Consider the following 144,179-nt stretch of genomic DNA (forward strand, 5'->3'; position numbering starts at 1 on the left):
GCTCTTCCAGGCCCTGAAACATCTCCCTGTAGGGAAACTTTCCTTCATATTCAGCCTGTTTCCCCCTTTATTGGACTCATTCCATTTACTTAATTGAACCCCTCCCCTGCTTTCCCTCCACGGTGTTGACGCCCCTTTGTGTATTTGTAGCCTGCTGTCCTGCCATCCTTCGCTGTTGCTTGGCCAAGCTGAGCTTGTTTAATGCAAACTTTCCTCAGCCCCTGGCTTTTCACCGCTGTTCCCTATCAACCCTCTCCGGATTGTATCTCTCTGGAAGCTCTGAACGTTAGACGTCTGGTATAACTGCACCAGCACCAGAGACAGCCCTGTGTGACACTCAGCAGGACTGCTTCCAAGAGTGCATGAGGCCTCTTTCTTTTCTTCTCCTTTGATCCATGTTGCTTTCCCACACCCTGGATTTCAGCCAAGCCCTTGCACTGACAGAGAAACATGGAAAGAAGCACCGGATTCACATTAAAGCCACAAATCTATCCAAATTCACGTGGGCAAATCCTATGCCCCACAAATTCCCTCTGCTCATTTTGGACTGTTGTTGTCTTCCCCATTTCTGAACTGCTAATGTTCTGGGCAAGAGAGGGAGCCCAGTTGGTATCTGGTGCACCTCTTCTGACTCACTAGTGCATGTGTGCAGAGGGTGGCTTACATTGTTCTCAGGGGCAGTGTATCTTAAAGTAGCCGCAAGTAATTTAAATTAAAGATCATCTTAGGGAGGCAAGATTGGACTGACTTTCTACTACAGACTCATTCCTGAGAGATGGGGAGTGGTTTCAGACTCCTGAAGGTTTCATTTTGGTAAAGCCCTGGACACTTCAGCTTCTAGGGTACTGGATCAATGGTTCTCTTTGTTTTAATCTTCTGGTACTCTGGCTTGGCAGCCAGGCCCCTCTGCGGTTCCTAAGATCTGTCCATCACTAAAATCAATCTATGATCTGCTGGCTTCAGAGAGAGCATGCTCTTCAGCACCTTATCCAGGAGCAAAGCGAGGATCATATCCTGAAAAGATTGCTGTCACTTCCAGGTGAGGCCATCTCAGCCCGACAGAATAATTTTCATAAGATGGGCTGCCACAGGAGGGCCTCGTGTAGAGAAGCTAATCCTGCCTTTAAGGGCTCTTGAAAAGCTGCCAGCTGTCCTTGTCCAACGCAAAGGAATTTCAATAGTTTGTAACAACAGCTTAGGCCCCTGACAACTTCTCTAAATCCAGGTGGCTGCAGTTCCATTAGTGGGGGACTGGACATTATGTTTAATGCTAACCAGCAGTAGTGGTGTGGAGGCTAAGGTGGAATGGTCTGGGTTTGCCAATGAGGTAGGGGTGTGTGTCTGCATGAGGTGCTGGTGTATTCCAGGCAGCAGAATCTGGGATGGAAATCCACACAAGAGAACTGCCCGACCCATGTGGTCAAAAATCGGAAGGCAAAGCAAACTCATTGCAGGAGACGTACTTCCCAGCTGAAATGATCACCCGGCCCCTTGCTGTATTACTGTTGGTGTGTAGAGTTAACAGACTCATTCCTGGCGCAACACAAAGTGGTGGCAATAATTTCCCTGAAGAGTTCACAATCTAGACAACAGGCAGAAAGCGCACAGGTCACAACGTACATTATGGCACCATGCCCTTGCAGCCTCCTGTCCTGAGAACCGCAGGAAATAGTCAGGAAAATACCCCAGGCTGGGGGTGGTTTGCCATTGAGGAGCGAGTGTCACTTCAGGCGTAGAGATCTCCACTGACTGACCTAGAGGTAGAGGTCAGGGTAAGTCTGACCTCAGACAATCCAGCCTGCTTTGTCTCAGCATGACCCAACAGTCAAGGGAAGCTGCAGAGGATGATGTAGTCCTTGTAAAGCATGCTATTCATTTAGCGCAGTGGTTCTCAAACTTTTGTACTGGTGACCCCTTTCACATAGCAAGCCTCTGAGTGCGACCCCCCTTGTAAATTAAAAACACTTTTTAATATATTTAAGACCATTATAAACGCTGGAGGCAAAATGGGGTTTGGGTGAAGGCTGACAGCTCACGACCCCTGCCCCCAGTAATAACTTCATGAGCCCCTGAGGGGTCCCGACCCCCAGTTTGAGAACCTCTGATTTAGCGCCTCCCTCCACTTTGTAAGGAAGGAGCAGTTAAACCCTTTGATCCAGATTATGACTCCAAACTGGGGCCAGCTGCAGCATCCAATGACCTGAGCAAAGGTCTGGTTTGTTTAAAGTATGCGATAAGGAAACCCCCTGAGATGAAACAGCTGGTTTCTAAGGGAGGCACGGGGCAGTGATTATGTAGCCACAACACTATAACCAAACAACATATTAAAGATGGCCCAGAACCAAAGGGGAAAAGAGAGGAGACAACAGTGCTGATCCTCTGATTCCTTCTAAAAAAAGAAAAGGAGGACTTGTGGCACCTTAGAGTCTAACAAATTTATTTGAGCATAAGCTTTCGTGAGCTACAGCTCACTTCATCGGATGCTGTAGCTCACGAAAGCTTATGCTCTAATAAATTTGTTAGTCTCTAAGGTGCCACAAATCCTCCTTTTCTTTTTTGTGAATACAGACTAACACGGCTGCTTCTCTGAAATCTGATTCCTTCTACTCACTAAGGGCTTGTCTTGATAGTCTATTCCTGACCGACTCCATAAGGGGACACTCTTCTTCTGGCACAACAGGTGCCTCATTCCTGATAAAAATTTACCACACTTTGAAAGGTGCTTAGGGTGAAATTTTCAGAAGGGCCATAATGTTCTGGAACCTACTTACTTGGGAGTCCTCTCACTGAATATCAGTGGCACTTATTTCAGAGTAGCAGCCGTGTTAGTCTGTATTCGCAAAAAGAAAAGGAGGACTTGTGGCACCTTGGAGACTAACAAATTTATTTGAGCATAAGCTTTCGTGAGCTACAGCTCACTTCATCGGATGCCTTAGGTTCACACCTACCTCTCTGTCACTTTTGAAAAAGGCATGTTGGCTCCTAAATGGCTTTTTTTAGATGCTTTTGGAAATGTGGCCCCTTGATCCTTCCGGGGGCTGGAGCAGACTGGACAGAACAGAGCGTTGCTCCCAAATTTCGTGGCTCTCTCCTCTCTCTAGCAGGTCGAACTACCTTGGCGCAAGCGACCTCCCTCACTCCCAGCTGTGGGGAAGCGTCAGCCCGGGCTCCTGGGTGCAGTCTGGGGCCCTGCGGGCAGGTGCAGCGACTCTCCGAAGCTACAGCCCCTGCAAAACAACGTGGCAACTGCTTGTGAGAGAGGATTGCAGACCCCTCCCTGCATTCAGGCAAGTGCTTAATTAGTTATGAAAGAGGTGCCCTCAGGCTCAAGCCCTTTTTTCTTTCATAACTGATGCCGCAAGCCCAGAGGGGCTGGGGCTATGAACGGCCAAGCCCAGAGGGGCCGGGACTCAGCCCTGGCACAAGTTAAGCCCCGATTCAGGCCGGAGAGGGGGCGAGGCGATTATTCATCGTATCCTCCTGCTGGGGCTGAAGCCGTTAGTGTGTCTGGAGCCAAGGGGGTGAGTGGGAGGGAAACACCCTCCGCTGTTCTGATCGTCAGCTCCCCAGGTCACGTCCCCTCCCCTGCTCTGCCGCCTGGACAGCCCTGAGCCCCCACCCTCCCCGTCCCCAGCACCTCCTTGGAGGAGCGAGGCAAGGCAGTGAAACGTCCCAAGAGCCCAGCAGCCTGGCTCGGGCGTGGCTGTGTTGGGGGGGGGGGGGGACACACGACGCCCTACTCCCCCAGGTCGCCTGGCCCCGGGCGTGACTTCCCAGCTGGAATCGGTCTGGGGGGCAGGTTGCTCCACCCCCGCCCCTTGCAGCCGGGCCAGTTTTGACTCCCCCCTTCCCCGGGCTGGGAGAGGCGCCCCCGGAGCTCTGCAGCAGGGCTGCCAGGCGGAGCAAGGGGCGGGGGGTCCCCGATCCGCCCCCTGCGCTCAGCCCCGGCCTGCTGCTCGCACCAGGGTCCCGGGGCGGGGTGTGGACTGGAGCCGCCTGCGCCCTGCGCCCGCCGGGCTGCGCTGCTCTGTCTGCGGGGCGAAGCGGCACGAACTCCGCGGAGCCGCCCTGGCCAACGCGCCCGCTTCTCCCCACGCAGGCTCCGGGCTCGCCCGCCGGGAGGCTCGAGCGATCGCCGGCCGCGGGGAGCCCGACCAGCTCGGCGGCGGACCCGGCTCGCTTGCCGGGGCTGGAGAGTGAGGGCGCGGCGCGGCGCGGCGCGGGGTTTGTTCCCCCGCGGGAGGGTGGGGACGGCGGGTGCGGTGCGGGGAGAGGCTGGGAAATTGGGGGCCCCCCCCCGCGCGCCCGCCGGCCAAACTTGTCTAGGAGCGTTTGAATGGTGCCTTTGTTCTTGCATCCCTGTAGCAGCCACTGCGCGCTGAGCTGGGCTCCCCCCCCCGAGAAAAGGGATGCGGGGGGATCCCCGTCTGAACACCTGTAACGTCTGCTAGCCCCCCTGTAATCTAGCCCTGGCATTTCAGACGGGTCCCGGCTCCCCAGTCTGCCGTGGGGTGGGCGCGCTGGATTCACTGGCGTCTGGAGCGGGTTAGAGTCAGCATCTGGAAGGGTCCCGTATTCTGGGTCCTTTACGCACCATTGGGATGTGCGGCTTGCTTTTTAAAAGATGCCCTGGTCTTAAAACTGCTCGGGGAGAGGATGCTGCTGATTGCGCCAGACAGAAAATAACCTTGCAGCCCAACAGTAATTCATGGGTTACTCTCGCTCCAGTGAACCTGGGGAAATCAGATTTGCACTTGCTCCAGATCAACCTTTGAGGCTTCATTCTTTGTTTGTACGTTTCACTATTCTAATTCATAAAAAGAGACCTCAGCCTCTCTAATTAAAGTGAGTGGGGTAGGGGGAGAGGGGAGGAATGGATGCGAATAACTCTAGTGGCTAAAATATTAAAGAAATGTAAAAATAAAGATCGGGGCTGAAGCGTAAGGGAAAGAGCGAGTGGTGGATGGGGCTTGTCGTCTGCACCAAAACTCTGGCAAGGTTTAAACTACAATATTTTGAATATTCCAGGCGTGAGACAGGTATGAAAAAGAGTCTTTCACTTCGGAGACTAAAGATCTGAGATTGGGGGAAGTGCTAAGGGTGGGGCATTAGCTCTTGGAAATGGATCTACGAAAAATGTGTGCAGTCTAAGGAAACAGGTGGATTTTAAAATTCAGCAGAGCAGGGGGGGTAATCCTGCCTGGATTTCAGTAGCAATTGTGTGTCAATTTCCCTTGTAGATTCTCTAGTGTCTCTGCCGCTGGCTGGCTGGCTTGTCTTTCTGGAGGGGCAGAAGATTGTTGCCATGGTGAGAGTTCATGGTCCTAAGGGTGGTGAGTTTGGGGGGCTTAATGAAATAGCATAAAGAAAAAGAATTCTTATGTAACCGTTGAGAGCAGCTGACAGCATGTTTTCATTGCACCTCCTGATTCTCTGTATTGCGGGGGAGCACCTAGCAAATAGAGGGATGTAGTGAAAGTTTCAGAATGGATATGATGTAAACTGGTCAGCAGCCTAAGAGCTAGGCTACTTCTGCTCTATGAGTATTTCCAGGGAGGTAAAATGCTGCAGATGTGGCTAATGTAACCATTTTGTTTTACTGGTGTTTTTTTTTTTAATCAAAACCTTTTTTTTAAAAAAAAAAAAGAAAAGAGAAAACCCCCACCCAACCCCAGATTTTAACAAACTGGTTTCACAAAACATGAGATTTTACAAAAGAACAGGACTTGTATGTGAAATTAGCATCTCCAATTGCATATAAATTGTAGTGTATTAGTCTAGTTTAATGTAGACATAGACAGAGGGAATGAACTATTTCCTGTCTCAAAGAAATGTTGATCATGGATTTTGTGGTTATGCAGGGATCATTGGGACCAACGAAAAATATAGTGAGGGGAAAATTGTCCAACAATTTAGATTTTTTTTTAAATACCCCAGATATCCTTTACCTTCCTATTTTAGTGCAAACAGCAAATGGTGCGTTAACATTGCACAGAGCGAACAGTAGTTACTGCATCAGAGCTGATCACGGCAAACTCAACCTAACGCCACATCATTTAAAATACGATAACGTTGGTGGCGATGTAGAAACCTCCCCATCCCTGCTGGAACTGAGAGTTCACTAGTCTGATTTGTGTATTGCAGTGGTCCTGACCTCCTATTCAGCCAAGGCTTTTAATGCAGTAGCTCTCAAATTTGTTCAATTGTTCAGCTAGTGCATCTCCTCCACCACGCTCCCTGAGTGTGCAAAAGCTTTCATGGGCATTTTTAAAAAAAGACCATCAGAATCATAGTCTCCTAACTCCTGTGGCCAAAATGCAGCAGTAAAGCAAGTGGAATGTGGTAATGCTGCTAAATCTTATAGCATAACTAGGTAATTTAAAATCGGGCCATGGTTATTTAACTTCTCTGTGCCTTTTTATTTGTCTTGTTCTCCAGCAGGCATGCAGGCAGTATTTAAATCAATAAAAATGAAGGACCAAATAGCTAGGTTTCAGCTATTAACGTTTGTTTGGTCTGCCACTTAAAAATCTGAACCAGATGGCTCCACCCGAATGCTTCTATACTTTGAACTTTGTCAGTGTTATGCTGTTCCTGGAAACTGAGGTCTGCGCACTGAGTAGACTGATTTTCCCTCCCCCCGCCCCCACCTCCTTGTGAGATTGTGCTTTCAGAGCTAGGAGGAGAATTCTCCACAATGGATATGATGAGGAGAACAGATGAATAATTGGGTTTAATTACTTATAGCCAGAGCTTGTGCTGTAATATAGCATGGAAATAGATCTTGTTAATGTTTTGATGCTGGGATGGATTGGAAGACACATTGTTCATTTGCTCCTAGGGATTCATGGTGCTGCTATTCAGCTATGATATAAGGGGCAGTTCATGAGGTTTAGATTCAGTCCTTCCTCAGGGTTGGGGATGGAGTAAAACAGAGTAAGGGCTTTAGGCTTGGGCCCAAATTAGGAATTGCTGAAACAATCACTGAATCCCAAGTGCTGCTAAACCAGCATGGACACGCTCAGTTAATCCTCTAACTGCCCTCATTGTGGGCTCTCTCACCAGGCTGCTGCTTGCTGCAGGGCTCTGATATCTTTTGGCATCTCTGGAAAAGAGATTCTGTACCAGTAGCAGGCTGTTGGCTCATTCCAGCATCGTCTCGGTCATCTACAGAAGTAGCACTCAATAGCTCCAGCAATTGGTAACTGAGCATGAACTCTTCTTTCTCCATGTCACCTGTTTACATCAGAAGTGGCCTACAGCTGTTAACATCTGGTGGCCCTGTGCTGTCCCTGGGATATCCCTGATGGATAGATGTCTATAACACATCTGGCACCCCAATGTAGCTTCAGTAGAGAATCTGAGGTCAGAATGGACATGGATACTAAACTCCCCTCTGTCCAGGTCAGGCTGTGAGGGGCAGGACTAGGGAAGTTTACACTGATGTTGCCTGGCTTGTGGATAAATAGGAGACTCTAGGCTGGAATCTAGTGCTTTTCAACAGCATGAAATTCACGTAAATGAAAAGAAGCAGCCACATTTGGCACGGGCACAAATCAGTGGGGTAGGGCAGTAGGTGGTAATAAATTACCTGAATTAGGCCTCAAAATATCCCTAAGCCCAGAGAACCTAGATTTAATCTCAGTGATTTTGGCTCCTCCTGAAAAATAAAATAAAATAAGTGGTGCTATGGAGTGATACAGACACCTAACGGCTCTTCTTCCTTCCCCAGCTGCCCTAGGTTAGAGTCTTCCACTGAGCATCCTCCACTCCCACTGATTCCAGTGAGAGTTGAGGATGCTCAACAAAATGGCGGCCTTGATTTGTCTCTCTGTTACCTGTGAAGTATTTTGTATGTGTGAGTGAGAAAGAAGGGAACTGGTCTAGATATACATAATATCTATGTGTTGTACCTGATTTATATTTCCCAGTAATAATTGCTCTTTTCGTAATGTCTTTGTAAATTCACAAGTATTACAAAAAAGAGACCTGCTGAATTGAAAATATTTTTGGTTCTTGCTGGCTATGGTGCATCATTTGCCTCTGGGGAGTTTAAGGATGGAATTTGGTTGGCTGTTGCTAGCTTTGCAGTTGGATATGAGCAAATATTTGGAGCTCTGTGTGTGCGTGGTGTGTGTGTAAATTTAAATTCCCGCTGATTTTAAGTTTATTAAGATGAGCAAGATGAAAGAAACTGCACGGGCTGGACACGTTGGTTAGGAATGGAGTCTATGTGGTTGACTGGGAAAATAACTATCATTGGTCTGAAGTTTCTTTTGGGGTTTAAAGGAGTGATTTGAGAGGCTGCCTTGGTCAGGGGACAGAAAATGGCATGTGACTCTTTCAACGCTTCATCATCACTTTGAATAGGATGCAAGTTGGTGGTGACTAAAAGTTACTATTTGACAACTGTTGATCCTTATGGAATGACCGGAGTGTCTTCAGTCTGATCCTGGTACACAGGTATCTGTGATGAAAATTACCATCGTAATTGGTGCTAGTAATGAATCACTGCAAGCAGAGAGCTTCATTTTTGAGTAGGCAGGAGTATGAGCAATTGCACGCCTCTCAAAGTGGTGCTTCCCGGTCCATCTCTTGTCATTCCTTGGCTTCTCAATGAAATTATCAACAAGGGTCACCATTGGTACTAATTATGGTGTTGGGTTTGTAAAGTTGGGAAAATAACGTGTGATAGGGTGCTTGGAGGTTAGCACATCTGACCTCTGTCTCTCTCTCAGGGGGCAGTAGCGTTGCCTGGTTCCGGACCCTATGCTGGGAGCGTTTGGGCCTCCCCTGTCGCATCTGGGACTTCGCCCTTAAGTGAGGCATGGTAGAGGGACCCAGGGCTTCCCTCCCCAGGGGGCCCAGCCCAGGGCCCTGTGGGAAGTAACACTGGAAAAAGTCTGTGTGCCACCCTGGGTTACTTCCTACCTATGATCTCTCACTCCAAAGCAGCAGGACCTGCTGGTTCTCAAAGGGGGTGATGGTTGGAGAAGGCTCTGCCTAGTGGCCTAACCCACCCTGTGGTCCCCTCTCAGCTCCACCTTCTGTCTGGCTTCCTGGGGAAGAATTCTCTGGAATAGCCTGTTCACGCCCCCTTGCCTGGCTTCTGAGCTCCTTTTAACCCACCCTTCCAGCTCGGCAGACCTGGAGGGTTGGGTCTACCAGGGCCCTGTATTGCCTTTTAATCCCTTTGGGCTTAGTGTGGCATTTATTGACCCCATCACAACAAATGCCTTGCTATGTTGAGGAACAGCTCTTTCTCCTCCGTCCTGCTTCGTGAACAGGGCTTAGCATTTGGGGATTCTTGAAATGGAATCAAAATGTTCTTGTGTGGCCCCCTTTTTGCCCACATACTGCTCTGTTTATGAATCCTGATCGGGGAAGAGCAGGGCAAAATCTGCGCGAAATTAAACATTTTTGCTTCTGTGTTTTTTGGGTGTTGAAAGAGAAAATGGTGATCATGTCCCCACCGCAACCCTCTCAACACACCTAATCCTCTGGCACAAAACCTAAGCTTTCCTGGGAAACCAACTCCCGTGGGTGTTAGCTTGGCTGATTTATGTTCCTGACTCTGATGGACTAGTGGGCTGTCTTCTGGCTTCATTCCAGCTGCTGATCTCAGGATAAAGATTCTGTTAATACTCCTAGCTGCCTGCAAAGGTGGGTAAACTTTAAACAGATCTGTACCTTGCTGGCCACTGGATCACCATGGGATGATCAACTGAATGTTGCTGTCTTTTGGACTTTGTCCTCCATGGACAGTCATTGCACCATTACGCTGATATTTCTAGTCTAGGCAGCAGGATTATATTTCTGGATTGTTTTAGTATCTGACCCAGGCCAGCCTCTGACAAAATTGCTACTGGGCCAACAGGGAGCTGGAAACCAGAGAAGGGAAAAGTCAATTCCTGGAAGGCACTTGAGGTTTCTCTCTTCCACCTTGTAATGTGTTCTTTTTCTGTGGTCTTGGCTCCTCATTTTCCTGGTCACTGGGGCTGAAAGGCAGCTATTGAGATACTGATGTGGCTTCCGTCACGGTAGTATCTGAGAGCGCCTTTCACTGCAGCCAGATATTGCCAAGAGATCCCTTTTCAAAAGACCCGCCAGAACGGCACACACACCAGAGTACCGTGACCCTTGGTTTGTGGGTGCATTTACCCGATCTGTGTCGACAAACAGATGCACCCACAAATCCTCCGCAGACAGACCGCTCCTAAGGCTCCCTTGAACATTTGTCTCCAAATCTTTTCTCCCTGTACAAATCCAGTGTCAACCTGATTGTGGAGTTTTCATTTTGCTGAACATATTTTTTTTTAAATAGAGCCAATTAATTTTCACAGCTCTAGGCAGGCATCAGGTGCTCTGTGAGTGATTTCCCCTGCCCCCTCCTTTCGCCGTGGTGCCTTCGCTACCCTTCAGGAGCTGGCATCCAGCGATGCGCATTATAGCCGTGCAGTGAACTGCAGCTGAGCAGTGCTTTAGAGCCAGCTTTGATACAAGTAACTGTAATGCTGCCATCAGGTTTAATAATATGATGCAGGCTTAAATTACATCGTAATATTGTCTTGCTGGAGATCCCAAGACCTAGCACTCACAGATCAGTCATATGAACCAAGGACTGATTTATTTCCCCCCTCCCCCCCCGCTATTAATCAACAGGAGAAAATTCACATGACAGCATTCTAATGATGTTTGGTTTGTGAAGAAGTTACTTGAAAAATGACACTGCACAGCTTAAATAAAATGTCCTGCTCACCACAGTTTAGCTGCCTTTGTTCTATTTTGTCTAGAGACTGATGGAAAAAAGACATTTTCCGCATGTCGCGTGCTATGTAAATGAAGTCGCATGCCAACAAGAGGGCATTAACTAAACAAAAGAGATGGGTGTATGGAAAGGGGAATTAGTTAAATCTCTCTGGACTTGATTCTGGTTTTACACCGGTGTTCCTTCATTAACTTCAATGGAGCTGGTCTGGCATGAATAAGATTTCAGTGGCGTTACTTCTGATTTACACCACTTTAAGTGAGAGCAGAATGGGGGCAGGTCTACATGTCAAATGCTGCATTGGTGCCATGTACTGATGCTGTTGTTATGCTTAAGTGAAGATGCTCCTATGCGCTGGGAGAGAGCTCTCCTGTCGGCGTAGGTAATTCACCTCCCTGAGAGGTGGTAACTATGGCAGCGGGAGAAGCCATCCTGTTGACATAGCCTTGTCTACACAGTGTTAAGGTCAGTGTAATTGTGTCGCTTGGGGGTGAAAGTCTGTAGTATAGACCTGGCCTAATAGTCTCTCTTGCCTTTATATAGTCACCTACGCCCATCAGGGTGGTACCCATAAAACAAAGTGTACGGGGAGGGTTTTATCTCCCAAAATCTGTTGCCGTAGAGCTGCTCGTTAAATCCCTTTCTGCAGAACTTGGTATGCAAAATGCAGGAAGATAAAGCCTGGAGAGATCGCAAGACGAGGACCATATACCAGTATCCAACGAGGCTTATTTTGCAGGGGGAATACTCCTTAGCACTGTGATCCCTATTGGGTCCCTGTGGATCTGAATAGGAACAAAGAGAAAACAGGAGGGCAGAAAACAGGTGCTGAAGATCTGAATGTGCCTGAGGGATATTTATGGGAGACGGGCTTATTTTGTTTAAAGCGGTACCTTTGCACAAGTGCTTTGGGAGCCGTGTTACACCTTTGTGGTCACACGGTTAGAGATGGGCTGGGCAGCGTTCCAGCGATTTTTTTCAGCAAGAGTAGTCATGAAATTAGTCCTCCTGTTGTTTAACTGTCACATTTTCTGTCCTTCAAGCTCAGAGAATTGATCCAGTGGTGGCTGCATTGTAGGCTTGTAATCCTCTCATACTCCGGGTGCTCCAGTTCAGGAGCCTGTAGAAATGGCTGGGTTTTTGTAGCCTGCAGGGGTTCTGATGCTGGTGATTACTCATGATCCTTTGCACTTCTGCAGTGCCTGTTTCCTGTGGATCACAATCAAGTGCCCACAGCCCACCCCCACGGGATAGGTAAGTATAGTAACGTCCCCATTTTACTGGCAAGCAAACCAGAGCCACAGAGAGTCTTTTAAATCATGATTTAAGGATTTCAATAGCTCAGACATAGGTGAGAGGTTTATTGCAGGAGTGGGTGGGTGAGATTCGGTGGCCTGCATTATGCAGGAGGTCAGACTAGATGATCATAATGGTCCCTTCTGACCTTAATATCTATGAGTCTATGAGAGATTAAGGACAAAATCTTCCTGAATGGTCCCTGATTGAGGATCCTTCGCTTTCTGGGGGCCCATCTTGAGACACCGGGGGGTGGGGGGCAAATTTTCAGAAGTGCTGAACACTCCCAGCTCCAGCTGAAGTCAACAGGAGCTGCTGGTGCTCAGCACCTCTGCAGATTGGGCTCCATCTGTCGCAGATTGGGCTCCATCTGTCTCAAATTGGACACCTGAAATCAGGGGCCACTTGGGAAAGTTTTAGCCTAAATGACTTCTTTGCTACCAGAGAGAAGGGGGAGGGGTGAGGTAATATCTTTATTGGACCAACTTCTGTTGGTGAGAGAGAGGAGCTCTCCTTCTGGTCTGGGAAGGGTGCTGAGAGCGTCACAGCTAAGTACAAGAGCAAACAGATAGTTCAGCATAAGTAGTTAACGTACTTCTAGGGGACCATTCAAGGTGAAGTGGTTCATTAAAACCCTTACAGCCCGAGGACAGAAAGGGGGGTTAGTGGGTTACAGATTGTCGTAATAAGCCATAAATCCAGTGTCTCTGTTCAGTTCATGATTTTCAATGTCTAGCAGAGTAATGAATTTAAGCTCCTAGGCTCGTTTTTAGAAAGTGTTGTTCAGGTTTCCTTTGGAGGATGAGGACTGATAAGTCAGATGTAGAATGATCGCTTTATGGAAAGTGTTCACCCACCAGTGATGTGGTATTCTTGTCTTTTATCATTTTCCTGTGTGAGTTCATTTGAGAGTGCGGTGATTGTCTGATTTCACCTACTAGTGCACTGGATGAGGGACACCACATTATGTGATAGGCACATGTAGGACCTGTGGATCTTGAAAGGTGTGTTGTGGGGCGTGTTGATCATTGGAGCACTGGAGCTATGGCTGCAGGTTTTGCATCTGTTGTTCTGGCAAGGCCTGGTGCTGCTTTGAGTTGGAGTGCCCTGGTCTGTGGGGAACTTGCTTCTGCTGATGAGTCTGGAGAGGTTGGGGGGTTGTGTGAAGGCCAGAAGTGTGGGGGGGGTCAGGCAAGATTTCTTTCTCAATGGGGTCCCCATTGAATATGGGCTGTAGTTGTTTGATGGTGCCTCATATGGGTTCCAGTGTGAAGTGGTAGGTGACAACCAAGGATGTGCGGTCAGAGGGGTGTTCATTTCTGTATCAAAGCAGGTTCTCTTGGGGCATTGGGGTGGTCCGTTCTATGATGCAATCTACCTCTCTAGTGGAGTGTCCTTGTCTGGTAAGAGCATATTCGTTGGTATCTGAGAGTTTGGCTGTAAATAACTGGTGTGTTTCAGGTGGTTACTGGGTCTATGAAGGAAGGTGTGGGAATCCAGAGGTTTCTTGTATATGGTTGTCTGTAGTAGGGTTCCATTGTTGAAGCTGATCAGCATGTCCAGGAAGTTGATGCTGCTATGGGAGAGTTCCAGAGAGAGTTTAATGGATGGGTGGTGGGTAAAATTGCGGTGGAAATCTATGAGGGAGTTGTATCTGTCCAGAGGACACTAATATCATTGATGTACCTCAGGTATATCCCTGGTTTCATGGTGCATTTGTCACACAGGACACATTCCTTGCTGACACATGGGAAGCAGGTGGCACCCTGGCACTGGAAGCCTGGTCACTTCAGTCCCCATCCTGTTCTTTAGCTACAAGACAATCCTTCTCCCTAACTAGGTCCTTTGGGTTTTTCTGCAAATAAACTGATCAGACATGCAGCTGGAATCAGTCATGCCCAAAATTAAGAATAAAATCACCTCTATTCTGGGTTCACATCGGTATAATTCTTTGGGGAACAGGCTTAGAACTGGTGTTTATATTCTATCAGATTCCAGGAGATGTGTGCCACCTTACTTACGTGTTTGAGATGCTTGCTCATCCAGCTTGGTCTGCAACTCTTCCCTATGATTCCCCCTTCCCTCCCCACCCCTTGGGATGCAGGCTTCAGATAGTTCCTGCAACTTTAGCTTAAAGGAATTTCAGGCCTCCTCCACATTCTGATCTTTGAGTTCTTCAGTCCAGACCACCTCCCCCAACTAATTAATTCCCTTAATGTTTTAAAGATTTCTTTTGTTAGTGTAAGAAATCAAACCATCGGACACTTTGATTTATCTTTTTCCTCTGACATCACGATCAGTCGCAGAAGGTGTATCAATAGCAATGAAAACTTTGATCCAAAAAACCCAAGAGCTGTAAAACTTTAAAAAAATGGCAAGAATCCCTGCAAGGCTTACAAAGGGGAAACTCCAGTGGGTACCTGAAGACTGGAGCTACATGAAATGAGCGTAGCCGGTATCAGTCCTGTTCCCCCTCCTCGTAAAAACCACTGCCAGCCAAAAAAAGTCCTCTGCTGTCAGATTAATTGGCAGGCTCCGCAGAGAGGCCATGGATGCAGTAAATCAAAAACTCTCTTTTTGCTCTGTGTCTACACAGCTTGTAGCACAATGGGGGCCTGGTCAGTGACTAAGCTTCCTAGGTGCTACAGAAACACAACCGTATGTGGAGGACTTCAGTAACTCGGTCAGAGGTTAGGGATCTGTGACAGGAGTGGGTGGGTGAGGTTCTGTGTCCTGCAGTGTGCTGGAGGTCAGACTAGATCAGTGGTCTCCAACCTTTTGAAGCACAAGATCACTTTTTGAATTTAAGTGCAACCCAGGATCTACCTCAAAGAAAATGTAGAAATAACAGTAATCACACAAACCCAAACACCCATGGCCTGCCCCCTGCCCAGCCCCTTCCCTGAGGCCATGCCCCTGCTCTGCTCACACCATCCCTCCTCCCTCCATCGCTTGCTTTCCCCCACTCTCACCGGGCTGGGATAGGGGTGTGGGTTGAGGTAGGGGCTCGGGATGCAGGAGGGGGTTCAGGGTGTGGGCTCTGGGAGGGAGTTTGGGTGCAGGAGGGGGCTCAGGGCTGGGGGAGGAGGTTGGGCCGTAGGAGGGGATGCAGGCTGCTAGCTCTGGGAGGGGGTTGAGGTGCAGGAGGGGGCTCAGGGCTGGGACTGGGAGTTGAGATGTCAGCTCTGGAGGGAGTTTGGGTGTGTGTGTGGGGGGGCTCAGGGCTGGGGCAAGAGGTTGGGGTGCAGGAGGGGTTTGGGGTGCAGGCTCCTGCTGGGTGCTGCTTACCTCAGGCAGTTCCTGGTTGGCTGTGCAGTGGGGCTAAGGCAGGCTCCCTGCCTGCCCTAACCCCATGCTGCTCCCAGAAGCAGCTGCCATATCCGGCAGTGGCCCCTGGGGGGAGGGGGCAGGTGGCACACGCTGCCCCTGTCCGCAGGCACCGCCCCCGCAGCTCCCATTGGCCAGGAATGGGTGCCGCGGCCAATGGGAGTTACGGGGGCAGTGTGCGGCGCCACCTGCCCCTCCAGGAACTGCTGCCAGACATGTCAGCCGCTTCCGGGAGTGGCACGGGGCTAGGACAAGCAGGGAGCCTGCCTTAGCCCCACTGCGTCACCGGACTGTTAGCGGCCAAACTCCCAGGTTGGCTGCAGGAGGGTTGGCAACCCTATCACGATTGACTGGTTGGTGACCACTGGACTAGATGATCACGATGGTCCCTTCTGGCCTTAAAGTCTGAGTCTATAAATCTTTTTTCCTCCCTTCCTCCCCCCCGCTGTCTGCTAGTGGCTGCTGAAAAGGACAGAATCCTCTGTTCAAGTGGCTCTGGGAAATGACCCCGAGACACTGCCATCTGCTGAGAATTAACCAGTGAGGCTATTTGGTGCTGTCCCTGCAAATGAGCTTTAACTTTAACTGTGAATTTCTCCAGTGCTGTAAAGAAAAAGTGCCTACAATAGACTGTTTGAGCCCAAGCCTCATGTGGTGTAAATTGGTGTGGCTCCGCTGAATTGGGTTTGACATAGCTACCTCAATTTAATTCAGATAATGGAACATATATGGCTCTTTTTAAAAACCAGCAACAACAACAAAACCCTTCACCATGGCTATTTCCAGTGGTGTGATCCAAAATCAACTTATCCCGGTACGCCCAAACTTTCTAAAATCATTTCTCGCTGAGCAGAGACAAAGCATGATCACTTGCTGTCCTAAAGGGGTTTTTAATTTGAGAAAGTTATAATAGGAAGGAGTTGGAATCAAGTGGTTTTCATAGTCCTAGCCATAGGGTCACTTCTGTGATGCTAAAATACACCAGCCTTAATAGTTTTAGGTCTGTTCCTCAGCTTGTAGCTAACTAATTCTTACCACTTAGCTCCTGGGAGGAAAGGTAATTGATGGTGGTGATGAGTGGGGCCACACAAAACTTGTTCAAGTTTGTAAACCACTTGCTCTGTAATGTAAGCCTCCCTCCATGAACAAATAATTTAAATGCTCTTCTAGTTAAAGAGAAGCTTGTGCTATATATTAGGGCTTCAATTCTTCATCTCATTGCTCTACTCAAGAAATCTAGGCTAATAGATGTTCTGTGTATCCATAGATCTCCTATATATGGTTCATAGATCAATTCATACGTACAACTACAGTGTAGATGATAGTGTATATACCACAGGGAAACCACTTTTAACAGCCTAATTTTTGGAGGGGAGTAGTTTGGTCATTGAAATATATATAGATAAGGATAACTTGTTTTATTTACACACATACCCCAGTCCTGGAATAGAGAGGATCAAACAGCAGGCAGAGCAATCTCTTATTTCAGGGATCTCAGCCCAAAACAATGCCCAGTTCTCTGTGAGCAACTCTGCCTCAAGAATTGACTCCAATCAGAGGCCAAAGCAGAGAACAAACTATCTTGCTATTTGCACAGCTCTCTAACCAGATCCTCTGCATTATAAAATGAAGAACACCACACAGCATATCTCCACAAGATTGAACATTTGCTCCAACGTGAAGAAAAAGATCTTGGAAGACTATGTGTAACAGCACCACCTGGTGACACCTGTCAGAACAATATATTGGCTCATCTCTGAAAATCTGAGCAGGGTCAAAGCCAGATTCGGTTACCTAAACACCCTCTAACTTGGGTGCTTTTAGGTAATATGGAACTTGGATCCAAATCACTTCTGGCCCTCTGTGTGCATGGATTTTTCCATGTAATATCGCAGGGGAAGTGTGCTACATTGCTAGCCCTGTCTGCTCAATCAGATTACCTTTGTGCTGAGCCTTTTGTACAGAGCAATCCTACAACCCTGACTTTCTCTTGGCAGTGGATGTGGTGTCATTAGTCCCTGCGCTATGGGCTTTGGTGAGTGCACTTCCCAGCTAAAAGTGTGGTCTTGATAGTGAAGTCACGCAGTTGAATTAAAGTAGGATGCTCTGTTGGTAGGATTAAACCTGTTAAATACACTTGTAGATGGACTTGTGAGACAATGGCATATTTCAATGCTAATTGAGACCATATCTTCAGAAATGGATTAGAAAACCCTTGGATCAGATGACTGGTAATTGTGTATGTAAGCATGCATCCGCTGGCTAGTGGAAAGGAAGTAACTATCCCCATCACACGGCAGGATACCTGGATAACAAAGCTATGGAGAAGAATCACTTTGAGAGCTGCTTCTGCTCTTTTTTCAGGTTTCAGAGTGGTCGCTGTGTTAGTCTGTATCAGCAAAAAAACCGAGGAGTACTTGTGGCACCTTAGAGACTAACACATTTATTTGGGCATAAGCTTTCATGGGCTTTTCAGAGCGCTTTTAAAGTGCCTGCCAAAAAACTAAGGGCAAAGCTGTGGCTGAGGGTGAGAGTTTTTGGAAGGAATGAGCTTCATAATAGTGTATTTGGTTACCTGGCTGACACCCCAAAAGTGTGCAAAACCGGCAATTGGGATGAATTTGCACCATCTGCCCTGCAGAGAACTCAACTAGAGGATCTATTGAACAATTCTGCGGAGCCTTCCTTTGCCCTCTCAAACTCTGTTACGCTGCTGAGAGATCTAAATGAATGCATTCTCCCAGGCTGAGAGGACCACAAATGTGGGTTGGTTTAAAAATCATCAGCTTGATACACGAGGGTATTTGGATCTGTTTGAGTTTGAAAACTCTTCTTTGGTGATCACAAAAACATTCAGCCCAGAACCCGTGTTGCAGTTTGATTTATTTGTTTGCCAGACAGTTATTAAAAAAAGAAAAAGAAAATCTGCTACAGATGTGACATTGTAAGTGTGTTTTGCTGAATGCACAGGCTTTAAAGCCTGCTCTCTTTAACCAGATTAATGGCATTAGTTTTTACATTGAAAGCCTATCTCATCATTGGCCCTGGCAGGTGGTGTAGGAGCAGCAGGCTTGTTCAATGTTTAAGAAAGCTGCATTGCAGAGCTGAGAAACCTGGGGAGATAGGCTGCCAGGGTCAGTATCTTGGCTGTTGGATCTCCGCAGACAGCGTGAGGTGTGAAATGGAGGGCTCCCCTCTCAGAGCTTGGCTGTCGAACTGATGATCTTTCAAATACTGACGCTTCTTCATTTTTACCACGGACACGAGAGATGTGGGTCTGCTAGCTATTCTATTCAGTGGCTTCTCGGTACAGGCATGGTTAAAGTGTGGGTGATGTGATGCATTTTGGGTTTGATGCTAAGCTTCTCGTACACACGGTTGCTCGCTCTGCAGGCTCATTCTTCTGCATCTGTTTAGTTATTCCTATTCAGAGGGGCTGGGACTGCATTTGTGCTGGCTTCATCCCTCCCAAATATCAGGGGCTAATAAATACAATCCTCCAACCTGATGCCTGGGATGAAGAGAAGAGGATTGAAGAATGACTCAGTGATTATTATTTTTCCTGGTGCTGGCACAAGTATTGTTTCAACTGTGTTCTGGGCTCCCATACTGCATAGACTGAGCAGAAATTGAGTTTATTATTTATGTATCACTGTTCTTATTAAGTGCTGACAGGAACTGTGTTGGACCCCACACAACCCTACCTGATCTGAAGAACTGACAGTGTAAAAGTCACACCCAGAGAACTGGGAACCCTCCAGAAGAGAGGGCCTTTTTCTTTGTTGTAATGAATAAACCAAGGGTTAGATCCTCAGCCTTGTAAATGGGCCTTGCTCCACTGATTTGCCCCGGCTGGAGATCTGGCGCTGAGTCCCTAGGTGAGGCTGAATGAACAAAAAGGGAAAAGCTGTTTAACATTTATCTGTGGCCTTTCTCCCCATCCCCTTTGAATTCTCTTCCTAGCCACCTGCTGTCAAGGCGCTGGAGTGTGGCTTGGCAAGCAGCATTGCACCCATCGCTGTGCTGTGCATAGGTGACTGGCAAATGCAGGTGTTCCAGCGTGTAGTTGCTAGCGGCCAGCCTTCTGTTTCTGGGAGGGATCAGTGCGGGGGTTATCACGACAGTTTGAACCCGAGTAGTCGCCTCGCTATGGATCAGCACAGTCCCCCTCGCTGCCTCCCTAGTTAGCTGTATCCTCAGGGATATACGTTAGAGGAGCAGATGTGGAATGTGCACTGAGCTGAAGTCTCCTGTCTGGAACACTGTTGCTAGCAGCACTGACGCTGTGCTGGCCACAGGTGCGGTTGGGACGGGACTGGTGCTTTTTTGCCCTGCTTGACTTCCCGGCACAATACAACCTAATTCTGCAGAGGGGCATACCCCAGGGGGCTGGGCTGCCCTCTGGGAGCAGGAGTGCTGGTCATGGAGAGGAGCCGCTGGCTGATGGCAAGACTAGAGTATGGAAAATGGGCAGTGTCGCCTCAGGGCACTCCCTGAGCTGCAGGGACCTCTCCCACAGAATGTAAGGCAGGGGCTTGGTGGCCAAGTAGCTGGGAGTAGCCAGGGAAAAGCTGGTAGCTAGTACCCAGGCTAGTACCAGGGAGTTGACATCGCCAGGTTGCCACCCAGCGGCAGCTGTAACCAGCTTGCGCTCCACTTCCCATGACCCACTGTGACCAAAGACCATGGGAAGTTCCTCCTCAAGTGTTTGACAGACAGCAGCCCCCTGGCTCATGACTGGATTCCTACCCTATATAAACCCAAGGGATGTTGCAGGAAGCGTTTAGGCAACATTGTGGATCTTCTGTAGCTGCCATGACAGCTCCTTGCTGTGGAATTCCTGGCTTCACCTTGGCTTGATTTGGACTTCGTCTCCCGACTCAGATTCTGATCCTTGGTATCGACCCTGACCTGGGCCTGACTGGGAACTCCTGGGCTACTCCTAGCCTCAGGTTTGCTCTGCCTTGGCCCTGACTGCCCTTGCTGGGGTCCTGATGGTAGCAGACACTCCCCTCCCGACCCTGTGCGTATTCATGCAGGAGTTAATGCTGCTGGGCTCCCATGTTGATTCCCTTTTGTGGCTTGTTCCACAGCAGAGCTTCTGAGGGTGCCATGCTGCCAGGGACAAGCGGGGGGCTCCAGTCATTGTGGAACGATGTGTAGCGAGAGGTTCTGGGAACCCACCAAATTGGGAAGCAGAGATTCCTGAGGCTTCCCAGTGTTAGAGGCTTAAGTTGCAAAGCACGGCTGCAATCCCTCTTCATTCCTCCCCCTGCCATCCTTCCCCCAAAACCTCTTCCTAAGGAGGGAAAGATTAGGAGGAATCTCTGTTTCTCAGGTCCTATGCGGCTGCCCCAACTCCCTTTTCTAGTCATTCTGTGTCCAGTGGTAATTAGTAGACCATCAAAAGGTGGAGCATGCAGTCATATGGCCAGTAATCAAGGGAATAAATCTGAAGAGGCCTAGAGACAGGAGAGGGATATGTTTGCAGGTGAGATTGGGGAAGAACTGTAGAATCGGTGAGGATGAATGATGCAGAGGAAAAGACTCTCTTGTACAAGAAGAGGCATGAGATGTCACAGGTGGTACCAGCAGATGGGAGGTGGCAGTGGGAAAGGGAAGTCGGGGGAGCGGCCGGAGAGAGTCAAGTGCACTAAGAGATTTTTCTTGTGAATTTTCAAGCTTGGGGGGAATCTCTCTATCTTTGATGTAGAAACAATTCAGGGTTATTTTAAGTAGCCCAGACCCACTCTGGATTGAAGAGAAAAGGCACAAACCAATCACCATGCCTTCATGCTGCTCCTCATAGTATAATTATGGCTGACGGCTGCTGTCACTAGTGCTAGTGCACTCTCTCACTCTCCACTGGTGTAAAGTGGTGAGTCTCCATTGTCCAGCTGTTTGGAGCAGTATCTGGTCTGGACACAACAACCTTCTTGTGATCTGGGGTGGAATTCTGCTCTGTTATTCTGATGGAATGCCAGAAGTCAATGAGGACACGAGTCCATGGGGTTGCACTGGTATCATGGAAGGCAGAATTTGAGTATGTTATGGAAGTCCAGTGCTGCTTCTGGCTTTGAAATCAGGGCCTCCTACTGCACTGCATTGCCAATACACATCTTCCCTTTGAGCCACACCAAGGGAGTGCAAGACCCTCCTCTTGCCTTCGGAAGGCATTGACCGGTCACAACTCTCAGCAGGAAACATCCAAACAATGGTGAGATTCCCCCCTCCCTCCTTTGACTGTACACGTTTCTTGGTCCAAGCTACCAGACTGGAATGTGACAGAACTACAATCTCTTGTCTGACCCAGGGGTCTGCTTGGTAGTGGGGATGTGAATGTTGGACCCCCTCAACTTCAGACCACATCTTTCTTCTGCCTATGACTTTATATGGCTTTGATACAGGTGAGTTTGGGGCTAGAATTCAGGGCAGTTGCTGACCCCTGTTGCCTTGATGATGTGATCTCTGGATAGGAAAGATGCCAGTTAAGTCAGGGATCTCTTCAGAGGGACAGTATAAAAATGTAAGTTCTGTATCCTGTCTGCTGCGAGTGAGTAACAAACTTTGTACTTGGACATGTGCTACAGAAAACCAGGGCCAGTTGGCAGAGAGTCCCCATGCTAGATGACCCACTTTTGACTGCACATGGTTTGCGTGTTTGTTCTACTGGTGAAGAGACAAATATGCTTGTGCCGGGGAGCATCTGTACTTCCTGAATTGATTTTGCCCAGTTTTAAAAATGAGGCCAAAAAAAAAAAGAAGCTCTGATTATCTTCAAACTGAGACTCTGAAGCAGTTGGCCCATCATATGGAGTCAGCAAAACATTTAGAAAAGTCCCAAATACAGAGATAAGCAGCTAATGTGTTTGTGTGAATTTTCCTTTATGCACTCAAGTTGTAATCCTACTGTAGGTTTTATGTGTGTATAGTATTAGTTCCTGCTAATGGGTCCCACTGTATTTTAACATTAAGAGCTTAGCAGCAGCATTATAAACATTTAGGATTTCAAGCTGGAGAACAGGTATTATACCATGCTGGGGTAAAGTTGGAGCAATTCATAGAGGACTTTCTTTTAATTCATGCATTAGCAGATTCATGGGCTCCATCATACAGAATGGATTTGGTCTTGCGGCTATCCCACAAGGCCAGAAGTGAAGACCTCAACTCTATTTCCGGCTCTTCCATGAACTTACCGTGTACTTTGGGCAAGCCACGTCTGTCTCAGATTGCCCATCTGTAAAATGGCTGTAATACTATTTAGGGTAGTCACCGTGAGAAAGTCATCACTTGCCAAGTAATCATGTGGCTGTGTCTCATTATTTCCTGTTCTTAGTACAGGACAAATGTGTGAGATCTCAAATACCACTGTATGGGTGTCGAACTCTTTTGAATGGTGACCATTGTGCCAGTGTCACAGGGCTGATATCGGACTACATGCATTAAGGTTTGCAAAGTGCTTTGAGATCCTTCTGCTAAGTGGGGCTATATTTGCACAAAGTGTGATGCTGAAAGAATATGTAATAAAGTAGTAAGTTCCAGCAAAAATTGCTAGAATGAGACAGTTATTGAAAAATTGGCTCCCTAATACAGAAACTTAAACTTGAGTAATTAAGGAGCTTTGACTGGGCAACTCTCTCCCAACAACCTAACATTAACCCCAGCCTCTGTTTCCGAGGGCAGAACTAAAGGCATTCTTATGGGTGGAAAGAGGAGAATTTTAAGATATACTGATAAGTCAGTTCTTGTCCGACTCTGATTTATTATCTGATTAGACTCCAGATAGTCTGGGCTTGGTTATTCCAGTGAATTTCGTCACCTCTTAGGATCCCAAAGCAAATACATTTTCTCTTTTATGCAGGTTAGCCATGAATTGGATTGAATCTTGCAATTAAAAAGAAATAGTTGAAAAGCTTGTTTCAATGAGATCAAAATTCCTCTTTTTGCTTGAACTGGAAGATCCAAGAGCAGAAATCTAGGCTGGGCAGTGTGGTCTAGTAGATAGAGCACTGGACTGGGACTTCGGAGATTTGGGTTCTTCTGTTCCTAGCTTTGCCATGGGTCTGCTGGGTGACCGTGGGCAAGTCATGTTCCTGGTCTTTGCCTCCGTTTCCCCATCTCTAAAGTCAAAGATTATCTGTTATTCAGGTGTGGTAACCAGGATCCAGCTATGTAATTTGTATAAGTAAAATTACATTAGCTGCCACAAATGTAATCTTAACACTATAGGACCTGGTTCATTTAAAGTCTTTGCTGCCATGCTGTGCAAAGCCCTGGCAGCCCTTAATGGGGCTGATCTTAAAGCTACACGAACGCTTCAAATTTCCTGTCAGAAAGGTTAAAGTTCAGTCAAACTCCATTTTCCCCATTGTCAAATCTTGCTGCGGAGGTTTGGATGGAACTGGGTTACAAAGGGTCACTGGGATTGGGATGAGTGGCCATGTTGTAAACTATCATGTGACTTGTCCCATATGATATTTTCAAAGTAAGCCAGATTGATTTGAGGTGAGAGTCATCCTTGGGTGTGTGGTTCAAATTGGGTGAGATGTTCATTGAGTACAGTACAGAGATGTGTGTATAAGACCTTTTTTTTTCATACCTCTTTGCATTTCTCTACGGTCTCACCCAAGGATCTCAAAACACATTACAAATGGTAATGAACTGAGCCTCACAATTCCCTATGAACTTGGCAAGTGTTATTCCCATATCACTGGTCTTGAAAGAGGGACAGAGAAGCCAAAGCAACTGGGTCAAGTCACACAAGATATTACTGGCACAGCAGCTGGGAATAAAACTCGGGACTCCTGACGACCAGACTTTTGTGCCTTAGCCGGAAGCCCACCCTTCCTCACAAATGTGTTGGTTGCTGGGCTGACGTAATGCAATGGCAACACAGTAGGCGTTTTTAAATGATACAGGAGTTGGCAGCATCTTTTTAGCAAAGTCTTTGGGATAAAATATTTCAATTTTTTAACTTAAATATTTCATACACCCCACTGATCGAGACCTGCAGCTGGCTCTGCCAGGTATTATTGCTCAAGTGTAAAGGGTTGGACAAATCCAACTGTGAGCTGTTGTTTTTCTTCTTTATCTTGTGCTAAAAATGCACCAGCAGGCATTAGAATGAGCAAGAGTGGATGCTGGAAGTAATGCAATTTAGGTCTTCAGAATCTGTTATTTATAGGCACAGAGAAAGGCTTGTGTATTTCACCAGGGATGGTCTCTGGGTTTTTTCGGTACCTACCGCTGTAGGAAATGCCATTGGCTTAACCATTATGAGCAGAAAGTTCTAGTACAAGAAACGAATTTTGCTTATTCCTGGCTGAAAGGTCAGTTGGTTTCTTTGATTACTTAGGCAGACAGACAATGTGAGAAGATGGTCCCTTTTTAGATTTCATTTTGCTGCTGCACGCTGCACAAGGGAAACCAGCTATCAAGTGCAAAGCAGTGGGGGGAAGAGGGCATATGCTCCACGGTGCTGATCTATGACATGGGAGACCCGGGTTCAGTTCCCTGCTGCACTACAGGTTATTGGTGTCATGATGGGCAAGTCACTTAAGCTCTCTGTGCCTGCCGCCCATCTACAAATGGGGGATAATCTATCACTGCCCTAAGTCACAGGTAAGTAATGAGAACAAATGCATTAGAAGTTTCAAGTATCAAGCTCAGATAATGGGGGATTGCATAAATACATTACTCTAGATGAAGATAACATGTTAAAAACAATTCATGTTTGCCATAGGTTTTAATTTACTTAGATAGTAAACTCTCTCTCTCTCTCTGTGTATGCAGCACCTAGCACAATACGGCCCTGATGGTAGATTATGGCCCAAAGGGCCTACTACAATACAAGGCCTTATAACTGGGAGGAGTATGTCACTGTAGTGCAGATTCCAATAGCCGCTAACGTGCTCTTAAATTAAATGACTTGTTTAATGTAACTGACTGCCCTCAACTTCTCTTTGCCAAACTGGAATGTGCACTGTAGGACAATAGGGGAACGTTATTTATCCAGATCAGAGCTGCTTGCACTGAAGATTTTTTGTTTTCTTTACAAGTTGGTGTCTGTAGAGAGGGTTCCTAGTTATTGAAGAAGCCCTTTGCAATACTTTAGAATAAATAAAATGTTGCCAGGTTGGGCTTTTTATTGCCCTGCCTCAGTCTGGGAAAGTTGCAGTTCCTGCCTCTTAGTTTTGCCAATAACTTTTCTTTCTTAAAAGAAGAAAAAGTGGCTGAATGACGCCATCTTGTTCCATTCCTCATTTTGAGTGGGAGGGAAGCACAATCATTCTCCCCATTTTATAGAAGGTGAATTAAGGCACACTGAGTCATGTTAAACTGTGGCAGAGCTGGGCATTGACCTGCAATATCCTTGAAAGACCTTATTGTGTTTTGTATTATTGTTGACTGGGATTATATGTAACCTCTCTAGGGGGAAGATGTGACCAATGTAGGAACTGGGAGTTCAAAAGGCTACACTGAGAATATGCCAGACAAGTGTGGACTTTTGGGACGATAGGTGTTAAGTGGATTTCCTGGGGAATTCCTAGGGAGTGGTTAATGCAAGTTCCCCAATTCTGATTATGCAAAAAACCAGCCTTTTGACACCACACCCTGAGGAGAGGATCACTGTTGATTATCTATTACAGAAGGCCAAGCTCACGGCCCTGAGCTGTATAAAGAAGCAACTGGTCTGGCCAGTTTTTGTTCTGGTTCTGGATCGAAGATTGGTATGAACTTGTAACCACAGGGAAAAGACAGTTATGGGTTTTGATGGACTAAAACTACCAGAGCCCTAGGCTGGAACTGGGGTGACCCTGTGGTGAGCTTTGTAGTAGGTGTGTAGGAATTTCTATTGTTTTAATCTGTTTTCTGTGTAACCTTAAGAAAAAAAGTGCTTGCTTAGAAGGAGCTGTGTGGTAACTTTTATAAATGCAGGCAATCCCCACTGGTCAGAGCCTTCAGAGAGAGAAAAAAACACAGGCAATGGCCTTTTGGGCAATCTGGCTTGCTGGGGCTATCACAGCATAAGGCAGGGAACTGTGCAGCCTGAGGGTTGGCAGGAGGAAGTGAGACGTGGGTTTGCACCCAGGAGAGGTGGTGGCTGGGCACCAGAAACCTTTAAGTGGGTTCCCTTAAGAGACCATGCAGAGTGGAGGATTGGGAGAGTGAAATGCAGTTCCCCTGGAATCCCAGTCCAGTGCCTTAACCACAAGACCACTGGCAACCGTCTTTTGTTGGCAATTTAGCATATTTCTAGGGCAAGCTTGTAGGGTGAGAGCAAAAGCACACGGTGCACTGGCTCCGGCACCACGCTGCATTGCCATGCTGGAGACTTTGGTTAGATTTTGTCTCCTCCTCTCCTGCAGCTGAGTCTGCTTCAGAGCTGTAGTATTGAGCCCTTGGGGGGCTAGCGGTCTAGAGCCAACAGCCCAGGCGGCCCTAGTGGGTCTCTTTCCATTCACTTCACTGGGCTTGGGATCAGGACCAGAGAGGATATCTTGGATAGCTCCAGTGTGACCTCCTTGGCTGACATAGAAGCAGTGGAGAATGGCCCTGGCTTGATGTGGGGCCTTGTAGCCCTGGAGGAGTTGAAGCCCCACTGGGAGATTTGCATTCTACACAGCCTGGACATGAGAACCTGCCTCTTTTGGTGCAGGGGGCTGAGAGAGCCTGTCCCCATGGCTTGCTAGGCATGCTGAGGCTTCAAGCTCTGCCTGTGTTCCTCTGGGACAACATGAGCACCCTTAGCTGAGCAGGGAGCAGCAGCACTGGAAGATCACCGGTGCCTGATTCAGAAATGACCCATGTGCAATGACGCTTATTTGGATTGGGCCCTTAGGGCTGTCTTTAGTCCTGCTCCAGCATTCGAATCTGCTTACATGGATCCCTGCCCGCCGGGGGGCCACACACAGACTGAGGGGCCTGTGCTAGCAGACCTGATCACAGGATCAGGGCCTTGCAGCACAGTGGGAGCTGTGCGTGCTCAGCACCTCTCCGGATCAGGCTGCCTGTCCATCCAGCCCTAAATATCTGCACGAGAGTTTAAGTTTGCACCATGGTAAAAGCTCTGCACTCCCTTTAAGGGTGCACTAGGGTCATGCTAGATGAGGTGCATGTTCGTGTTTTAGGGGACATCGGTTTGCAGTGCACACGCTGCACGTCGGCCAGCATTAGTTTCCCAGGAGTTAGTTTTCAGTCACCGGCTCCATTCCTTCAGTCAGGTGCTGGTGGCATCCATCAGAGCGATCACTGTCACCCACAACAAAATGAGCTTGACTCGCTTGTGTTTGCTTGACTCTGCCAGGCCCTTTGACAGGTTTCCATCACGTGAAGCACAGCCTTGTGCCTGCCTGAATGGAAGTAACCAGGGATGAATAGCATAATTGCTTTTTGCCTTGGAATTTGGAGACCTCTCCATCAAGCAGGCAGTCTGCAGCCATTAATGCTGTCATAATCAGGCTGAGCGGCAAAGAGGAACTAGTCAAACCAACTGGCCCTGCCCGCAAGCTGTCTCGCTTTTGCTGAAGTGAGTTGTCTCTATTGCACCAGCAAAAAATGAAAAAAACCCAAAAACGATAACTGCAGCTTCAGGATTGAAATATCTGCATTTTAAAAGCCAGGATGAGCAGGGGACACACGTTGATTTGATTTTTCCTAGCTGGGAAGCATAAATATACACTGTGCACATGGCACATTTTCCTCTCTAAAAACATTACAAATCTGAGAAGCCAGGGTTTATAGCAGTAGCACTGCAGGGGTTAGGCAGAAATCCAATAGAGAATCTCATTGATAATCAGTGGTACAGCAGCTCAGAGAAGAAGCCCATTTCCAGCTAACTTCTGCAAGCCCAATACAAGTCACTTCGGCTTGAATGTGCAGATCATTCTCATTGCTTGAGTACATAACTTTGCCATTAATGGCCCCGGTCTCATTTATTTTTTTCTTTTTGCCTGCAGAGTGTGGATTAGGAGGTGTGGGTGGGGGGAGATAATGTGTTTACCAGCTGTAAAACAGACTTTTAAAATTCTTTGTTTTGGGGACTGCTTTGTTTCATCGTAGTTCAGATCTGGTGGGTGCCTGAGTGAAATGTTCTTTGTTTGGGAGGGACGGGACAGTGCCATAGATTAGATGGCTGCTGCTTTGCCAGCCAAAAGCAATTCGTCTGGAATCCAATACAACTGACCCATCACAAAGCAAAGTCCTTTGGCTTGGAGGCACTGGAGCTGGCTTAAGGAGGGGCAAACTACCCATCAGCCTGGATCACTGCACCCCCGTGTGGCATGGGAGACTTAAGAGGGCGTGTGGTGGCCATTGAACCTCAGCTACCCCCAGGTGTTGTAAGTTTGAAACCCACTGTGGTGCTCAGATACTACGGCGAGGAGCACGGTATGAGAACCTGCGTAGACTAGAACACAGGGTAAGTGCTGGTCCCCCAGCCTTTCCTAAGAGGGGTTTGGCTTAGGGCAAGTCTTAAATGCTACTCAGGGGATGCGCTGAAACCACGCAGCTCCATTCTGGCCATGCTCTGTTTCTAGCCAACGTTGGCCTCCATTTCAGTGCCATTGAGCCCTATGCTACCAGTCGAGGGAAGAAGATGATGATTTTCTGCCATTGCAACCTCCCATCCTGGGCTGACACCAGCAGGAGCTGGGATGTAGTCAGCCCTCTGGCTCTCACTCCACTCCAGCGCTGCATCATGTGGAGAAGATGTGAACACGAGGCGCTAAATGTTGTTTTGTTTAAGGGTCTGGCTCACACACTATTCATCCTAAATAAAATGAACAAGCCAGCCTAGAAGGGACCTGAGCAGTTATGAATCTTCACTCCCATTAATTTTAATTATTTTCTTTTAATCTGCAGTCAGTAGCAAATTAACTTGTTTGATTTACAGTGAAGTGCGAATACATCAGTCGTACGTTCATTGTGGCACAAACCAGCCTGTGGGAGCCAAGTCCCCATATTTCATAAATCTGGTCTGCACCTAAAGATTAGATCAACCTAGCGGTGTTGTGCAGGGCTGTGAAAAATGTCGTGCCCTTAGCACCGTAGTTGGTCCTAACCCCCAGTGTAGACGTGACTAGTTTGACGATAATTCTTCCATCAACCTAGCTACCGTCTCTCAGAGATGGATGAACTACAGTGATGGAAAGCCCCCTTCTGTTTACCTGTAGTGGCTGTGCTGTAGATATGCCCATAGATGCAAAATGACTGAGCAAGATTCCCATGAGCCTTGGCAAATCCGAGTAAGGGGAAGCACGTGGGGGCTTAGGAAAATATCCAACAGAGTGACTTACTCGTACTCAGTGTTAGCGGGGACATGCAGAAGCCCCTTTCCCAGCTAAATTCTACAATTCCCCGTGAGAACCTAGCAGGTCACCCTGGAAACTCTAGTTCCCAGGTTTCAGAGTAGCAGCCGTGTTAGTCTGTATTCGCAAAAAGAAAAGGAGTATTTGTGGCACCTTAGAGACTAACAAATTTATTAGAGCATAAGCTTTCGTGAGCTACAGCTCACTTCATCGGATGCATTTGGTGGAAAAAAAAACAAACCCCCCCCCCTTCTTTTTCCCACCAAATGCATCCGATGAAGTGAGCTGTAGCTCACGAAAGCTTATGCTCTAATAAATTTGTTAGTCTCTAAGGTGCCACAAGTACTCCTTTTCTTTCTAGTTCCCAGGATGAGGCTTCAGTGAGAGCTGGGCTTTAATTCAGCCGAGACCGGGACAGCTCCAGGTCTGTGCAGAGTCAATACAGCTGCTGCTGTGGCTACTAACCAATCACCCACTGTGAGCAGCAGCACACATGGAATTGGACTAGTTCTCGGTATTATTAAGAAGGCATTGGGAAACAGCAGCTGCTTGACTGCTGTGGAATCCTGATGTGTGGACTGCAAAATAGGTTAACTTGTCCTCCAGCTGGGATGAGCTGCTCATGGCTCCTACCAGCTCGGCTGGGAAAGGCTCTCCTGGGGCTGGCTCATGCCTCCGGTGAGGTAACCTGCAGGATGCAGGCACGCTAGGCCAGAATCCTCCGGTTCCATTCTCCACTGGGTTCACAGAGTGAATCTGCGTGTTGCATTGGCTCTGCTCTCATGTCTGACAGGCCGCAGAGGCATCTGTTAAAACCATGTAAGAGTCACCATCAATTTCTCTTCCAGACAAAGTGTGTTTATGGAAGGGGGTGGGGGAAGCAGGCAAAGCAACCTGAAGTTTCGTTAAATGGTATTCTTTTCAGGGTTAAAACACTACAGGTTGTAGGAGCAAATGGGGACATTTCTGGGGAAATCCTGGCCCCAGTGAAATCAGTGGGAGCTTTGCCACTGACTTCAGTGGGGCCAGGACTTCACTCCTAATCTCTGGAGGTAATGCCTCCGTTGTCTTCCTACCATGCTAAAGCTGTTAAGATTCTTGTAAATAGCAGGGTCTGTTAGAAGTCTCCTTTTCATGGTCGCATTTTAACTTTTGCGGGGGGTTGTTCTGATCACCTTAGTTTTGCCAAGTCTTGGGTTATTTAGTGTGAGTCTTGGGATATTTGGTGCCTTTCTGAAAGGTGCAGCTCCTGGAGTCCTGGGATGAGGCAGGAATCTCTGTTTTCATTTAAATAACAAAGTAAGGGTCTAGCCCATGTGGCTGCAGAGAAGAGCTTGAAAGGGTGCCTCCTAAAGGCTCAAAAGCCAAAGGCAAATCCAGCCTCCCAGTGTATTATTTTAAAAGGTTAGATCTCTTAATTTTTAAGCCAATTGTGTGATTTTTGGGGTTTGTGTGTTTATGTGGGAGGGAGCCTGCTTCACGAGTTGTGAAGTCTTGGGTTGGTGACTGTATTTTGACGGCTCCTTGAGCCCAGAGTTTGTTCTCTGGCTTCCTGGGGTGATATAGCTACATCTTAGGGCCCGATGGGTGGGCATGAGATGTGCAGGAAAACCCATGGTCTGAATGGATCTTTAAGTAGGGGTCAACCTTAAGGAACACTAAGTGCAGGGGCGTGACCAGATGTCACAATATGCAATTATTACACCCCTCCACCCCAGCCCCGAAAAAAAGTGTCGTGATTTTTCACACTTGCTATCTGGTCACCCTCAGTGCAGGTTTCACTCAGCACTGGCACAGATTTGGGATTAACTCAGTGGCTTTTGCCCAGGTCTGTGCCAGGGTAGAATTGTTATGTAGCTGTTGTTTTTACAAAAAGAAAAGGAGTACTTGTGGCACCTTAGAGACTAACAAATTTATTAGAGCATAAGCTTTCGTGAGCTACAGCTCACTTCATCGGATGCATCCGATGAAGTGAGCTGTAGCTCACGAAAGTTTATGCTCTAATAAATTTGTTAGTCTCTAAGGTGCCACAAGTACTCCTTTTCTTTTTGCGAATACAGACTAACACGGCTGCTACTCTGAAACTTGTTTTTACAGTATCCAAGAGCATGCTACACCCTTCTTAGCCGAACTAGAACAGCACCAGCCCTGATTCAACTGCTTACCATCTAATTTTAGGGGATGGAGGAAGGTGCAGGGCTGGAGCAGTAGTAGGGTTTTTGCTTAGTCACAAGAACTGTTAATAACAATTGTTATTGACTCGCTTCTTCTGAGCGTCCTGGGATAAGCACTTCTTAAGGAGGGATTTGGACAAAGGGAAAGTAGCAGCTTGGCTGGGCAGAAGCCTGGGTGTCTCTCTGAAAGATGCTGTAGCTCACACAGAAGCTATGGTTTGGATGCAGAAATAACTGAGTGGAGTTCTCTGGGCTGCGTTATCCAGGAGCTCAGACTAGATGATCATAATGGTCTCCACTAGCCTTGGAATCTAAGACCTGGGGACTTGTGTCCAAGTGGATTTGATCTGATTTGTTAATGTTGTTGTAGGAAAATCCTTCATATTCTGAAAAGACTCGGGCGTGTTGGGGATCGTGAATGACTGTGCTCTGGTTGCAGTCTAGAAATAAATCACAGAAACTTGAACTGGAAACCTTTGCTCTGGGCCCTGGCCTGTGAAACCCACTGCGGTAATGCTGCTTAGCTTTCCTGCCGCCTTCCTTCTGGGGAGGCTGAAATCTGCACCATGAATTTTAATAAGATTCCATGCACAGCAGTGTACTTGGATACAAACTAAAAAATTTCCTTTCAAATCAATTTGTTTGTCCTAATTGTTTATCTGTATATCTTTGGCTGGCATTCATTGACTCTACTCAGTTCTCCATGCAGGTTTCAATGGAGGGAGCTTTTGGAATGAGGTTGCTTTTTATTAAACGTAATTGTTCTCATTTGAGGGGGGCTTTTAAATATGCTTTGCTCTACATCCTGCCCAAAACTGTTGCTCTTTGTTGGTAAGCAGCTGCTGTGCTGCACCCCAGAGATAGTTGCAGTTCTGTGGTGGATGGGATGAACAATCCAGGTGTATAGCTTATTTCAGGCGCTTTTTTTTTTTTTTGTAAAGTGCCCCTTTGAGTTGAACTGCGCTATTTAATGATCGTGGTTGTGAAATATGCTAGGTAATATTACTATATACTCCATAACCCCTGTTATCTCTTTCATTTGAGCCCCAAATCAAAGTAAACCAAAGTTCAGCCTTGGCTTTCTCACCCCCAAGTGAGGTTTGGTTGGATCTGAGATTTGGATTTTGCACATCATAAAAGTGCAGAGTTTGGGACCTGGGTTTCAGCTCAGACCCGCGTCTAACTTCTGCTCTGTCTGTCTGGCATATCCATTCCTTCTGTAGCTATGGCGTGGTGGCAGTTCAGGCCTGGAGTTTGCTGTGCCTGCGCGGTGGGGACGTGGTGGGGACACTCACAAGCTTATGGCACTCGGGAGACTGATGAGGAGACAAGAACAGATTGATTAATGCACTGAGAATTGTAGTTAAATTAAGGATATGGGCTTCATGGGCCATTGTTCTTCCTGGCTTTACAAAGTTAGAGGACAATCTGTGTGTTTGGGAGCATAGAGGATTCAGGGCTGCCTGGCATGATGCTAGCTAAAGGAGGCCAAAAGGCAATCGATGCAGCTGGGGCTTGCTGAGCATGCACATGGTGATGCTGTGAGCACAAAGGCATTGAGTACAAAGACGGGAGGGGAGGGATAGCTCAGTGGTTTGAGCATTGGCCTGCTAAACCCAGGGTTATGAGCTCAATCTTTGAGGGGGCCATTTAGGGATCTGGGGCAAAAATTTGGGGATTGGTCCTGCTTTGAGAGGGGGTTTGACTAGATGACCTCCTGAGGGCCCTTCCAACCCTGAGAATCTATGATATTCTATTCTATGAGGTGCTGGGAGCAGATGTAGAAAAGTAGACAGCTGCCAAGTGACACCCTGCCGCTGTATTCCTCCTCCACACACACTACTCTTGATTTACTTCCCACCATGAGACTCCAAGGCAATGTTTTGCTCTTGGAAAGGATCATTTGTGGTGGTGGTGAGTATTGTGTTGTTTGTACTGCAGTGGAGAGGCCCCAGTGGAGACCAGGGGCCCTGTTGTGCTAGGGGTTGCATAGACATGAGGCAAGAGAGTGTCTCTGCCGGAAGAACTTACAATCTAGATGGACAAAAGGTGGGCGGGGAAACTGAGCCACAGAGACGTGAAGTGACTTGCCTGACGACTCCCGGCAGAGCTGGGAATAGAACCCAGGTGGCCTGACTTTCCTAGCCAGTGCCATACCCACTAGGCTACACTACCTCACTGCTGTATTGTGTCTAGTTTTAGCTGGTAAATGAGTTGGATGCTGGTAAAGCACTGTAGGCAAGTGACGCTAGATAAATAATCAAGAACTGTAGTGGCCATTTACTTGGTACGGACAGAGGTAACATTGAGAGAGATGTAGGACGTTTGTTCTAGTGGCTCATTGCATGACTTACTGTTATGTGAATTTTCACCGGGCCATGATAAATACCTGTAGTCTGCTAGCTGAAGGGTGTGCTGCAGGTTTGGTCCACTGCACCCCAACCCTCTGCCCCAGCCCTGAGTCCCACACTCTGAACCGCTCATCCCCCCCGAGCCCTCACCCCCCCCACACCTCAAGACTGTCCCAGCCCTGAGCCCCCTCCAGCACTTCAAACCCCTCATCCCTGGCCCCACCCCAGAGCCTGAACCCCCGCACACCCCAGCTCTGAACCCCCTCCCACACTCTGAACCCCATGGCCCCACCCATCACACATCACCTCCGTGTTGGTGCACGTAGCAAAATTCATCCCGCCCGTGGATGTAAAAAATTAGAGGGATCATTGGCCCTCGGTGCTCGTCCCCCTTGTAAGGCTAGATGCAGAGATGCTGTTGCATGGGCATCAGGCTGGCTATAGCATGTACAATCTCTGCTGAGCAGCAGCTTTGCCGTGGCTTCATGCAGTTCCTTTAAATGCTTGTCTAAGACCTCTGGTATGGCAACCTGGGCGAATTTATATGGCGATGCCCAGTTTGTTTAGAAAGTTAAATGATTTCTAACAGTTGAGCAATTTAGCCCCAACCGGCCGGAGAGATGTAAAATGTGGGAGGGGAATGTTGGGATGGGCCTAGGCTAATTTGTGCTGCTGTGAGTCAAGCAGCGATGGCTAAATGGCGGAAGCTGTGTCAGGATCTCTTCTGGAACCTGCAGAAAGCACGCAAACACCATTTCCCCACAGGGGCTTGTGAATCAAGTGAAAGAGAAGGAAAAACGATGTATCGTACTCATGGCACATCTTTCAGGTTGGCAACCGGATCCCTTTGGAGCGCTGGTGGTTGACACTTCAGCCAGTCCTCGCACTGGTTGCTGGCTCTTTGGCCAGAGGTTCATTGCCTGCTTGTGCTGTCCCTAAAGGGAACATGGGGTCTCTGGTCCCAAAGAGAGCTTTTGATTCTAGTCTAGCTGTATGATTGATTTCCCATCATTTTAAACATTGCCACACTCCTTGGTGTAAGAGCAACGGGGCATATCAGGGCCTTCCAGAGGCAGGAAGCGGATGGGACCTTATGCCAATGGTGTAAGTGAGAATTGCCTCTGTGCAGCTGTTGTGCCGGAGCTGGGCAGAAGTTGTGACCGGAGCAGAGCTTGGGTAGAGCAGAGAATCAAGCCCTTGGGGACAAATTCTGCTCTCCGGAACCCTCGTGCAGCTTCCAACGTTTGGAGTTGAATGGGTGTAAAGGAGCAAAGCCTTTGGCCCAGACAGCACAAATCCAGGGGCAGATTCTCAGGTCTCATGAAACTCCACTGACGTCAATGGAGTCATACCAGCAGAAGACTTAGCCCTCCACAGTCAACATGAAGAGTGTGAGGGGGCGACTCCAGGGAGGCCACTGAAAGCATATTAAGTATGGCTGAAATTGACAATGTCTGAAATTTACAAATCCATGGCAGGGTGTATTTCCCCTTGTTGAGAGGGAAGAACGGAGGGATCCCTTTAGAGCCATGGGAGAGGAATGCCTTTGTCCCTTTTCAAAGGTGTCTTTGCACCTGCCTCGCTAGAGAGAAGACTGGTCGGTGCCTCGAACAATGGGTGATGCAGGTGTAAAATGGATGTGAAGCATTCCCTTGATGCACAAAGAACGAGAAGGGTTCACGTTCGGCAGGATGCAGTTTCCTAGGTGAGGAATGAGGTTTGAAGAGATTAATTTGGAGGCCAGGCTATGCACCAGCCACCTCTCCCTCTTCTTACGCTTACTTGGGCTCTGCAGGAGTTTCTCCTTTCTGCTGCAGCCAGGAAAAGGCAATTCAAATGCAAGTGCTGGAAGCGATGCAGGCATCAGCTACTGTATGATGAACACAGTCAAGGAAGCGGTGATCCCAGCAGATCACCCTTTGACAGCAGCACCAGCAGCTCTATCAGCCAGTTCTGAAGGGAAGAGAGGCAGGAAAGGGAAAAAAAAAAAAAAAAAAAAAAAAAAAGTCAGATGTGAAAAATGTCTGGAATCGTAACGCTTTTGGGGGATTCATGCTCTCAGGGTTGAGACTTGGGGGCCTGTATTTCTGTTGACTGTAGAGAGTTTTTAATGAAAAAGAAGAATTCATATCTATTCTGGAGTCTTGTTGTCTTATTAAAACTGCAGCAAAATGAACACTTTTAGAGATGTCTCACTGATTTTATTTCCCAAACTACTGATATGAGGAAAATGTAGCTTCTCTCCTAGTAAGTAGATAAGAGTCTAGTGCAACTGTAAGTCCAGTGACCCTTATTCTCAAACTGTATTGCTATTGCCTTTTGATGACCGTGTGTGGAAAAACACAGCACCAAACTTTCACTGTTGGTGGTGGTGGCAGTAAATATTTATGTCATGGTAGCAGATGCAGATCCCAACTGGGATTAATGCCCTGTTGTGTTAGGTGCTCTATGACACAGCAAAGAGACTATCCTTGCTTTCTTATCTGTGTATCTATCTAATACATTGTGCATGAATCAGCCTGATCTCGAGATGTCCTATAGTCTCCATAGGGCAGATGTAGTGTCCTTTTAACTCTCTTTAGCTAATTGGTTGTGACAAAGGAATAGCATTAAGAATTGCAATCAAAGCTCTTTTACTGGAGCTGCTGCTGCTGTGACCTTTTTTAGAAAACTGTAGTTGCTCGAGGAAAGGTGGGTTGGCGCCTTCACATTGCTGGTCTCTGGAAATCTGACAGCTCCCTGATAAACAGCTGAGAGCAAAGAGGCCCTAAATATCCTCTCTCTTCCACTCCCATATGCCCATTGTTTTGTAGCTCCTTAATATTATTATCTCTCTAGTTGCTTGCATGTATCAAGCCAAACAGAATAAATCATCTGTATAAGGAGAACCTGCTGAATTAAATTCTCACCCATGCCAGCAAACTAACAGACTGGTGGTGCTCTGACTGCTGTATTTTGTGCAGTATGTAAAAAATGCCCCTCAATTGGCATTATCCCCTGAAGAGGTAGAATAAACTGCCAAGTTCTGGGATGATTTATTCAGTGGTGGTTGATCCCTGCAGCTTAGTAGCATCTGAGATTTCTCCAGCAATGTTTACTTGTGTTATTTTAGGACAGAGTTGGGCTTTACTTGCACACCCAAAACATATTTGGATGTTTGCAGGATTTCCTAAATATGTTTGGTGTCGGACGGTCTACCTGCATAATTTGTACTTGTCCTTTACTTGCTTTTTGGAACATCAGTCAATATTCAAACAGGACAAGTGTAGATTCTAGCATTTTTTTATTTTTTTTTCATCCTTCATGGGCTGGATGTTCTTGTGAAGCTGAAATAATAAGAAAGATTTTGGTTTTCCCATGGTCGGTCTGTTCCAGAGTAGAGGAAATACCATTAACAGACCAGCTTGTATGTTATGCCAGTTCTATAGTTGGCTCCAAAATGGGAAAAAGGAATCCTATGGAAATCATGAACACAAATGCCAAGTTCTCGCTGGTATGCAGTGTTGTAGTAGCCATGTCAGTCCTAGGATATTAGACAGACAAAGTTTTTTATATTCTTGTGCAACCAGAGTACGTCACTACCATTTGTGTCACCTCTGTGCTTCCTGCCAATGCTTCTGTTTGCTTCCACTTTTTGGGTACATTTGCCATATCCCATGCTTGGTCTCCCACCCCACTGGGCATGGTGCTGTTTGATATTTGGATACTTCCAACTTGCAGGGCCAGTGAATACAGCTATGATTGTGGCTTCATGATGCAGTGAATCAGAGTGCTCCAAAGCTGTTCAGAACTCTGTATGCTACAGCGCAGTCTCCACTTCAGATTTTCCTTACCAAAATTTACAGCAGTTTCCCTTGTAGTGAATGACTCAGACATGCGACCACCGGGCGCCGTGTTGTTTCATTTTCAGTAACCGCTATTTACTGTGAAAAGCGACTCAGTGGCCCAACATGAAGGCAGTTATGGCTTTGATAACAGTGACTGCTACAGCCCTGCCTGTTGATGCATCTGTTTGATCGAATCTTTCTGGTTTAGGTATTTACCCAGTGCTTATGCAGTAAGTAGGAAGTCATCCCTTGGTACCTTCCTTTGTTCTTTCTTCGAGAACCAGACCACTTTGGGATTTGTGCTGATTCGGCTTACTAAAAACCTCACAGTGGACCAGATCTGCAGTGCGTGAATATTGGCGTAGATTCACTGAAATCAACAATCTGACTTGATTTACGCCAGCTGTGTATATGGCCTGGTAGTTGTACATGCTGGTAGACCAGTAGCTCGTCAGGGTGTTCTGTTTAAAACCCCTGAAGTGCCGTGGTTAAAACTGAAAGATGAATGGGAAGAGGTAGCACAGTCATTCATTTCCTAAGGGAGCAAATCTGATGGTCCCAGATCATTACTTGAGTGTATGGTAGATTACATCACATTATTCTCCTCATACTGTGGCTTGCGTTTGTCAGGACTAGCAAGAAGCTCTCTGCTCAAGGAAAGAGGAAACTAATGTTCAACTTGTGCAAACTCATAGGCGTAAAGTACAACTGGCTGGAAATTTTTCATCTAACTTTTTTTGACCAAAAATGCCATTTTCGTCAAAACGGAAACTTTTAGAAATCTATTTCTGACAACATTTTGTTTACCAGAACACTTCATTTCATTTTGGTTTTCTAAGGTCAAAACAGGATATTTCAACACTTTCAGAACAGTGGGTTTCATTTTTCATTTTGAAATTGAAATCATTTTTTCTATTAAAAAAATTGCAAGAAGTTTTTAACAGGTTGAAATTGGAATGAGATGTTTTGATTTTATCAAAATGTTTTGATAGTCTCAAAACTATTTCTTTTTATTTTTGAATTTCATTTCACAGGAAATTTCAGTTTCTTTTGTTTCCTTTCCATTTCAGAATGGAGTCATTCAAAATTACAGAATTTCTCATGAAATGGAAAAATCCAGTTCTCGCCTGTGTCTAGTGCAAAGGAGCATCATTAATGGGCGCTGGACATGCTGTCCCTCATGCCCAACTGTGAACACTTCTGTTACCTGGATATACCACCCTGGCCTAAAGAGCAGTGTTGTTGAGACACAGTGCCTGGACTGTGGATGAAACTGATATTCCATCTCTTCCCCCCTTCCTTTAACTTAGAACAAACTTAGCCAAAAATATTTTAACCATTCCCCCCCATCTATTTTTTAAAATCAGAAATTCTTAAATTTTCTACCTCATGAGTGGCTGCACAGCCAAGGTATAAAATATAATCTGGAGTCTAAGCTGTGCAAAGTGAATTCTCGTGATGTTAGGTTTCAGAGGACATTTAAAGCTGGAAGCATCCTGTTTGAACAAGATCTCCAACCATTGTTTCAGATTTATGGAAGAATTAGCACTGCTGGGTTCATTTCAGTATGGCTCTACATTACATATTTATGTGCCAAAGTGAGATTTATTGTGGATTAGAATGACAGAAAACGCATCAGCAATATCTAAATGTTCAGTGGGAAAATACCCTTTTTTTTTTTTAAAGACTCCACTGTATACATTTCCTGTAGCTTCTCTTAACTTGGCTGAGGAAGATGATCCAATATTTATCTTACTGGTGACTTGCAAACTCTGTTTATTTTTCCAGACAGTCTCAAGAGTCAGCCATGACAGACACGATGTTTGGCAGCAGTACTGATCGGTGGATGTGTCCAAATGACAGGCCGATGTCCCTCAGAGCCAAAGCCAAGTAAGGGAATTCTTGTTTGTTTCTTTGTCAATCTAGAATTGTTTGTGGCTAAAAAACGTATTGCTACAAAAATGTATTTGACATTTACATACAAAATTAGATTAAACAATGTAGATTCTACTCTGTTACACCAATGTAAATCCCAAGTAACTCCAGCTGTCAATCCGGATTCTTGTATTGTGTCCATCACCTTGGTGTCAGTACTTTTTGAAATGGGTGGTGTTGTTCCAGGTTTACTATTGCAGTTAAGATAGGAAGCTGGCACTGTGGCCTTGACCATGCTGAATTGTCTGTGAAAATCTACTAGGTCTATCACTATGTGGACTGGTTGCTGGTGCTTGTACAAGCATGTCCCCTAAGTCTGCTCAGAACAGGGGTACCTCATATGATGGTTAAAATGCCCGTGCCTGGTCTGCATTGGCACTTTTACCACTGTCCCGCACTGATGGAGCTGTGTGGATGGCAACAATGGTATGAGATTTTCAACAAATCCTCACACTTCAAGCACACCCTGTGTGTCTCTGGTGAACACTGACTTTAGATGCGTCCAAACAGGTCTTGCACTAGTGAATCCCATTTGTTACCAGACCTTAATAAATAAAAAAACAACAATCAAGCCAGTCAATTTGCTCTGGAATGAAATCCAAAGAATTTAAATGAATGGATGTGTGATGGATCTCTTATAAATATCAGGGATTTGTTTTTATTTTCTAATGTTTAGGCATCATAGCCGTTCACAGAGCTCGCTGTATTCTGTAGTGAGTTGATCAGAAATTAAATTGTTTGCTGATTAAAGCCCAGAGCCATATAAGTGACATTGCTTTTTATTTACCTGATCTCTCATTCCCTCAGAAAAGGGAGCCGTCTCTGTTTATAAAAGAAAAAGGTAAATTGGTGTTAATTAAATCTTTCCCGGGCTAGGAGATCATGTGGAAAATTTCTTTCCAAGAAAGACTTGGACCTGTTAGCCAAGTTCTTTTTCAACTTTTAACCTTCAGCTTTTTTTTTTTTTTTAAAAAAGTGGGGCATGGGGATTGTGGGGGGAGAAGAGTTTTATGATGGAAACACTGACTTGTATTAACCTACTGCGTTGGGAAAGTGAGCCTCGAAGATCAGTGTGAATGACTTGAGTAATTTTTAGGACGGCACTTTGTGTTAATTGTTTGTGGAAGAATCTGTACTGCAGTCAAAATAATCAACTACTGCAAGGATGGAAAGATTTGCCAAGAAAAAACAAGTTAAAGGTTGATAGGTTTAAAGGTTAAAGGATGACTGGACATGGGACCATGGCTACACAGAAACTGGATCTAATGGTCCTGAGAGTTTGGGAATATTTCGATTCAGGGCTTGTTCAGAACCATACAGAGTTAAGGCCCTCTTGCATAGGTTAGTGTTGGTGTTTGGCGCTAGGTCTGTACTTTTCTAAATTCAGGCCTGTTGGGCCCAGGAGTTTACTTGGGGCCTCTCTCTTTAGCAGTTACGATCTGTCCCTGTTCCTTTCCTCTGTGTGTTTGCTGCCATTGCTAAGGGCCATGGCCATCATGTTCCAGTGCCTGAGATGTGTTTGCCATTTCCCGTGCAGCCGGGTCTTCGGGGAAAGAGAGGAGAACGTGTAGCCTCTCCTGTGAGTGTGTGGGTGTGCGTGTGCAGGCGCCAGATGACTCACACCTGCTCTGATGCTTGGGCTCAGTACCTGCTTCTCTGCATCGGGTTCGGAAGGAGTAATGGGAACAGTCTCGAGAGAGCGACAAACTGTCAGTTAGAATCACCAATGAAACAAGAAATGATGTTACTGCTGCTAGAATGAGTTGTCGTCATTGTTTTTCTCACCTAATCTTTGTTCCCTCTCTTTTTTTTGTATGCCTTCCTGCAGTGAAAAGGAACAGTAAGTATCCTGCTTGCTTCCTGGTCTGTTGTATTTTGCTTGCACCTAGAGGCATTTTTATGGGCTTCAAAGGAAAGACAAGATGTCATTAAAAATAACAGCTTTGGGAAAAGTTGTCATATATTTTAAGCAACTTCAGGGAATTTTTCAAAAAGCTCTGCAGCATCCCCAAATGTCTCTGCTTCATCCCCTTGCTCAGTAGTGCAATGCAACTGTATCAGGCATACATACAAGCTGTAATATGTACATCCTTCGTGCCAAGGCACTTTACAGATCTAAGAGCTAATAACTGCATTAAATAATAGCACAAGTAGAGAAAAATGGACATGCAGAAGTAAGGGAGAAAAAAGAGAAGTCTTCACCTGAGATTTGAAGAGAGATGACGGGCCAGATCCCTGTGTATCGGTGTGGCTCCCTGGAAGTAAACAGACCTGTCTGCCATTGATTTATATCAGCTGAAGATCTAGCCTGCAGAGCTAATGAGAGAGATACAGGGAAGCTGTGCCAGATGGTGGGAGCTACAGAGGAGACTGTGTTTTTGTAGCCCCAGTGGCAAAATTGCATGGCTGGCTGGAGGATGAGGGAAGAGAATTGCTTAAGCCAATTTTTAGTCTCTTCCCCCCCCCCAATCCCCGTGCCATCGCCGTATGTATGAAAAATGATCTTGGCTTCTTGGCATTTGCTGTGAGATGTGCTGAACCTTCTGAACTGGAAGGGACCCAGATTTATTCCCCTTCACACACAGTCTTCTAGAGTTTACTGAGAGAGCACTCTTCTGAGTGCAATCTCTGGCCAGCAGTTCTAACCCAGTGGAGTTGTAAACCTGAAAGGGCCCGCCTCTCCTTTCACCTATGTGTAAATCAGGAGCAGCTCCACTAAAGCCAGTGTAGATCACCCTGCTCTTCATGGGTCTGAGATCTGGATCAAAACCATTCTCTCTTAAAAAACCTGAATCACTGCAAAAGTGCAAATAAAGCGAACCCAAATGCATTGAATTAGCTAGGATTCCATTTGCACAAATGAGCTTCTGTGATGCCCTTAGGACGGGGAGAGACCGAAATGAAATGCCCTGTGAGTGGGTTATTATTTATTCGTAGCAATTTGCCCTGCAGACTGTGGAGCAGCTTGATGAGCTGAAGTTAATGCTGGGGCCGGACTGAAGAAGCTTGTGCCAATGCAGTGGAGCTCACCCTTTGGGTGGTGCGGGGGCAGTCTGCCTTGGAGGCAGTGCTGTAAATGAATGCCTGATGATGTGGCTCACGCAATCAAGCCTGGTGCACAACAACTTGACAGTGAACTCCCTACTTAATCCGGTGGTGTTGATTGGAGAAATATCAGCTGAGTCACGGTTGCATTTGCAGAGGAACTGGATGCAGTAGGAGCAGCCTCCAAGACTTTTTTGCCACTGTATTGTCTCCCTGTTACTATTGCTTTTCTCCTATAAGATCTGAAGTAAAGCCCATCAAAGTCAGTGGAAAGGTTCTCGTTGAATACAATGGGCTTTGGATCAGTCCCTAACTAATTACAGGTTTCAGAGTAGCAGCCGTGTTAATCTGTATCCACAAAAAGAACAGGAGGACTTGTGGCACCTTAGAGACTAACAAATTTATTTGAGCATAAGCTTTCGTGGGCTACAGCCCACTTCATTTGATGCATAGAATGGAACATATAGTAAGATAAGTTGGAAGTTACCATACAAACTGGGAGAGGCTCATTAGCTTCTCCCAGTTTGTATGGTAACTTCCAGCTTATCTGTATGTATGTGTGTGTCTAGATATCTATATCTTACTATATGTTCCATTCTATGCATCCGATGAAGTGGGCTGTAGTCCACGAAAGCTTATGCTCTAATAAATTTGTTAGTCTCTAAGGTGCTTCAAGTACTCCTGTTCTTTTTAACTAATTACAAGCCACAATCTATAGGGTAAGTTACCCTTTGTAATGACATGCCACATTGATATCTGGGGTCAATACGCCATAGAACTTCTAAAAACAAGGCCCCTTCTCCTCCGCCTTAGTGCAACGCTACATTGCTGCTCAATCCGTCATTATTCTGATCTTGCTTTACTTTAACGCAGGACCTAGCCAAGGCAGTTTGACAAAGAAATAGAATAAAATGAGCAGCAGACATATATTACTTGTTATACCTGTGCAATGCTCAGGATCCTGCAGCTCATACATGAGAATAGGGAACATAGTGTCCAATTCAGATGTTGCAAGCAGTAGTAAGAACAATTTGTGCTATCTAGACACAGAATATTTTGCTGCCTGGCATGCTGTCTTTGCTTGGAGCTCCAGCTGCTGCTGTGTAGGGAGCATGAAATAATAGAAATGATTCCTGCTTGAAGCTGTTATGTTGCAGTCATCTATTTATATGAATCGGTTCAATTCAGTAGGTGTGTATCTATCTGAAACACAAATTGGAAATCACTATTGCCTAATCTCCTTAGTGGCATGTTGACAAATACTTGTTCAAGAGAGTTTCATATCCATGTTGAGAACGTTGCAAAGAAATCAGACGTTAGAAATCTGACACTGTTCATCATGAAAGAGAAACATTGTATTTATCCCTCAAAAACGACTTGGATGCTTCAAACACTTGCTATCTGTTACACGTTTTCATAGTCGCTAAACCATTCAGATGCAACTGCTAATTTACCCACCTTGTATCACACTTTGTGGGGAATGGCTGAAGACCCATTAGGATGGTTCTAAAAACAAAATCAGTCCTTGGCTCTAGAAATGAAATATTGCCTCCCCTGTAGTTAAATGAAACGTTGCTTGTGTCTTTCATACAGATACAGTCCCTAAGCAAAAAGAAAAGGAGTACTTGTGGCACCTTAGAGACTAATGCATCCGATGAAGTGAGCTGTAGCTCACGAAAGCTTATGCTCTAATAAATTTTAGTCTCTAAGGTGCCACAAGTTCTCCTTTTCTTTTTGCGAATACAGACTAACACGGCTGCTACTCTGAAACCAGTCCCTAAGCAGTTATTGAATTAAAGCACACAATACACGAATGGCCACTTTGGGATTGCTGGGTACTGGCATGTATTGGAAGGTTTTACTCATAGAGAATCTAGGAACAATCTCATTTAAGATCGTAAATGAATGCTTGTTTTTGTTTAGTGCTTTGCAGCCTACAAGTTGTGAGAACCTTGTTCCAAATATTGGTTTCAAAAACCTTGGGTCTCCTTGCTTCTCCTTTCACTTACACTGGTAGTAAATCAGGAGCAACTCTATGAAAGTGAATGGAGCAGCTCTGGTGTGAGAGGAGAATGAGGAGTCCTCTCTGTTCCCTTTCCTCACCTGGTTCTGTCCTATCCCAAATGCATGGCAGGAGGAGCTAGACCTACATCTCCACCAACAAAACTTTTCCTGTGAGGCTGTAGAATTACAGGGCTCACCTCCCTCTACACACCCCCCTCTTGCCCCTCCAGGAGCAACCACTGAAGTCTGACAGGCAGTACCCCTTAGATGTCCTTAATCTTAGGGAAACAAGCCCTCTTGCTAGCTTTCCCTTGTAAACACCCAAGAGAGCCTTTCTTCTCAAGGCTGGTATGAAATACATGTTTGGAACTGTAGATGTTAGTAGAGAAGCCTGCCTAAAGGAGCTGCGAGGGTCGAGGTTGTACAGCATGCAAGTCATGGCAATATTTAGCCCCACTTGTCTAGCAGAGATGGGTCATTAGCCAGCCAAACAAAATTGTTGTAAGGACCCAGGGACTAGAACCCACATCTGCATAGTCTGGGGGAGTTGATATTCTGACAGCACCACCAGGAGGTCATGCAGAGGCTCAGCCAGGGAGCACTCTGGAGAATAGGTCACAGGAAGTACCGCCTCTGAGACCCAGAGTGACAGTACCCTGTGGCCTCTGATTGGCCAAGTGCCCCTACTTAACCCCAGTGGTTGGCTTGGGAAGTTGTCTGGGCAACCACACAGGTTGAATGCCTGACTTCGCCTCATCTCCTGATCTCCAGTCTCTGACCCTGGCTCTTATTTATGGGACCTGGCCTTGCGATGCCTCCAACTCCAGCTTAGTGATTCCTGCCTTGGTGGCCAGACCTCAGTCCAGCTGTGACTGCTAGGCCAGACCACCTATGCCACAGTCCCGTACAATTGTAGTGGAAGTTACGTGGAGATACTCTAAACTACATGGTTAAGACAGGGGCTTGCCTATGGAAGGACTTCTTATGGACGATTTCCAGTGTTCTAGATTGTAAAGTTTCCGATTAAGCTGTTGTTTTCTTTTGGCATGCTGGAGGAGCCTTTGACTTGGAGATTTAGGCTAGATGCAGCCTTTGACTACTTGAAATGGTTCTAATTTCCTAACCTTGACATGGCAAATTCTCAAAGGCAGCTACTACATTTTTTCATGGCTAGGATTCTGGATGCTCAGAAACTCGAGTGTTTTTTGCATGTGCAAGTCAGGAAGTTGGCCATTCAGCTCCCATGTTTGGGTGCCAGAATGACCTTTTTTGTGTAAAAATGAGTGCTTGGTACCCCACTGCAAGACACACGTTTTGAGCCCAAACCCAGGATCTGAATCCCTGTAATTTTGCAGCTTGACTCAACCTCTGCCCAAAGTTTGGGTGGGGAGGGTGTCAATATTTGAGTATGCAAAATTTTGTGCCCTGCCCCTTCTCCAAGGCCCCGCTCCCGCTCACTCCACCCCCACCCCTCCGTCACTTACTCTCCCCCAGCCTCACTCATTTTCACTGGGCCGGAGCAGGGGGTTGGGGTGCAGGGTGGGGAGTGAAGGTTCCAGTTGGGGATGTGAGCTCTGGGGTGGGGCCGCAGATGAGGGATTTGGAGTGCGGGAAGGGGCCCAGGGCAGGGAGTTGGAGTGCGGGGGTGGGGTGTGGGCCAGGAATGAGGGGTTTGTGGTGCAGAAAGGGGCTCTGGACTGCGGGGTTTGAAGTATGGGAGGGGCTCTGGGCTGGGGCAGGGGGTTGGGGTGCGGGAGGGGGTGTGGGCTCTGTCTGAGGGTGGGGGCTCTGGGGTGGGGCTGGAGATGAGGGGTTTGGGGTTCAGGAGGGAGCTCTGGACTGGGGCAGGGGGTTGGAGTGTGGGAGGGAGTTCAGGCTCTGGGAGGGGGTTGAGGTGTGAGAGGGGGTGCAGGTTCTGGATGGCACAAACCTCAGGTGGCTCCTGGAAGCCGTGGTATGTCCCTCTGAGCAGCTCTAGGTGGAGGGGCCAGGCTGCTCTGCACAGTGCGTGGTACGCACTGCCCTTGCCTGCAGACGCTGAACCTGCAGCTCTCATTGGCCACAGCTTCCAGCCAATGGGAACTGCGGAGCGGGAGATCAGGGTGGGGGCAACACGTGGAGCTTCCAGGCCCCTCCGCCATGGGGCCGCCCGAAGGGACATACCATCGCTTCCGGGAGCCATGCGGAGCCAGGGCAGGCATGGAGCCTGCCTTAGCCCCGCTGCACATCTGACTGGACTTTTAATGGCCCGCTCAGCAGTGCTGACCGGAGCAGCCAGAGTCCATTTTTGACCGGGCCTTCCAGTTGAAAACCGGACGCCTGACAACCCTAGCTGTAGGCAAGAAGGAAGAGTTACTGCATTATTTTTTTTTTTCCTGGCAGGCTGTTAGTGTTCTCAAGTGCAGTAAATTCGTACTTATTTTCCTCTACCAGTGGCACTTGTAAATTCCATAGCTTTATCCAGTTGGTCCTGATGTAAAGAGGTTAGCTTGCCTTGATTTGCCAGGTACTTCAGCAGCACATATGCAGAGTTTGTGTAATTGACCTTCCCTCCCTCCCCTAGTACGCTTCTTTCAGGATTCATGAGTGCATAATCTACTGTGTTTCTCATAGGGTCCTTAGCTATTCTGCTGAATAGTGCAGAAGGGGGAAAATGTATTCTGGGGACCACAGGATTGAACATCCCCCGAGTCTTAGAAACTATGGTTAGACTTCATCATGGGGCCTTTGTTGGTACTTCTGTTTTATTAATGAAGAAGTTCAGTAGAATATTTAGTGCATCATTGAAGAGTGCATAAAATAAAGACTTTAAAAAAGATGTGTTCTGTAGTGATTGGAAAAGAATTGCTCAGCAGAACTTGGCAGCTTATGCAACACCAGTATGCTGATTGTGTTGGTATCACAAACGGAGTGGCAACTCAGCAAGATTTATGGAAATAGTTGCTGATGAACTGCAAAATGTCTATCATGGCTTTGCTTCTGGGCTGGACTAGGAAGAGTGTTACTGTATTTTTCTTGCATTATAAATTCATAGCAGTCTGTCTCCCCTCCCCACCCTCCCCTTACACACCATACAGAATGTCGGCAGCTGCTCATTCTGCCTTCATTGGCATGGAAGGTGTGAGCAATTTGTATTGCTGCTGCAGCTACCTTGCAGTCTGCTCTGGACTCTCATTCCCCTAGACTGCAGGCAGCTCAGCGGAGCGATCCTGCTTCTCTCGCCTTCTGTAATTGAATGGGACAGGGAGAGTTATTTGAAGTCTTAAGGCTGAGACAACGGGCTTGATTGGATGCTGTGGCTGTGTGATAAGAGACACAAACTATTTCATGGAGATTTGCATGAGTGAGACCCTCCTGACAGAGTCTGGAAGGAGCAGGAAATCTAGAAGGTTCTGTTCTTGGTTACCAAAGAGATGGGTGGAGCCCAAATCCTGGCTCTGAATCCCTCCTAGTGTTGACATGATCTGGCCCGTCTTTGTAATGTACCGAACCACCCCCCTGATCCAGATACCCTTGGAATCCTGATCCAAACATCAAAGCTTGGGTCCGTCTCTAGAGGAAATGTATCAACTCCCATAACAGTGGAAAAATAACCAGCTTCCAATACGTGGCTATTAGGCACAGTGCTCTGGGCTCTATGCAGACCGGCTGGGTGCAGGGTGGAGTTCGAGGCACTGATGTTTTTGACCTATAAAGCTGTATGGGTATATCTACACTGCAGGTAAACACTCCTGGCTGGCCTGCGTCAGCTGACTTGGACTTGAGGGCTCAGGCTGAGGGGCTGTAAAAGTTCTGTGTAAATGTTCAGTCTTGGGCTGGACCCTGTGTGCTGGGACCTCACAAAGGGGGAGGGTCCCAGAACCTGGCCTGAGCCACAGCCCAAACGTCTTCCACAGAAATTTTTAGCCCCGTAGCCTGAGCCCCACAAGCCTGAGCCAGCCGACCCGGTCCAGCCGCAGCCATGTGGCGGGTCCTTTATTCCAGGGTAGATGTACCCTGAGCGTCTCGGGACTTGTCTGCCTGAAACGACTGCCTTTTTCTGTGCTCGACCACCATTGGGAGAGCCGGCCAAATTAGTTTGTTTTTATGGAATAGTTTTCCATTAGAAAATGCTGGTTAGTCAAACTCAAGGTATTTTCCAGGAATGTGTTCATTTCAGCCAGAAAAAGTCTAAATGAACTGTTACAGCTTTCTCCTGTCAGTCATGTTTCATTTTGTTTGGATTTTTACATTCTAAACTAATAATTGTATCACGCTCTGACATTATCAGAATGAAACTTTGGACCTTATCGAAGGTCAAATCCCAAACGAGAGGTTTTTTTGGAATTTCTGTTCCACTGGAAATATCAACATTTCCGCTTTTCGTTCTGATTCAGAATGGAAAGAGTCAAAACTGTCAGAACTTTCCATAGAACAGAAGTTCTGGGTTGCGACCAACCCTAGTTATAGCCATGGTCCGTGGAAGTGCTTGAGCTGTGTCCCAGCGGTCTAGAGGGGAGGAAGCAGCTGTCAAAGCACTGTCTTTAAGAGCTTCTGAATGTGGTTTCGCCTCTTGCCCCTTGTTTTGAAATAGCCCTCGGCTGTTGCCTTCCACAGTGGGCTGCAAAGCGCACCTCTTCCCCCAGAGCTGTGGGGAAGGAGGAGTGCATTGAAGATTGCTGTTGGGTGCTTTTGGGATGCTTAATAGGTTTAAATTTTGCCTGTGTTTGCCTGTGATAAAAGCAGCCCTGGCTAGGTGCTCTCTCTTCTACCTGGCCCATATAAACTACTCCTGGGGGAATTCTGCGCCACTGTGCATGCACAGAATTCATGTCTCCTGCAGATTTCTTTGCTTCCCTGCAAAAAAATGACTTTCTGACAGGGAAGCAAAAGGAAGCTGCAAGAGCAGTCACACACCACTCCCTAGCTGTGCAAGTACATCGTTTCAGGCATCTGGAGCAGCTGTCGGAGAGCTAAATCACTGCAGGGCTGGGGACACCCCAGCGAGTGGCTCCTATCCTGATCCCAGCTCAGGGTAGAACAAGACTTCCTCTTTCCCTGCAAGGAGTGGCTGGGGCTGTGTCAGACCCACCCCCAGAAACCTCTCTCAGCTGCAGGAAGCTCAGCATCCGCCTCCCCCCTGCTTCCTGCTCCCATCGCTCCTCAGCTGCAGAGGGGAGGGGTCACTGTATGGGGAGCTGCTCCCCCAACTGCCATGCATACCCACACACCCCCACCAAGCCTTACCCTGTATACCCAGAACTCCCCTAGCCCTCCATACCTGAACCCCACCCCATTGAACCTCAACCCCTGCAACTGGAGCCCTCTGCGCCCAGACCCCCAACCCCACATCCTGACCACTCCTATTGAGATTTTTGCACTCAAACCCCCACTCTGATGAGCCCCACACCCCTGCACCACCCTGAGCCCCCACATCCACACCCCCACACCACTGACCCCTGCAATTAGCTGTGCTGAGCCCCAACCACTTTCACCTGGAAGCTCCTGCAGAGTCCCATTGCCCCTGCACCTGGAACCCTGGCTCCCCTCCAACGAGCCTCTGTGCATCCAGATCCCCTCACATTGAGCCCCTCCACACTTGGATTCTGCCTGGTTGAGCCCGCCTACCCCACACCTGGTGCAAAGGAGCAGGGACCCGGGTGATTCTGGGACAGGCCCAGGCCTTGTGCTGTGTCAGGTGCAGCCTCACCTCTGAGGGCGTGTCCCCGGAATCGGGAGTGGGGAGGCTGCAGGGTGATCTCCCACCTTCATGCACCTCCATGCTGGAGCCTCTGCATTTACTTCTTGACAAAACGTGCAGAATTTTAAAATATTGTGCGCAGCATTTTTAACGTGTTGGCGCAGAATGCCCTCAGGAGTAATCAACCTAAATAAGTAAAGAGCAGCTAGTTTGACTGAGTGGTTTGGTGGCAGCAGCACCATGCCCTTCAGTGCAAGAATCCGTCAGTGACCTGTTTTCCATTGCCAGTCAGTGCAGGTGTGTTCTATACCAAACGTGTGCTGAGCAGGCCCGGAGACTGAATTCAGCCTTGGTTATCTTGCTACCTGAGCTGTGCACCTCCTGTTGATTGCGCTTGGGCTTTGGGGATGAGTCATATTTGCACTGTGCCCATCAGCCTTCAAGTCTGTCCTCCCAACTGGAGGACAACATGTAGCGTATGTCTCTCCCTAGAAGGGCATTAACAGTGCAAGCAAGAAAAATGGTGGACTCCGTAATGGGGTGTTAAAGTTCTGTAGGATCATTTGGGACATCTTATGGGTTATTCACTCTCCAGTAAGTGGTCTAATAGGATCATCATTTTAACTGACTCGTTGGCTGAGATTCCTGAAGTATGATGCATCCATGTGCTAAAATACATGGCTTTATACTAGGGCTTGAAATTCAATGTAGGCCTTGGAACGTTTAATAAAATGTTGAGAGATGTTTTCCATTTAGACCTTCCCTCCCACCCGCCCCCCAACAGAGAGCTGAATCTGTGCTTGGTTATTTTGCAAACACGGTGACTCAGCTTACAGAGGAGATAGCTGGGCAGAAAGGAAATAGAACTGTAATCTCTCCTGATGCGATACCGGCATGTGAACTGGGAACTAGAGAACAAACTTCTGATCTCAACCTCTCTCTTAAAAGTCCACTTACTCCCATCATTAGCAGTTTTAGTGGTTTGTTAGCTCTTTCTGTGCAGAACATTAATATACAGAACTAACATGTTAGTTAATAAGACTACAAACGAAAATCACTTGGAAGCACTTTTTTGTGGGCAGGGATCATTTCTGACAAGAGAAGGAGGCCATTGTGTTGTTGCACAGCCTAGCTGACAAATAAGGAAAAGAATAGTGTATAAAGTGTAACTGGATCATTTGCTTAACTTGAAATTATGGAAATAGTTTTGGAAAGGAAATTGCTTTTCTCTATATGTCCAGGCCTCCTAATTGTTTTCCTTTTTGCAAGTGTTAATCTTTACTGGCAATATATTACTTGTTACCCACGCCCCTGTTAAATTTATTTTTTGTGCTCTGCAAACTGAAATAGAAGGACCTGCTAATCTAAAAATGTGACCTTCTGAAAACACCTTTAGGCAGCTTTTGGAAGGCAAAGATCTATTTGCATGATGTCAGCGCAGCCTGAAATAAATTCAGCATGAAGAATTTATTACAAAGCCCAGATTAAATAACTGGGGAACTCTGGTTAGAGTGGCACAGCTTCTGTCCATCCGTGCCTTTCACAGGCATTGGGACTGATCTGCCAAACCCTCATTCATTCACTTTGTGTTTCCATGGTGGGACTCGGTGTTGCCAAATCTGACTAGTCTATCATGATTAACCTGACTCTGGCCCCTAGAGTAGGCCTTTGCATGATTTTCAGGAAGCAAAATTGGGAGTGTGGAAGAGACTCCATCCCCACATCTTTCCCCTGGATTACAGGAGATTGTGCTCTAAACTGCAAGCCCAGAGTTCTTGTCCCAGCTCATCCACTGATTGCTCTTTAATATTTCTGTGCCCTTCACAACCCTCATTATTAGCTGGGGTCTCCTACTGTGACTTTGGAGGCTAATTAGCATTCACCCATTTCACAGGTAACATAACTGAGAGGTTGCACAAACTCACATCAGGAAGAGCTGGGACTAGAACCCCAGCCTCTAACATAACAGCATCATGTTAGCGCACAGATTGTGTAGTAGCTTTGTGTGTTGCAGTGGCCACCACTGAGAGTGGTTGCTGATTGGCTGGAATTTGTTGGAGGCGGGATTCTGGAGCTATAAAGCTTACCTTGGCTTTGGAAGAATTAGTTTGGCCAGGCAGCCTGGGCTGAGCTGGGGCTGCTAGTCCCAGCTGTGGAAGATCTAGTCATTCTGGGACTGAAGTGAGTTTGGAATAAATAAATACACCACCAGCTTGGAAAGATTTTTGACAAAGGCTTGCTGTAACTCTGGGGGGTATTTACTTTAGCTGGGAGCTATGAAGTTGCTATGGGAATCTTTGTAACTGAAGTTATTTCCTATGGGACCTAAAATTAAAAGAAGTCTACCACTTCCTCCCTCCCTCCCTCCCCCCACCCCCCGAATATTCTTAATGCGCTTGGGTCTCTTTCTGCCTCTTTCCCCTTCACAGTATCTGAGTCTTCCATCTATAGCTCACACACATTAGATCGCTGTGTGTGATACTGAGGAGGAGTGTGCAACAATCCGTCATGATGCTGCCCTCCCGTACACGCTCGGTACAAACAGCAACGCAAACAGGATTCACTTTACACATAAGCAGGGCAGAGAGTTGAATTCCACATACTCACTCCACAGGTGTTGCAAGAATCCCATGTGCATCAGCCAAAGAGTTTTTTCTCTGTTTTAAAAGCCTGCACACTGGGGTGGGTGTGTGTGTGTGTGTGTGTGTGAGGATTTTTGGTGTAGGTTGTTCACTTTTTGTTTAACAGCTGTCAGAAATAGCAGGGAAACTTGGTCTGATTTAACATGGAACATTGTTATAATTGGTGCCTTCAGTCTATAATTGGTGCCTTCAGTCCATCTAGTGATGGAGCGTTAAACATAATGAGTTAGGCCCTTATGTGAAAACATGCATGTGCTTAATTTGAAGTCCCATTGACTATTCCACTTGCTGAAGGATAAGTATGTTACAGGTTTCAGAGTAGCAGCCGTGTTAGTCTGTATTCTCAAAAAGAAAAGGAGGACTTGTGGCACCTTAGAGACTAACAAATTTATTTGAGCATAAGCTTTCGTGAGCTACAGCTCACTTCAGCGGATGCATTCAGTGGCAAATACATGTTCTCTGTGTATATAAATCTCCCCACTGTATTTTCCACTGAATGCATCCGATGAAGTGAGCAGTAGCTCACGAAAGCTTATGCTCAAATAAATTTGTTAGTCTCTAAGGTACCACAAGTCCTTCTTTTCTTTTTGAAAAGTATGTGGTAAGTGTTTGCAGGATCATGCCATCTGCCACTAAAGGGCCAGCTTTTCAAAGATATGTAGGTGCCAAAATATGCAAGTAGGTGCCTAGGGTGATACTTCCCAAGGGATTTCAATGGGAGTTAGGTTTCCAGCTGCTTAGATGCTTTTGAACATCCCACTAGGCGCCTAGCTGCATCTTCTGGTGCTTAGAGACCTTTGAAAATCTGACTCTAAGACCCCGACCCTGCAGTTGTTCTGTGCCTGCGTGAGGAGCTCCTTGACTTGGTGCGTTTGGACCCAGCCAGTAGTTCAGCAGCAGGATGTGATTTTTCAGAAGTTCCCTCCGTGACTAGGACAAATGGCTCAGCTCTGGGGGCAGGACCTTCAGAGCAGAGTGTAACAGAGAATGGGAATCTTTTGATAGAATTTTCAAACCCACTTGGACAACTCTAGATCCCAGGGATCTAGGTCTCTATTCATTTCTATAGGTTTTGAGAGTAATTTCTACAGGATCCTATGGGTTTGGGGAGCAATTTTCAAATGTGCCACAGTCCCCTTGAAAGTGACTGAAAATGTTGCCTTTCTCCTCCCCTCCCTCCCCCCGATTCCATTCTATAGGATTTTTAAACCTATAGTACCCTGATTCCCTCCATCTCATTACATTCCTCTGCTGTGGAAATGGGCTCAATTGCTCGGTATTTCTTTTGGCAGCGTGGTGTTTTAAATAAATGTACAACCCCCATTTTATGCCTGAAGTTTCTAGAATGGAGAGCGATGGGGACTGAGCTAACTTGTAATATATTTAGCAAATCAGCCTGAAAATTGGAGGAGGAATTCTGTAGCCACATCTTCTGGCTGGGAAGTTATTGAGCATTCAGAGCTGGGGAAGAGAATGCTTAGAGGAAGTGGGTTTAGTTGTTATAATAATAGTAATTTTACATTTACCATTTTGTGTTTCTGTCGTCATAACAGCAGAGGAATGTCAAATGCCTCTTGATTTCACAAAAGAAAAGTAAATGACAGTTCTTATCTCTAAGGGTTTCAGAGTGGTAGCCGTGTTAGTCTGTGTCAGCAAAAACAATGTGGCGTCCTTGTGGCATCTGATGAAGTGGGTGTTAGCCCACGAAAGTTTATGCCCAAATACATTTGTTAGTGTCTAAGGTGCCACATGGACTCCTCGTTGTTTTTATCTCTAAGAGGTTGACCCTAAGCCTAGATTTTATTCCTTCAGTGAATTTCAGACAGAGTTCTAGTGTTCTTTTCAAGGTAGTTTTTTCCCCAAGGTAAATGTGTTACCTAGGGCTGTGTAGTAATGTATGATGGGGTAAACATTCAAGGCAGCACACAGGTTAGCTGGGATGTGCTACCAAGCATGGGGTTAGAGCTGACTAGAGGACGACAACTCTATTTCGCAGCAACTTTTGAGGTTCCCAACTCTGTTTTTGTTCCGCATTGCAGTGAAAACAAACCCATTTGTGTGTGAGTGCCACATTCACGTCTGTGCTCCAACTAATTCAGAGCAGTTTGTCATCCAGATCCCTCTGATTCAGACAGAGCAGGGACATGAATTGGGATTTCTCATCACCTCTTCTCTCAACCAAAAAAACCTTTCTGCTGAGGAGGACGTCGTGTGACTCCCACACTTTCAGAATCAACAAGCTTCTCTTGTATTTAGGGTGTAGTACAAAGGCCCAGATTTTTAAAGGTGTTAAGACATTGCTATGCTCAGCATCGCAATGCCTAACTCATGGAGGAGTCTTAAAATCTCATTTCCTAAATGGATTTAGGCACTTAGGCATTGACAGTCAATGGGATTTAGGCACTTAGGAGATTTTAAGACTCTTAAATTAATTGGCATTGTTGCATTCACCATTGCAATGCCTTAAAACTGGGCCTGAATGCCTTGTGGGGGCTGCTGAGTGCTTTCAACTCCTGAGCCATGTCTACATGACGGAAATGTTCTAAAAATGTCCCTAGTGTAGACAAGACTGCTGGGGGAATTCAGTACATTGTAGGATTGGGCCCTCCCTTAGATATGCTGGTTGTCAGCTATCTGGGACCCACAGAAGATTATGATAGCCCATGAGTCTAGAGGATGGGCAGTGGCTTCTGGGAGGTTCATCTCCATGGGGACTGATACTTGACTAAAAAGGTCATGTACTGTGCTAGGTGGCTGACTGGATTTCAGGAGAAAAAGAATGCAGGGCTTATCACTTTATATCTAATTATGATGCTGGTAGTGTCAAGGAAGCATTGCATAGCAGTCTTGTGTCTGGATGTTTTACTTATTTTTGAGCTAGCTGGTCACTGAACATATCCCCCTCACCCCCTTTCCTCCCCCTGTACAATCTTCCCAGTGGGACCAAGGTGAACTGAGAGTAACATCAGAAAATGAACTGCTATGAAATGGATTTTCATTTCAGAACAGCAGGTTTGGTTTGTCAAACCAATTTTGTTCTCCAGAAATTTCCTTCCATGTCATGATACAAAGACACCAGGACATATGGGGGCAATCTTCAAAATGCCTCTCTCTTTTTGACAGTTTTGTCCATTGTGCCAGGAGAACTGGGTTTGGAGAAACAAAAGGAAGATTATCAGGGATGTTTATATATATTTCAAATTAAAAAAGTTGGGGGAGGAGTAGGCAGCAAGGACAGAGGAAGAGGACAGTAATTTTGTCTCTGCATGCAATGGTATAGATGGAATAATTAAAGCAGAATGAAATTAGGCAGATATGCCTTTCACCTTCTAATTAGATCCTGGGCAATTACTCATTTCAGATAATACCTATCATTTTGTTAGTGATGTCTGGACTTGGGTCAGCAAATGAAAATATGTAGCTTCTGTACGGATGCATACAAAATGGGAACGGGTTAATGGCTAGTTCTTCACGAAGCCTGAATTCTGGTAAAGAACCAAGGAAGGCTTACATCTCATGATCAAGGCAGTCTCGTTTTAGTTAAACTAATGCATCCAGCTGCATTAACCCATCATGTTGGGAGCTCCATTTTCAGTTAGGTTCCTCTTGTGCAAAACAGTGTGAGAGAGCATAGTAGAGGAACCTTGTCTTAGTAAGTATCTGGTTGGCGTTGCCTGTTCTAAGCAGACACGGGAGTTGTAAGATGTAGGTACTTTCATGGAGATCTCTGAAGAAACAAAATCTGTTTCCAAATGGGATAATGAGACTGTTTCATAGGACCTGTAGTATTTTAGGTGCCCCTACTGTGAGCAGTGTCACTAGAATCGGGTAAGCAGCAAAGGATGTACTGGGGAAAGTATTTGTCTAAGAAAATGCTCAGAGCTGGGTAAAAGAATCTCTGCTCTTCCACCTGAGTGGTGTTCCCACTACTTTTCTTGCTGTGTGGACAATCGGTGCTGTCTGCAAAAGAGACCTATCTTTCCTTTGTAGAGACTTCATGCTGTGGTGGTCAAAGCATTACCAGTGTGTGGAAAAGTAGAGGACTGGAGAGGCAGGGAGAGGAGTTGAAGTGGGGAAACAGCTTCCCATCTCATTTCAAATGTCAACAGCCAATTTCACAGCTGCTGATACAATTTCCAGGATGGAAGTCATAGATGCTGAAGGCTAATGCGGTGACTGATGATTGGTAGACTGTAAGGTGGCATTCAGTGAATTCTGACGAGGAGTTTTTCCCATGCATGGAGATTCAACAAGTGGTTAAAACCTATAAATAGGGAGAGAACTGGTAAACATGAGATAATTATAAAGCTCACTCTCTGTGTGCTGATTGTCTGCACTCTTTCTATTCTGGGAAACATATTTCTAGTGGGCCCTGTGCTTGTATAATGTACCTTTCCTCCCACTCCCAGTCTCACTGCCTTTGTGTGTTTTGCAGACTCCCTGCTGGATGGTCGGTACGTGGAAACCAGCCGGAAAGGCAACGGAAAAATGAAGAGCTGACAGACGAAGAGAAGGAGATCATCAACCGAGTAATAGCTCGAGCAGAGAAAATGGAAGAAATGGAGCAGGAGCGTATTGGGTAAGGAAACAACCTGGCTAATTGCTCCATGGAACCCATAAGATGGTTACATGAGTCAGTGCATGGGCTTTACTTTTGTTTGTATGTGTTAGATTCAGCCTTGTGGCATGAAGATCATAGGGGAACCCATTTGATCGTCATACCACAGAGCTGCATCTCCTTGCTACCTGCTGCCACCTACCTCCTTCCAAAACCCCTTTGAGCCCAGACATTTGTGTAATGCTAACATGGCTTTGCCCATCCAATGCATCTGGGTTAGCTGAAATCAAATCTTCCATTACAAGAAGATTGATTCCCCAAGAGGGCCCCTACATTTTGGAATTCAGTTTCCCTGTCCTGGAACAAAATAGCCTAAATCTATTGACCTAGGGGGCATCCTGGAAAATCCATTTTCATTATTCATATTGACTTGTATTACAGAAGCACATAAAGGCCTCAGCTAAGCCTCATTGCACTGGGGGCTGTACAAGCACTCTCTAAGAGACTGTCCCTGCCCCAAAGAGATTACAATCTAAATAGACAAGCCACAGAGGCCTGGTCTATACTACAGGGGTAAGTTGGCCTAAGTTATGCAACTCCAGCTACGTGAATAATGTAGCTGAACTTGACGTAGCTTAGGTTGACTTACTGCGGTGTCTGCACCACACTGGGTCGATGGGAGAAACTCTCCTGTCAACTTACTTTATGCTTCTCATTCCGGTGGAGTACCGGAGTCGACAGGAGAACGTTCAGCGGTCAATTTAGCGGGTCTTCACTAGACCCACTACATTGATCCCTGGTGCATCGATTGCCACAGTGTCAATCCCTGGTAAGTGTAGACATACCATGGGGCATCTGGGGAAGACTGAGGAGAGGTAGGCAGTTTCTTTGGAAACTTGGGTTGGGGAGATATTGTTTTGTAATTTAATTTTTGCTGATTGTGGTTGTATGTAGCAGGGCCATGCTACTGTATTTGATGTTTGTACTGATTTGATTGTGTATGGATGTCTCTGTAATTGCTGAAAATGATAACTAGATAATAGATAGGAGTTCTTTTAGTAAATAAATGAACAAAACAGGGGGTCCCAACATGTCCTGGAAGTTTCAGCTTGTGTTCTCTTGCATGTCCGTATGGGAGCAGAAGGGTTTTTCAAGGAGAGCTTTGTTAAGTTAGCTGAGAACACTCAATGCTATGTATGTGAAATAGTGTACAACAAAAGGCAATATAACATTGACTTTTGCTGAAGGATCTAGTAATTAATCCTTCATTGGCAGGGAGACTGACCTACAGCAAAAGTGAAAATTAGGTAGACAAAGATCAAACCCCTGAATTGAAGCATCCCTGAACTCATGAGGTGTCTGATTCAAACTCAGAGCCACATCTACATTTTGGTTATCCAACCCCAGCCCCTCAAATAGGGCAAGTCAAATCCTCAGATCTAGAAACCCTGGAACTGGGGGATATTTGAAACCTGGATTTGGAGCTGAATATTGTAGCATGGGCCCATTTCTACAACTTCTTCTAGCCCCGATAGGTCATTTAAAATGCGGTCTAAGCTTTTTCAGGGGGTACCAATGTAAGACGATGCCTAGCATGGGTGGCTGGCAGTGGGGAGAAGAGCATGGACCTCTGGATTTGAAAGCACAAGCCTCTACTGCATGAGCTAAAAGACCCAGCTCTGTTAGCTCAAAGCCAGCAGTGGACTCAAACCTCTAAGTTGTCTGGCCACCAGGGAGGACAGAGAGCCACCCCGAATAAGCATGGGATACAACAGTGTCTGTGTAACAATCTAACATCCAGCACCTCCATGGAGACAGCCACCAGGCCTTCCTTGCTGGGCCAGACACTGCTCTGTGTTACCCATGGCAGTCCAGTCGCTCAATTGCCACCACTGGAGTGACTCTGGGTTTAACTCAGCATCAATGAGAGAGCAGAATTTGGCACGCTGAGTTTTATCAGTGGGCCTAAATCCTCTCCCCTTGGTCAAGCACAAGTAAATGGAGTTGGTGCAGGGGAATTCTGAAGTAGTACAGCAACTTACCATCCATCCGTCCCTCCCTGGGCTGCAGACCTGCACCCGAGCAAGTCTGCAGCAGCTGAAGGTTTCCTGCCATGCCCCTCCCCCCGCCTTCCTAATAACACTCTTGCCTGACTATGTGGTGAAACGCTGTGCAGCATACATGGGGTGGACCCTGTGCCATGGGGTCTCTGCATCCTGCCCCTTGCCCCAGATCCCACAGAGAGGTCTGTGTATCTTGTGACCGACTAAGTCATAGAGGTGTCCTTTCATGACGTTTTGATGATTGCTGGAGAGGGAGGGAGGTGCGTATGCCGTATTATGCCCCAGAGATTGTCATACTTGCATTTGCTCCCTAGCCCAGTCAGAGGGTCAGGAGAAAGACACAAAGCATTCGCTCGGCTCATTTTCTAGCCAGCAGTTACTGTACTGCAGTGTTTCTGCTAGGGGAGAGACGGAAACTGCCTTCAGGGGGTCTCTTCCAGCTGGCACTGTTGGCCTGCAGCGACCTGTTCAGCCAGGGAAAATCTCGTCCCCACACTGCCTTAGCTCCAGCTGCAGCCTCTTGTGTCCTCCGCCTTTTTCAGTGCCACGATGGAAACCGTACGAGACCCCAACGTTCTCGCCTCATCATATCCCTGTGCTACTGTGATCCCAATCCATGCTCCTTTGTTAATCGTGATACACAGCCCATTGTAGCTGCATTTATTTATTTAAATCAGGCTAGCAGTTTCATAAGTTTCATAGTGTTGCTGTATGGACTATTGTAGGAAATGTACACAGTGTTGTGTTCTACTGAAAAACGTATAGAATTCATAGGGCTTTTTTTATGGCCAGAAGATCATCTAGACGGACCTGTGTAACACTGACTTTCCTCCAGTTACTCCTGTGTTGAGCCCAGTAACTTGCATTTGGCTGAAACATCTCTTCCAGAAAGGCCTCCAGTCTCCATGTGAAGACCAAGAGATGGAGAATCCATCACTTTCCTTGGTAGTTAGTTCCTGTGGTTAATCACCCTCACTCTTAAACCTGCACCTTATTCTGGTTTGAATATGGCTGGCTTTGACACTGCCAGTCATGCTACATATGGTACAACCGGCCTTTTTTATGTACGTAACACTTTGAAGAAGTATATTGCCAACTCAATGGAACTGTAGAGCTGCAGCCAGCACCTCGCAAGTTAAGTAGCTACTGTTCCTCTGTATACCACTGCTCTCTGCTGGTTGGAAGGAGAAGTGATTGACTGTGTCCTAAGCCCCATACTGGGGCAGTTCTTCTCTTGTGCTAGAGAGCGGTGGTTTTGGAGCAGGAAGGCCAATCAGCATGCCTGCTGGGATATTCCCAGAGGGCGTGGTGTGGAATTTGAAAGAGGAGAGCACCTGTGGGAGAGCTGGCAATAAAACATCTCTTCTAATGCCCCATCCTCTTCCTGAACTTCAAGACCATCTTCCATTTGAGGATTCACAGAGAGCTGGATACTGTATACCTTCTAGCCCTACCTACCTAGCAGAGCAGTGTAAGAAGATCCCCCATTTCCTTTCGGCATCTGAGTTTGTGCCATGCATTGGAGAAGATACCAGAGAAGAGCAAAATAATAATTGTTATATATCAACCTGCTCCATCAATGACCATTTCCCAGAGGGAAATCCTGTAATCCTTCATGTCTAACATCCTGTGTTTGTTTTAAGGACAGCAGGTGATTGTATTCTATCCAGGCTTAGTCAGCCACTTGTTTTTTCCATCTCGGGGTGGGAGTCGGGTGCAGCATTATGAACTGTTTCAAAGAATGTTAAAAACCCCTCTAGTTGTTTACTACGAGTAAGTTGCCCTCAGGGGCAGTTGATTCATAAAAAGGCAGAGCAGTCCCATCTCCCAAAAGTGGAAAAACAACACATGGACGTTGAAAGCAAAAAAGTGTTTGAAAATCGAATCCACGGATACAGTAGCTTGGCTGCTTCTGACTCAGCTGAGATCTAGTCTTGTTCACCTGACTGTTAAAGTGAATTCAAAGTAAGCTGTAAAGATATAATCAGAGATCTGCCCTAAATATGGCTGGAAAGAAGCTTGGGGTGTGGGAGGGGAAGGGACTCTGAGATGCTGAATTTGGTGAAGTTAAGCATGTGAAATCCCAAGTTTCTCCTATGGAAGATTCAAAACCAGTTGAAGACCTGCTGAAACAATGCAGGGGAAGCCATCTGTCAGACTGGCTTTTTTGAAAAGCGCAGAGATGCTGGTATAGAAGTCCTCGTGAGAGTGGTTAGTTGGTTTTTTTTTTTTTTTTTTTTTCCCCTGCTGCTCACGTGTAATTTGAGGATAAAAGGCCTGGTTGTATAAGTAGCCCTGAAATTTTTGTTCATTCGCAAGCTAGTTCAGAGTTAGAGAGAGAGAGAGAGAGGAGCAGCAACATGCTTGATTCAAAGAGGCTTGATTCAAAGCCAAACGTTCTCTAGTATGGCTTGTTTCTCCCCCTCCTCCCCAACTTTCTGTGGAATGCATGGGCAGGTGGAGGCGGGGAGATCAGAGGCAAACTTCACAACCATACCTTCAAATGTATGGTAAAATACCCAGCTAGAGAGTGATGGTGGATATTCCACTTGGGAAAGTTCACTTCTTGAAATCATGCAGGAATAGAGCTAAATCTCCAAGCCAAAAACCCTCTGTCAGTCTCTTTTGTGTGTGTGTGTGTGTGTGTGTGTGTTGCAGGAAATTTTCCAATTGCAAAAGTTCTGTATTTTGTTTTAGTCTCCTGATCTTCGAGCTCCTTGTGACTCCAACCCCTCAACTTAGAAGAGCATATTGAATTCCTCTCTTTAACATTTGTGATCTCTGCCTTTGTTTACAGTAGAGATTTGTAGGTATTGACGTTGCCTGTTGGAAATGGCTAGCAGATTTCAGCCAGGATGTACCAATGTCCTCTACAGACAGGCTGGTTTTGTGCAGTCTGGCACAGCATATTGCCATCTTTTGAAGGAAACTGCTCTCTTCATAAACTGGGCTTGACTTTTCACCTTAACTCTTCATGTTGCTGATGTTCAGCCTTCACAAGTTCTGCAGGGAATGGATCAGCTATTTTGTTTTCCTCTCTCTCTCTCTCTCTCTCTCTCTGTGGTTTTATTTTTTTCTCCCTTTCTCTGTTCATGGCCAACCTCAGTTTGGTTTCAGCATGTGTGTAACTAGCTAGGAGCCTGGCAGATTTGGATTAAAGGTTGTGGATGAAATGTGTGAGATTTTTACCTGCTGTGCAGGAGTGTGACTCTTGGGTGTATAAAAATGAACGTCCCTGAACATAAAACAGTAGTTGCAGGCATATAAAAATGTTGAAAGCCTAAGAAAGGCATAATTGCGTCGTGCTGATATTTGATGTACTTAAACACTGAATGCGCCAAGTTCATGATCATTCAGTATCTCAAGCTGAGACAATGGTCGAACCACATTTTGCCATTAGATGTATGTGCATATATAAAGAAAATTGCTCCTAAACTTTTGATCCTAATTTTAATTTTTTTTAAAAAACATTAGATCATGTTTGATTTTTTTTTTGGCCTTCATGTTAACTTTAGTTTTAATATTTAAACCTTTAATACACGAGTTCCCAGTAGAAATAGTAGTGGCTTAATTCTGGAGTCAGCTGGGTGATCTTTTTTGTGTATTGCATTAACTTTTCCCTTTTTCTTATAAATCTTTGCAAGATCCCTCTACAAGCTCATTCCAATCAAATCTGTTGTGACAGGAGTGTTTTTTTTTTAAGGCTGATCATAGAATTTCAGTGTTCAACCCCGTGCAGTTGTGAGGCGAGGCATAAAACCATTTATCCTTTGTGATTCAGATTTTTTTCCCCATTTATACTGCATGCTGCATTGAACATACTGCTTGGTGCTGTTTGAAACCCATTAGGCTTGTCTTCGTGATTCATTTTTGTGGAGCTACAATAAATATTTAACTAGAGAGAACTTTTGCATGCATACGCTGGTGCCAGTTCTTGTTTTGCACTTAATAAAGGTTCTTTCTGTATCCCCCTTGTTGATTACAGCTTGTCCGGAATAAAAAAGCAAGAGAAAATGCCCATGTCATCATGCTGCAGGGTGGCTGGAATGGTGCTGCTCTCATGTACTGCAGTTAGAGGCACAGTATATGCTGAGTGTGTATGCGTGTGTGTGCGCGCAATTGCAGCTTCTGCAATAGATGTCAAGCTGAACACAAAGCTCCTGCTGAAATGCTTTTGGTCTATCGAGACATTTATTTCGTATTCATCACTGTGGAGTAGGGTAATGACTGCTACTATTGCATCTTTGCTCTTACCAGGGCAGTGAGGCATTAGGGTTGAGTCAATGGTTCGGCTGCTGGTGTGCTCATCAATATAGTCTCGTTGTTTCCTTGTACTCCCCTATCTGTCCGTATTCATCTGTTCTTTCTTGTGTCGCGCTTAGACTGTAAACTCTTTGGGGCAGGGACTGTCTTTTTTTTTACCCTGTGTTTGTGCAGCACCTGGTCTATGACTAGGGCTCCTTGGCACTACGGTGATGTTACTACTAATAGTAGTCAGTGGGAGGCACGGGTGCCCAGGACACTATGAATCAAGCCATTGAATTAGGTGCCTAAATAGATACAGGTGCCTCATGTTAGGCACTCAAATGTTAACCTAAGCCTCTTCTGTAGCCTCTTCAGAACAGTTGCCTGGACTGGCCAACCGGTGGTGCAGGAATAATGCAGTCCTATACTCCCTCCTCTGAAGAAAGACTATGTCACCTCTGTTGTGGATTCTCCAAGTCTCCTGCAAGGTCGTCTTCATGGCCATGTAGGATGGTACAGTGTCACCTGTGGTGTCTTAGACCTTGGTCTAGAGGTGACGACATACATGGATGAACTATCGGAGGCTCCGCAAGAGCCATCACTGTCTCTGGGGTGGTGCTTGTCAAGTGTCCCTAACTGGCGAAGGAGTCTGGTTTTGTCTTCTGAACAGCAAAATGTAGATTTATAGAGCCAGACAAAGAATAAGCTTATTTTGCCTGGGGCTAATGTTAGGAACATAGGAAATATTATACCAGTCCATGAGGCCCATATCTTGCTTCCATCAGTGACCAATACCTGATTTGTTAGAGGATGGATACTGCTCCTCCCACCATAAGGACTGTCCACAGGGGAAAATAATGCTCCCTGTACCTCTCATACAATGCACTGTAGCCTGTGATTTGATTACTCTTATCTTGGCCTGTTCAACTGCAGATTTGAATAGTCATAAAATGTACACACTGCTTTTTAAAATTAGCCCATTAGATACCACAGTGATGGGCACTTTGGAAATGTGCATAATGGTAATTAAAATCCAGCCACTGTGTTAGAGACACGTAGTAGAAAGTGATTAATTGGATGGTTAATTTATACATGCAGTAAAAATTAGAAAGATAAACAAATGACATCTACAGGAGAGGGGAGGAAAAGCCGAGAGGAAGCCTCGATGCTGATTCATAGCAATGACGGAGCAGCAGAATGCCATCGGTTGAGTAAGACTGATAAGGTTACATAGACTTCAATTGCAAAATATTTCCATTTGCAAGAATTGCATTAGCTGAATGAGATTGACCTAAAATGTAAGACCAGGCTGAAAAGTGTTGAGAAAGGAAGATGATTTGTTACAATATAAATCTCTCTAGCTGTTAGCAGCAGTGAAATCAGCCAGTCTACATTGAATCCATCTTACTGCAAAGACGTATTATGTATTAGGTTACATTGAAAGAAATCAGGGTTTGTTTCAGTCAGGAGTACCTGGATCTTTTGATCCCAGTAATTTAAACTTGAATCAATAACTTACATTCAGCTTGCCCTCATGCCGTATGTATTAGTTGAATATCCTCAGTCTCTCTCTTGCTGTCCTTCATGATCAGTATCTGGTTTCCAGAATGGAGTCTGTCCACAGCTTAGCGGAGGATACTTTAGGTGGCCTGTGTAATGCACCTTCCTTCACTCTTCTGGTCGGGCCTGGCTCTGCACTGATCCATCTTCAGCAGAAAGGCTAACCCCACCTTTCTGTTAACATTTTGTTCTGGTTTATCTGCGGTACTTGTATGGAACTGTTACCATGGTATCGGAGCATCTCCTCACAACACTCCTGTGAGGTGGGGCACTGCTCACCCTCATTTTAGAGATGAAGAACGGAGGCACAGAGAGGCTAGATGACTTGGCCATGGTCACACAGAAAGTCTGTGGCAGAACAGGGATCCTAATCATTGGATCATCCTTCCTCTCAGGATTCTATTAGCACTAAATATACAGATAAGAACCAATTTGCATACCAGGGCCCAGTGTGAGTGTTGATAACCCAAGTTATTTAACTGGGGCAAACTAAACCAATGAAGCCGGATTTATACCACTGTACAAGTGTCCACACACAGACGTACCCATTGAATTAAATTAGTGCATTAGTGAAATTGGAGCAAATCTTGTATGTAGATAGCCCTAAAGTAACCAGACCTCATAATGGAGGAGGACATAGTTTGATGAGAACGAAATCTTTTTGTTCGGGTATCGAGTACAATCTATTGCAATTTAATTATAGCGTGCCTTTCTTACAAAGTAGAGCAGTTAAAATTGGAAGGTGTGTAAGTAGGAGGAAGCAGTTGATCAGGAGAAGTGTGAAGGACTGGTAAGTGATGGTATGGGGAACTTGTGACAGCTCCCTAGCTGTTGGCAGCATGGAAGCGGAGGGGTCTGAACTGCAATTTGAGGAGGGCAGGCTGTTTCAGGGAGAGTAGGAGCAGTGACAGTGACCTCCCACAGAGGGAAGGCAAAGCTATGGGACTGAGGAAGTTTAAAGAGAGGAAAAAGAAAAGGAGGACTTGTGGCACCTTAGAGACTAACAAATTTATTAGAGCATAAGCTTTCGTGAGCTACAGCTCACTTCATCGGATGCATCCGATGAAGTGAGCTGTAGCTCACGAAAGCTTATGCTCTAATAAATTTGTTAGTCTCTAAGGTGCCACAAGTCCTCCTTTTCTTTTTGCGAATACAGACTAACACGGCTGCTACTCTGAAACCTTTAAAGAGAGGAGGATCAAAGAGCTGCATAGGGGTGTGCCGTTGCCTGAGGGTCCTTGAGTCATTGTGGAGCAGATAAAGATGTGAATTTTCTGAGTGTCCTGGAAATTCAGATACTTGTATTAGGAACTATCCTGTGGCTCTGTGAATTGTTTTCCCCCAATAAAAGGGGGACAGAATGGAATGGAATCTGATTTTCTAGAGCACTTTTCTGTCCTAAAGTACCCCCAGGAACTTAAAGAAACTAGGAGTTAGACGCTAATAGCGCAATTGCTGTTGGCAAAACCATCAGTCTTGTGCACTCAGCTACCATTCACAATTGCACAGTTTTGAACACTAGAACTTGGTTTATCCCTTCTGATGATTCCCAAGGAGCTTTAACTTCTAGCCTGGCTGATCCTCAGAGATGGGCCTCAGGCCTCAATTTAACATCCTCGCTTGGAAGGCAGGGGTGCATGTGTGTGTAATTGTGAAAACAAAATCTTTCCCGCTTTGGGGTACAAACTCCTGGCTGCAGCATTACATTCTAAGAAAAGAGCAGCATTTATGATTATAGCATATAATAAGGTAAATATTTGTGTTTAAAGTAGTCATATAATCCCTGTGTGAGTACACAAATTGTTATATATTTTTTGCACTATTAATAAAATAGGCTCTATTGCTTTGTGAAGGTGCTGCCCATGATAAGTGATGGTTTTGCAAAACATTTAGAGCCAAATTCAAAATTGCTTGAGGTTAAAGGATTTTTTGTTTTGTTTTTGCAATTTGTTTCAACTTTCCATGAACAAGGTTTGTTTGGACATGCAGATTTGCCCAATGGAAACGGGCCCATTTTCAAGCATAGCTGGCTTGGCATTGAAAAAACTGTGAAAATTTGTACTTGCAGATTTTTTTTGCTATGAAAATAGCCATTTTGCCAAAAATTTTGCACAAAACAAAACCTCTACATACAATTACATAAAATGTAAGGTGTGAATTTTAGAAGGCATTCCTGGGTTAGCAGCAGTAGCATGCAATCTATGGGGAAAGTAATAGATTATGTCCCTAGATAAACCACTGGATTAAATAATGAAATGTATCTGCTGCTGGGGCTTCTAAACAAAGATATACAGTACTTACCATAATCAACAATATAACGCTAGCACCATACACACTAAACAATGATATTCCTAGATTTGTTGGTTTCAGAGTAGCAGCCGTGTTAGTCTGTATTCGCAAAAAGAAAAGGAGTACTTGTGGCACCTTAGAGACTAACAAATTTATTAGAGCATAAGCTTTCGTGAGCTACAGCTCACTTCATCGGATGCATTGGTTTCACCCACTTGTTACACTTCCATAATGTGCTCCTGTGCAGATAATTGACAGAAAAGCTTCCCATACTATAGAATAGAAATTGCAGTGGTTAATTTAATTTAAGGAGTGTTTTGAGAACAGCCAACTTTCTCCTTTTAGAAACACTGTAATAATCTTCATTCTGATCTAAATATTAAGGGCCTAATCCAGGGCCCATTAAAATCAATGGGACCCTTAGTGTTTGCAACTAAATGTATTCCCCATGGAATGTTAAACCTATCGATGTATGGTCAGGAGTGATTCCCCTGCATCACCAAGTCTGACAGCTGAGTTTACATCTAGAAAAGAATCATGGATGAATACTCTCCAGGAACTGAGCTCAAAGTAAGGGATAGATAGCAGCAGGCTTTAGGAATGAAGGCATGAGAGAGAATGATGCTAGAAAACAGTTTAAACATTAAAAGTACAGGAGAAAGTCATCAACTCACCTAACTCAGACCAGAGACTGTTAATCTTTTAACCCATTTTATTCCTTTTAGAAAGTATCTTGTCAGGTTAAAAATCAGAATTACTTAAAAAAAAAAAAGTGCCTTCCTTGCATTATTGAAAATGTTTTAGATTATGCAAACTGAAAGAATTAAAACCCTTGACTTGAGTTTTCACCCATATGTTGGTGGTTTGCTTTTTGAGACTGCAGATAGACTGGGCTGTTTTCAGTTTTGCTGATAGTCATTTTCTAGGCATTCACTTTCAGGGTCCCCTGCTCTAGCTGCTGCACTCCTACTGTATGTATTGCAGAAATGTGCTCTATATTAGGGGGGGGTTATATTTTTAAAATGTCCATTTTCCCCTCCACCTTAAAACTGGAAACTTTTCTATTAGCCTCAAGTATAGTAAAAATCTAGGGTGAAATCCTGAAGTGAATGGGAATTTTGCCATTCATTTCAATAGGGCCAGGATTTTACCCCTGGTTTTTTTTTTTATACCACCTGAATTTGGGATCGAACTTGACCTGATAGTGTCCCTTTAATAAACACCCATAGAACAAGCCTTCAGTATTATGGACCTGAATCAAATCTAGAGAAGTCAGTGGAAAGACTCCCACTGACTTCAACCAGCTTTGGATCAGGCACAGTACGAACTGAAATAAAATGGCTTGGTTTTGGTGCATACAATGTATTTTCTATCTCTTGCTGCACTGTCAAGGCATATTTCTTTGTCGAGTGCTTACGTATTCTCTATGCAGTACAAAGAAAATGTCTGGCAGGTATTCTTGGGTTCCACTCTGTGAACAGCCTGCATTTAAGGATGAAATCCACGGATCTCAGTAAGGTCTCTTCAGGGTTTGCCACATGTAAATTAGGGATCATATAGTTTGTAAATGATCCGAAAGTGTGGTCAGGGTAACTGTCATAAACCTGAAACTGTCATAAGACATGGGGGACAATGTCTTTTTTTTTTTTTTTTAATGGATGGTGTTTTAGCTGCTTTGTCAGATTTGGGTCATGCTGCAATGGGAGTGTATAAAGCCCCTGCGGGCTTGATTTTTTTTTTTCTGAAATTCTCTCAAGTAAGGATTTCTCTCTCTCTCTCTCCCCATTTTGAACAGAATAAATAATGCATTTTAGATTCTGCTATTTTTAGCTAGTTGGTTTGTAAGTTAACCAGTTGTACAGTTTACTACTCAGACCTTATGTGCTGTTGCGTCTTTCCAGAGCTTGCAAACTGCTGTTGCTGCTGTTGGTTTTTCAGAAGTTGCTAGCTATGTCTCTTCACCTGCACAATAAGCAGATGGGTTTGCACAGTTGCAGTCTCTGGTGGGCTTTTTGCATTTTACTCAAAAGATTAACAATTGCTGCAAAGTAAAATATTTACAGTTTTTTTCTTAGAAATGTAAAGACGGCATTAATACACTACATGTCATCCCTGAAAATAAACTAAGGCCTTTATCCTGCATCGTTTTCACAGACTGAAACTGGAGCTGCTCAAAAAATTTTAGACAGAAGTTTTCCATAGAAAAATGCAGTTTTGTTTGGAATTGAAACATTTTATGGGGACATGTTGATTCTGATTAACTCTTTTGATAGGAAAAAGTCAAAATGCTTAATTTTGATAATGTTCTTTCAAGTCATTTAGTTTCAACATTTATATTTAATTCACTTATATATATATATATATATATATATATATATATATATATATATATATATATATATATATATATGGTGTATAATATTTTAAATAGGATATTAAAGCTGAAACAAAATGAATCAAAACAGTACTCAAACAAAATGTTTTGAAGGCCCTGAATCCACATTTTTCAGAATTCTAGTTTAATGGGAAATTGAAGAATTTTGGCTTTTTGTTTCAAATTGGAATGATTTCCCACCCCCCACGAATGGTTGGAATTTCCCACAGAATGGAAATTTTTTCCTGGCCAGCTCTAGCAAAAAAGTCCTGATGGCTAAGTTCCCAAGCCAGCTGTGACCATAAGTAGTGGGCACAGGTATTTAAGGAAATAGTATTGCCAGTTTGAGGAACAGTATTATCTAGAACTTTACATATTCATAGTGCTTGACAAAGGTTAATCTTCAGGGCCTCACTGACGGATAGGGGCAGCAGTATTATCCTCACTTTCTTACGGCTGGGGAAACTGAGGGAGATAAATGGTTGTCCAGGATCGCACAGCAAGTCAATAGGATCGGAGTGCCAGGATAAGAACTCACAACCTCTTGACTTGGTGCCCTTTCTCAGTTAGAGTGTGCTTCCTCCCGCACAATGTCTTCTGTACCCATACACCTCACCACTGTACTTTCTTTTGTTTTGTTTTAAATCAGCTGCCTATTAAGAGATTCCCAGAATGTATTAGATTGGACACTAACAGCTGTAGATGTCTCAGTATTTTCAGGCAAAATGATAGTGGAAAGTGATAAATTTTCTTCAGGATAATTACTTTTACATTTCCTAATTATGTTTTACTTCATTCAACCTACAGGATCTTTTTATCTTCACTTAGACTGTATGAGTCAGTACGGTTATGACTAGACTTGGAAGGATTAGATTTTTATTCATTGCACACACACACACACTGATTAAAAATATTTCCATCAATAATGATTGAAATGTACAGATTAACGAAGTAAGAAATGCTGCTTGAGAATTTATGCAAGTTTGATTTTAATGATGGTTACTTTGTATATCTTGACATGTGATGTTCACAACTTATTTTAACAGTTACAAAATTTTAACTTTATGAATATCAGTATCTACTGTCATTAAATATTTATTGTCTGACTCCCATAATTTCCCACAACTCTGAACATTTAAATAGACAAAAGTAAAAAAAGCTTAAAACCCATAATTTTGTGCACCTGTGAAAACGAGTCAATAAAAATAGGGAAAAATGCTTAAAAATAAACCTCAATATTACCCATCAAAATTATAAAAAGAGTAAAAATTGAGTTCTGCCCAGCCTAGTTATGATGCAACATATGTCTCTGGGTCATCTAGAACTTCGTCTATTATGCAGTGCTAACAATGGGGTGACTGTTACCTTGAGGTCCCTTTTGACCAGCTTTGGGGTCTAATCCAGAGCCTGTGGAAGTGCGTGGGTGTCTTCCCATTGACTACAATGGGCTTTGGCTCAGGTCCTTGGTGGCTGTCCAGGATGGTGAAAGTTAAAGATCCTGGGATTCTTGGGAAAGAGTGAAGGGATGGCCAATGTTTCATTTCCTGTAACCTGATCCTGGTTTTGAATGGGCTGTAGGTACTCATGCTTAGCACCTGTAAAGATCTGACTCTGTGGCTATGGCTACACTACATCTTAAGTCGACATAAGTTATGTTGCTCGGGGTGTGAATGAGCCACCCCCCTGAGCAACATAACTTATGCCGACTTAACGCTGTCCACACCGGTGCTTATGTCAGCGGAAGAGCTTGTCCTGCTGACATAGCTGCTGCCGCTCGTTGGGGGTGGATTAATTATGTCATTGAGAGAACTTTATCCTGTTGGCTTAGAGCGGCTACACAGAAAGCATACTGCAGAGCAGCTGCATCACAGCTTCCCTCTCTCTGGCACAAGAAAGGGGGTCAGGGAAATATTTTCCTTTTTTTTGGACAGCTTTATATCCCCTGAAACGGGGAGGACTCTCTGAAAGGTACAGTCAGAGGGCTGTGCGCTCCCACAAGACCACAGGATTGTGGTTGCCCAGAGAATGACATGGGAGGTAAGTGAGGTATCTGCTCGTACTCCAAGGGGGCGAACTTGAGACATTAACCTTTGACAATACCCATTCTTCTTTCTTCTCCTCCCAAACTCCTTATGCTGCTTCTTTCCTTCTAGTCTCCTGCTTTCCCCTCCTAACTGACTCCTTGTTGGGTTAGTCTGAGGGAGGCATTGCTACTGAAGGAAAACCTGATCAAAGAGGGAAGGTCATGCATATCTTTGCCCTGTCTAAAAGAAGAGTCTTTGTCATGTTAGTGATTGCTAGGGCATTACCAATGGAAATGTATCTGTTAACTAGCAGTGTTTCTCAACCTTTTGGTACCAGGACTACTGCCTTCCTAAACTGTGTCAGGGCAATCTCTTGGACTGGCGCTGGTCCTTGGATTGTTAGTTGAGAAATAATGAACTAAAGGGCTAAAATAAGTACCTGTGGTGTCCAGCAGAGGAGGGCTCACCAGCACCACGCTCCTGTCTCTTGCACTGTGACTGTCTTTGTGTTACCATGTCACATTCTGTGTGTGCAGGCGTCTCATGAACCGCTTGGAGGACATGCGGAAGAATGTGGCCGGCGATGGGGTCAATCGCTGCATCCTGTGTGGAGAACAGCTGGGATCAGCTTGTGTTGTGTGTGAGGACTGCAAAAAGGTGAGACCTCACCTAGGCTGAACTTGAGAACTGCAGATAATACTGATGGTACAACCTTCAGCTCGTGTGTTCGGGGACTCCTGAGTTCTACTCTAGCTCTGACATTGACTCCCTTGGGCAAATCACATAGGTTGAGATTTTTGAAAGCTGAGTAGGGGATTTAGAGACACAACTCCCATTAGTTTTAATGGAAGATGTGTATCTAATTGAGATCTGGCGGAATGACTGTTTGTTTTTTTGTTTTTTGTTCACTTGCAGTGCCGAAAAAATGAAAAGAAATTTGTTTTGGGTAGAGCAAAGTGTTTGGTTTTTCATTTAGTTTTTGAGGTTTTTTTTCCTTCAGGTTTTTAATTTTTTAAAAATAAAATTGAAGTAAGTTTCAGAACAAAATGTCTTTTTTTTGAATCAAGACTTTTCTTTCTTTCTTTGAAAAAGAGAAAAAATGTGACCAAGTCTTCACAAATTTGCATAATGTTTTGGTTGGCCCAAATCTGCATTTTTTGTGTGTGCGTGGGGGGAAAAAATGTAGTTCAAAAATGGTTCCCAGTTTTAGTCTGAATCTGTTGGGTCAGCTTTGCAAATCTCAACCTTAAACTTTATGCCTCAGTGAAACGAACCCACCTCCGCATGGCTTTGTGAGGATTCATGAGAAATCATTTTTAAACCATTTTGAATGTGTGAAGTGCTACAGTAAATGTCAAGTGTAATTATTATCACTAAATCTGAAATGATGTCCCTCAGTTGTACTTTGACATAGCAGAACATATGCTATGCAAAATGTCCTTCAGTTTTGGACTTGCTCTAGTGCCCCATCACAGCACGGTGAGCATTGCTGGCAGTCTCAGTCTTAACTTTTTGAATTTCCTTGGTCATTTATTTTTGTACTTTTGAAACCAGACCCAAACACACCTCTTAGGGTGAACAACTGTGAGTCTTTAACTACAGCAGGATTCAGTGATTGTTCTGCACAAGGCCTTTCTGGCAATGTTCTGTTGCAGCGATTTAGTGTCATTGTGCCATAAACGTGTGATTTTGTTTTGTTGGTAGAACGTCTGCACAAAGTGTGGCATCGAGGTGACCAACAGCCGCCCTCATTCCATCTGGTTGTGCAAGATCTGCAGTGAGCAGAGAGAGGTTAGTGCAATTCTCTTGGCTGGTTTTACTTCCTCACTGCCCATGTCTGGATTTCCTGCCAGTTAGTGGTTCCAGAATCGGTAGCAGTTTTAAGTCAGAGCTTTAACGATAGTTATTCTAAGCATTTCTTGATATTAAGCATTCTGCCACGTGGAGCATTATTTAAGGGGCTGGCTGCATGCTTGTACAATATTAATTCTGTATAGGCTTGTCCCAAGAATCCCAAGAGGAACTGTGTTAATTAGATATAGGGCTAACTTCTTTCCCAAGCCATTAAATCATTTAAATCTCTCTCTCTTTCCCCCCGCATTCTCTACCCTCACTCCATGGACAAACTCCCATTGACAGATAAACAGCACCTAGTTAGCAGGACCCTCTCAGGATAGATAGGGGCAACTATTTTTAATGAAAAGCAGATTGAACAAGATGTGTTTTCCCCTAAGAAAATTAACCACTTTTGCATGTAACAATCGTCTGTTCTGGAGAGGGTTTCATGGCCATCAGCCCCATATATTGGCTTTTGTACTATGGCTCAGAAATTGAGAGAATAGGTTACTTGAAGACTTTCCCTTTCTGACAGGTTGCTTTCAAGCACTGTGGATATATATGTTCTGTAACAAGGTGTCTGTTCAAAGAGAGGTGAAGTTTGGAGCCTTGGTACTCCATGCTTCTGTTGAGTCTGGAATACCAGGACCCAATTCATGGTTGCATGGCACCTGGTGAGGTCATTTGCCCCAGTGCCAAGTGGGCGTAAGGTGCTGTCATTTTGGGATGATAAGGTTCTGCACTCACTTTGCACTGGTGTATGTGATTGCACTGTAGGCAGGGCCACAGTGAATTGTGCCCAGCATGCTTGTGAGTTGGAGAGAGTCAAAACACTGCTGTGTGCGAAAAGCTAGAATCATCCATTCAAGCAGGCTGGAGAGTTAATTCAAGGCTGGCTATCAAGAGGCTCTGCCCACCATCGCTTTGGGTACCATGCTCATCATTTCCCTAAACAAGGTGATAAGCATCAAACGAGCTCTCGAAGGCTGATCTGCCCAGCCAGAACGTAGCTATGGGGCAGCTGCTGAGAGCTGATTAACCCTTAAATGTGGGGCACATCCCACCTTGTTTAATAAAGGGATACTCGTGGGCGAAGCACTGCCATTTTCAGGAGAGAGAGAAACCTCCCTCTGAACCTCCCTTGTGCTCTGCCTCTTTCCCAGGTGTGGAAGCGTTCGGGGGCATGGTTCTTCAAAGGCTTGCCGAAGCAAGTGCTGCCTCAGCCAATGCCTGTCAGCAAGAACAAGCTGCCGCAAGCCCCCAGCGAACCTGCCTCCTCGGAGCCACCTGCTCAGGACCTGAAACTTCACTCCCGCACGCTGAGCCGTGGTAGGGGGTGGATTTCTGTCCTTCCATCTCCTCTACAATCTTTCTAACTCAGCCTCAGGGGGCGGTGGGGTGGCTCATGGCAATAGAGTGCAGTGTCTGGTAGTGAAAGCTTGGAAGATCCATCCCTACATGAACACGTGTTGACAGTAAAATGCCCAGTTGTTTTATTGCTAGTGTATGTTTTCTGATCAGCCTGTAGTTCATCCTTTTTCCCCCCCTGCGGGTAGCTGGGTGGCTCCATCCCCAACCCTTAAGACCCAGCTCTTGTGCTCCTTCTATCTGGAAGATCTCCAAGGCCCTGGGGCAGCTTTTTAAAGGTTCTCTAACCTAAGCCACACACACGCTGCGGTAAGTACCAAAGTGTGCTCTGTGCAGGGAGACAAATTCACTGAGATGATTGTAGGGAAAGTGATTAATGTGAAACCTTGGCACTGCAGTAATTAAAATAAGAAACCCCAACAAAACAATTTTGGCCCCTTATGGATTCAATTAAAACGATCAGTGGGCTGCAGTGCCCTTTAGAATGAAAGGCATGTTCATACAGTAAACCAGCAGCCTGACTGATACTCTCTAGAGTAAGCCTTGGATTTTGATTTTGTTCTGGAGAGAAAGAAGAGCTATTCCCTCCACCCCCTTAGATTCATAGATATTAAGGTCAGAAGGGACCACTATGATCATCTAGTCTGACCTCCTGCACAATGCAGGCCACAGAATCTCACCCATCCACTCCTGCGATAAACCTCTCACCTATGTCTGAGCTATTGAAGTCCTCAAAGCATGGTTTAAAGGCTTCAAGGTGCAGAGAATCCTCCAGCAAGTGACCTGTACCCCATGCTACAGAGGAAGGTGAAAAGCCCCCAGGGCCTCTTCCAATCTGCCCTGAAGGAAGATTTCTTCCCGACCCCAAATATGGCGATCACCTGAACCCTGAGCATATGGGCAAGATTCACCAGCCAGATACCCAGGAAAGAATTCTCTGTAGTAACTCAAATCCCACCCCATCTAACATCCCATCACAGGCCATTGGGCCTATTTACCATGAATATTTAAAGATCAATTAATTGCCAAAATCATGTTATCCCATCATACCATTTCCTCCATAAACTTATCAAGTTTAATCTTGAAGCCAGATAGGTCTTTTGCCCCCACTGCTTCCCTTGGAAGGCTATTCCAGAACTTCACTCCTCTGCTGGTTAGAAACCTTTGTCTAATTTCAAGTCTAAACTTCCTGGTGGCCAGTGTATATCCATTTGTTCTTGTGTCCACATTGGTACTGAGCTTAAATAATTCCTCTCCCTCTCCAGTATTTATCCCTCTGATATATTTATAGAGAGCAATCATATCTCCCCTCAACCTTCTTTTGGTTAGGCTAAACAAGGCAAGCTCCTTGAGTCTCCTTTCATAAGACAGGTTTTCCATTCCTCTTCAAAAGCTTCTGCTAACTTAATCACACACATCTAATCAGCCCAGAGGTCCTCTGCTAAATTCCAGCGTGGAGAGAAATAGGGAAGGGAGCCTCGATCCTGAATTCAAATCCTGCTCAGTAAAACCTCATGGGGAAGAACAGCTAAAATTCTTCCAGTAGGCGACCTCCATTTGGTGGGATTTCCTGGAGCTCCAGGATCACATAACTGTCCGTTCTTTGAAGATTGAGTCTGAGGCATCCTACTTTAGTTTATTCCTCAAGTGGTTAAGACAAGGCTTCATTGTCTTCCATGCCCAGTTTGGATCCTGGCCACATTCGGAAAGCCCTGCAAGCTTCCCTGTTTGTCCCAGCTTTTCTGTAACCGTTGGCTCAGCTTCTTCTACCTACTCCCCTCTTCCCTTTAAAGTCATGATGCTGAGGGTACTGTAGGATATTCTCCCCCTGGGAGTGGAAATTGCTTTTGCCTTAATCTAAGCCATACATCCCAGTTCCAGGATGATGAACACTCACATATGCTTCAAGCTAATGACTGCGTTGCTGCCCCAGCTTTTGGCTAGGAGGGCAGCACTACAGCTCATTGCGGATCTCCTCCTCTTTTCATCTTGGTATGAGGGTTCGCTCCATTCATTGATTGCTCTTTGTTTATGCCACTCAGGGCAAGCTGAGGTTGGGGCCTCGGCCGAACAGGACTCTTATGGTAAGAGCGCTGGCTTTCAAACCTCTACCCGGCTGCTATCTCATTAGCGCAGTTGCTGAATGTTCCTGCCTGGTAATGCTCAGGGACATGCAGCAGCCAGGTTTCTCCTCCCACCCCTCCGTAATCCATCAGCAGGGCCCCCGTAAGTGCATGAAAGCTTTTGATTACATTTAATTTCCTCTTTAGTTTTTTCTTTGTAATTTATAAACAGGTGTGTATGTGTGTGTGTGGGATGGGATACCTTCAGAGAACGCTTCCCATGTGATGGAAAAGGCTCATTCATCCAGAGAGATGACCAGTGCCACCCTGCTGAGCGATGATGCCCATGGCATCTGGCTCAGAGGTGCTCGCCTCTTGTTTCCCATGTTCCTCTTATGTGCTTCCACTCTTCCATTCTGAAGAACGTCTTCCGGCAACCTACCCTTCCCTGTAGCAAGAATTCAGAGCTCTTGCCAGCTAGTTTAATCTTCTCTCTCTTCTTCTGACATCCCCCAATGACTCAGTTATTTGTGGTGGGACTTGAAGTCACCTGGGGACCATAGCAAAACAATGCTGCTCATGAAATTGTGTAAATATCGGCTTGAAAACCTGCTGCTAGGTGACTGGTGGAAGCTGTGTACTGCCCCTGCAGACCAAAGTACAACAGGAATGTTTTTGTTTATTTCAGTGGGAGTTGGCTTGTGCTGCATGTGAGTTTGTGTTGGGAACTTCTTAGGGTTTGATCCAAAGCTATGGTTAGATGTGGGTCTGCTGCAAAATTCAGGTCCAAATTTCAAACTTCCAAAGTCGGGATGTTTAGAGTTCAGGTTTTTGGATTGGTCCCATCTCGGATTTATGGGTTTGTGAAGCCGGAAAGGACCCCTATGATCACTGAGCCTGACCTCCTGCATAACACAAGTCATCATAGAATCGCCATTGTTTTCTTGTCTTTAATCAATTACAAATATTAAGTCCTTTCTGCAGTGGTTATTTTTATCCAGGGGTTCCAGCTAGCCCTGTAATGTAGTTATGGGAAGCCTGTCACATAACATGGTATTTTTATACCGACACCACCAATTTCACAGGAATTTAGTTATTTTGGGGCACTCCCACCTCCTGTCCATTTCTCAGTTGAAATGATGTAATTGAAAGAGCCGAACTACATCTGTAGGTGGTGTTTCCTGACGTGGATTCACATGCTCCTCGCTGTATTTTCAGATTATTTAATTTGAGTCACGCAACCCCTCCTCCAAACCCTTCATGTGAGAAACTTTAGAGAGAGACAGCTGTCGATTACACATTGTTAAAGAGACTGAGACCACAACCCTAGAATGGCAACTTCTATTCCTGATGTGGGTTCCCTCTATTGCCTTGGAGGTCACCCAATATAACCTACACTAGCACAGAGTGGGAAATTGGCCCCTTCTAGTGCCTAGTCCACAAAGAGGATAAGACCTTACTACAGCTTCCAGCTAGAAGAGCTACTCTTTTAGCTTAAGCTGTAGAGGCACATGCAGTTAGCACTGAAAGTCCTGGCTTCTCACCAAACCTGGGCGGTGAGTTAGCCTTAAATTTCTCATTGTAGTGAAAAAGGATGCTAATGTTTAACTGTTCCAGTGGGGCAGGTATTAATACATAAAAGAATGTAAAGCACTTTGAAGGTGAAGTGTGCTCTACAAGTGCTAGGTGGTATTATTCAGAGGGCAGCATTGTTACTCACATCTATCCTATCAATTGGGTTATAGTCATTTCCTTAATACCTTTCCTGGCAGGGTGGTCCAAGATTTTTACCCTGACTTTTAACTCGGCCCTATATCAGGCAGCCCCTTGCTTCTGGGCAGAGGTGGGATGAAACCTGTCATTGATCTTGGATTGAAGACCTCTTACCTGGGCTGGGGAGAGCCAGTGTCACCGTGTGCTGCATTCTCGCCATACTCCTATGTGTGGCTGGTGGGGAGTGAGTGGTGGTGCTTGGTCCCAAGCTCAGTTCTCCTGCCTGGCTGTGAGCTGACATCACCAGGCCGGCCTATTTATTTGGAATCGTAGCCCCATGATTAAAATCTGAATCACAGTGTAAATCCCATAGAATTACCTGACACCCACATTTAATGCCAGGCATGTGCCTCAGGATTGAGGCTGTCAGAATAATGATTAGCCTGCTGGTTGCTTTGTCTTCAGGGCAGCAGAGTGTCACTGATCAGTATGGCTCCTGCAGACTGAGGTCTGGCCAGCAGTACAAAAGCAGAACCCCCAGCCTTGTGTCGCTGCAAACATTCACCTTTTCCATTTCCTTTCAGGTGGCCCTGAGGAGAAGAGGGGAGTGGGCAGGAAACCAGGTTTGTTTCTAAGATATGGATGCCTTTTCCCCCTTTCTTAATAAAGGATTTCCTCCCTCAATTTATTCCAGAGCCAGAATTTGCTGGGACAGATGCCCAGCTGCCTTCAATAGCTTGGAAGTTTTGATTATTAGTTAGCGAAGCCATGTTTAATTTCCAAGTGCATAATACTATGGCTACCTAGGACTTTACAACTATCCCTCTGGAGCACACAGGGGTCACTCAGAATTCCACAGTGATAGCAGAATAGAGCTCAGACTCCAACACCAAAGATCCTGCCACATGCGCTAAAGGAGAATCTCCATTTGCCATTAGCAATATAGGGCTTATGACCTACACTTGAGCAATTCTGTTTCCATCCAGTAGAGGGCAGCAGTGCATATACACATTAGCCTGTTGATTTGCAGGGCATTGAAGTTTGTTTTTGGGTTTTGTCTGTTTGTTTGTTTTTAATCCAAGTCTGTTTTTGTTTGTGTTTAGTCAAATCCCGGGACCCCAGCCACGATTCTGAACGTGGCTATAGTTCAGAAGAAGAGAATCCTGCTGCCTACAGGGGAAGGAAGGGGACGAGACAAAGGCCAGAAGCAGGTAAAGATGTGCTAGCTTGGCTGAGAGCAGTGACTAATGCAGGGAGGATCGGGATTCTGTACAATGAATCTGCTGGCTCTTGATGGGCCAGAGAACACCCTTGGGTAGCTTTGACCTGTCCCGTTGGCAATATGCCTTCCGGTGCCTCAGTCCAAGCCTGAACGGGAATTCAGGTGCTGAATGCATTTAAGTTTCTCTGAATGGAAAGCAGAGAGAGACCGGCTGCCGCCTCCCCCAGCTTTCACTCAGGAAATCTGGCAAGGCAACATCCTGAGCAACATCACAGCTTTACGTGCACTCTCCGCTCCCAGCACTGACGCATGCTGTTGACTCTTGGGGGTTGATTTGGCTCAGGGAAAGCTTGGGCCTGGATGTAAGCAGGTGCACTTGCTTAGGAGTCTCACCTGTTTATGCCAGGGCTGAATCTTTCCTGGCCTGATTATCACAGGTAATAAGCACCTGCTGCTCCCACTGACATCAGATGGTGGTGCGGGTTCGAGGCCCAAATGAAAACCAAGACGTTAGATTCTTCTCCATGCTGAGGAAAACTCACCTCTATTCGGACGGCTAGCACGGCATTCACGCACCGCTCAAGTCCCCCCAGCCTCTGATTTTTGGTTGCCTTGACACCCAAAACTGGAGGCAGCCAAAATCCGAGGCTGAGGGGAACGCCTAGGCCTTTTCCTGGGACCTCCGTCCAGGGGTGGATTTCACCCACTGAGAGCAGACCCCACTGTGGGTAGGGCGGGGTTCCTGAGCATGCAGCTTGTTTAATCAGCGCACTATTCCACAGCCCAACCGTGCCTCAAAATCTTTCCTATGTACAATGGCTGGGGACAGCTGCTGTTTAAATATGGCTGCCGCTTACGCATTTCTGCATGCCATGTCGGCAGGGTCTTAAACGACCTTTAAACCATTAGCCCTACTGCATGTGACCATTTATCACTCTTTAACCAGGCCGCTCCTGGTAATCAGCGCCCTCTTAGTGTGCCAATGACTTTCCCAAGGCTGCCTTTTGTATATATCCTTGCTGTTCTGCAGAGACAAGGCTCCTGGTGTGAGAGGCACGTTTTTTCCCCACATTAACTCTCTCTACACTTACATAGCCGCCCCCCACCTGTTGCTATACACCCTCTCCTGGTGCGCGGTGACCCTGAGAATTCATCCAAGGGTAAAGATACCATTTATGTCGTAAGAAAGATTTATACCTGGCATCTTCAGCACAAGCCAGGTAAGTGCTGAGACTTTTTGCATTCCAGTGGGGGGTTGCAATTTATCAACCAGAGGAGACCAGAATCACTAGCCAATGTGGCTGTAATTTATCTATGTAAACCGCTGGCGCCAGATGAATGTAAATAAAGACACAGACCGTGATTGTGGTTGTCTCTGAAAGGGAAGTTGGTAGAATATTACACCACCTTCTAGGGCACAGTAAGCCTATAATTTCATTAGTGGGCACGAGAAGTTACCATAAAGGGAAAAGTCTCCAGCATGGGTTTCAACTTAGCCCTATGGACCCTGCACGTTGAGCCCAACCTCCCAAAGGCATTTCCCACTCTGTCTCCCCAGCAACCACTCCTACAGGCCTCCCCCGAGCAGCTGAGCTGAGGGTAAGCCATAGCTCAGTAGGACTCATTAGTGTCCCCGCCTGGCATAAGATACCCTGAATAATGCAAAATACCCACTCATACATACCCCTCTTTAGAACACGCCCTGGGCTTGGTCACGCGTTCTTACATGTATTTTGTCCCAATGCATTGCTGTCAAACAATGTATTTTGTGCATTTATGCCTGTGATTGTAGTTTGGTGCAAACAGCTGATGTGCCAGATTCACAGCTGGCATAAGCAGGAGCAACTCGGTTGATTGAGCTCCTGCTTCCCCCAGCTGGCACAAAGAGTAAAGCTAACTGCATGCTAAGGAGCAGGACAGCGGCCCTGAGCTAGTGATGACAGGCTTCACTTGAGGTAGCAACGAGCGAGCGTAGCTAGAATCTGCTGAGAAGTTGTTTCTTTTCAGATCTGCTTAACAAAATGGTTTGATTGGAGACACACGGTGAAGCCATCTGTTTGGATCTATTGGATGAATCCAGCTAGTCTCAGACATTTCATATTGTTGAGTTTTCACCCTACTGTGAGACAGAATGAATCCCGTGTCATTTTGCTCTTCAAAAGCGTGCTCTCCGCCAGCCACCTTCGCTCTGGCTGTTGCTAACAGCTGCCTGTTTTCTTGGTTTCAGAGTAGCAGCCGTGTTAGTCTGTATCTTCAAAAAGAAAAGGAGTACTTGTGGCACCTTAGAGACTAACAAATTTATTAGAGCATAAGCTTTCTTGAGCTACTGATGAAGTGAGCTGTAGTTCACGAAAGCTTATGCTCTAATAAATTTGTTAGCCTCTAAGGAGACAGAAGTCCTCCTTTTCTGTTTTCTTGGCTGGCTTTGGTGGCTTGATTAATCAGATTTGTGCGATTTTAAGAAATCCCTATCATCTAGCTAGGGATAGCTGGTTATTATAAGCCGGCCATTGTATATTGCCCTCTGGACGAATCATTCACTCCCATTGTCCTACTCTAGGTGGCTAATGCTGGCACATTTCTTCCCCCCCAGCCCCAGTTTTCCTCTCTGCTCTTTCCCGTCTCTCCCTCCTTTGCTGTGACATGTGCTTGTGGCAGAGGCGGTGACAAAGCTGGAAGCTGCCCTTCCATAAAGCAACGTTAGCTTCATAAACATGATAGTTATGGGCAATAGAAAAATCCCCAGATCTGACGACGTTCCCAGAGTTCCATGTGGGGTGATTTGCGATACATGGAAGTGGGATGGATTTATTATTGTGATTTGAGAAAAGCCAACCTCCCTGCTGCTATTGTTGGTGTACTTTCAGGCAGTGAACCAACGGCTGCTGCTTCTGGCCGGGGAAGCTACCCACCTCCTAGCCGCAAACTGTCTGAGGTCAGAATGGCTCCAAGTGGCAGCGAATTTGCTGGCAGGGTTGCTGAGAACCGGGAGTACACAGCAGAAAGTGAAGTCAACAGAAGCCCTGGAAGTGAGAGAAAGCAAAAAAAAAAAAAAAAAAAGGGGGGGGGGTGAGGGAGGGTGGAAGGGGGGGGAGTGGGTTCCTGGTCCTGCCTGCAGGCTATAGCGTTGTGTAGGATAGTGTGTGATCACTGTCAGTCTGGAAAGAGCCAGCCTGGAATGAAGTTGAGTAAGTTGTGCCTCTCCGCCTTATAGCAAACTGCCTGCTTTGTCCAGACTGACCCTCCAGAGCTTCCCCCTAGCTGACAAGCAGGACCCCTTCCCCCTCCCCTTAAAGTGATAGCAACCAACACAAGCCTCAATACACCACACTTAGCAGACTGAATGCTGCTGCAGACCAAATAAATCTGGCTTTGAATGGGGCTGGGTTTCTGGATAAGTCCAGGACCAACACTCCCTTCAGCTTCAGGAGGCTTGAAGCCCGGAGCCCAATCAGGCTCATCAGATTTGAATAACGAGACCAGCCTGTGTCCCTCCCTCTTCCAAGAGGAGCTCTGGTCCCAGTCACTGATGCTGGGCAGACACAGACTTCTTATTTCCTCCCTTGATGCTGACACTATTTCCCTTCTTCACTTTCCCAGCGTAAGGGAGAACGGGGAACATGCCACAAACCGTTACCAGGGCTACTCAGCTGAATTTGCTCTGGCCATGCCAGTGCCCTCTTCTGGGTTTTGCTACCCAGGAATGTTCGTGGGAGTGAGATTGACTGGCACAAATAATCACCAAAAGCTACGTTCAGAACTGACCATGCAGGAAGTGAATCTGCTTGTACAGAGCTGTGCTCACATAGGAGGGGATTGCACGCTCACCTCCTCCTTGAAGAGAAATAGCCCCATTGTTTGCCTGGGTCTGTCTGAGCTGCTCCCTTTAAGCACAAGCAGAGGAGAGATCCTGCTGTCATTATTTATGCCAGACTCCCACGGAATTCCTAGTGGGCTGGATTTTTTTAATTTATCCTCAGTACTTAACCTTGAGGTAGGTCAAAATTCTACAGATGAGGAAATTGAGGTATCGGGGCTTGCAGTTAGTCTGTGAGCCAGATTTAGCAGCCAAAGAATCCTGGGACCCAGTCCTTCTGTTAGGCCACCATGCTGAATACGTGTCAAACTCTCTTGCCTTTCTCATGCTGGGTGCGTGTGTGTGAGAATTTGCAAAGTGCTTTGAGATCCCCAGGTAGAAGGTGCTATGTACATGGCATTTTAATTGTTATAAAACTAGATTAAATGCAAAATAATTGTTACCTTTGGAGAATTCAGACTGTTTCCCAAACATGTCTCCTCTTCCAAGGTGAGGCGAACAGGTACCAAATGAGCCCAGCAATAACACACTGATGCTGCACATGACTCTCCGTGCGGTAATTTCAAAGCTTCATTGATGAAGGCCACTGCCTTGATTCTGCTCAGTGTCACTTGTTCCATGAAAATTTAATGGGCCCCAGGCTCTTGTAAATTGTTCTGATAAAAACTGATGACTGACAGCTTATGCCAGGGCTTGTCAAGGACAGAATTCTCCCTATGGGGTGTTGTAGGTTGACAGGCAACTTCAGAGATGGCCTTTCAGCTGGGAGCTGAGCTGGTAAATTTATGTCGTGAGCTAAACACCACTGGAAAAAATCCAAGTTCTCTTTAATTCCTTGGATATAAAAGGAATACTTAATAGCCAACTGCTGGAGATACTAATCATGTAATTCCCTTGCCTGGTGCCAGATGGAGTCTGTGCTTTCAATTTCATGTTCCTGTGAATAACAGAGGTAGAGTGGACTGAATATTAAGGGTGTATATCAGCTTCCGGGTCATGCAGGAGCCCTCAGGGCACTTTCACAGTTTATCTCATCAACCATAATCTCTGTTTAACAGTACAGACTGGCAGTAGTTCTGTTGTTTAATCCAATCCATATGTATGTGCAGTGGAGATTGCAGCAGTAGTTCCTATTATCTTAGCGATACTTGCAGCGAATCAGTGTAATCTCTCTATCAGCAGAGTTCATTGTCCTACACACTGGGCTAACCTGGTGCAGTAGGTTGGAAGGACTGCATCAGGAAATTTTATAAAGATTTTCCCCAGTGCACCCTGGCAGTGAGAGCTGGATGAATACAGCATAAAATCTCCTGTGAATAAGGTTTGCTGCTGAATTCAGCTCAGCCGTGCTTTAAACAAGTGCTTAAATCCTTCCCTATTCAGGAAAGCAATGGGGCTTAAGCATGTGCTTAAAGTTAAACATATGCTTAAATGCTTTCCTGATTAGGGATGCTTTCCCGACACACTCATCCAGTCAGGGAGAAGAAACAATACCATGTGACTCACATCATTCCCACTCAGCACAGCTTGAATGGTGAATCCTTGTTGAGGATTTTTTGCTCTAGTCTCTACCCAGGTTAAAAATCAGGGAAAAAAGGATTGTTTGGGGGAAAAAAAAAGAATGAATTTGAGTTAGTTGCAACCTCAAACACAGGAACCACCGGGCTGAGTCAGACCCAGGATCCACCTAGTCCAGTACATTGTCCCTGATAATGGCCAGCACCAGATAAAGGTGGAAGTGTGGCTTGCTCTTTCTGTGCCCTCTTGAAATAATTCTCAGTGCGCGTACGTATTGATAGGGGCACTAGACATGGTCTGAAGTGAATGGGTTGTGGGCTTGATCTTGCCAGGTGCTGAATTCCCTTCACCCTGCAGCAGCTTTCAGGATTAGGTCCTAGGTCCTGCTTTTCCACCAGGCCATTGGTCAAAAGGAGCTGCAGCAGCCCGCCATTGTATTCCAGTTTATGGGGCACAGTTTTTTCTCCCTCTGTGACAAAAGAGGAGCATCTGTTTCATCACATCCTGTAAGGTCATAACTCCAGCTGTGCAACAGACAAGGAACCTTATTCTATTGACTATAAATATAACTTCCCAGAGGCCATGCTGATCTGGCTTTGCTTGACCAGCCTCTGCTGGTAGCGGTCATTGAAAAACTCTGCTTCACCTTCTTGGTGCTTGCATTCGTGCCTGATGTGACCGTGTTTAGCGCCAGTCAGTGGTGTGGATGCTTGGCAGCTCTTATGCTCTGATCCCTGTGGGGACTGCCACAAACCTTCACCTCTTCCTGCCCTCCTTACACCTGGCTGCTGGAGAGGGCCAAGAGGCCAGCTTGTACCCAGAGGTTACCTGACCCACAGAAATGAAGGGGTAGGTGATTGAAACCAGTTCTGAGACCTATCAGGCTCTGGGATCAATGGCAGCTTTCATAGTAGTTGGTGTTTGAGACTTTATAACTTGTAACAAAGCTCCTAATCAGTTTCTGTTCTCCACTCCATGCTTCACACACACCCACCCACCCCAGTGTCCCACATATGTCTCCTCCTTATTTCATTTCTTCTAAATAGAGGTCAGCCAGTTTCTCTCCCCTCTGAGTGAAATCTCTTGTTTCTTGCCTTCTGGATGGTGTCTGGCTGCAGCAATGCCTCTCCCCGCGCTCTGCAGCCCTCCTGTGAACAGTGTGATTTTCCTGTGGTCAGATAGGTATCAAGAGGCTTTAATTACCTCAGCCTCTCTCATCTAAAATGTCTCGGGCTAGGCGCGAAGCCGGACCCCTGGTTCCATGACTGGCAGGACTGAAAGGCCCTGGAGTGGGCCTAGTTCTGCTGTGTCATGGTTAAGGCTATGATTTTGTCACAGAGGTCGTGGAAGTCACAGAATCTGTGACTTCCAGAGACCTCTGTGACTTCAGCTCATGGCCGCTGGGGAACTGTGGGGTACCAGGGACTCCCCGAACTCTGAGCCACCTCAGGCATCTGGGGGACCCTGCAGCTTCTGGCCACTGCAGGCAGTGGGGCCCCTGGGAGCTCCAAACCGCCAGGGGCAGCAGGGTCTCTGGGAGCTGTCACAGGCAGGGCTCCCGGCGGGTGGGGGTGGCCCCCTCAGCTCCCGGGAGCAGTCCCTCTGAGCCACGGGCAATGGGGGAACCCCGCAGCTCTGAGCTGGGGCCCCCCGTGGGCAGTGTGGGAACCCTGCAGCTCCCCATTTTGTCATGCATATTTTTAGTAAAAATCCCGGATAGGTCTTCTGTGAATTTTTCTTTATTGCCTTTGACCTGTTCCGGGACTTTTAGTAAAAAAATGTGTGACAAAATCTTCGCCTTAGTCACGGTGGCGGAGGCAACACCTGGAGCTGTGCACAGGACAGGCTGTTAGAATATGTGGCTCCATTGGCCAAAGCCCCCTTCTTTCCTTTAAGGGGGAAAACAGTGATGTGCACAGCTGTGGAGACTTCTGCAGTCAGTGGGTGCAGTGGTGACCAGAGAGCATCTATCAGTGCTCCTGGCAGTGTGGGATCAGGAGAAGACTGCCTCCACCCAACCCCCACATAACATCCCTGCTCAAAGTCCCTTTACTTTGGCTTTTAGGGAGTGGGGGTTCTGCCCTTCATGAATAGCTTAATCCTGCCTCTGTCCATCCCTATGGGAATAAACTCCACACTATTCCTTGGCCACAAAGCCCATTTCCTTCACCATATTCTCGCGTCCATCTCTCTTTGTTGCCCAGCGTTTTTGGACACAAGAAGCACAAAATGGAGTGAGCCGTTTCGCTGGGTGGATAAATGGATGTTAAGTGCATACAGTACATTGGCTTATTTCACTGTATGTAGCAATAGGATATCACAATAAAGGCACGCTTCCGGAGCACAGCTGGTTTAAAAAGAACTGCGTATGGAACTAGCATTGAAAGAGCAGCAGTAAGGAATGAGTGAAATCAACTGCGAGTTATTGACACAGGCGAAGAATATCAGAGAGGAAACGGGAAAATAGCAGCATCTAATAATAATAAAAGTGGGCTCTTATATGGCGCTTTGCACTGGTAGAATTCCAGGTGCGTTACAAAGGAGGTCCGCATCATCCCTATTTTACAGATCGGGAAACTGAGGCACAAAGAGGTGACGTGACTTGCTCAAGCTCACCCAGCAGGCCAGTGGTGGAGCCAAATTGCTTCACTCCCAGCGCTCTATCCATGGGACCACACTTCCCCTGTAATGTCATTAGATAACACTGCCTTTCACCTGGCTGTTGGAGGCCAGAAATCTCCATTTTAACGCTGTCTTGGCCACACCGTCATCGGGTTATTCTCCTAACATTCCCCACTGTTGCTAGCCCTGGTGGAAGTGCTGGTATGGACTGGGCTCTGGGGGCTACTGGCATGTTTGATCATCATGTCACTAAGCCTGTTCTGAACTGGCCCACGCTAGTCCGCTCCCCTTTGCTGCCACCAATAGGACTGCAATGGTAGTAGCAAAGGTGGGAAATTTTGGGGAAAATGAATCTACTATAAACAGTCCACACTGTAAACGGGCACCCACAGGCCAGTCACTGAATTGCTCTGTACCTCATCGTCCCCGTCAGTAGTACTGGTCCAGCTTTGCAATGCACTTTACTCCTCCCATCTGAGCATCTCAGTCTGTTGGCAGCTACTCTTGCTATACAGAAAGTGTCGGGAGACTCTGGTACTAGGTGACTGACTGGTCACTATGGCCCAGTTTTTCAGAACTATTTGATTTCAGTGGGAGGTAGGGGCGTAAACACCTTTCAGATCTGGGCCTGTTTGTACAAATACATCCTCAGCTCAGTAAGCAGGGACCCTGTTTTAGGAAATTTTGAGATGGGCTTTGAATTGAATTCTTGTGTACTCCCTTTGGATATATCCGATCGGGGATGGCCTTTGTGCTAATGCAATTTGTTGCAATGGTGGCAGTTTAGGAGAGGGGTGGGTTCTCTTCCCTCTCTGAAAATAAATGGGTTGATCCAGGCACTCAGCTGGTGTCAATCAGTGGTGCTCCACTGATGATTAACAGAGTCATGCTGACATGAGTAGCAATAGACGACACCACACACCAGATCCAGTGATTTTTCTCATGCCAATCACTGACGTGCATGTTTCTGTCTCTTACCGAACAGCTGTCATGGCTCTGAAGTAGCCTTTGTCTACAGATTCTAAATGCCCCGTTTCGCCTCTAATCTTCTCTCCTCCTTGTAGGTGTAAAACGTGCCAATTCTGTTCAAGCTGCCAGGCCTCCTCCGATGACTAGTCAGAGTTCTGCTGCTCAACCAGGTACACGTTCTGCTTTTATGTATTCTGGGTCTATTTGTGCCTTGGAAGTGCTGGCCTGCATTGGGATAGTGCAGAATGGCTTCCCGGAGTGCAGGACTGTGCTTTGAAGACACTACTCATCACTGAGGTAGATCAGGGTTATCCCCCCACTTACACACATGCACAGAGGTGTAATGGCTTTTCAAGTATCTCACCACAAACCAGTGCTGGAGCCCAAACCGTGACGTGGGAGCCAAGACTCTGGGGTCACTGCTCTAACAACTCGCTATTCCCCCAGGGATGGCTTGGTACAGGCTGTGGTAGGCCCCTGTTTCCTGGACCTGTGCCAAGAGGTGGAAGGGGTTGCATGCCCCCTTCTCTCACTGCTGTTTGATCAATGGTCAAAATGATTCTGTTCCCAAGGACCGATGGGGGGGAAGGGGGTTCCAATCGCCTGCCCTTGAGGGGCCATTGGCTTTGCTGCCTGGTGCAGAATAACAAGGTAACTTTTTATACCACAGCTCCTCCAGTGGGTGGTAGACAAGAGCCCGGGCCCGCTGGGAGATATCCAGAAAGACAAGGTAAAAAATCTCAGTGGGTCCCCATCCACTGTAACGTACTGACTTGGGGTCACATGGTTTCCTGCTCTGAGAGAGGTTCCGGTCCTTATATCAAAATGCTTCAAAAGGGTGACAAAGCAGGTGATGGAGTTAATGGAAAACATGGAGATTTTGGAATGAAAATATCATTCAGAGCAGAATGAATCCAGGCTATTGCACCTAAACTGTCTCTTCTGCAGCTTGCCCGTCTGGTCTCTGGTATTTAACAAACACCATTTCAGATGTTTCCATATTGTAAATGGCCTGTTCTCTGCATCAGGGCAAGAAATTCTTCTAGCCTAGTGATCAGTGGTTACTAGTGAGCCTGTAAAGATAAATGGCTTAGAAAAGGTGGATTAATGGTGGCATTGGGAGCAGATCGCTCTCCCTCTTTGTTTAGTCCGTGTGCCTCACTAGTGCCTCTCTCTTTGTGGCTCCCATTTCTTTCATTCTTCACAGTAATGATGGATTGAATGGCTAAGTCTCTGCCAACATTAATTGACAGGCCAGGTCAGGGGACTCGCTTTCTGAGCAATTTTGCAGGTTATGATTTATTTAAAGCTTTGCTTTTCCTCTTAGAAGGCCAAATTCTGCTTTCATTTATCCTGGTGTAAATCTGGAGTGACTACTGATGTCGATGGGGTAACCTGATTTGCACCCGAGGAACTGAGAATAGAATTTAGCCCGTGTAGTATTAAAAATAAAATTAAAATAAAAAATGCTCAAATTAAAATGAATTGTCTTCTTTCACCTTCCATTCCTGGAGAAACAAGCTGTACCACATTTGAATTTCAGGATGTTAATTATAAGCGTTCAGTTCCATCTCCTCTATTAATTCACATTAACAAGGTGCTGCCATATTCCCCTCAGGCTTTCATTCCAAGATCTGAGAGTAGAAGTGGGTTAGCTATCTGTTTCAGAGCTTTCAGATTTTCCTTGACTGAGTCCCTTGTATTTGGGGAATTCTGTCTCATCAAAAGGTTGGGTTGAAATGTAGCACCTCCACCATTTACGGCTTAACCCCACGGCAAAGGAAACCGTGAGAAGCCCACTATGTAGAGATCACCTGATAAAAAAGCAAAACCCCTCACAAGTGCATTATGCAGAAGCATAAAGGGCCCCAGTTAGGGCTTCCATAGAGCACAATGGGGTAAGAAATAATCCAGCACAAAGTTCATTTGTCGCTCAACATGGATTTCCTCCCTTCTTAATTTACGAGCTGAATCAGCTGTAAGCCAAGCAACCATCTCAACCGATCGCCATGGCCATGCTCATGCCCCTTTGTTTTATTCAGTCCTTATGGCACTTCCATCCTTTTGGTATCTGAGCACCGAAGTGGCTGGGGCAGATTAGAAGCCAGGTCACCTGACTCCCAGGCCTGTACTCTAGGCAGTAGACCATGCTACCTCCTTTTTGTGTTTGCTTTCAGCAGGAGATATGTTTCCCCCAAGCCTCCATGTGAGTAAAACACAACGTAAAGCTCGCCCACTTGGGTATTGGCACCACAAGCATGGGTATAGTATACATAAGGCACAGAAGCAGAGTTTCCCCCCAAACTCCTTAGCACATCACGGGTTCCCCCTTCTGCCTAGCAATTTAAGGGGGAAAGTATCGGTATAAATGAGGGGCAATCCCATAGAATGTGGAACGTCAGATTTGCTTATGCAAATAAGAACATAGGAGTGGGCATGCTGGATCAGACCAATGGTCCATCTTTTGTTGGTGGCCTGTGCCAGATGCTTTAGAGGGAGTGAACAGAACAGGGCAATTCTGAGCTGCTGACAGTTGGTCGTTTAGGGACACCTGGAGCATAGAGTTATGTCCCTGACTCTCTTGGCTAAGAGCCATTGATGGACCTATCCTCAATGAACTTACACAGCTCAAATTATCACAACAAGCAATAGGTTCGAAGTGGCAGCAGAACTGCTGCTAGATCTGTGTCACCGTCGCCGTAGAAAGGTTTCCAATGTTCATCTCATGTCTCAAACACACCAAAACCAAGCTACTGGTGTGGTTTTCAAACCCGTTGGTAGCCAAACTGGCAGTAGGTGGCAGAGCCCTTCTTGGCGGTGAATCCGAATAGGGCAACAAACTTAAAAAAGATTAAATACTTTTTAGCATAATAAGGCCATGAGAAGATCCCTCCCTTTGATGAAGGAATCCATGGAATAAGCTTGAGATGCACTTATCTAGTGGGTAGGAGAAGCAGAGGGAAGAGGAATTTAAAATTGATAACAAGATCTAATGGCTAGAAGTTGAAGCTAGACAAATTTCAGACAGCAAGTAAAGTGTAAATGTAAGTGAGGGTCATTAACTGTTGGATCAGCTTACCAGGTATTGTGGTGGATTCTCCATCACTGGCAAGTTTTAAATCAAGATTGGATGTTTTTCTGAAAGATCTGCTCTAGCTCAAACAGGAATTATTTTGGGGGCAGTTCTCTGGCCTGTTATCCAGGAAATCAGACTAGATGATGACAGTGGTCCCCTCTGTTCTTAGAATCTCTGAATCTATGAAAATCAAGTAGGATCACAAACTGTGCAGCTCCAAATCCCAGATGCCTAAAACTGGCCTAGCTGAACTTTCAGACATGAATAATGTTCATCTCCAGTGCTGCACTCCGTCTCATCGGGATCTGTATGTTCAATGCCTATTTTCTTTTGCACAGTGAGCCAGTCAACCGGCCCTCCCCAGACAGACCCGGCCTATTCAGCAGCAGCACCCAGGGATGAGAGAGGAGGTGGTGGAGGTTACTCAATGCCTGCAGCCAGAGAGGAGAGGGCTATGCGCCAGCCTGCCCCATATATGCAAGCCGCCACCCTGCCTGCGCCAGCTGCACCTGCACGTCCACTCCTGCCGCCTCGGGACGACGAAGAGGATGAGGCCAACAGCTATGATTCTGATGAAGCAAGTAAGTAGCCTGTGTCATACCATCCAGCTCCGATACAGATGGGTTGATTTGAGCCACGTAAGAAAAGTAACAAATCTTGAGCCAGATCCTGAATATCTGAGGACCTGCTTTTCCCTCTGGCTTCATCAGCACTCAGTGCCTCTTGAACGTCACCCCTTATTCAGAGAGTCAGTGGAGGTGGCTCAGAGGGCTGCGTTGTGGGAATGTGACGATAAATTTGAGGTCAGCAGGTCCCTGCAAAGTGCACCTTGTGCAAAACTGTTCTATTTTTTATGTCGCCTTATACTCTTGAATGTTTTATATTTGGCAAAAAACGGGAACGCTGTCCTTTTTAAGTGACTGCAGCTTTGATCCTCTGAGGCTCATGTCATGTTCCTGGCATCCACTAAGTGCTTTTAATACTTGGTAAATAAGTAATCAGGGAGGGAATTGTGCTATTTTGTGATTCCATTTCTCTCTGACTGAAAATAACAAACCATCTCCAAAAATTCTGCGTTTGAGTTGAATAATTCATCCTGTTAGGACGGAGCCCAAGGGTCTAAGTGGCAACTTCATGCAACTTGGTTTTAAACCTTGAAAAAGGGGAAAGTTAAAAATTGAATTGCTAATGCAGAGCCTCGTTAAAGGCACAGTATTTGCAGAGACTGAGAGGAGAATCTGGCTCTGACCTAGAGTTAGATCCTGAAACTTTCCTCATGGGGCGTGCCCATTGATTTTGACATGGCTTGCAGGATCAGGGCCCAGATTTTTAAAGGTAGGTAGGCACCTAAGTCTATGGCCCCAGGACCTTAGTTTATTTTACTCTCTCTAATATATGCCATTCTGTAGCATGTGTGTAAATGCACATGTCCACATGCGTACGCATATGAGAAGACACATTCAGGTGAAACCTCTATTTTTCTTTAGCTGCAGGAAATGCCAATAGACAGATCCATATGTATAAAGGAGAGATCCTTGTGGTTTCAGTACTTCTTCACTAAGATTCCCCCCCCCTCCCATCCTAATTCATGAGCTTACTGGCCATAAGAGTGAAGATCAGGAACTCCAAGAAGGCATCACTTCATGTTTCAATCCTTTTTCTGGGGAGAAGGATGAGGGTGGTTAGGAACCACGAGGCAGTCCATAAATATTAGGCAGAGAGAAAAGTAGCCATGAGGAAATTTAGTACAGTGGGAGCCCGTGTTTAACATTTCCTCTCTCCAGTCAAATTTGGGTGAGCACCCAATGAAGCAAGTGTGCAGAACCCAGGCTTGAAACAACATGAAACTTGGGATGATTGGCAGTCTCTGCTCACTTGGGAGAAGCTGCTGAAATTCAGGGCTAACATGCACTACCAGGTCATATAAAGATGTGGTCTGCATTGTGCAGCTGCTTTGCACCTTTAATAGGTCTCGCTTGTGCTGTCATTTTCTTGTTTGCATGCTGAGCACTAAACTCTGCTAAAACTCTCAGTGACCCCTCCCCTGTGTTCCAGGTAAATGTTTGCATAGCTCTGTCCTGATAATGTTCTGACAACTGTAGCTCCTGAATTTGGCCAGGAGATGCTGTGATGAGAGGTTAGTTGGTGACTGTGTGTAATAATGGCTGCAGTGTTCGAAATGCCCTCTAAATTTGTGCACACAATTTTTCATCTGCAGTCACAAGAGCAAAGGGGAACATATATATCAGCCTCTAATGACCTGGTCTGCAGGCTTATCCTTTACAGTCCCAATGAATTGTGCCCATAGTCAATTCCGGGTGTTAAATTAAAAGGTAAAATGTATTGCGTGTCATAATGCTGTAGGCTGACATCTTCATAATGTGATGCAACATGGTTGCTCTGTACTCCAAGAGGTTTGGGCTCTCTATGATGAGGGAATGCCCCTTGGCATAGCAATGCTGTCCTTTTAAGAGACAGCAGCCAAGGTCACGGTCAGCAGTTTAAAATGGTGTCTCTGCCTGGGGTGAGTTTTGGGAGGAGACTTGCCAGGCAAATGACATGGAGACCTGGTCAGAACGCTTTGGATGAAGTAAGATTTTATTGCGATGCTTGGTGAGGGCACTGGGAGACCCAGTTCAAGCCCCTGCTCTGACAGAATTGGGGTGGTCTGGGATGAAAAACTCCTTTGAATCAGGCAGGCAGGGACTTTAAACCTGGTCTCCTCCCACCCACCCCCCAACGTTTTTGTGAAAACGTTCAAAAGATTTTCTTGTTCCAACGTGGAATGAAAACAAATTTCGGAACCTCGGGAGGTGCCATGAAATGGAATTGTCGTCCACTGTCAGCTCTCACTGGCATGGCAGAGTGCGCAGTCAACTGTGCGGACACCCTCCCTTCCTTAGCGCTGCTCTGCCTTTTGGGGCTAGGAGCCGCCAGGGTTTCATATTGGTATCGCTCGGCTGGGTGGATGAAATATCTCCAGTGGCTTTGTTCTTAATAAAACCATCTCTTACCTTTCCCTCTCCCCTCTTGCTAATTAGCCACGCTGGGGGCGCTGGAGTTCAGTCTGTTGTACGACCAGGAGAAGAGCTCTTTGCACTGCACTCTCATCAAAGCAAAAGTAAGTGCGCCCTTGGAGCAAAATAAAATGACTTAAGAGTAGGCCGGCCAGCAGAGTCTGATCCGGTATCTTAGGCCCCTGCTCATTCTACGTACACTAGGACATTGTCCTCCCCTGGAAGAGCGTATTTCAGAAATGCCTCTCTCTGTTTTCATATGCTTCCCAAGACTCAGTCTGGCTTCCACCTAATCGAATTCAATGGAACTGAAGCTAGTTCTGCCGCCATCTCTCCCCCTGCAGCCAGGCGACCCACGCAGGCATGACTAACAAGGATGTGTGATATCCATTTCTGTAATAGCTGGGTGCTGGAGGTAACAATAATTCCCTTAAAGGTGAGGTGCAGGATTCTCTGCCCTTCCAGCTCGCTGCAGACTTGGGAGGAGTTAGGATTGCATTGGGCACATCTAAGGTTCCTTCCAGCGCTAGAGCGCTGACTGGTTCTAGAGAGACTCCCCATTCCAAGTGTAGGGAACGTTTCGGAAACCTCTGCTGTCTCTAAAAGTGGCAGAAGTGTTTTTTTTTTTCCAGTGTAGGAGGCATATGTGAGCCCCTGTTCTGCCACATAGGAAAAGGCAGATGGGAGGGTCTTGTATCGCGCCCTAAGAGGTAGCAAGGCACGGGCTCAGTCTGATGGTTAGTGGTAGCAAACTCTCCTGCAGAAGGCCCTCCTCCATAAACTGTCTGTCCCTGGAGATAGCAAGTTACAGCGTGGGTTTCATCATCTGCTCTAGCGTCTCCCTCGCATGGATCTGCTGCAGTAGACTTGGGTAGGCAGGATAGCTAAGCCACAGCCACTTAAGGCCACCAGGTCCTTGAATAGGCAGTTTCCTGTGTGATGTGTCTCTGAACTGGAATCCCTTTGCTGGGGTATGTCGTTAGGAGATGGACGAGAAGAGGTGATTATTTCTTGCAGCAGTTGAGCAGATAATGGAGACCTGAGCCAGCTTCAGAGGCCACATGCCAGGAGCTGGCATCACATGTTTGACTGGAGCCTAGCTGAAGACAACCTATGCCTGAGCATGCAGATGCGTGTTCTGGATAGGAGTGCATCTGAGTGGCTGAGTGCGCTGTAATTACCCACCAGCTTGCTCAGGTTAATTGGTTTCCCACAGCCATCTCATTGGGTTATCGGGATTACTTCTGCCCATGTGCAGCGGGTTGATTATAACAACTGTAACCAGGACAGTTACTTGAGTTACGCTGAAAATAATTGGGGTAGTTAATTCCATCTCCTTTAACCACCTGCAACAGCCATTAGTAACAAGGCTCTCAGAACTGAGCAGGGGCCTTGCAGAGACGTCAGCAGACAAAGTTAAGATGTCAGCCCTTTATTTCCATGATTCCTGTTTGTAATGATTCAGTCGACCTGCCGTTTCTGTTCATGTGATCAGGCAAAATCAGCAACGTTTAGCTGCCATTGAGTGTATGTGCAATGAAACCCCAAGCTACAGCACTGTGAGCAATGTCTGGCTAGGTTCTAAAACTCTACTTTCATTCCTGTTAAAATTGCAAAGCAGAGAAGTCCACAAAATCTCTGAATTTAACAGCACAGATTCAGGTCTGAATACAGAATTTGTTCCTGTCATGAGGTAACACCACCACCTGCTGACATTCACAGATAACGTACCTGACTGCCCGTGCACCCACACCACTTATATCGTATCTACTTAGAGCAGGTGACGTCAGGCTACCCAAAGTACAGCAAATGAATCGATGCTGCCATTCCTCAATATTGCCTGATGGGAACGGGCTGCACTCTGCAGTGAAAATTCCCCAAACCTCAGATCTGACCAACAGTATGATTTCCCATAGCAGTGAACATCTCAAACTGAAACACCTGACTCAGCACTTCTAGAAGATCAGGCCCCTTTTAAGGTGCCTAGAGGTGAGCACCCAAAATCCCTAGTCATGTGGGAAAATGTAGGCCCAAGTGCTTTCTGCTGCAGCCAACTGTGTTTCAGTAGTTTGTGGTGAGGCCATAGGATGGACTTGTATCCCTAATGTCTTGAGAAACAGAGGTAAAGTCCTGAAGCCTAATTCTTCTCCCTGGGTAGAACCCTGGTAGGTTCCTCTGAAAGTAACTGGGGATCCTGCAGGCCTGAGGGGAAACTGATTTTCACATTTCACCAGTTCTGTAAGGTGAATGCCATTGAATGTTTGAATTCCTGCAGGAGGTACTGCTGTCCTGTAGAGAAGGCTGGTAATTCCAGTGCGTAGACATGCTGGTGGTAGTGAAGTGTGCAGCGTTTTCCACTTTGAAAATGCCAACGTGCACCTCTGAACATGCCTCATCTTCTACTGTGTTCCAGCTTCCCGTGCATTTGCTCTCTCTGGAAGAGCCTAATCCTCTTAAGTGTTCAGGAATGACTTTCTGGATAAAGGAGGTCTCTCCTCTTTATGCTAAACATGATGCCCCAGTGGTGTCATTTCAGGCTAGCTCTTCAGCAGCTCCGACCCTTTCGTAGGGGATGAAGATGTGTAGGCAAATCTTTGCTTCTGGAATGTGAGTTTGGAAGCTGGCTGGGGATAATGCAGATCTGTCTGTTAGGTCGCACAAGACTCAAACACAATGTGAGCAAGTCGACAGCAGAAAGTAGCATTGGTCGGATATTTAGAAGCTGAATTTGAAGTGTTGGTTCAGGGTTGGGACTGTTCCGCTTATTCAGAACAAAGAGCCTTGCTTTATCCACCACATACCTTCCGTTCCTTTTATTAATTTATAGTTTGTAATAAACTATTGCTAAATCCTTCCCCTCAGTGCATTTAAAGATGGCTAACCCCCTTTGTTATCTTTTAGGGTTTAAAACCAATGGACTCCAATGGTTTAGCTGATCCTTATGTAAAGTTGCACCTATTGCCAGGAGCCAGTAAGGTAAATATCTATCAATTAATTTGCTTAACTCTGTTACATTGAAACTGTGAACAAAAATATTATGGTACTGCTTTAGAGTGGAGATTTTCCAAAGGACTGAGATGGCTAATTCCCATTAAAATTAATAGGAGCTAGACATTCAAATCCTCTAGGCCGCTTTGGAAATCTCAACTCACAGGCCTAAATATATTCCACATAGAGAGAAAAATCTCCAATGCTGCGTTAATCCTGAGTACTGATATTTTTAAAACTGAAAATAACAATAGCTTGGAAGGAACAAGAGCTGGTCACAAAGGCAGATGCTCTATTGTTGTTTGGAAGTTTGCCTTGGTCTCTCACCTCTGATTTCTGTACACAGTTGCTCCTTGCTGTTATCTAGTATGTGACCTGCTCAAGAAAATGAAGCCTTGGGCCAAGCAACCTTCCTGACGCCTGCGTCTCTTAGGATGAATGGTGCTTGTGTAGACACTGTGATGTAGGTCCAGGAAAATCAGAAGTGTGAAACCTACCGTAACTCAGTAGAGACGAACTGCACTAAATGGTCCGCTATTCCCCGACTCTCTCAAGATCTCACACAGGTCTTCTAGGATATTGCCTGTGCGATGGCTGCTCACCCACATCCAGAAAAAAGATGCTTTCTGGGGTCCACCCAAGAAATGACCGATCTGAACGCCCCTTAACGCCGCTGATGTTCATACCTGGACGCAAACGGATGGGATTGGCTCATTGGGCTGAACTAAAACCCCAGAGCCGAGAACACTTGTTGTGTTGGAGAAGTTTGGATCTGATTGTTTTTTAATCATGTTAATTACGGTGATGCCTAAGGACCCACCAAGAGCGGGGCCCGTGGTGGGAGGCCCTGCACTAACACAGAACAGCAGAGCATCTCTTCCCTGGAGAGTTTGCAGTAGTACTCCTTGCACTGGCTGTTTCTGCAGCTGCTCCTACCCGCTGGAATCTCTGACTGGTTCTTCTCAATCTGGATCTGGACTTTTCTTTGTCTTAGAGCCAGCTCTAGTCTTTTTCTTCTCCCTTGGCACATGAACACAATCAATCCAATTAATCTTATTTACACACCGTGTACCAAGCAGGATCCTCCTCCACCTGATGACTGGCTTCTGATGCCCTCTTTGCTGTTAAATAGGACCTTTCCCTTTGTCCCATTGAAGTCAATTTTGTTATTAGTGGAGAAAAGTGCTTATTATTGTAAGGATATCAGTATCTCCTTAATTTTGGATGGAAATGAATAAGACACTGGTGAATAGGGAGAGGAATAGTTCGGCCTAATGGTCTTTGTTAATGGATGAGTGTTCCCTGATTTCTGAGAGAGGGTGTTTTTTCATATTGCCTTCAGTTTTGCATTTTTCACAGCAGCCTTGCAGAAGCAAGCAGCGTACAGGACATCTCGAAAGACTAATACCTAGTTAATGAGCACAGAGAAGCTTCAGAGAAGGTGACATTGTTAATGCAATGCAAAACATCTGACACAAATCTAATTATTACTGGAGTTTGAAAGATCAATTTTACTTTGAAGGTTTTGTGTGTTCTAATTAGAACAGTGAAAAATATCCACCAAGTGAGGAAATGCTCCAATTATTTTATTCGTGAAAGAAAGCTCTGTAAACTCTCGCTCCCAGGACCAGCTGAATTGAATTCAGTGGAGAAAACTTCTGGGAAGAAATGGACATTGTTGGCCCACTGGCTAACAAATGTCTCTTCTGTTTGCTGTGGGGATTCAAAGATTTTTTTTTCCTCTCTCTCAGGCTGAATTATACTCAAAAGAAATGACTGAGGTGCCAAACTCTTTCAAAATAATGTTAATAAAAAGTTTGTAATTTACACTTGTGCACTTTTTGGATCAGATTGGCTCAAACACCAAAACAAAAGAAACATTCCAGCACACCCACAAAATACAGTGAGCAAAATCCATCCCTAGTGTAAGATCTGAGTAGTCTATGTCCCCAATGTTTTAGGCTAGTCTTCCTTTCTCATCCTTTTTCTCATACATGGGAAAAAAATTCTCCAGTTAGAAGCATCTGGGATCTTGTTGTTGGCTTTAGGTGCCTCTGTTGATCCAATTCTCATTCATGGTGTATTTTTCTACTTTGCAACAGTGGAAGGAGGCTACTAATCTTGCCCAGGCAGAGAAGCCCAGACAGATGTGGAATCTTGATTTAGTAGGAATACAAATTTTCCCACGTGGCACAAGAGCTAAGAAGCCAAAACTTCACTAACTTGAGAATCAGTTAATTTTCTGTTTGTACAAGGGCTGAATTGGCTGAGAGTAAGTAAATATGAACAAGTGAGGGAGAGAGAGAGACAAGAAAGTTCTGCTTAGGCTTTTCATTTATTTTAGGCCACCAAGTTCATTTTCCAGTGGGCTGTGCCTGACCACCTAAACTGCCATGGCATGGTAAACACCACAAACTTCCTTTAGAAGAAGAGGCCATGTGCATCTGGGTCAAATTATGAGGATTGGAGTTTGACTCTTAAATGAGACTAGTTTGGCAACCCTGGTTTACAAACATTACTTAAAAATATTAAAAATGTTAGGTTAGATCCTGTAATACTTTGCTTGGGTGAGTGGTCCCCAGTGAAATCAAATACAGGGGAACCGTGGGACTGCTCATGTGAGGAAAGATCACAGGATTGACCCACTGTTTGCATAATGCTTGACCCGGGACCATTTTAGGTGGCAGACAGTGTGTGAGATTAGTTCTTTTGTTTTGATTTTTGAAACCCAATAGTCAAACAAATTGAGGACCAAGACCCTGCGCAACACTCGCAATCCCATGTGGAATGAGACCCTGGTGTATCATGGCATCACGGATGAAGATATGCAAAGGAAAACACTCAGGCAAGTTGAAGACAAAATCCCAGTGTCTTACACTGGGGATTACAGTGGATGAGAAGCTGGGTATGAGTCAATAGTGTGCCCTTGTTGCCAAGAAGGCTAATGGCATATTGGGCTGCATTAATAGGAGCATTGCCAGCAGACGGAGGGAAGTGATTCTTCCCTTCTGTTCAGCACTGGTGAGGTCACATCTGGAGTATTGTATCCAGTTTTGGGGCCCCTACTACAGAAAGGATGTGGACAAATTGGAGAAGTCCAGCGGGGGGCAACAAAAATGATTAAGGAACTGGGGCACATGGCTTATGAGGAGAGGCTGAGGGAACTGGGCTTATTTAGTCTGCAGAAGAGAAGAGTGAGGGGGGATTTGATAGCAGCCTTCAACTACCTGAAGGGGGGGTTCCAAAGAGGCTGGAGCTAGGCTGTTTTCGGTGGCAGATGACAGAACAAGGAGCAATGCTCTCAAGTTTCAGTGGGGAGAGGTCTAGGTTGGATATTAGGAAAAACTTTTTCACTAGGAGGGTGGTGAAGCACTGGAATGGGTTACCTAAGGAGGTAATGGAATCTCCATTCTTAGAGGTTTTTAAGGCCCTGGCTGGGATGACTTAGTTGGGGTTGGTCCTGCTTTGAGCAGGGGGCTGGACTAGATGACCTCCTGAGGTCTCTTCCAACCCTAATCGTCTATGATTCTATGAAAGTGCACTGTGATGGGGAACTGGGTGCACCTTCTGCACAGGGGTGAGTGTCATTCCCTGCTGCAGCACTTAAAGTTAGCGACCTTTGCAACCCTGTAAGAAATTGGGCAGAAGTAGAGGTGAATGAAAAACATTCGAAGGATCAGTTTTCCATCAGAAAATGCAGCTCAATCAAAACTGCAACATTTCCTGGGGATGTCGATATTAGATGACATTTTTGATGTAAGAAAGTCTTAACAAATTGTTTAGAGGAAGTCAAAGTGAAACATTTTGACATTATCGTTTTTTATTTCCTTTAAACTTGTGTACTATTATATTTTAAATAATGTCTATTTAATATTACATATTTTATATTCTATTTTGACATTTATTAAAATGAAACGTTTTTACCTTATTGAAACTAGATGTTTTCACATTATTCTAGCAAAATGTTACAATGATTCTGAATTGACATTTTTCAGAATTTCCATTCCACAGGAAATTTCAGAATTTTGGCTTTTTGTTCTGAACTGGAACAAATTAAAAAATGTCAGAATTTCTTGAGGAATGGCAATTCTGTTTTCCAACCAGCTCTGATCAGAAGTTAAACTGAGGCTGCTAGATTTGGCAGGGATCTTAGATGTGAGATTTTTAGGCTTTGCTGTTTACATTCCTCCCGCAAACAATTTTTTTGGGTCGCATAGCACAGAGTCTGAGCTGGGAAATCCTCCAGCCCATTCAATATTAGGTCCTTTTTCTTATTTAATTCAGGATCTCGGTGTGTGATGAAGACAAATTTGGCCACAATGAATTTATCGGTGAAACTCGAGTTTCTTTGAAGAAACTCAAATCCAATCAGAAAAAGAACTTCAACATCTGCTTGGAGAGAGTAATACCGGTAAGTCTCGTGAAGTTCTGCTATGTTGTCATTACTTTTGGTGCTCAATATAAAAGTAGCATTCAATGGGCTTTGGAGTGACAGTGAATTTGAGACTCCTGAGTGGCTATGTGACCTGTGAATATGAAGGTGTCTGGGAAGGTGTTCAGAACCTGAGGGCCAGTTTGTGGTCTCAGTTGCGGCAGTATAAATATGAAGTAATTCCATTGTAGGCCATCATGGAGATCAGAATCTGGTCCAAGCACTGCCTGGCCTGCTGGTGTGATAGGGCAGTTCTTCAGTGCATGGGGCATTCTGTTTCCTGGACTAGCACAAGTCTAATTTATAAGATATTAACCCCCCTGCCCCACAAGAACATCCTGTGATGTGGGCAAAGGGCAAAACTCTGCTCTTGGATCCGCATGCTGACTCTTGTACCCTGGTCTCCCAGAGGGAGTTCTGTAAATGTAGGAAGAGCAGTGTAACAGAGCTGAGATCACTACTTTAGGATTTAGAGTAGCAGCCGTGTTAGTCTGTATTCTCAAAAAGAAAAGGAGTACTTGTGGCACCTTAGAGACTAACAAATTTATTAGAGCATAAGCTTTCGTGAGCTACAGCTCACTTCATCGGATGCATCCGATGAAGTGAGCTGTAGCTCACGAAAGCTTATGCTCTAATAAATTTGTTAGTCTCTAAGGTGCCACAAGTACTCCTTTTCTACTTTAGGATTGAGAGCAGATTTTTGCCCACAGGCTTTAAACAATGAAAACTAGGCAAATTGCTGAGGTAAGATCACTAATAGTTCTAGCAGGAACCTGTCTGAGCAGCCTATGTGGAGTTCCAGCATGTCCTGTCCAACTGTTTAAAACTAGAGGAGGAACCCTAGGTAAAGGACTGACCCATGACCGAGTAGCATATTGCATGCTCCTGTGTACAGCTTTGGAGGTGAAGTGGAATATGCGTGGCTTTCTTCCCTAGAAATAACTCATGTGGATGCCCACAAGCTGCTTTAAATAGTTCAGTGGCCTGTAGCTCTCCTGACAAAACAGCACCCTGCAATCCAGTATCCTACCACAATTTTTCAGAAGGGAACTTAGGTGAGAAGATTGATTACATGGGTAGGGAAAAGATTGCACTCCTGTGTGCGTGGAATAGATTCAGATCTATGGCTCTGGCCGTCGGAAAATAGGAATAAAGAAACTCTTGAAGTTCGATGGGTGGATAGAAGCCACATCATTTGCTGAAGAGCCTGTAGGTGTGTGGGACAAATTCACAGTCTCCCGTTCCCTGTGGCACCATGGCTTAGTTTGACTTGTTGGGTGTGTGCATGAATATTGTTTCTGTAGGGAGAGACCTCTCTCTGCCTGTGGAGTTATTAAAGGGAATCTCTCTTTGTTCCTATTCCAAGATGAAGCGGGCTGGAACGACCGGTTCCTCTCGCGGGATGGCACTGTACGAAGAGGAGGTAAGATCCTGTGCTGCCCATGCTCCTCTGGCTCTGCTTTCAAAGGGCATCCTTAGCTAAGGGTGAGAGGCACCATTTTCTATCCTTTTGGTGCCAATAGTGAATGATGGATTTTTTGTTTTATAATCCCACTTCCAGAGCCTGTCAGCCATTTCTTACAGTGCAGGGCCATAGTGAGAGTCATGCTCTAGGTGTCACAGCGCTGCAGTCGGAGATGTGTTTGCAGCATGTGCTGACATATCCGCTCTCTGTAAGCTAGTTAGCTCGAGCGCTGGTAGCAGTCAAGCACCGGCAGCATGGATTACCGCTGGAGTACATAGCCAGTGTCCTGGGTGGACTTGTACATACTGCCCTGCCGCAGCTTTACTGCTATTGGTACTCGAGCTAACTAGAGTGATGCTATCTTGGGTATAGCTACACGTACTGGAATCCTGTCTCTGATTGCTGTGTAGACGTACCCGAAGAGTGCACCACTTCCCGTTATCGGCCTCTTCAGTGAGTAATAGAATTGCTCTCCTGATGCCCCCAGTATAGAGCCAGCTGGGGTGTGGGATCCCAAGGTCATTCCTGAGCCCAGGTCTGTCACGGGGGAACCCATGATGCTACCGGTTGGGTGGGATGTGCATCTCTCTCTAGTGCAGGCTCAAACGTATAGTCGTGGTGCTGATGCGAATATTGAAGGTGAGTTTCTTTGACTGCTTTGCAGGCCTGGAGGACTCAGGCATTTCCCCCATGAACCGTCATGTTTTTCCTGTTTGCCGTGTGACAAGAGGGGAGGGTTAGTTAATGGTTGTAGAAGGAGCAGCCGAAGTGCCAGGTGGGAGGTGGAAATGTTACAAGTGCGAACTCTCTCCCTGTTCTGCCTTCAGAGCATCTACTTGCAAATGCCCTTTCAGATTGTAGGTTCGTTCCAACCTGAACCTGAAACTAAAAGTTGCCACATGTGACCCGCCCAGACAAAGCGAAACTAGCTAAAACTTTCTTGCAAGCCATTGAACAGGGTCTGCCGAGTTTAACCTAACTGACACATACAAACCTTTTCAATCCTTATTGAATATAAAAATAGACTCATAATAACTGGACGTGGCTTTGGCACATTGTATTGGTCACCTTCAGAAAGTAGGTTCCTGTGTTTAAACATTTCCTCGCCTTCCTCTGTAATCTCTCGTGGTCCCTTTTCAAGCTTTTCCCTTAGTCATTTCCTCTTTCCCACACAATGAATTATGGTGAGTCCCTATCTCCAATATTCCCGTGTGGGTGTGTTTCTGGTCTCTCTTATCCCAGTCCCCACTCATTCCTCTGGCTTCCTCTTGTAGGTAGACCGTGGTGGTGATGTGGAAGAACGAGGAAAGATCCTTGTGTCCCTCATGTACAGCACCCAGCAGGGAGGCCTGATTGTTGGCATTGTCCGTTGTGTCCATTTAGCTGCAATGGATGCCAATGGATACTCGGATCCTTTCGTTAAACTGTAAGTTAGAGCCCAAAAGTTCTGATGTGTTTGTTGTGTCATCATGCGGGGAGCAAAGTCCATGATGGAGCGTGTGCAAGGAGGGTTACCTTAAAGCCTGGTTATTGTCAGAGGAATAACGCTCTGTTAAACACGGTGGCTTCTAATTCTGTAATGTACCCGTTCCGTGAATTTCACTGACCGAAATGCATTTTAACTGGCATTATCGCTGCAAAGCCCATACAACACGGGAAGGGTAAAATGGATTCTAGACAACTTCACGCAAAACCAATGACATTGTCAGCTGACCTGTAACTGCAGGCTCTTTGGGATTTCAATGGGGCATGCTGCCATTCACGTGGCGCAAATACACACACACTAAGTGGGCTTCTGATGCGCCTCTTCCAGGCGCATTCCAAAGTAATTCCAAACTCAGGTTCTGATTCTTCACTCCTCAAGACACAGCAGTGTAAAATGGCTGTAGCAGAGTGGAGAATCAGACGCTCAATAGCAGACCCATTGGGATTGAAGTCTTGATAATCGTGTGGTATAATACACAAAACAATCTCGCCATTGACTGTGGGGCATGGCGGTACATACGAGATTCGCTGTTCATCCCTGCTGCCCAGATTCTGATCTTCCCATGCCCTTGCCACAAGCAAAGCCATGCTGGCCTTTACTGCACTTCATGCTGGTGATGCCTCACTGCATCTGGAAATATGCATTTTTTTAACAATAATTCAATCTCTGTACAGCTGACAGTTACATGGGACACTGCAAGAGGCAGGAAGAACACAGTGTGCTATTCACATTCTCAGCTCACTGCAAAGTCAAATGACATGTAATTAATTTGTAAACTGGGAAAATTTTAATTTGAAGCTCTTAATCTGGAATAGATATTCCACAGTTATCCTTTCAGGCTAGAACTTCCCTCTACACCTAAACCACATATATATTTTTTTCCCCTGGTCATTTTCCATTTCCTTTCTCACCTTACAACAAGAACACTTTCCTTCTAAAAAATGAAATAAAAAACACTGATAACCCCTGCCCATAGCGATCCACAAGTCTTGTTTGCAAAAAAGAAAAGGAGTACTTGTGGCACCTTAGAGACTAACAAATTTATTTGAGCATAAGCTTTTGTGAGCTACAGCTCACTTCATCGGATGCATCTTGTTTGCTGTTAAACAGAGTTGAATGTTTTTCCTCCAATGTCATGCTTTATTCTCTCTCATGCTCTCCAAATAGAACACTGAGATTTTTACTTTCAAAGGTAACTTAAACAAAGATTTAATTAATACAAACTGTACAATTTAGCATTGTGTTTGGATTGGACTGTTAGACTGAGCTAATTGTTCCATACTTATAAGTAAAATTAATTCAGTATGCTAATCTGTGCTTCATTAAATGCTAATTGATTATCAGCAGTAGTTGGTTTTTTTCCCAAGTCTCTCTAGACTGGTTTGAATTTGTGCACTCTTGAAATTCTCAGGAGCAGAGGCACAATAGAATAGCTCCCCATGGAGGTTAAAAGCGTGGTTTGGCATCGTATAATAACCAACTTGTCTACTACTTGTCAGTGTCATGATTATCTCAGCCTCTCCATGCTTGTAGCCCTCACTAGCATCAGTCAAGCTCTTTTCGACTTGTATGTGTATTTCCAATTTAGTCCCTTGGGCATTTCAACACTCCTCCAGCCATTTCTTTCATCATTGCAATTTTCCATCCAAGTGCCTTGTGAGAAAATTGTGGAGCAGGTTACCAATAAACTGCCTCCGTGTGATCTCTTCTACAAGCTTGTACTACAGCAGATCCAAGTGAGAGGAGTGCTAGCTATTTGGATTTAGCATGATTCTTTTTAAAGGTTGTCTTTCTAATCTAAGTACCACCAGTGCATCTATAGAGAGATTTATGCTGAATTCAGTAACTGGTGCAAAGTGAATCGTCCTAGTCTTAGACTGAATGATCTGAAACAGGTTTTTTACTCATTTTGTGATTTTTATAAGTTTTAGCTACCTTGGCTATTGTTTTTCCAGTCCAGAAACTCCTTTTTCTTTAATGTGCAAGCTGGCTCTGTTCATTTACTTCACTTCAATTCTAAGCTGCTTTATATTTCTCCTAGTTGGCTGAAACCTGACATGGGGAAAAAGGCCAAGCATAAAACTCAGATTAAAAGGAAGACATTGAATCCTGAGTTTAACGAGGTAAGGATGGATCCCCTTTTTTAAATGGTCCAAACTTTTAATTCTTCGTGCGTGTGAAACACAAGGCATTGCCAAGCAACAATTGCTCTTTCAGGCTCCTTTCTGTCTTCAAACTGTTCAGGGCTATTTCTGAAATAAATGAGTACAAAGTTAATCACCACCTATGGAGGATAGGATTATAATTCAAAATGATCTGGACAACCTGGAGAAATGGTCTGAAGTAAATAGCATGAAATTCAATAAGGACAAATGCAAAGTACTCCACTTAGGAAGGAACAATCAGTTGCACACATACAAAATGGGAAATGACTGCCTAGGAAGGAGTACTGTGGAAAAGGATTGGGGGGTCATAGGGGACCACAAGCTAAATATGAGTCAACAGTGTAACGCTGTTGCAAAAAAAGCGAACGTCATTCTGGGATGTGTTAACAGGAGTGTTGTAGGCAAGACACGAGAAGTAATTTTTCCGCTCTACTGTGCGCTGATTAGGCCTCAACTGGAGTATTGTGTCCAGTTCTGGGCTCCACATTTCAGGAAGGATGTGGACAAATTGGAAAAAGTCCAGAGAAGAGCAAAAAAAAAAATGGTTAAAGGTCTAGAAAACATGACCTATGAGGGAAGATTTGAAAAAATTGGGTTTGTTTAGTCTGGAGAAGAGAAGACGGAGAGGGGACATAACAGTTTTCAAGTACATAAAAGATTGTTACAAGGAGAAGGGAGAAAAATTGTTTTCTCTAACCTCTGAGGATAGGACAAGAAGCAATGGGCTAAATTGCAGCAAGGGCAGTTTAGGTTGGGCATTAGGAAAAACTTCCTAACTGTCAGGGTGGTTAAGCACTGGAATAAATTGCCTAGGAAGGTTGTGGAATCTCTAGCATTGGAGATTTTAAGAGCAGGTTACCCATACACCTGTCTGGGGTGGTCTAGATAATACTTAGTCCTGCCTTGAGTGCAGGGGACTGGACTAGATGACCTCTTGAGGTCCATTCTAGTCCTATGATTCTGTGAGTCACGAATCTGGGCAGCCTAATTGAAGTGTTTGATATTTTGGCCTTATCACCTTGATCAGGGAGAAATATACATGCTAGATTAATCTCAATAATTCAGTGTCCTCTCCCCCTCCGAGAGAGCGAGTGATCTAACTAAATCATGCAGAGTATGATTATTTGCTAGCATTTTATTAAATCTCTGTGCAGTCTTTTAAATAAAGTGTGCACAGTAAGCTTTAGAATGTAATGCTTCCTTAGATTCTTCTCTTACAGCTGGGTTTTTGGTGTAACTTTAATACTTTGTGTGCTTTCCAGGAGTTTTTCTATGACATAAAACACAGTGATCTGGCTAAGAAATCACTGGACATATCGGTCTGGGATTATGATATTGGCAAATCTAACGATTATATCGGTGAGTTACAGGTCTGTCTACTCTATGCTGATGGATGGGAACAGGGTGTTTCCCTACAGTGACTCTGAGGTCACACAAAGAAAAGGAGTACTTGTGGCACCTTAGAGACTAACAAATTTATTAGAGCATAAGCTTTCGTGAGCTACAGCTCACTTCATCGGATGCATTTGGTGGAAAAAAAAAAGGGGGTTTTTTTTTTGTTTTTTTTTTTTTCCACCAAATGCATCCGATGAAGTGAGCTGTAGCTCATGAAAGCTTATGCTCTAATAAATTTGTTAGTCTCTAAGGTGCCACAAGTACTCCTTTTCTTTTTGCGAATACAGACTAACACGGCTGCTACTCTGAAATGAGGTCACACACAGCGCCAGGTCAGAGGGGCCGAGGCAAAGGATTGCTGACAGTTGACCGGCTCTGCTTGGGAATCCAGAAGTGGCCAAGGTGCTGGGTGTGATTAAAAATGGCAGGCACTTCGGCGGAGAGGGTGCTAAGAATGGGTCCGGCTTATCGGAGCGTGGCTGCAGACTCTGTGCCACAAAGTGCTCTCTCTGTGTTTGGTGATTTTAAATGACTCACTTGACTTTAGGTCCTCTTCAGTGCTCTGAAATACAAAGAAGTTCCCTTTTAAGCATTGAAGTAGGACCTCATGGACAGCAGGTCCGGAGATTCAATTGCGACTCCTCATGTTGCACCCTTGTATAGAGGACCTGGGCTCACAAGCGGATTCTGCTCTGGGCTGATTTTATAAAATTTGCCCATTTGACCCCTTTTTTTGGTCGGCACTTTTTTCGAACTCTAACTTGGTGGCCCAGCTCTAGGTCAGAGTAACCTGGAGCAGGTAAACTTCAGGCCAAATTGTGGCCTTCCCGTAGGTGGGGGCCTAGACAGCTCGGCGCTCAGCCATGTGCATTGAGCAGGGAGGAGCCAGAGTTTAGTCACGTGAAGGAAGGGAACGGTGGTATCAATAGTGGCATGGCACCCTGCCCCTCTTCTGCCTGCACCCTGTACACAAATATCAAAGTAGCTGAATGCGTCTATGCCGCTTCTGTATCCCAGCAGGATCACTCCACAGGAGGAGCTTCTCCAGCTACTGCTACAGCGGCAGAGAACTCTAATGTGCATCTGAACCTCCACCCTACTTCCATTGGGTTAAGCCAACAATAACAGGAGGAGGGGTTGTAGGATGAGAACATGGTTTGAAAAACTAAATATTTAGAGTTAGGCTCTTCAGAACCCCTAGCGTCTAACCCTGCCCTGCTGTCTAGGCTGTCCTGTGTGGAGGGGTGGGGTGAGGGTCTCTCACTTGGGCTCCATTTTAGAGGAGTTTTGATCATCCGTGATGCTGCCTCTATTTTGTGCTGACTAGAAGACCCCAGTCTCCAGAGCTTGTCAGTCTGGGACCTTTTGCCAGCATTAAATGCACATGAAATTTTAAACTGGGGAGGAAAAAAGAAATGCAGAAAAAAGTGGCACTACGGAAACGGGTAATTGGAACCCTGGTGTTTTCTTTGACTATCCTGCCTGCTTCTTTCCTCCAGGCGGATGTCAGCTGGGCATCACCGCCAAGGGGGAGCGTTTGAAACACTGGTACGAGTGTCTGAAGAATAAGGATAAGAAAATTGAACGCTGGCACACTTTACAAAACGAGAGCCATGTTGCAAGCGATTAAGGTCCCCAGCACCAGTCTCTCTGAAGTACACGTCCTCTGCCAAGTCACAGTGGATTCCTGATGTCTGTCTTCCGAAGCCAATGCTATACGCCTTGCCTACACCTCTTTGGATCCCAGGCACATTACGCTGCCCTGTCTCCTTGATGCCAGCATTCTCTGTTCGCCGTTCTCATCCCAAAGAGCAACCTGGATTTTGTGTGTTCAAATCCATTTCTGACTAGTGCATCATTCTGATGTATGATTTTGTCAAGCAATAGCCACACACTGCGGATTTTCATTTGTCTTCATTTCTCACCAGTCTAACCTGCATCATAATATTGCTTCCTATTCTGTTTGTTGAAGATATTTGTTCTTGAGGAGGTGTTTCACTTGGGTGCTCATTGTTCTGTCCTCATTAACCCAAGTGTGTTTATTTTTATCTCTGCATGTCTCTTTCCACTCCTCTCATTTTCTCTTCGCCAGCTAAAATACTTTTAACATCAGTTCTGTCTGTTGGGATGCACAGTCATTGAGCCTACCATATTATTATTGCTTTCAGCATGTGGTGCGGGAGCAGTTTGAAAGTTGGTATCACAGCATCGGACAGCTTAGTTCATTTGATATCAATACCTCAGTTGCAATAAGCAAAAGACTGTTTGTTCTGCATTTCCACAGATATAATCTGGAGAGTACTAGGTATTTGGCTTCTTTTCCAAAGGGAACATTTTTGCAGTGTATAGAGCTAGCAAACGGGGTGGTAAATACTTTTGAGTTTTCACAGCAAGGACACTGAGTATTATGGCATTTAAATAAATAACTGGAAATAGAGAGCCACCTTCTGCATGGTCATTTTGGAAACACCAGATTTGAGTTTTGGTTTGTTTCTGACGCAATTAATTTTGGAACTAGGAACCCGCACATGCTCTTACTATAGGAATCCTTCCTTGTCTTAGACTTGCGACCACCTCCCATTCCAGTGAGGATGGCTACATAACCTAGCAAATAGATGTATTTTGGGGGCTGAATTTGTTAAGCTCTCTTGAGACAATATTTCTGTTTCATAATAATTTAATAAATGTTCATTTTACCCACCTGCAGATGGGAAAACATTTTCTAAGGAGTTGATGTGTTTAAGTATTTGTTTTCCTTTTAAAATACAATACTTAACGAAATTATCTGGGACAGTTAGTGGTCTTCCAACTTCAATTTTCTGGTGGGTTTCCTTTTATTATTGCACAAAAGAAACATTTGCTTCAATCTGCTTAATTTATTGATGCTTAAACATCTGCTTAATTTATTGTTTGTGGGTGTTTTATTTCATATCAACAAAAGGAGGGCCGACAAGCTTTTGAACTGATTTTGATCTTTTTGATACCAGTCTGATCCAGCTGCTGTTTTTTACAACCTTCAAGCATAGCAATGTCAAGATTAGTACAGTAAGTACTCCTGGGCTATATGGTCACTCAGCGACAAACTTAGCACGCGAACCAAAACCTAAAGACCTAGGTTCAGGCTGTCACCCCATGACTCTTTTGCAGGCTGCTACTGTCTCTGCTCTGGTGTGGTGTTGTGTGGTGTGTTGTGAATGGAGTTGTCCCTCAGAGTCCATACGTTTTTTATTTTGATGAGTTATTTTCTTACTCTTGGCTTTTTTCAGTGGAATTTAATAGTACTAGTCATTTGCTATGATCATCTTTATAAAGCTTTAACTTCACAGACAGAGGGGAAAATCCAACCCTCTATCCTGCATGAAGGTTTCAATGCGCTGTCACCGTACTGTATTCCTGTGATGTGCTTTTATACAGAAGAAACTATAGGTTAGTAATTCTCCTGCCTGGAGTCCTTAGCTTTCTTTACCTGCTGTTTCTTTTAGAGCCTTGAGACCGTGGGGGCAGTCCCTGCAAGTGAAGGAAGTGCATTGCTCAACTGAATAACCCCACTCTTGCCACATCACCAGATTGTGAGCCCTGCGCATGTCTTCTGAGCTGCTGTTCTAGTTTGTGGATTGTTTCTTATCCTCTTGTGCAGTGTGATTTGTTTACACTCATAGAACATAGGTATATAGCGTTACAGGGAGTGTTGGCTCCTGCAATCATTTAAATGTCAATAGGATAGAATTGAGATAAGTTGCTCTATCTCTCTCCAAGGGGAATAAAGCTCAATATTGTTTGCACTGTTGTGATGAAAACCAACAAAGGCTTTCTGCTCCCTCAGACCACCCGTCCACACAACACTGCAGGATGCTGTCGCTTTGGGCCAAATCACTGCAGCTCACAGCAATGGGCTGTTGCACCATCGATTTGATAAGGGATCACATCCAGACCTGGTGCATGTCCCCTCCCTTCTTTTGACGGGCAGGTGGCAGTGCTAATGTTTATGTTGCCTTCTTGGGTTCCCCTTCCCGCTCTGACTGCCCCTCTTTCCCCAGCTGTGATTTCAGAGGGACAGTCTTTTCTCTGCCTTGCATAGCAGGTGGGTCCGTGCGGTGGGCATTTTATTTTTCATTCAGGTCAATCCAGAGCATTGGAGTTGGGCCCACAGTGTAAAGGTCACAGCCTGACCTTTCCCAAGGCCGGGGGACTCGGAGCTGGATTTTCGGCTAAGGAACCTGCACGTCTATTCAGCCCTTCTTTCCTTTTCGAGACAGTAGTGCCATCTGCCCCCTGAGGTAACTGGTGTACTGAACAGGGCATACAGGTCGGGCTCAGCTCCTCCGAGCTAAATCCACCTGGACACTTTTGTTAGGGAGAGTCCACTGAAATGTATAGGAGCCCCGCTAACTTCCTTTCCTCAGATTTCTCTCTGGCACCGCACCAAAGGAGACGACGCCATGCCCAATGCAAATGAATCCTCTCCTCTTCTCAATCAAATCTCCTTCACAAGAGCTGCCACTCATGTCCAGGGGAAGCCGTGCCCATGCCCAGACCTTGGGGCTTATCAGTGTCCTTTGATGTCAATGGAAAGTCTCCCAGTGACCTCAGTGGGTATTGGAACGGCTGTCCCTGTGTATTTGGTAACTACCCTGTGGAAGTTCCTGGATGCCACATTCTCTGTCTGTGCTGGGCTCAGGGGAGAGACAGCAGCCTGTCAGTTCCTGGCTGTAGTACAGGAGTTCCAGTATAAAAACAAACTACGGGTCATAATGCAATGACAGAGCAGCCTTCCAGTGGTGTGGCTTCCTGGGAGAATGTATAGCCAGGCTGTTTCAGGCAAGTTTCTCTTTTTTTTTTTTTTTTTTTTTTTTTGCTGTGGGTAATCACCTTGACCAGGCTCTGCAAGATATAGCAAAACGCAAGGGATAGCATCTTGTTCCAGAGCATCTTCTAGACAGTCCTTAAGGGCTCTTTCTTCATTCTGGAGAGCTTGGTTTTCAGGTCTTCTTGTTGAAGTCGCAGCTCTGTTGCCTGGAAATTTGTGCCTTGAGCCAGAGACCATTCAAACCATCTGCAAAGGTTCCTTCTGGACAAGGGACCCAGCTTCTTGGAGATACCTGCATCAGCCCCTTGAGGGGGGGAAGCCCTCCTGAACTTGGTAATGGAAGAACCTGACCTTACTCTAGGGTTTACGGTTAAGTAGCTGGACTGGTTTACTGTGACCAAAATGTCTCAGGCTAGAACAGGGCAAGTTTGAAGCCTCCTTTGGGAGTAGACAGACTTCCACAGGAAATTGCACTACAGTCATTAAAGCTCATGCTTGATGCCAGGGTGGCCAGTAAAAGACAAGACGGCAGCATAGAAAAGATTTGCAAGGCGGCATAGGGAAATACTCAATCTTTTCCCAGATTGGACACTTTTTGCAGATGCACTTCTGATTGTACAATCCAAATGTCTGGGGAATATGATCACATTTCTATCAGCCTTTTCTGCTTGACCAAGCAATGATGATTATTCAGGGCCTGTCCGCTCTAGTTTGAAGGGATGGAGACAAGGGAATTTGTTTCTGTATTGGTACATTTATTTTTGGCATCTTAGATCCAATGCCCCACACTGAGACACCCTTCCTAATTTATTTCAGAGCAATTTGGCCTGGGGATGGGGGCTGGAGGGTTCAGTGTTTTGAATGCAGTACAGTAATCTCCCCATCCTCTTCCTTTCCATGGGTTAGACTCTCTCTCTTCGGTGTGCATCTTTATTGTTGCTTTCTCAACTCCTTTTAGAACACATGAGCGTGGTTCAGAAGTCAAAGCTGCTTTAAGGACAGAGGAATCCAGTAAGGCAGTTCCTGGTCCCCAGTGAAGTCTGGGTTGTGGACGGCCGTTCGTTGCAAGTAGCTGGAATACCCGGCAATTCCAAGCTGCCGCCGCTGTGATGCAGAATAGAAACCCTCAAGTCCAAGAGCCTCTCTCAGCCATTGGGATCAGTTAAAAGCAGAGGGCCTGTTCTTTGCTGTCCTCATTTACACCAGTGCTAAGAGAGCATAAAACACTAGTGTTTATGTACCTGCTGCCTAGGCATTGTGCACTAGTGCGAATGACAAGACACAGTACAAGGTAACGGAGACCCAGGCCTGGGACATGAGTAATTGCTCTGGGACGCTAAAACTGATTTAGAAATGTGCGAGATCTCAGAAATCCTCTAAAATAGTTAACTCCAGCTCTCTTAAAAGCACGTTTTGCAGAGGAGCTCTTGAGATCAGAGTTCCTGCCACAGCCCTGAAACATTTCTTTGCAAATGTTCACCTAGTTCCCGTCAAGATGTATTTATTTTTCTCTATATTTGGGTAAAGAAATTCTGCCCAGTTTTTTCTAGGCCCTGTGTCAGGAAAGCACTGAATCACTTTCTTAAATCCAATGTGTTCAACTTTAAGCATGTGTTTAAAGTTAGGCACATGCTTAGGAACTTTCCTGAACGAGACCCTAGTGCCCTCCCTAAATTTGTTTGTTTAAAACCAGCTCTGATGTTGTGTGTCCCACTGATGAAATTTATATCTCCCTGAGGCTTAAGCACCTGTTTCCATATGCAAGGTCAGCTTATCTGGCCATTCAGAATAGCTGATCCTTGAAGCCAATGGCAACTGCATCACACAGGGTCATGGCCACAGATTCTCCAGTCCCTATTTCTTTATGGCCAGCTCTGGCTGCATTGTCTCTGTTGCTAGAATAGTCTTTTTTATATTAGGGTGATTGGAGCAGTTCACTGTACTCACTTGTGGTCTCGCTAACCCATTATGCACATCTAGCTTAATTTCTTTGCAATTCGAGTTCAGTACCTCTGTGCCTCTCTGCAATGTTGCTGCTAAGTAACCTGAAGATGTTCTCTTTATCTCCTGCTATCTGTAGCTCTATGCTTTTCAGACTCTCTAATTTTTTTTTAATTAAGGACATATTTCTGTTTCATGTCCTTGGTTCCTAGCCTCATTACCTTGCATTTCTCTGCACAGAATTCCATAAAGCGCTAACCCCTCTCTGCCCCTAGATTACTGAAGTCAAGTGAGATGTTATTGCCTTTGTCCTTTAGACCGACAGCTGCTGCTTTTGGCTCTGCCTTGCTAACTTTTGTATCACTGGCAAATGTTACCATCTCATTATCCTCTGCAAGGCTGTTCTCTTAGGCCATTGAGACGTAAAGTGAACAAAACTGATGCAAACCCTCATACTGATCCTTTTAACTTCCCCTGGCCAGTGAAGACTGCTCCTTCCTTCCATCCCATATTTTTTCGACGCCTGAGTGTCTTCTATATTTTATATCCATTTATTTCTTCACTCAAAGAACTTAGAGGGATATTCACAAGGGCAGTTAGGTGCTCACTGAATTTTAATGGGGGTTGAGTGCTTTGAAAATGTCCCTCCTTCCTTCCTCCTTGTGTTGCACGTCTCAACTATGTACAAAGTCCAAATAAATTATGTCCATAGTAGCCGTTCTAGTTTGAGAATCCAAACTAAAATTGTCAATTCTACCTGTTTTGCTTTTCTGGTCTATTTCTGCCTTCCCTCCCACATTTTCAGTACCTTTCTGAGTGGTAAATTTGAGCATACATGTCTAAAGTGCCCTCAGTCTTTTCTTCAATCTAAATGCCTTTTTTGCCAAATCTATCATTCCCTCCCTATTTTCCAGAGGTTTTATATAAATTTGCCTTTTTATGTTAAGTTTGTAAAAAGTGGTTTGCAAACAAGGCTTAATTTTCAAACTTGGATGCTTATTGTGGGGCATTAATATGAGTACTTAACTTGTCATAGGCATCGAAATAATCTGCATTAGACTCTGTCAATTCAAGCACTCGAGTGTGGAACTGACTTCCTTTGATGCTGAGTGGGGAAATTGGGCTCACAGTATTCATAGGTCTAGCAGTGTCCTATGCTGTAATGTTCTATTATAGAATTGACATCATAATTTAGATAATCCTGATGTGTCAAGGAGCAAAGTTTGAATGGAGATTTTAATTCCTGGGGGACCCCTCCCCACAAAAAATCATCTAAGCAATTCCTTTAAAAGATAAATGGCAGTAAAGCCTTCTTTGTGTGTATACATATAGACACACAGAACAATTAAACAAAGATTGACTTTACCTGGCAACTTCTTACCATCACCTCTCTTAACATTCCCGACTTGGTCTGCTTTACTTTTGAAGAAGTTATATTCAAGTCATATACTTGTTCAAAAAATTTTCCATTGCTGATACCACTTTCTGAGTATTGTGTAAGTCACATTCAATGTCTCCATTTCTCACCCGTTTCTGATTTTTGTGTTGGCGATTTGTGACCTGACCTAGTTTTTGCCTTTGTAAATAAAGCATGCACACATGGCTTGGGAATGGTGCAGGAGCCTTGTCTACTGATGTTTGTGTTCTAACTAGCATGCAGTGATTTTACAGCAAAATGTACGTTTACCAATAATGAAAGAGAAATGTAACACAGAAACTAGAAATACTCTCCAGTCTTCCGCTGCATGCACGTACAAACATCTTCTCTCTTCATGTGATATCTAATAAAGTAAGATTATTGGAAAAAACCTAGACAAGCTTCTCGGTTTTAATTTTACTTCAACAACCTCACTGAAGGAGATTAACTTCAGTAGGACAACCAAATGGGCCGACACCTGAGCTGGCATACGTCAGCATGGCCTCGCTAATCACAATAGATTTACACCCACTGTGGATGATCTGGCTTAATGTGTCTAATGGTAAAATGTCCTGTTCCGCTTCACTGTGAGTTGAGGAACATCACATGTGTCTCAGGAATGGATGTATACCATATTGTGTTAGTGTGGGCTGACTTTCGTGAATGATACGGCTTCAAATCCTAAGAACACTGTGGAATCGGCCTTGAGTCAGATAATGAAAAACCCAATATGGATTGAATAATGAATGGTGAATATGGATTGAATGGTAAGGTCACCTCACTTCAATTGCTGGTAGGGATTATTATTCACTAGTATTCCAGCAACCACAATGGATCATAGAGTTTAAGGCCAGAAGAGACCCCACGTCATGCAGTTTGACCTCCTGTATGACACAGACCATCAACACCACCCAGCACCTGCACACCAAACCCAATAACTGGAATTAGACCAAAGAATTACAGCCCACAGGAGATTAGACTATTATCAGGAACCAAGGTGCAGAATTGCCTGAGGCCCCCACTGTGGCAGGGAATTGATTTAAGTGAGAGACACCCAGATAATCCTGGCAAACCCACACACTGCAGAGGAAGATGAAACTCCCCAAGGTCTCTGCCATCTGACCTGGGGGGAAATTTCTTCTCAACCCCCACATATGGGAAAGATATTTATGAATCTGATTGTAGCATGAGTGATTTGTCACCTGCAACGTCATATGGCACATCTGCTGCTGGGCACTCTCCTAGCTAAAGCGTTCCAGTCCTTTAGGCCCCAGTCAAACATTGAAGCATGTGTTTAACTCCCATTGACGTCCTCCATCCAGACACAGCCCCGTGTAACTTAGGTTGCATTATCCTGCAGCTGGGAGGCGATTCCCAGTTCAGGTAGATGTACCCGCAGTAGGTCTGCTTGAGCTAGCACCGAAATAACAGTGTGGGAACTGCACTGCTAGCCACCCAAGCATGTACCCAGGGTGGCAGGTGAGGTGGTGTTCACGTGACTAGCCGGAGCAGCTGCCCGTGCCACCAGAGTCGTGCTCGGCATTTAGCATGGAACCTCGCGCACAGCTGGCACATGTACATCTGCCCGAGCTGTAAATGACACCCTCCGGTGGCTGTGTAGACCTACAAATAAGCAGCTGCACACTATGAATAGCGAACAGCAGAGTTTGTGGAGACCTGATCTGAAAATAGTCACCTGCAAACTAGTCATAGACCCATAGAACTGTCAGGCCAGAAGAGAGTTTAAGGGATCTAGGTGCTGAGGCAGAATTCGCGGAATGCTTACGAGTATCGGCTGCAACTGACTTGACTGGGATTGGTCTGCAAGCCAAAAAGAATCTAATAGTCTTCTGTCCAAAATTCAACCCACTCCAACCTCTGCCATGTTCAATGGCCCTCTGCCTGGTTCTGAAAGGCCCTGTGCTTAGGGTGGGACATTATGGGTGTTACAATTCTTGTCTTGTCATAGAATATTTTAGGATCCAAACACATTCCAGTGCAATTAGCTTCCTTCACAATACCACACACGCATTATGCACAAAATATAGGAGGCCCAAAGTCAGCAGGACTTTGTTATGCTGACAGGCAATTTACTTTTTGATGAAAAAGACTGAGTGGTTTATATCTCCTGAAATGCTATTCAGATTGAAAGCATCATTTAAAATATATGCAGAGCTGTTAAGAATGAATTCAGCTAAGCGAGGATCTGTTGCTATTTTATTCAGTATTCAGAAATCAGAATGCTTACTGCGTGCAGTCTTTGTGTGCCTGACTGCACTGAAATTCACATTCCTTGTTTGTTTGCCTCCCCTTTGCCATTCATCCCTTTTGCGGCTGGTGGCAGTAATTGAATAGTGAGCTATATGTTTAAAATGAGTCTGAAGAAGTTTTTTGAGCCTCAGAACAGCTTCACAGCTGATGTTGGTTATAGTCTGAAAAAAAAATTACCATGCATAATCAGATTTCAGCCCAGGGAAAGAGGCCTTTATTAGACAGGGGAATTGGTGACCATCCCAGCTTGCTCTTTTTATTAAAAGTGCTATTATTTAGGTAGGCACAGAAGACCCTCCTTGGAAGACTAACTGAGGTGGGGCATGGGACACAGGAAAAAACCCAAGAACCAACCTTGACTACTGATTCCTTTATCTCTTCCAAGCTTGGCTTAATTGCCCAAGAAGAATAAGGCTATGTTATAGAAGGGGTGGAATGATACTTTAAAAATCAGCATTTCATGATACTAAATAGATTTTAACTTGTCCCTGCCAATAATAGTCATTGTTCATGGCTGCCAAAGCAGATCCTTTAGTTCCCAACCTGTTGAATTATGTAGAAGCCCCAAAACCTTTGCATAAAATGTAAGAAAAGCAGATCCCAGTCTTTAATAGAAGAGATTTAATGGGAGGTTGGGAAGTGTTGTTTCAGCATCAGAGATGGCTGGAAACAGGCCAAAATCTCCCTGGGATCTGGTGCTTATTACCTTCAGCCTGGGGGTCAGAAATCCTGAGTGGAGAGTGAGAGAGGTCTTTGATCTCTGATGTAAATATCGGTTCAGAACAAAACAGAAATCCTCAATTCCACAACTGATGGTAGGGAAAAGCCATGCCCTGGCTATGGAGCAACTATCAAAGAGACCTGAAACTAATCAAGCCCTTGCATAGGTCCCTGTGAGCCAGATTTAGACACCAAAGCTACATAACCCTTCTCCTGCTCTACCCCACATGGGAAAAGTTCACTTATGGCTTAGATGATGCTCTAGTGAATCACGGCCACCAAACCCTTTTCTGTTCTCATGTCCCTCCTGGAAAACTCCAGCATCTGAATCGTCTGCTTTAGCTGTCGGCTCTGGGGCTGCTGTAAGCCGGTTCTCATTAGCAGGGAGCTGAGCTGCACCTGGTGGTGTGCTGGGGCAGCTCCCCTTCCAGCTGACGGCAGTACCATCGGCTGGCATCAGGAAGCACTGGCTGGTACAACTCCACCAAGTGCACCTGTCCTGCAGTAGCTCTGAAAGCTGCAATCTGCAGGAAGGGCTGATTTGAGGAAGATGGTTTCAATGGTCCAAATCAGCAACTTAAACCACAAAAGGTGAGTTTAAAAAAACCCCAGCAACACTCAGTGACTGGACTTGCGTTCCTAGCAGTTGTTTTGTGATTCATTGCGTCCTGTGGATAAGAAATAAGACCAAGGTCCTGACCAGTCGTGCTCAGTGAAAGCTCACAGGGTGCTCTGTGCAAGAACAGTTTGCATTAATGCTGCTGCCCTGATCAAAGCCTCATACAAGTAGTTACATGCTGCATACCTAATTCAGTCCTTTCCCGAGGTGGCTGTGTCCTTCACTTTCTACCCAGGCATGAATTATGACAACTCTTGCAACACCGGTTGTGAGGTGGGGAACTATTATTAGCTTCTTTCTACAGAGCGGGAACTGAGGCCCACAGAGAGAAACAACCTGCCCAGGTCTGTCCCAGAAAGCCAGAGCCAGGATAAATCCTGACCTCCTGACTTCCAGGGCCTTCTGTCACCTCTTTGCGGCTCAGGTAACCTTACGTTTGAAAAGGGGCTGACTCTCCCATCCGCTTGGATTCCCTACAACCTTCCCGCCTCGCTCCTGAGGGCAGAGTGGTGGAGAGTGGGGAGCAGGCCTCCCGCACTGACATTGTACCACAGCCCCTGCATCCTAGAGACCCAGAGTGACCAGAAAGTGACCTTTCTCGTAAGGCTTTGGGACAGCACTCAGGAAGCCAGCCTCATGCTCTGTAACAACCTGGGGCAGCTAATTCTCCCAGCTGTGCTGCAACTCCCAGGAAGGCCAGCCAATGGCCATTAACTTTATTAGCATTTATTACAGACATGTTGCAGGGGGCCCATGACTGTAACACTTGAGCATCTCGAACGTGATTTAGAGTACGGATATGTCTCCACAGGAGCTGGAAGGCATAATTTCCAGCTGGTGTAGATAGACCCAGGCCAGCTCAAGGGTTAGCTGGAAATTACACCAGGATAGACGTATCTTAAGACACAAATCACTTCCCTTCTCTAAGCAGCTCCCACTGGAAGAAGGTATCCCTGTAACCTCTGAATCTCTGCCCCATGGGTCAAATCAATTTCTACTGATTTCAGAGGAGTTTGAGTTTGGTCTTATGACTAAAGACCTGAAGACAAAAAGCACGCTGTTGGTGGATGAGAGAGGAAGGCAAACCCAACAGCCTCCTCCATTTGGTTTTTGATTGGCCTTGGCAGCTTTGTCCTTGTATTGCTTGATCTCTTGCCTTTTGTTAGCTGGGCCTCAAGGGGGGGTAAAGGAAACACGCTGCAGAAATGAGCGTGCCCGCATTAACTCCAGAGGGGTCTCTGCAGAATGGCTTTAAGGAAGTTGTGTGGAACCAGCCTAGAGCTAAGCTGAGTTCCGCGGGACCTGAGGGCACCCAGCACCTTTCAGAGTTGGGCCCTTTAATTGCAGAATCTCTTTGTCGGCCCCTGAAATGCAGCCACCTCTGGGGTGGGATGTAATAACTGTCTAAGGCAGGTAGGATGAAAGAATAACCTTTCTGACTGAAACCCGAAGAGCCCAGATACCACCGAGAGGGATGTGGTATAAGAACCGCGCTAGGATGAAGTTAGGCACAACACAGTTGTCGAACTTGGAATTTGGCCTGGATATTGCAGCGACACCGGCTGATTCTTGTACAACGTGCCCTCTGGCCATGAAGAGCAGAAAGAGTCAGGACCCCGGTTTTCCATCTAATGTGAAAGCTGAGTTTTAAGAACAGGTTGGACAAACACTTGTCAGGGATGGGCTAGATAATACTTAGTCCTGCCTTGAGTGCAGGGGACTGGACTAGATGACCTCTCAAGGTCCCTTCCAGTTCTATGATTCTCCCCATCTTACAGCTGGGGAAACTGAGGCACGGAGAAGGGCCATAACTTGCCCAAGGTCACCCAACAAGCTAGTGGCAGACGCCATCATGCAAGTGCCCCACACCACACTGCCCCAAGGAGTCAGACCCCTGCCTTGGAGGCTCCTCCTGGGAGTGGGTGGGGAATTCCTTTAACTTCCCCTAGCCTGATTGTTCCTCCAACCCAGCTGTTGTGGCTTTTCCCCTTCCTCCCATGAGGAAGCATTATTGAGCCTATGGATTGGAGGCTTGGGAGGTTGCCGGGGCAGGAGTTGTCTTGGCAACATTCTGGGATGCTCATCCCCCTCCCAGCTCTGAGCAGGAGAATACTTAGGAGAGAGGAAGTTTTACACTTCTGAGGGCATAAGCTTTCGTGAGCTACAGGTCACTTCATCGGATGCATCCGATGAAGTGAGCTGTAGCTCACGAAAGCTTATGCTCTAATAAATTTGTTAGTCTCTAAGGTGCCACAAGTCCTCCTTTTCTTTTTGCGAATACAGACTAACACGGCTGCTACTCTGAAACTTCTGAGGGCGAAAATAATAATTCTCACCAGCAGAGGGCACTGCCCACCAAGGCAACAGCCGCATCCCAACAGACTGAGAGAACAGGGGCCATCCAGCAGCCTGTGGCAGAGGAGGGACTAGAACCCAGGCGTCCTGGCCTGTAGGCCCAGTCTAGCCACTAGACAACACCCCCCCCCTCAACCACTCAGCGCGTTGCAATCAGTGACCCCCATTTCAGGTACCCTGTGTCCGAAGCGTTTTGGACTTTCCGATGGAGCAAATCCACCCCTCTCTGCAAACCGAGGGCCAGTCCCACTGGCTGGGGTCAGGGGTTAGGTGTGTACGTAGAGCTGGGCTCCCTCTGCCCCTGGGCAGGCAGCTATTGGGGACAGGGCAGGATGGGCAAGTGCCGAATGGTGCACAGTGACCATGGAGTTAATTCTGTTGAAAGTGGCAGCCCAGGCTTGGGTAGGGTTCCAAGCTGCATGGGCCAGCCCTGCACGCAGGGAGCATGGTGCATTGTTTGCTTTCTCTGCAGACAGACATAGCCCTGGGGATGATGGGGAGACATGACTATTTCAATAAATAAATGAAGAGGTTTTTTTCCCCAGATGTCCACTTCCATATTGGGGGTGCCTGGCTTTTCCATCAGCCTGCACTGGGGTTTCACTTGGAAGACTGCTGCTCGCTACCACTTAGCCAGGGAGAGTCACATTGCGTTTGGTTCTAAAATGGGCTTTTCGGCTTCCTAGGGCAAAGCTGCTCTAGCAGCTGAGACCAGGGAGGCGTTTGACCCAGCATGTCTGTCTGTTATCTATGCTAGTTATGCACGACCTCGCTGCTGGGAAATTTAGAAATGTTCCTGAACTTGCCCAAGTTTGGAACAGAGGTGTAATGCACTGGATTGCTCGGCTCTAGAGTACAGGACATAATGGGTGGAAAAGACCAGGTAGGTCACCTTTGCCAAAATCTTCAAGCTGAGTGCTTAAAGTTAGGCTTCTAAATCCATATTTAGGCACCCATCTGCAGGTGGCCTGACCTGCTGCTCCCAGTGGGGTCTGTAGTGCCCAGCATTTCTGAAAAGCAGGGCCTTAGGCTTTAGAGTCCAAAACACTGTACTCCACCCTTGTGGAAGTGGAGATAACCTTGAAAAGGTGGCCTGAGTGTTATTGAAGCAGAGATGCCTGTTTGAGTCTGCAGAGAGCCTGAAGCCATTGCTCTGAGAGGTACGACCTGCTCCCTTCATCTCAATCAGAACCCTGTGGACTCTGCAATTCCCTCATGGGGGAATGTGGCATTTTCCCAGGGAACTCAGCATTTGTACATGGAATTTTTAGATGGAGAGTAAAATAATCCCTTGCCCATCTCCCTGACCAGCCAGGATCTGTCACTTGCTGTCCAACTTCTCCTGCAAGGAGCAGTGGATTGGATTACAGTGAGTGCAGGCTCCCTGCACTGTCCCATGGAACCAAAGCTGAGTCCAGCCTGCCATCAAGGAGCAGAGGGAACCGGCTGGGCTGCCTGGAGAAGGACAACAGAGCCAGAATCTGGGAAGATGAGCTGCAGAAGCTGTCTACAAGCATCCTTCTTTTCCTGGCATGAATTGACTGGGTGGGGTAAGAAGAAGGAGCGTGGGCAGGAAGTTCTAAGCTGAGACACCTGGACTGAGGCCAGGTAGGTGTTGGGGCCTAATGAATGGAGTGTCATTTATGTGCAGTGTGGCTGGAGAGGAGCAATTCCTTTTCTCAAATGGCTGTTTTGTAGATCTCATAGACTTCTCCCCCCGCCCCCCCCCAGATTCTTTTGTGCTAGTGCATCAGAACCAGAGTCTCCTGGATTCAGAGCCCTGTGAAAGGCACATCTATTTGATCGGAGGCTTGGAGAGCACAGTGAATAAACTCTCCCTCGAAAATCACTGGTGAATTTTACGTTCATGAGGATGAGCTGTAGCATTCAATAGGAAATCTTGGTACCCAGATGTAATATCCAGAACCTGCAGCAGGTGTCACTATTGCTCCAAATAAGGAGGATTTGTGGCACCTTAGAGACTAACAAATTTATTTGAACATAAGCTTTGGTGAGCTACGAAAGCTTATGCTCAAATAAATTTGTTAGTCTCTAAGGTGGCACAAGTACTCCTTTTCTTTTTGCAAATACAGTCTAACACAGCTGCTACTCTGAAATATTGCTCCAAATATAACCACCGAGCCATTCAGCCTAAGAATCTAGCAATAAAAGATCAAGAATTTGGCTGCGTCTTCCTCGGCTCTCATTTATTAATTTTTGTACCAATGGAAGTTTTGCGGAGAGCTCAAGATTTGGCCTGATGATACGGGTGAGGATTTGCACTTCTATAGTGGGCTTCAGCTGAAAAATCTCGAAGAGCCTTACGGAGCCACCTAGCAGCCACATTGGATAGAGCCGGACTCCTACAGTGGTCTAGCTCTAGGATACTTACATGACTCCCATTCTACTAAAAGGGAAAAGGAGTACTCATTTTCTTTTTGCGAATACAGACTAATACGGCTGCTACTCTGAAACCTCCCATTCTATTGGCTCTTTGATGGAATAGGATGAAGGGGCTCAGAAGCTGGCCTTAACCTAGGAGACCATTATTCAACCATTTTCAAGAGAGGCTGGCCCAGGTTACACAATGAATCAGAAGTCAGGAATAGAACCCAGTAATCCTGACTCCAAGTCCCCAAGTCTAGCCTAGAGTACAGCCCATTTATGTGCAGAGTGTTTGCTGCTGTGGTTGGAGATGGGGAATTCCTTTTCTCCAAGGGCTGGTCTGTGGCTCTCATAGGATTTTCCCCCCCCCCCCCCAGATTCTGTTGTGCTGGTCCATCAGAACCAGTGTGTCCTGGATTCAGAGCCCTGTGCGAGGTACATCTGTTTGATCAATCTTGTGTTTGACAACGGGAGTGCCACTGCTTTCCTAATGCCTTAAGGTGGCACCATCAGGGGGACTCTTTGTGCTGTCTACTGGGGACAATTTAGCGGAGCACTTGTATCTAAGGGGGAAGTGTGGCCTAATGGAGTGGGCCTTGGATGCCAAATCAGGAAGTCTGGGTTCTAGCCCCTGCGGTGCTGCTATTTCATTGGGAAAGTCTCCATGACTTAGTTTCCTCATACAGCAAAGGATACAAACCTCTGTAAAGCCCTTGGGTGTTTCTGGAGGGAAAAGTGCTAGAGAAGTGTGAGCTATTAATCTAATTAATTCGTGATAGGCCACCAGCAGTCAGTGCACTGGCTCCATGGAACTAACTAACTGAATGAATGTACGTGCCTTTGATCTACTTGCGTCTTTCCTGTCTAAAAATAAAATGGCAAGAATTCAGCACTTGCCCTCCTAGACGTCACACGGTGGCAGAAGCAGCAACACATAAGTCATGAGATTTTTGGGGAAATTATGGAATTTTCAGGGTTTAAATTAGCGAGGTGATCCCTGGCTCCCCTGGTTTCCCGGGAGGGGCACAGCGGAACATGCTGACAGTGACAGAGGACAAATCATGGGGGGTTCTCTATTCAAAGGGCTACAGCATTCAAGACAAAGCATTTGTGTACTCTGTCTTCTGTGCCCCTGGAAAATCAGACCGAACAGCCTGTGTTTTCTTGTTTGGAACAAGGAGAACCCAAAAGGTCACCCCACTCCTTTCAGCTGGCTGCTTCTCTCCAATCAATGCTACACCCTGGGGACAGATTAACCCCTGGGGTAACCACACTGGCTTTGTGACACTAGGCATTTGTGTATCTATGACTTGTTTAGTGGGTTGTGTTTCCATGGTGCCAGGGCTCTTTACAGACCATGTGATTCACACTCTTGATGTTTCTTTAAAAAAGGGGAATCTACTGATGGCTAAAGATGCTGCTCTGTAAAGTGAAGCCCTTGATATAGCCACAGAGCAGGCAATGAGCACAGCACCGCCAGCATCCCCTGCCTCAATCGTGTCCTGCTAGAGGGAAAGGGAGTTTACTTCTTGTGGCCATTCTAGCTTGTGACCATCCTGTCTAGCTGCTGAGACTGGGAACCAGAGGCCTGAGTAGAGCTGGTGGGAAAATGGGCTCCTTGCTGCCAAAAATGTTTACATAAGACAAAAAAAATTCTGCGCAAAAATCCAAATCCAAACCACTTCAGCTGAAAACTGAAACGCTTCGATTCTGAAACGCTGCTCTGGTGCCTCCTGGGAGTTGTAGTTTAGGTAACTCATGCTCCCATTCTCCTGTACAGCTTGGGCTCCCCAGGTTAGACTACATCTCCCATGATGCATCACACTCTCCACTCTTGGGCTGGGGAGATGGTGCCTTATGGCTGTCGCGTGGCTGCAGTGCATCATGGGAGAAGACGTCTGACTAGGGAGCACAGCTCATGGAAGACAATTGGAGCATGATGCACCCAAATTTCACTCCCATGAGGCACTGCGGCAGAATGTCGGCATCAAAACATTTGGGTTTTGGGGCATTCCATTTTTTGATTAACAACCCCCCCAAACCGCCCTTCACCAAAATCTAACTGTTCTGAGGAAAGCCAACTTTTTTAACCAGACATTTGATGAAAAACCAATTTTTTGTCAAAAAGAGCTTTAACTGAAAAGTTTTGATCTACCCTAGGCCTTAGCCAACCTCCACTGCAGTCAACAGGAAGGCTGGATGAGGTGCAAGGATGGCGGTTGTGACAGTGTTTTATGTTACACTGAATCTGCAGCCAGGAGCTGGGCTGAGACCATCAGTTTACTTCACATAGGCCACTGTCAGAGGGAAGTAATGTCTTTTCCACGGCTGCCAACCTCTGCCTTATCTCACCCAGTGACCTGGGGTGGGAGCCTTTACCCCCCGCTATGACTCCCCTGAGCCATCCCGTCCCTGTGGACACGTTTCAATTTCCCGTGTTTCCGTCCCACTTCCTCCTGTGCTTTCCTTTCTCTGCGGGTCTCTGTGCTGTACCGGCGGTGCCATCATTCTGCTGAAATCAGTGGCGTGTTACTCTGTACCCGGTACACTCAGCTGCACAGCAGGTATGTTTGGCCACAGTTGAGCGGTTAATGACATGCTGATGCACGGCTTTTTGCATTGTTTAGCTGGTCCATCTGGGAGGCCCTAGGGTCTACACTAGCCATCAAATAATAGAACAAGGGGGCCACAGGAACTAACGTTCAGCCTTCAGAGCAGCTGATTGGCCTCCTGGCCATACTTAAACCAGGAACAGGAAGCTGTCTGAACAGCTGGGCTCCACTCTGCTCTGGACTGTGTGCCTCCTGCTCCCTGAGCTTGACTTCCTGATGCCCTGACCTGGCCTGACTCTGGTTCCTGACTTGTGATTCTGATCTGCAATTTGTCTCCTGTCTCTGGGCTTCTGACTGCGGACCCTGGCTCTGACCACTAGATTTGGCTGCCCATGACCTGGCCCTGATATACAAGTCCAAACATGGCTACATAAGGTCCCTTGGAAGTTTTATATTTTAGTTGAGCTAAAGGGAGTTAATTTCTCCTTTGCTTTCTGAGGTAACGCTTCCATCCTGTGTCTGTATTACAGTGACACCAGATCCCGACCTGGAGGATAGTTTGGCTATGGAGTCGGGAGTGGGAATTCTGACACCTGGGTGCTTAGCCAGGCTGCTGTTCCAGAAATATTTTTGTTGAACTTATTTTCTGCCAGCTCCCTAACAAATGGCATGTCCCCCCGCGATTGGACGTATGTGGGTCATTCTAGTAATGCCACATGCTTAACTCCCACTTCAACTCTATTTTGAGGTCTTAAGTTGTGCATAGGCCTTGTGTTGCCCTCTGCACAAAGGTGAATTTCCCCCTTAGTGCTGATAAATGATGCTAACAACCCTGGAGATCAACAGCGCCTTTGTATCCCCAAACCAGTATAGTAGGGCAGTGGAAGAGCAAGGTTCCCCATGCTGCCCTGCCAATCTCCTTCACACATGCTCTGCAGAGATCACAACTAGAAGGTGAGTATAATTAAGTCTTTGTGTCTGTGCAGGCCCTGGACTCTCAAGCTGCCAGCAAGGGGGGAAGTGATATTAATGGAGATAATAGTTTTAGCGATGTGGTCACTTGTCTCCTAGGAACAGGATGGAGACCCACCCAAAATCACTTCACAGCATCAGATGGCAACAGCTTTCAGACCCCACCAGCCTGTGCTGGCTTTGAAGTGGTGACTTAGACGTGCAAGGCTATAATTACATCCAGTCTCCACCACAATGCTGCTTTAGGGTTAGCACCTGCCCTGACCTTCAGGAGACTGTCCCATGTTCTTCCAGGAAAGCTTGCGGTCTCCTCCTGAAGTTACTGTTAAGGCGGTGAAGATGTTGTGCTGTGATGTTGCATTGCATTAGGGTTGTTAAGTGCTCCACATCAACAGCTGCACAGAGGAAGCCATTTACAGTGTATGACACGTTGTATTAGTCCTACAAAACCAAGGGCCTGTGCTACGTATTCATAAGTGCCATGAGAGCTATCTGCTAGGACTTTATCTGTGAGCTATTGCATATTTATGGACATCTCCCATTTACAGAGCACTCCTGAAATCAGGATGACTGCATGTCCAAGACATCACAATACAAGAAGCATGTCCCATGCAGGCAACTGCTATAATTTGGCGCTAGGTTACAGCTAGGGATATTTATGGCCTGCTGTACTCATGTGGTGATCAGTTACTGACAAGAGCAATGTCACGTCAGTGGGGCTGCTTGTGAGAACAACTGCTCACCAGTGAGAGCAAAGTGATCAAAGTTTAGCCCTCAGAAGTTGCAGCAGATCCCATCTCACATGCCTTTAAGTACAGCTGTCAGGATCTTTTTTGTATTTAAAAAAAAAAAATTGGTGTGTGGGAGAGATGCCAGTTCATTGAAACCAAAAGTGTTTGCAGGAAAGGATCAATTTTGATGAATTTCCCAATCTAAGAAAAGGTTGAAAAAAAGGTTTTAAAATGGTCAAAATGGCCCATTCATCATTGTTTAAAGGAAACGGTTCAATTTTTCAGTCCAAAATGAACTTTTGATTGGTAATGTAACTTAATTCATATTAAATTTTAAAAAATTAAAAAGGTTGACATGAATATTAAGTAGCTAGACTGATCCAAACTGAATTTTTTTTCCAGTTTGTCAGTTCATAAATTTTTTTGAGATTTAAGCTTTTTATCCCAACTCAATCGGGATAGGAGCATTTTTAGAAATCTTGAAAATTCTTGCAGAGTGGGAAAACCATGTCCCACCCAAACTTACTTTTGAGTCCTAATACTTATCTAATGAATATCTACCTCTTAACTATTACAGTGATGAGTGCGATCCAAAAACTTAAGAGGGTTTCAGTTGTTTAAGAAAATAGGAGATGTATATTTAAAATGGTCTTGCAGTACAACATGTAGCAATATAAGGATTCTGCTTGTGAAAAAAACGGTCAAATATAAAGAGTGATGTCTCAAAGGACTAAATTGTTAATCAAGATGATCAGACATCACCTGAAATGTACTTATGGTGCTCTGCAAGCTACCACTGTACAGCCATAAATAAGGATCATGTGTGGAATCAGTTGAGAGCTTGGTGGTATGTGAAAGACACTGGCAGAAGAAAAAGGGAAGTCATAAATATTTAGAGAGGTGTCCAAACTGTCTGAGTTTTGTTCTGTGGTTTTCTCCTGTTTTGGAGCGCGGTGGTGGGGGAGGATAAAGTTTATCCCTGTTGAGGAACAGGACTGGTTGTCATTTTTATAAAGAAAAAGGACGATTCCTATGAACAATAATAATGAAGTATTTTAGTTACACTTGTGCTACCTAATGCCTGCTAAAAGGATCGAGCAGTGAAACCAGGCCATTTCCACAAGGAGCATGGCTGTAAAGTACATTTGCTTTCAGCAGCTCTTCCACTGGCATGATTTTGGGTGTGAAGGAACTGAAGAAAGCGAAAACATCTGAATCAGTAATTGCTGTGCGCAGGAAAGAAAAAACAGGAGTTGATCAATGGAATGCCCCAGTTTCCATTGATAAGACTTTCTCTTTCTCTCTGTTGAAAAACCTTTAGCAGTGGGAAGGAGTTGGCCCATTGTCCTATGAAAAATATTTCTGGGAAATGTCTGTCATCCCTGCAATTGGGTTTTAACGTTCCGTCTTTTTTCAGCATGAGATATTGTCATTAATTTTTCTTTCCTGCCTGGTGCCGTGCTCTGAGCAACTGGAAGAAATCTCTGATCCGAGAGGCCACCCAATAGCTTCCGGAAACTGACCTTTTGCCTCCCGTGAACGGCTGAGTCAGACCCCTTGGTGTCCCAGGCAATTAAGAATCCTTCGTTGTTTAATCCAAGAAGAGGCTGCCCCAGCTTGGGATGGCTATCTGAGCCCCGAGTACTCTTCAAAGTACAAATGGAGATTTGGAGAAGACATTGGGATAAAAAAGGCGTTTTCTGTTACCATTTAACAAGCTGCCTGCCCTGACTTTGTTCCCAGCTCCTCTGCGAAAGATCCCTTGCATCCCAATTTATCCTTGACCAGGACCATTAATTGCAGGTTATGCTCTTGCAGGTAGCTTTGCAGTTTAATTATGCCTCAGGACGTCTGGATTTTTCTGCTGTTTCAATGAATTTCCTTGTGGGCTAATTAGATTTAGACCTTTGGTGCAATCAATAGATTCTCATCTCTGTACTGGCCAAGCCAGTCATGACCAGAAATTTACAGCTCTAGTTGTTCTGAAATCAATACAGATCTGCTCTTCATTGAGAGCACGGTAAAACAAGGGTAACAGTGGGCCCACTAAGCAGCTGACATGGAAGCGGATCCCATGCTGGTTTTGGGTAGGGGCCAGAGCAATTAGACAGGCGCTGCTGCAGAAGAAGTGAGTGGAGGGAAGCAGGCTTCTTTGGCTGAATGAGCACTGAGTTGAAGAGCTGACAAGGTGTAAGGTTTTTGCCCTCTCTTGAGGCAGGATATATATAATGCAGGTCAGGCCACTCAAGAGCTTTTAATGTACAAGAATGCAGGTTCTATTGGTCTGATGGAGCCAGGATGTGGCGAGCCCTAGTGTCATGCACAGTGAGATGTGACCACCCTTTTCTGGAAAAGAGAGCTGTAGCCCATGAAAACTCTAGGATCTGTAATGATAGGTTACAATGTTACTTGCAGTACATTATTCAGCCACTAGGTATCTCTGAGGTGTACAGAATTCCAGATAAGATGTGGTACCTGGTAAACAAGAGTGACAAAGCCAGAACTAGAGCTGTGTGGAAGCCTGTTTGTGTCGGTTGCTGTTTTCTTTAATAAGTGACTCCTGTTTAAGAAGTACCATGATTCCAAGTACTGTGATAGGACTTAGTATGATCCATCTTCCTTCTACTCTCCCCTTTTATCACCTTCCCCTTGAAGTAAATCTCACAGAGCCAGGTATCCTGTTAAACTTTTAGATACCCTGGTCCCAGTATTCTGCAGCGATGGGTCTCTGATCACTTCTTTTCGGACAGGGAGTCTCTTTTCACGCCCAATTTCTGTTACTGCAGAGAATTAAGGGCGGGGATACGAAGCATTGGTGGGACTATTGTAAGAATGTAGAGACATGTATAGTGTAGGCAGTTAGACAGGATGTCCCCAATTGTATTCTTAGAATCTACCCACTTGGGCCCAGATCCTGCACCCAGAACAATTTGCAGGACTGGGACCTAAAAGTCTGACAATAACTTAATAATGCAATTCCTGTTCTTTCCAACTCCCTTAAATCTGGTTTTATGGTTTCATTTTTTCACTTGTCTAACATAAAATAAAATGGACTCAAGTCAGCGAATGGCAGTAGTTCCTCAGATTGCAGCTAATCTCCCAATATTGCCCTTTGTGGGAGCTAAAATCTTGCCATTGCTCTTGGTCACTGGTAAAATGAAGTGTGCAGGTAATTCACCTAGTCAAGGGCAGCTAGTACTCTCCTTTGTCCAGCTCATGAGCTGCAGGCAAGCAGAATTAAAGCAATCTCACAAAATCTGAATGAACCGGAATGTGAAATATTCAATTCTTTGTGGTTCAGAGGTTTGGTGGGTGAATATTTTATTGTGTGATCCTCATTCTTCTCTGTCTGTCACTTGGTTTCTGTTACTTTTTTAGAATAACAACATTTTGTCCTGTATTTCACCATTTTTCAGTAAACACCCTACCTCTTGTATATTGCCATCCTGCTTTTCACTCAGGACCCATGGAAATAAATCTGGCCTTCAGTGTTTCCTACAGACATAAACCAGTCATGCTTGGGACTTTACCTCAGCTACCCCAAAAGATAAAACAAATCTGGTTCAGAACAAGGTTACCAGTAAGGCAATTATTCTCCTTATGCAAAATTCCATTTGCCTCTGGGGTGTGGCATTTCCTTGAGTAATCCACACTAGGTGAAAGTGAGTCTTTGTCCCCCTCTAGTGGCTGGTCCAAGCTTGTACAGTAGCTGCTAGGTAATGCCCTTAGTCCTTTAGCTCAAGCGGTAGAGGCTCAGGGTTTTAGTACTGAAATACTGCTGAGGACCCAAGCAGGGTAGGTTACTCTGGTAAGATGTGGATAGATGTTATTTAGCACATCTTCGCTGTCTCCTTTCAGGCCTGCAGTGAGTGATGTGCCTGGCTCTGAACACTATTGAGCTTTGGAAAAGTGGAGCTCACCTGGAATATGGGTGTGACCCCCAAACCCCCTCAATTCTAGCTGGTAAGGGGGTTACAAGTATATCCTGATCCTGGTATAGACATTTTGGTTCACCAAAGAATATCATGCAATGTCTTACATACAAGCCAGGGTCACGCTGGTCATTAATATAGTATCTAGGCATACATTTCATAGCCATTCCAGGAGTTATGTACGTATATTGAAAATGTGCTTTAAAGTCTGCATCAAGGTAGAGTTGACAAGCAGGTTTTTCAATCAGACAAGAGATGATTATTCACCTATCTCTCTGTTGGCATGTAAAATAAGCATTGTAAGCTAACACACTGGCTGCACAGCTTCATACATAATCAACAGGGTGATGTGAAATCAACCGGGCAGCAGCACACAGGAAAATAAGCTCGAGGGGTTATTCTGACTCAGGTGCGATAAGACTTCTTTAGACAGGAGGTTCTATATTCCTTTTGTTTCCATTATCCTTACTCCCAATTGCTTGAATCTTTGATCACAAATATGTTGTTTTCACTCTGAATATACCTCAGTGCTGTGATATTAAGCACGGGGAATTCCATCATACAAGCTGGTGTGTGCACTGTTCCCATGGAGACAGCGGACCTGATATTACTGTAAGTGTTCAGAGGGGAAGGGGAAAGCTTCATAAGGGATTGAGGCACACTTATTGTTAACCAGCAAAGCATAGTAAGGGCTAGCATTGCCCAGAGGAGAGTGCTTGGCTGGCTAACAGGCTGGTGGTGTCAGGGAGCTGACACCCAGCTAAACACTAACAAGTCTTTCTGTGGTGGAGTACCCCCCTGTATTCACAGCCCACATATGACTGTAATCATCTTTTGTACAAAATATGCCTTGTATATGTAAAAACTAATAACTCACTGGTCAATAATATCAGTAAAGTGTATGTAACAATAATATAAAGTTATGAACATAAGTGGAAATCATGACTGAAGTTCACAAAATAGGTCTGGGAAGTGGGTAAATCTGTTTCTCAAAGACAAAGGACAAGCTGATGCCTCTAGCGAGGTGTTATCAAAGCTGATGGGCCATCACCTATCAAGAGGCCATTCTTTGACAAAGAAAGGGGGCAGGAACAAACAGAGCTGCAACTTAGAAAACAACTTAGCAAGCCTCCCCCCCCACTAGACTCCATGTCTCCTTCTACTCAGTTGAATAGAACTTTATGGGGGTGGGGCCAAACCATAATAGTGAGGGGAAAATACCCCAAGGCATCTCTCTCCCTGTCCATCTCCCTCTTTGCAAAGACAAAAGAAACAGCTGTTAGACTTTGGGGGAAGGGTCCTGACCTGAAAAGTTTGGTTAGTAATGCTATTGGAAGGATGGGGTAAGGACTCTACTTTCAGTCAAGTATAATTTAAATTAGGCACTAGGAAGCATTTTAACTTTATTTTTCTTGTAACCATTTCAAACTTTTATGCCTCATTACTCGTACACACTTAAAATCTCTCTCTTTGCAGTTAAATCAACTTGTTTTATTCTTTAATTGAAATGAATCCAGTGTGTTTACATAAAATTATCTGGGTAGCTCCATTTAAGATGGCAAGTTGTATAATGTTCCCTTAATGGGACAACGGACCTCATATCTCTGGACTGTTCAGGAGAGGTCTGGACAGTGCTAAACACCAGTTTTTGGGAGAAAAGCCAAGACTAGGAGTTTGTTGCGGTCACCCTGCAGTATAACCAAGGCTGGTGAGAGCCAGAGTATAATCCAAGTGTGGCTGGCAGGCTGCAGTTACACGCACGCACACACACACACACACACCCAGGGGGTGGCCTGCATGCTGGAAGGCTGTTTGTGAGCATGCCAGGTGGGAGCTACTGCAGTGTAAGGCACCCAAGGTTGAGTGGGACTAGAGTGGGAGTGACACATCCCTTCACTGGTCTGCATTGCACCATGGAATGTCACATTCTGTCAAAGGGTAACAAGGTGACTCACGGTCCTAAGTACCCCAAGAAGCGTCACAATGGATCTGCATTGTGCAACTGGCCTCTTTTGCTAATGAGCTGAACCAGATGTGAAGTTTGGACATGCTACGAAGGGGTGTACAAATGTGCACCTCCCCCTTGTAGAGAGGGGAGCTCTGGGAGATATTTTCAGCACTTTCCCTGGGCAGTGGCTTATGAGCACGTTGATAGGTTCTCCCATTGCTTCAATGGAAGAGTTCTTAAAGGCAGCTGAGCTCTGAGCAATGTATTATTATGTATTATGATACATGATTATGTATTACTTCTTTGCCCTGAAAGCCAGTTCAGGCCACCTGTTGGTCCTTTTCAACTTGTTGATGTGCTAGGAGAGTGACTCTCACTAACTGTCATGTAACTTTCATGGGGACTCTTAGCTACCCAACTGTCCCCCAACAGCTTAATAGCTCCTCATTGGGATCTGTTTTTTTTTAACTACTCATGGCAGATCACTGATGGAAACGCCAGATGTAGGTATTGGAATGGTACTAATGCAGCAGAACAGGAAGATGTGCACAGATTCAGTGATTGTATTTCCCAACCAAGCTTTGTACAAGGACAAATGCCTATCTTCAATACAAGAAGAAGCACAGCCTTAGTTACTGGGAAAAAATGGGCGTATTGATAATTTGGTCACTGGAATATTTTGAATTTATGCCCTGAAGAGAGGACATTCCAGCCTCTGTGCACCACACACTGGACTATCAATGGTCTTCGAAATATTTAGGTCAAAATGTTCAGACCTAAAATTAGCCTAAATCCATATTCAGAAACAAACAAAAGTTTTTGGGTGTCAGCAGAGCTGGTTGAAACATGGTAAAAAAATAGTAAAAAAATATTGAGAGGACTGGAAAATTTTCAGGACGTTTTTCGTTTTCTTGACAAAAATTGTCCTGACATTTTATTTTTAAATGCAAGAAAAGGTTTGATGGCGAAGCTCCCCTCCCCTTCCTCGCTCCTTTCTACTTTGTCCCTCCTTTTTTCCGGGGCAGGGAAGGAGAATGTGGTGGTCTTATTAAAAAACAATTTCTAAAAAATTTACATTTTGGGGAAATACCCACTTTTTTGTTGGGGAAAGAAAAAGTGTATGAAAAACTTCAACCAGGTCGAAATAAAAATAAATAAATATAATCCTAATTAGTGTCTGAGATGAAAGTGAGGGGGAAAATGTTAAACTAAGAAGAATCCTGTTGGCCTTATGAATATAAATGGATTCATTTTATTGAGGTCTGGGCAGATTTCCTTGTCCAGTGTATGCTGATCATTTTCTCTCTCTTCTAAAAGACCTTTCAGATCCACGCTCTGTGGTTCCCTGGAAAGGGACTCTCAAACCAGAAGGTCAGAAGAGCGGAAAAAGTAAGCACTTTATCCTCATATGTGGCTCAGCACAGATGCACCCCTATGAAGGGCAGCAGATTTGGGGCCTTTGTTTGGACCCCCCAGTGTGACAAGCTGCCCATTGGAAGGCCTCCATGGAGTGTGAGTGTTGGACTGTCTGACTGAAATGTTTCAGTCCTGTTCGTCTTAGGAAAAGTTTTTTTTTTTTTAATTTAACATTTTATTTAAAAATAGAGGAGCTCAAATAAATCAATCCCTCTTCTATCCTCTTTATAGCTCTGCTTTTCCAAAAGCTTGCAGCTGGAAGTCTCTTTATCTCACAGGGCACAGATAACGATGTAATTATGAGCTCAGATCAATGACTTTCGTTCCACAGGTGCCAAGCCTAAAAATAACGGTTATCCTTTCACTTGTGTGCATTGCTCTGCTTGCCTCTCCAGCTGGTGGCTCTAAGGGGCTGCTGGCCCGGTGTAGTGGGGTTGTGTCACCTGGGCTGGAGACCGCTGGTAGGGGACGCAAGCGGCATGGACAGTTTCACACCACTCAGTTGACTGCAGCACACTGTCCAGCCACAGGCATTCAGAGCTTTGTTGGAAGGCGTTCAGTGCCCTCCTGGCCACCGGGAGACCTGGGTGGGAGCCATACCTCAAGTTGTACGTCCAAACAGAGCATTCACTCAGCCTAGCCTGGGTTCTCACTCTTCATCCTACAGATGAATAAAGGTTCCCCCTCCCCCCAGTGCCATTATGGGGGGTATAAGGTTTTGAATGACACCAAGTCAGCAGGCCTAATTATAGGGGCCTTAAGGTCATGCACAACAATGGCTCCTTTGGAGAGAGTTTTGACTATACCAAGGGTATTAACAAGACTGGTCAGCAATGCATGGTAACTGTGTCCCTGTCTGTCTGTAGATTTAGATTTTCTGACCCACTGCATTCATTCTTAGTGCTGACGTTTCAGCTTACCTGGTGCTTGTTTACTGCAGGGTTAAGTTAGGCTCCCAAGTAACAAGGGCTCTCCGGTGATCTCTAGCTATAACAGCCTTTCTGCAGAATGCCTCTCAGCTTTTCAAGTGCTGCCTCTGCATTCCCTAAACAGTAGTGGGTTAGAGCAACATAGTGTGTGAAATATGGAGCCACGCTGGAGTAGCTGTGTGGGTTTCTAAGACTTTCTCCAAATCCAGTGAATAAATATCAGCCCTTTTTTTATTGTATGCTGCATAATGGGAATATAATTTATTTCCATCAGGGAGCAGAGCATTCGGCAGCTACCGTAAATTCTGAATTCCAATTGACCGCATATGCATTTAAACAAAAATACAGGATATGCCAGCAAACAGTGAGCCTAACTCGAATATGGAATGGAGCTTTTTGATTAATCACATGCTGAATATTAATTGTGCATTATGCTGATTTTATTGTAAATATATTCAGAGTACTCAGCATGTGTACCTGGCTCTAGATTATAGACTCTGAATAAGAAATGGTCTAAACACTGCAGTATTAGTAATATTCCTGGATTAAATTTATGGGGCTGGGCTTTTTTCCTTTCCTCCTTGGAGAAAACAACCTTTGATCACATAGCTTATCTGAAGCAGTCGGTTGTGTTTCATATTGTTCTCTGGAGATTTCTAATTATTACTGGTTTCAGAGTAGCAGCCGTGTTAGTCTGTATTCGCAAAAAGAAAAGGAGTACTTGTGGCACCTTAGAGACTAACAAATTTATTAGAGCATAAGCTTTCGTGAGCTACAAGTGAGCTGTAGCTCACGAAAGCTTATGCATTAATAAATTTGTTAGTCTCTAAGGTGCCACAAGTACTCCTTTTCTAATTATTACTAGTTGTATTATGGTAGTGCAACATATTGGCAAAATACATGTATCCTTGCTATTGGCTAGAGCACTAGAGGATAACAGCTTATTACTCATGAGCGCACATGGAACTACTCCTTTAGCTCAAATGGTAGAGGTCTATAGTGCTTTGGTACTAAAGATCCTGGGTTCAAACCCTGTGGGTCAACCCTAATGAGGGGCTCTGTAAAATTGTTCACTAAAAGACAGTCCCTGCCCTGAAGAGCGTACAGTCTAGATAAAGGCAAGAGATAACAGCTAGGTATGGCTACAAGACAAGGGCAGCAGTAATAAAAAACTGCTGATTATGCACCTTGCAGATCTACACTGCCCTGAATTTCTAATATTAGTCAATCATTAGCGGGCAACAAGTAGCATTTAATTATAAACGCACAATCAAGGCCTGATTTTTCATTGAGCTCCTCGTTGAGACAGTGAAAATTTGACTAAATTGCATCTCCAAGATCCCAGTCGGTGCAAAACCTCAAGGAAGGTCTTGTTTACACTGGGACAGCTACATTGATACAAGCCATGACTGGATTATTGGCTACTCCTGCAGCGTGGGGCAGAAAATCTTATTTACTATCCCAGCATTCCCTGCCAGACACATATTACTCTTGCAATTATTAAAATGTAGCCCCTTCCAGGTTCCACTGACTATGCGGATAGAGTTGTTTAGATACTAATTTTTAAAAACAGTGAGTAAAAAGAGAACCATGCTGGATCCAAGGCTGGGGCAGGAGAGGTACTCTGAGCTCAGCTGAGTTCATCAAAGGGCGACAGGTTTCTCCTCGGTTTTCAGTTCTGACATATGGCATTTCCTGTTTGTTTTAATGGCGAAGCTGGCAATAGATCAATAACCGGGCCTATTGGAGGGACAGCACTCTTACTGTCTAGAGGGCGATCCAAGCACACCTGAATTTTGGGGTGCTTGAGGCATGGATCTAGATCTCCATGCTGTGATTGAGCTCATCTTTCTTAGAAGCATTGATTTAAAAGGGTCAAAGTGAGAGCTGCTTTTTCAATCCTTATTTAGCTGAAACTTCCATCAAGTTCAACTGAGTTTGCCTAAGGAATGAGTAAAAAATGGAATTGAGACCCAGGGGATTGGCCCCATGTGTATATACTTATACAAAGTAGAGATCAGACCAAGTTGGCAGAACTGAGTCAGTCACAGAATATTGTAGCCTATAGTCCTCTTAATGGAGTTAATGCTAACTGTGAATGGATCATTGCAGAACACTCCAAGTGTTCTAGCAGAAACGACGAATGAAGCTTGAAACAGTAGCTGGGCTTAGCTGAGAAGTTGGTATTGTAGTGGTCTAAACCTTTTAGGTTCTTAACCTGAAGAAGAGCGTTTTGTTCCTCCATTAGTCACAATGACCATTCATAGATGTAGGAGTTTAAAGGGGATTAGGTAACGCAGGCTATACAGAACCATTCACATAGGAATGGAGAAGATGACCTAGGTCATCTTTGCTCTCATACAAGAGGTTCATCTTTGGAACTGGAAAAAAAGAAAATCTGGCTTGACACTTCTCTCTAAAATCCATTCAGAGTCAGAAATTAAAATGTGAGCCTCTGTTTAAAAAGGAATGTTGGAAAAATTAATTAATTAGGCATTGCCACAGCTTGTCTTAATTAACCAGATAAGGTTCAGCTTCGGTAATTAGAGGTTAGTTAGGCAAAGCTGAACAGCGGATTGTTATCTAACTGATAAGAGCTTGCTCTATGGAGACCCATGTTGTTGTTATAAACCTCAATGCCAAATGAAAAATCTTTTTTGTTGTTGTTGTCACAAAGAGAGAGTATTTGCCTTTCAAATTCCAGATGCTCCACTCAGATGTGCCAGATGTTCCTGATTGGTTATGACAGGCAGGTGGGACTTAAAGGGATGGAAGCTCAAAATTTAGAACATGGGAACTGCCCAGCTTATCCTTAAAGCCCTGCCCCTTCGTCCTAGAATGAATTATTGGTGAGTTTTAGACCTTTACAGAACCACGCCCTGATCCTGCAATCACTTCGGCACCTTCGCCAGTTTAGGCATGAGTATTTCCATTAAAGTCAGAACCCAGTGCTCTTGATTCCACCATCCTTTTGGAGTAGCTTTGTTATTGGGTTCTGTTTGTTCTTGAAACAGTTGCTCTACCCATGCAGCAGTTTGCTACTTCTCTCCGGCATGTTTTCAAAAACTAGATAGTCCAAGCAGAGCTTAATAGGCACCGATGGCCGTGCAGGCATTCTCGCCCATCCAGCATGGAGCTATGTACTCGCAACACCAGCTGTGTAAGCCACAGACAGCACATTTCTGCTGTGCTGTTGGCAGGCCAAGCAGAGGGGAAAGCATCAGAGAACATAGCCAAGGAATGTTTGAGGGCAAATAATTTGACAAATGCATCACGCAGTCGTTCTCAGCCATAATCGTACTGCGCTCCACTCCCTCAGCTACCTTCTCCTCCCCCCCTCCCGTTTTGCACTGGGGGGCAGGGCAGAGTGGGGGCTACGCCAAGGCTGAGAGCCTGTGATTGCTTTAAAAGCAAGACTCAACTCAGGCAGCGCCCCTTCTGGTTCAGTGCCCAGGCCAGGGGAAGGGGATCCTAGCTAAGTTCAGAAAATCTGGGCTCAGGGCTGTGATGTGAAGGCACTAAGGTAGGAGGGTGTTTGAGTGTGGCCCCTGCTGCTATCACCTTACACAAACATGAGCTCATGGCCCTGAGGTGGGGCACAAAGGACCCAGCTGTGATATTTTCCGAGGAGCCCAGATTGCTGTTAGCAGGTCCTGCCAAGGGCTGACGAAAATGACAGCTATCTTTTGCAGCTTTTCCTCCCTGCTTTCCTCATTGTTTGTACCCCTCTCATTTTGTGTTTTCCTGGCATTCCGTGAAAAATTAGAATTTGGTCATGTTATTATGTGTATTATGGTAGCACCGAGTGGCCTCAACTGAAATCACAGCCTCATCGTGTGTAGCGAGACAGTTCTTGCTCTTTAGCGTCCCTTGTCTAACAGCCAAAGGAGGGGAGAAAGGCCGTGTTAGCCCAGTTCACAGATGGGAAAATAAAGGCACAGAGAAGCTGAGTAGGCATGGCTCACTCAGGAAATCTGGGTAAGAGCCAGGAATTGAACGAGCCTGTCCTGCCTCTCTAGGGTGGTCAGGATCCTGTGCCACCAGAAGAGATTCCCCATGCTCTGAGCCCAGAGCTGGTCAGAGCAAGAAGGCAGAGGCAAAACTTTTTGAACTCAGTGGGGAAGTCCACTGACTGTCTTAAAAATAAAGAGGGATTTAACTGGACTCCCAAAGTGAGGCGGTGGGGAGTGGAGCTGTTTGAGGAGGAGGTGATGGTGTCCCCTCGGGCACCTATAATGGTTACAGGCTTACAAGAGTAGAGACAAACTGCAGCTAGTGGGACTTGAATAGTGCCCGTGCCTTGTTCTGCCTCGCTGCAGAAGGCTGCTTTCACCCACAGCAGAATAGTTACTGTTAGTGCAAGCAAAATCTATGGTCGGGGTGGGGAAGGGATACAACGAAAAGCAATACATTTTCACAGTTTGTATCGGAGGGCCCCCCTCACCCCGAAGCCAATTCACACCATGTGGTAGTTTCCATTAAGTCATGAAATACAAGGCTCTCTTGCACCAGTATTTTTATGTGCAGCAATTTAATATATGAGGCACTGCATCATAGTCTGGAGGTTCAAAATTACCCAGAAGTAATCATTTCCTAGCAGGCTGATAGTAAACATTCTGTCACTGAGCTACGGATTCTCTTCTGTCTCAGTAAATCAGTGGCGCTATTATGTGGAATGATACAGAAAAGACTTAGGGACATGTAAATACAAGCTGTCCTCTGTTGCCTGCTAGTTATAGGTGCTGTGGTCCACAGCAGGGATAAGGCATTTTTATCTTCTACCCATGTACGGGGGGTGATTTTTCTCCCCTTACAGGTGGTGAGCAAGATAATCAAATGCACTAGAACTTTGTTTGCCCCCTCAAACCCTGGAGAAACTAGGAGTCTATTTCAAATGTCCCATCTTGCATTCAGAATTTCAGCTGCTTACCAAATTATCCTAAGTTCTTGGGTTTGCAGATCTGGCCTTTCTGGAGAGTCAATGGAGAAGCTCCCTCAGTCATTAGCAGTATAAGGTTCTGTAACACATAACTGAACAGTTCCAATTCTATCCACTGGAGAGCTGGGGAATGATATATATTATACACAGAAAGATATTAACAAAGCTAAAAAAGAGTAATCTATTAAGACAAATGAATAGTGATGCATCCACATGTACAATGACTAGCCTGACTAAGCATGGGCAGGGTATTTATTGATAGTACACACGTTCTATGTGTATTATGTAGATGTACTTTCTTTTTAGACAAAATTAATGTTCAGACAAATGGAACTATTTAAGCAGAGATGGTGGGAGAAGAGCGTTTTCCCATGAGATAACAAGAGCTCTTGTAATGTTAATTAGAACTTGTGACAGGTCAAGGCCATGTGGCTATAGAAAAGTAGTGGGAGATAGATATATTAGCTCCAGGCTAAACAAATCCCTGGTACCAGGATAAGGGAAATGGCAGCTGCTCCAGGTCAATTAAGACACCTGGGGCCAATTAAGAACTTTCCAGAAGGCAGGGAGACAGCTAGGTTGATTGGGACACCTGAATCCAACCAGGGACTGGCCGAACCTA

At 45.5% G+C, this 144,179-nt stretch overlaps 1 protein-coding gene across 25 annotated transcripts; it reads left to right on the plus strand.

Annotated features, from left to right (window-relative positions):
* The first annotated feature begins 2,999 nt into the window (after positions 1–2,999).
* On the plus strand, positions 3,000–118,179 carry RPH3A (rabphilin 3A). Of its 25 annotated transcripts, none has more exons than XM_043498121.1 (25): positions 3,363–3,521; positions 5,241–5,308; positions 11,968–12,022; positions 39,841–39,942; positions 41,816–41,827; positions 57,794–57,937; positions 73,008–73,128; positions 74,176–74,262; positions 75,471–75,636; positions 77,718–77,759; positions 80,036–80,074; positions 80,555–80,662; positions 83,541–83,702; positions 89,695–89,769; positions 90,270–90,329; positions 93,014–93,256; positions 95,717–95,796; positions 98,594–98,668; positions 101,416–101,525; positions 102,965–103,091; positions 104,479–104,535; positions 105,852–106,003; positions 108,105–108,186; positions 109,491–109,587; positions 111,123–118,179. In XM_043498121.1, the coding sequence occupies exons 4-25, from the start codon at positions 39,860–39,862 to the stop codon at positions 111,251–111,253; spliced, it is 2,253 nt and encodes a 750-aa protein (XP_043354056.1). In that variant the 5' UTR covers positions 3,363–3,521; positions 5,241–5,308; positions 11,968–12,022; positions 39,841–39,859; the 3' UTR covers positions 111,254–118,179. The 25 variants fall into 25 exon arrangements, with proteins under 25 accessions (XP_038229768.2, XP_043354048.1, XP_043354047.1 ...); XM_043498118.1 differs by lacking the exon at positions 3,363–3,521 and adding an exon at positions 3,973–4,196; XM_043498122.1 differs by lacking the exon at positions 3,363–3,521 and adding an exon at positions 4,998–5,039.
* The last annotated feature ends 26,000 nt before the right edge of the window (positions 118,180–144,179 follow it).

The sequence above is a fragment of the Dermochelys coriacea genome, chromosome 15 (genome assembly GCF_009764565.3).
Source record: "Dermochelys coriacea isolate rDerCor1 chromosome 15, rDerCor1.pri.v4, whole genome shotgun sequence".
NCBI classification, from domain to species: domain Eukaryota; kingdom Metazoa; phylum Chordata; order Testudines; family Dermochelyidae; genus Dermochelys; species Dermochelys coriacea.

Excerpts from the sequence above, each read along its gene's own strand:
- RPH3A (XM_038373840.2), top strand. The coding sequence starts at position 3,001 with ATGCTTTTGGAAATGTGGCCCCTTGATCCTTCCGGGGGCTGGAGCAGA. Across the intron at positions 39,943-57,793 it reads TCCCTCAGAGCCAAAGCCAA|ACTCCCTGCTGGATGGTCGG; the intron begins GTAAGGGAATTC and ends TGTGTTTTGCAG. Across the intron at positions 108,187-109,490 it reads TGAATCCTGAGTTTAACGAG|GAGTTTTTCTATGACATAAA; the intron begins GTAAGGATGGAT and ends TGTGCTTTCCAG.